The sequence below is a fragment of the Taudactylus pleione genome, unplaced genomic scaffold (assembly GCF_031769625.1).
Source record: "Taudactylus pleione unplaced genomic scaffold, aTauple2 ptg000206l, whole genome shotgun sequence".
Lineage (NCBI taxonomy): Eukaryota > Metazoa > Chordata > Amphibia > Anura > Myobatrachidae > Taudactylus > Taudactylus pleione.
Window position 1 is genome coordinate 8,428,183 of NW_028284608.1, and position 144,179 is coordinate 8,572,361.

General features: G+C 46.8%; 1 protein-coding gene across 1 annotated transcript; it reads right to left on the minus strand.

Annotated features, from left to right (window-relative positions):
- Positions 1-21,465: 21,465 nt before the first annotated feature.
- On the minus strand, positions 21,466-117,937 carry FERMT1 (FERM domain containing kindlin 1). The gene is made up of 15 exons (XM_088478037.1): positions 117,778-117,937; positions 101,433-101,596; positions 82,805-83,038; positions 71,531-71,671; positions 70,565-70,778; positions 67,863-67,965; positions 65,994-66,101; positions 64,203-64,334; positions 57,975-58,024; positions 49,414-49,538; positions 28,051-28,157; positions 25,996-26,217; positions 24,518-24,642; positions 22,924-23,065; positions 21,466-22,048 (listed from the first exon to the last, which is right to left on the minus strand). Exons 2-15 carry the CDS (start codon positions 101,581-101,583, stop codon positions 21,875-21,877), a joined length of 2,028 nt encoding a protein of 675 aa, XP_088334163.1. The 5' UTR covers positions 101,584-101,596; positions 117,778-117,937; the 3' UTR covers positions 21,466-21,874.
- Between the last annotated feature and the right edge of the window lie 26,242 nt (positions 117,938-144,179).

Genomic DNA, 144,179 nt, shown 5'->3' on the forward strand with positions numbered 1-144,179 from the left:
GGTGCATGCGCATTACGACCCATACGCATGCGCAGATGTGCGAACATCGCTCGGAGCGAGTGAGCGGCCGCTTACGAGTGGCTCTGAATCAGGCCCTATATTCCCTATTACATGTACACATACACATACACACATACGCGCTAGGTTTATTTTTATTTTTTTCAGGAATCAGTTAGCCTACCAGTATGAAAGGAAAACAAAATACTTGGAGGAAACCCAAGCATACACGGGGAGAATATACAAACTCCACACAGTTATGGCCTTAGGAGCATAACTTTTCTTTTCGACCTATACCTATTCTTTTCGATCTTTATAATTAAAAATAGATGCTTACATCATGGATTTAATTAAACTTTTAAAAACATTTATGCCCTCTATATTATCCGGTTACCTTAACTAAACTGTCAACGTTATCAGTAAACAAGAAATGTATCAGTCCGTGGGAAACTGATTGTGCAACACAACATAACTCTACCACTGTGTCTCTTGGCTGTCTTCCCTGTAATACTTACAGTACCACTTTGACTAATCACCTGGTGAGCCATGTTATCATATTGGAGTGTTACAAATGAACATGCACTCCAGACAAAATATTGCTATGTAGAGGACTAAGGGCCTGTTTCAGAGCTCTACGCAGTACACACAGTGGCTGTTCTTTGGACGCAGCTAATGTTGCAGGACAGAACCGTAACTAGACTTTTTGGTGACCTGGGCCAGAATGAGCATTGGTGTCCCCCCCCCTCCCCTTCCTATTTTTCATATACAAACATAAGCTGCGTGCCAAAAAAGGGACGTGGCCTCATGATTTCTCCCGTAGAATGATGAAGAGGTACTGATCCCTTTGTACTATTGTTATCCAAATACAGTGTGAATCCAATGGCTGCAGTGATGATCAGTTGTGCACAAGCCTGGAGCCGGCAGTGTACATAACTGACTGAAGGTATAGAAAGAGCGCTGCTTGTAGTGTATATGCAGCAAATATCAGCGGCGGGGAGGTATGTACCCTGCGCCAACAGCTGAACTCACCGCCAAGGGTATTCGAGGTGTGCTGGTAACACCAGGGTCGGGACTCGGGGGCTGTGTTCAGGGCTGCCATCAAAAATTGTGGGGCCCAGTGTACATGTAACAGACAGTGCCCCCCTTATCCTCCCCCACTCCGGCCTGTTGAACGCAAAGTTCCAATGAGCCCTGGCGCTTAGGAAAGCACATGTCTAATACGGAGATACTTGAGAAAGGTCACCCACCATTCTGAGGGTAAATCATATTGTTTATAGCTCATTATGTTGTGCGGGAGTCTTTTTGTACAATACAGTCACTATATGGTTCATGCTATTTTCTATGTATTATCTTAATAAGCTGCTGACTACTAAGTGGACAATCTGGGCCTGATTCAGACCCGGTCGCGAGCGCTGAGCGCTCGCAACCGGGTCGATGGTGGCCCAGAGCGCATGCGCACGATAGAGCCGGCTCCGTCGTGTGCACGCACAAGACCCGGATAGCGACGGGCAATCCGTCGCTCCGGGTCTCGCACCAAAGGGGGCGTGCTGTCGATGTTAAGTGACAGCACGCCCCCTATGGTGGACAGGTCGGGGGGTGGCTGCCCAGATGGAGGCGTTCCTCTGTTTGAGCCGAAAGCTCTCTGGGGCTTGCGGCCACGAGACCCTACCACAAGGGTCTCATCGCAAGCCCGATGGTCGCGATGGTCTTGACCATCGCGACCATCAACCTGGCCCCTTGCTATAGATGTGGGTGGCAACCCACAGCAATGCGAGCGGCCAGGAGGCCGCTCCATGAAAAAAAAAAAGACGCCCTGATTCAGAGCGTCCGGATCTGAATCAGGGCCTCTGTCCTTTATTGTATGACAGACATCTTAGGGCCTGATTCAGACCCACTCGCGAGCGGTTGTCCGCTCGCAAGTGGGTCGATGTTCTGCACTGAGCATGCGCACAACGGAGGGAGCTCCGTCGTGCACATGCGCCAGACGCGACGAGCGAAGGACTTTCCTTCGCTCGTTGTGTCTGAACAAAAGGGGCGTGCTGTCGATGTTGATTGACAGCACACCCCCTTTGGTGGGCGTGCCGGGGGCGTGCCTCCCTGACAGGGGCGTTCCTAAGGGAACGCCTACCGTCAGAAGCCGGCCCACTGACATCACTAGTGATGTCAGTGGGAGTGATTTTGGCTCTGATACAGCCAAAATCACTCCGGGCCTTGCGGTTGAAAACCTCAACCGCAGGCTCCGGCTCGCAGTTTCGATGGTCGTGATGGTCAAGACCATCGCGGCCATCAAACTGCACGCTCGTATAGGCTGTGGGTGGTGACCCACAGCTATACGAGCGTCCAGGAGGACGCTCCATAGTTATGGAGGACGGCCCTCATTCAGAGCGACCCACAGCTATACGAGCGTCCAGGAGGACGCTCCATAGTTATGGAGGACGGCCCTCATTAAATCACACATCTCTTAGCAGTCATATCCAGGACTTGAACCCAGCACCTCACACATTGACAGACAGGAAGATCCCTGTAAGTACAGGAGAATATGTGTACCTTCAGTTGCTGGGGATAAAAGAAGAGGAAGCTACAAGTGAGAATGATTATAAACAGAAAATTTATAGGCACCACCAAACAGTGCCCCCTGCCCTGCGGTGCCCTGTACCATGTCACAAGTCGCATCACCCTACTTACGCTGCAGGAGACGACTTGTGTAAATAGACGCCTTTTGCAACATTCTCAGATCTGCTTATGTGTCCGATGATGCAGCATCGGATAATCTGCGAAAACATCGGCCATCTGAGTAACCCATACACAGGATGGCTGGTGTTTTCACTCTGCCTAGGCCAATGAAATTGGGTCGGAAGACGCAGCTACTGGCTTAGGCATACTTTGAAAATGGGGTCGACGTGCCCCTGTTTTCAAGAATGCTGGTCAGCACTGTCCCTTACCGACCCCCAAATGGGCGCAGCATGATTGCAACCTCCGTAGCAGTCAGTAATCGGCACATGTGTAGTACAGATCCTGCAAATGCCCCCATTGTTAAACATCGGTTACTCGTAAACCATCGGGTTTACGTTCAACTATGAATCAGGCCCTGTGCCTATAGGCCCATCACACAAAATAGGTGTGCCAGATCATATATTTAAATTCTTGGAAAATTAATATAATCAGCTAAACCTTCAAAGCATGTAAAATTAAGTGTGCTGGTTCTATTGTGCAGTAATGAAAATACTGTAGCTATGTTCTAAAGTAATATGTTAAACTTAGGGCCATATTGTACAGAATAATTAGGTAAAAATGTCCAAACATCCTTTTGTGTTAATAATTATTCTATCATGGAACAATTACCCATTAGTGGTATATTCATTTACTAAGGTAAATTTTTGAGTCGATTTTTATGTCCATTTTAATAGACTGAAATTGACTCGAAATTGACCGTATAAATTTCTCATTTACTAACAAATCGATTTCAAAATCAAATGCTATGGTGGACCGATTTTCAAGAGTGTAAAAATGGTCAATTTGGAATGTGCACCTACAAAATTGACAAACACTTCCTTATGTACTCCTATTGGGCAAAACATACCACATTAGGGTGGTCCAAAAAAAATAAAACTTTTCTAGACTTAGATCTGCTTCCTCAGATAGTTGAATATGTCGTGGAAAATCGGGTAGCTGTGGACGTTTCAGATTTTTTACCATTTTTTCTTTGGTTTTCGTAGACACTCAATTGTCAAAAAATGCTAAAGCTACCAAGTATTCAGAAAGAAACCACAGAGGTGTCTGGTAAAAGCAATGTAAGCTTAATTTTGTTACATCAGGGTAGATTTTTAGGAGACTGAGGGGTGTATTTACTAAGCCTTGGAAGGACATATAGTGAACGGAGATAAGGTACCAGCCAACCAGCTCCTAACTGTCATTTTTGAAACACAGCCTGTGACATGGCAAATAGGAGCTGATTGGCTGGTACCTTATCACTGTTCACTTTATCTCCTAACACAGCTTAGTAAGTAGACCCCTTAAGAGCTCGATGTCATTATACTGTATGGTGCTCTAATTCCCAAAGGAGCTTCTTTCCAATACTTTATATAAACCAGACTTAAAAACAAAGCCAAATTCACCATGTTGTTTGCCTCTCTAGGGGGTAAATTTACTAAAGTGAGAGTTTTTAGAAGGGAGTATTAAGTGATGTTGCCCATAGCAACCAATCAGATTCTAGCTATTATCTTCTAGAAGGTGCTAGTTAAATGTTAAGTAGAATCTGATTGGTTGCTATGGGCAACATCACTTCTCAAATTCACTTCTAAAAACTCTCCCTTTAGTAAATTTACCCCTAGGGGTACATTTACTAAGAATCGAGTTTGGGAGAGTTTGCTTTTTTTTTTAACTTGATTAGCTTCACCGAAACTCAGGTGATTTGAGGCTTCTGAAACTCTCAAATATACCAAGAAGTGAGTTTAGCTGAGAGTGAGATGGCCGATGGTGAAGCAGAATGAGATATCTCCCCTGAGTAGCACGTTTTGCAGGAGATTACTCACCCGAGATTGCAGTGTCTTCTCTCTGCAAAACTCTCCCGAGCAAACAGCCTGCACATATCAGTGAGATATGTGAAGGCTGCTTGTGTTCTATGCTGTTAAAAAATGGGTTAAATGTTACAAAAAAAAATGACATAGGGTTCCCCCCCCCCTTAAAGCTTAACCAGCCCTGGACTTGCCAGCCAGTCCTGGTTCCTTAAATTATGGGGAACAAAACGAGTAGCAAGTTAGAAACCAGCACCAGGCTGCAGGGCAAGTCCTGGTTTTAATTATAGGGGGAAAAAAATTGCATAGGGTTCTCCCTATAATTAAAACCAGCATGGGACCCAAAACAGCCAGGCTGTAATGCCACAGCCCGAACATCATATTACCGGGACTCCGTGGTCAAAGCATTATCAGCCCAAGCTGCTCAGGCCAAGCCGGGGATCTCAGGGGAAGTGGGGACCCCCAAGAAGGGCCCCCCCCCGAAACTCCAGGCTTGGTCTGAAGCCCGGGGCTCTTCCCCGCACCCCTGGACTGTGGGTATGGAGGTAATTAAGTGATAAATATAAGTAAACTATTGTATTATACAGTGAGACTACAGGTGCCAGCATGCCTGCCCTTTGGCACTTGTGGAACTACAAGTGCCAGCAGGCGGCCGGCACCCAGTCCCCCACTGTAAAATAAATAGCTAAAGATAAGACACACACACCTAGCCTAGGAAAACTTTATGCCATACACCTACACACTCACACATACTTACCTGCTTCCAGATGTTTCTGTCCCTTCTCCAAGTAGAATCCACGGCAGGAGCTGAAAAAAAGAGTCTATACTCACCAAGAGCCTGGTGCTGCTCTCCGTAGCATCCAGGGTCTTGTTAAAACAATAAAATGACTTACCCGAACCAGGGTGGACATGTGCAAGTATATGCTGTTACATATACTTACACGTCGCAAAATGACAAATGGTTCCACGTGGGAAGCAGCTGACTTCAGTCATCTGTCATTTTGTCTAACTTTGAGGAGTTGTTTGGTAGCCGGGCCAAACGTACATCTCAAGAAGAAAGGCTGCAGTTAACGCAGTAAATTCTATTAGACATTTAAAACTCGACAAGCACCAGTGTACAAAGCATTTGTCAGACATCCGACGTAATGTCAAATCCAAGATTGCCCTGGAAAGGAGCACTGCACACAGCACTGGAGGAGGGTCACCTGTGGAGGTGGATTATAATGAGTATGAGGAACGGGTAAAGGGAATTATGCCACAGGAAATGGTGTCAGGAGTTAGCGTGCATGCCACAGCGCACCACATGCTTGTGTCTCCTTTTCTAGGCATCATAATTAAGTTCCTACCAATAGAATGGTTTTGAAGCTAAAATCATCTGTTTTTTATAGTCTATTTATTTGGAGAGTTTTGTATTGATTTTGTAATCAATTTTATAGTTAATTTTGCTTATAGTAAATCCCCGATTTGCAAATCACACAAAAAAATCACCTATAAATACACCAAAAAGCCAAAATCGACTTTTAGTAAATATACCCCTAGATCTCTGAACAGATATGACAGAATAATACATAGGGTAATACATAGGATAATATACTGTATAGGGCTTGGAAGTAACGAAGCATCATTTTCCATGCAGATCTGGTAGTCAGCTGGAAGTGTGTTGGTATCTAAAACACCCAAAATGGACATTATGTTTTTTAGTTTTATATGTTCCAAAGCCATTGGTGTGTATTGTTCAAACGCTGCCACATGTTCTTTTTGCTAACGAAAGTTCCTTCATATCTAATGATTAAACACTGACACCAACTGTTGCAAACAGCAAAAGACATCCTACTTTGTATTACCAGAAGCACGCTAGCATATGAAAAAACCTTCAAAGGTAAAGCACAAGCATTTCAGTTACTCTCCCTTCAAATACGCAGTGACATCACTAGCTATGACATCACTAACCAATCTCTATAGAACATTGTTGTTAACTTTGTAGGGTACATGCACTAAGACTTGGGTGTCTATGTACTAAGCCTTGGAGAGAGATAAAGTGGACGGAGATAAAGTACCGACCAATCAGCTCCTAGCTGCCAGTTTTTCGGGAAATTGATACTTTTCCCTGCCTACACTACCTTATCGCATCTGGAAACAGTGCTGCGCATGCCCTGTTACATCTGTAAAACAAGCGCATGCGCAGCATTGCCTACAGATGCGTTAAGTTTCGTACCCCGCCCGACCCCCCCCCCCACCCCCCTCCGCTCACCTTCCCCCCCCCCGACTTACCTGTCCGCGCAGCAGCCTCCGGCTCCGTCCTGCTGGTCTGTCATGTGGTTTCCCAGCAGACCACATGACAGATTAGAAAAAAAAAATATTTTTTTTTTCTTTTTCTAAACTTTCTTCTGCTGGGGAGCACACATGACAGACCAGCCTCCGGAGCCTGAGGACGGAGCAGAGCGCCGGAGGGACTCGTCGGGGGACCTGCACACGCTGATACAGGTAAGTGGATTCTGCTATTCGCCACCTCACAGTGGCAAATAATAACTGCATCAAATTCCGAAAATTTATAATTTTCGGAATTTGATGAATACCACAATTTCCACATCCCCATACTAATGTATGGGGAGTGTGGAAATTAACGCAGGGGAACTTAGCAAGGAGATATCTGTGATATCTCCTGTGTTAAGTCTGTTCATAAATACCAAAATAACGTTATTTAAGGAAAATGTCCTTAAAAACGTTATTTTAGTGTTGATGAATAGGCCCCACAGCCTGTAAACTGAGAGTTAGGTGCTGATTGGTTGATGCTTTATCTCTGTCCACTTTATCTCTCTCAAGGCTTTGTACATAGACCCCTGTGACTGTTACTTAGACTCCAGTTTTCTTACTGCCCTTAATACCTCACTGTCTGTTTCTTTTATATATATATATGTATTTCACTTTTTATTGTTATTCTTTATATGCGGCCAACGGCTGCTCTTAACACTTCACTTTTCTTATTAGAGCGGTGCCTTGGGGTGGTTTAGCTGGGCTAGTTTGGGGGTGTCCTGCACTCTGGATTTGAGCCCTAGTATATTAGGGACCTGCCCGACAAGAGGTTACATGGTGGGCAGGCCCATAACCTTGGCCAAGATTATGCCGAAAACCTCTATTGTATTTACTGCAAAATGTATTTATTTATAAATAATCTGTTAATTTGGAGTTGTGCACCTGTATTTCTTTTTTGTGTATATGCCCCAGATTGTTGCAAGATGCAGAAGATATGTTTCCTTTATTTTACAGATAGCAAGAGAAATAACGTTGCTAGAGATTACACAAGTAGCTTGAGAGCAGGGGAATTGTTTTTGATATTTGACCAGTGATTGGCCGCTTGGCTCTAGTAAAAGCCATCACAAGTGTGCCTCTTGCCTCTAATATAGGGTAATCGTAAAAGAGGGATACATACATTTTGTCGACATTCGTGCTGTTGACAGTCAATATATCAACAGCATTTATGTCGACAGGACAATGCCAACACTGCTGTAATGTTATTTAAAAAGAAATATATATCAAGGGGACTGCGCTAATAAAAAATATGACAATTGTGAGATGACAGAAAAATAAAATTTAGCAATCACAGCTCCCTTATTCACAGGTAAATTATTTTATTTGCTCGCAATTATTAGATATAACATAGACATCTCTAATGCTATATACACATAAATAATAAATACACAATAAGTGCCAGAATTAATATTGAATAAAAAATAATGACATAAAAAATAGATAATAAAAATGTATATATATATGGTATGTCTATAAGTCCATACAAGAACACGTATATTGCAATGATGGTAATTATAGAAGAATGCCTTTTGTGTGTGCACACATCATTTGTGTTGCAATATTACGTGAATATTGCTATAGTGGTGATACTTAATCCAGTTAAAAGTTCCACATTTGATATCCAATTAGGCTGGTTAATGAGTGAACAAGCTGAGATGTGGCTAAGGAAATTTCTAAAGTACCTGCGGTGTTGTAGTGTAGCGAGTGTCTCGGGACACTAATAAGAGTGGAGGGTGGATCTAGCTCTCATATCTCCAGAGGCAGCCAATGGAGCCGGGTTAACCCTGCTTCAGCAAGTCCTCCGTCTCCCGTGCTTACCAGCTGGGCATGCCGTGCTGTTCGGAACAGAGGGTCTCATTCAGACCCGCTCGCAAGCGCTGTATGCTCGCAAGCAGGTCGATGGTGCCCAAGTGCGCATGCGCGAGACCCGGCGAGCGACGGGGAAGCCGTCGCTCGGGGTCTCGCACCAAAGGGGGCGTGCTGTCGATGGTGAGTGACAGCACGCCCCCTTTGGTGGGCGTACCGGGGGCGTGGCTGCCAGACGGAGGCGTTCCCATGGGAACGCCTACCGTCTGGGTCCGGCCCCACTGACATCACTAGTGATGTCAGTGGGAGTGATTTTGGCTCTGATAGAGCCAAAATCACTCCAGGGCTTGCGGCAATGAGACCCTACCGCAGGGTCTCGTCACAAGCCCGATGGTCGCGATGGTCTTGACCATCGCGACCATTATCATGGACGCTCGCATAAGCTGTGGGTGGTAACCCACAGCTATGCGAGCGTCCAAGAGGCCGCTCCAATTTTAGGTAGCCCGGCCCTGATTCAGAGCGAGCGCTCTAGTCAGAGCGTCCGGCTCTGAATCAGGCCCAGAGCCTATTTGGAGATCCAGTAGGCTGATACAGGTTCTCGCTTCTGATTGCACCGCTTGGTATAAGGTAGTCCGGTATCAAAGCTTGTCACATCCAAAAGTACTGACAACCAGGGGGTCCTCTATTATGTTATTTAAAGCATTGCAATGGTGTCTGAATTATAACTTTAGAAATAATGCTTTACAATCATGTTATAAAGCTGACACCATTGCAATGCTTTAAATAACATTACAACAGTGTTGGCATTGTCCTGTCGACATAAATGCTGTTGAAATATTGACTGTCGACAACAATAAGGTCAACAAACTAACTACTTCCATAAAAGCATCATCTATTGTATGTAGTGTCCTCTTATAACACTACACAGAAACTGGTGCTATAGCCAGGGTGGTGTTATAAAAATATAGATATATAGTATATATCGATTTCATGCTTTTAAATGTCCTTTTTTTATGGGGAATATAATTGGTGGTAAGTAAATGAGGTAAAGCAGTAGGAGCCTCAGGGTTGTCTTAACAGCATAGTGGGCCCTGGGCAAAGCAATGCACTGGGGCCCCTACCCACCCATATATGGAAAAAAAAAAAAAAGGTCAATAAAATGAAACCCTCCTGCATGCCCATCAGACCTCCCACACATGTAGAGAGACTCTGGGGTCGATTCAGACCCGGACGCTAAGCTGCGCTCTCACGCTGTCAAAAGGGGCCGGGTATGCAAATTCTGTGATCGTACTGTCTGGTGTAAGGAAGCCCTCTATGTCTTAGACAGCGACGGCAGAGTGAGCGCACGCCGGTGTAAAGACGCCTACTTTTCTTTCTTAGCACAAGTCATCTCCAGGAAGTGTACGATTAATCAGTACCATCGTGAGCCATCGGAGCTGCACGCAGCGCTTGAGGTACCTACCCCACCGCAAGCACTGCGATCACTGCAGGCTGAAATACAACCGTGACGTGTACAATGATGCATCCATGCTAATTATACACACCCATAAAACTCAGTATTGACGGCCAGATACGCCTGCGTTCGCAGCACCACTCCCTCGTTCACAAGCACCTTCCCCTGTTACCACCCACAAACGGCGCTGTCACTCAAATTAGTGCTGCCTTTGTGCAACGAGCGCACGATTCCCGATCGCAGTGACTGGTGCGCGCATGCGCACTGCGACGTATGCGCAGACGGGCGACAATTGCTCATAATGTGCGTCTGCGGCTTAGTGTCCGGGTCTGAATCGGGCCCTCTGTCTGACTGGTCTCAAGCTGACGGATGAAGAGAAACTGGAACTGAGGTGCGTACTCATCAGTGGAGTGGGGGAGGTTAGATCAGAATACAGTGCACCGGCGGCCAGCTTGTATAAATATCACAAATTTACCAACTGGCCGCAGTTGCAGGGGGGCGGGTTGGTGGGCCCCTACAAACTTCGGGCCCTTGGACAAATGCCCAACAAGCCCAATGGAAGAGATGGCCCTGAGGAGCCTCACCCTTCCCCATTTGCAAAATTATCATTTAGCCCATACTTGCCAACTTTTTAAAACTCATCTCCAGGAGAAGCCCGGAGAGGAGACGCAGCTGGCCACTTTGGGGGGCGCAGCCAGGCTTCTATGTCAATAGGCCTCGCCCCAGTCATGGCAAACTGGTGCGAATCACAAGACCACGAGGAGGGGGCAGGGTGAAGTGATTCGATTTTGTGTCATTTAACCCCGCCCCCTTCATATGAAGCTGCGATTCCCGACAACTATTTCCTCATTCTGCCCACTTCACTAGGAAATCTTCCAGGGTTGCGGGGTGGCTATCTGAAAATTCGGGAGCCTCTGCAACTTCCGGGAGAGACGGTGAGTAGGATTTAGCCATGACTAGCTTAGCTGTACATAGCATTCAGGGGCTGATTCTGACTAGGGAGCAAAGCAGGTGGGGCAGATGTAAATGTGCAGAGAGAGATAGATATGAAAGTGACGTGTCCACACTGAAATCTAAATAAAGCTGTCCGACACTTGTGGGCTACATGCAAATTTGCCAGTACTTACCCTGCATACACCCCTTTGCATTTCAACATGGTTTGTCTTGATTCTTATAGCAATGTGTTATATTGACCCCACCCCCTCTCCATAGACCCGTGAAGAGTGGCATTAAACACCCAATCTAGCCCACTTTACTAGGAAGTGGGAGGAATGTGGGAGGACTTCCCGCTCCTCATCTATCCCACACGCTCTCTTTTTCTCTCTTGAGTTACCTAATAAAAACATTGATTGAAGTCAGGCCTCTCATAGGCGAACGCCTGGGGGGTTTCCATCTGCCTGGAAACCCCCTCCCCAGCCCACACCATGACCACAATAGAAATAGTAATATAATAGATTGTTACTAGTGCTACATGTTCTTCTAACTATCACAAATGAAATAATTAGCACCACCTGTGGATCTTTTAACGTGTATCAGCCAGGAATAAATAACCTGTGCACCAACTAGGAGATCTGTAAAACATGCACTGTTAGAGATGTACTGCTATAGAGCCCAATACAGTATGTACATATACAGTATGTCCAGGGCAGTGCTAGGTTCTTCTGCTGATCCTCCAGGCTCCGGGACTTGCTCCAATGGTCTGGGATGGTGCAAACATCTAAAATAAATATGTTCAGCTCAGACAGGATGGCCCTACTGCCGCATATAATGGCTTACTGTGATCACTGGTCCTGTATATCCTGGAATTAATACACACAATACACTTTGAATGATGCTTATTAAAGCTGGTTAAGTACTAATTCTGCCCTCTTCATTGACAGGCCACACTTGCTCTAAAATTAAGCTTTTGGAAACACCCCTCTGGAAATCCTGCGTTTGCCACTGCCCCTTGTCCCATGTCCTAGATGCCTCCCACCCCCACAGCAGGGGATGCTTTTCCAAACTTATCAGCCAATCATACAACAAGAAAAGGTCATATGTCAGAGAAATATTCTATCTCTGTGTTGACCTCATGTCAGTGTCAATTAACAAAATAGCGAAAATTCAGCAAAGTGTCACCAAAAGACCCTCCCAGGGGAAAAATAAAATCGCTTAACAATCCAAGAAACACTTGTCACTGTATTGTCCTTTGTAATATAAGCAAATAGAGGTTCCTCCAAAATGCACAATTATTCAACAATGCATAAGCCCTAAATTCCCCCCAATGTATGAGTGGAATGTATACACCTGTTGGAGAAATACACGACTGGTTAGGTTGGCCTAGTGGTAGCTCCGACCTCCTAGGGGCAATTCAATGACATGCAAAGCCTGTGATGTGCTGCCAGAGCAGCATGGAAACGTTGGCACATTGCGGGCATAGCATCGCTCATTTTACCACCCCATAGCAGTGCGCCGTAAAAACAGCAATGTTGCAGCACTGCAATTATCCATGAAGAGCGCAGCTGCAGCACATTGTGGATACATTAATCAGCCCCTTATTGTCAGTCTAATTATATCCACCTTGTGTGTTTTGGCAACAAATCCTCTGTGGTGAGGTAGACCACATGCCATTTACAAAAGTCTGACAAACACTTGCTGTGCCAATAAACACAAAGCAAAGGCATCTACACTATAATGAAGAAGGCTCCTTCTTTGACCATTTAGAATGTTGGGTAGTCAGCATTATTTATCTACCCTCTGTTTATTCTTTACTACAGACCTTTCTTAATGTCAGTGACATTATATGCCGAGGACACAGAGGCAGGAGGGTGACACGTGAGAAAACAAAGAACCTATAATGAACAAAATATCTTCTCTGCTTTTATTCACTATCAGCGAGATCCTAGTGCAATGTGCTAAAAACAACAACAAGGTTCACTTGGATTTACTTAATATATGTGAATGGGAAAATGGGTAACTTATCTCTCCAATTAAAAAAAAAAAAAAAAAAAAAAAATATATATATATATATATATATATAATTATATATATATACAGTATGAACACTCATGAATTACTCAGGTTCTGTGGCTGATTAAAAACAGGTGAAGTGCAGGCTTCAAGTCACCCAGCCACAGATCCTGTGTAAAGGCCCCCATACATCAGCAATCTCAACACCACAATTGAACAAATTGAAGATTTTTTGCCCGATTTTAGGATTTCCCAATCTAGCAATCTGCGCCCATACATTACAGATCTTTGTATACAATCATCTGCAATTGCTGCAATCTGCTGATGTATGGAGGCCTTAATTCATGAGTGCATGAGTGTTCTAGTTTAATGGATAGTACAGTAAACGTAAATATACAATATATACAGTATATATATATTATATATATATATATGTATATATTGTGATATGATCAGGGTAGGGGGTCCCTCTCCTAGGGTAGGTGGACACCTCCTTACACACAGCAGCCAGGAAACAGCACTCCAGTCGTGGGTTTTCGTGCAAGCTGGTCGGCACTAGTTTTTATTGTCTAACACCAATAGACAAATAAACCAAACATTAAATACCTCCTAGCCCGGCTGGGCACTGACTAGACAGGTAATTTCCTCTCTACAAGTGGCAAGGCCTACTACCTCACCACAAACACAGCACTTTCAAAAGGTCAGTGTTTCTGAACAAACCTCAGTGTCTGTTCTCCCCAGGGTGTGTGAGACACTGCATCAAAACTCTTACACAGCTATATTGAGCCACTTCCAGGTGTAATCCCTAATTAGCCTGCTCACAGGCTGAAAGGCCTAACACCTGAAACGGCCCTGTGGATGGAGCCCTCCCTTCTCTCTCACATCCACACCCCCAGGACCCATTCTCCGGCTTTTACCAAAAGCCGATACTCAGATCTGTTTGTAAAACAGACTCTTCCTGGGGGTTAAAACACATATTACAGGAATCTGGGACACAAATACACGCCATCCCTAACTTCTCCAGTGCTTCTATCACAATGTATATATATATATATATTATATATATATATATATAAAACGTTGTGTCTGTCTGTTTGTACCAAGTTGGCACAACAAGTACTGAACCAATTGTAATGAAAACTGCATAATTTTGTAGTGGAAACTCCAAGAAATAACCAGCACTTTGTCTCATCTCGATCCGTCAAGACACAGCTGAGCAATAACAAAAATAAAATGTATAGACATCATCAATGCAAGAGATAGGTGTGGTACCATGTGCATGGTGGGTATGGGGTGGGGGAGAGGTGCTTTGGGCCCACGGTCACTTGAATAGGATAGGCTACATATTAGTCTGTGCACAGGGCACACAGTGACATAGGTGTGAGTGGTGAATGAATAGGAGAGGTTACATAGCAATCTGTGCACAGGGCGCACAGTGACATTGGTGTGAGTGGTGGGTGAATAGGATAGGATACATAGCAGTCTGTGCACAGGGCACGCAGTGACATTGGTGTAAGTGGTGGGTGAATAGGATAGGTTACATAGCAGTCTGTGCACAGGGCACACAGTGACATTGGTGTGAGAGGTGGATGAATAGGACAGGCTACATAGCAGTCTGTGCACAGGCCTCACAGTGACATTGGTGTGAGAGGTGGGTGAATAGGATAGGTTACATAGCAGTATGTGCACAGGGCACACAGTGACATTGGTGTGAGTGGTGGGTGAATAGGATAGGCTACATTGCAGTCTGTGCACAGGGCACACAGTGACATTGGTGTGAGTGGTGGGTGAATAGGACTGGCTACATAGCAGTCTGTGCACAGGGCACACAGTGACATTGGTGTGAGTGGTGGGTGAATAGGACTGGCTACATAGCAGTCTGTGCACAGGGCACACAGTGACATTGGTGTGAGTGGTGGGTGAATAGGACTGGCTACATAGCACTCTGTGCACAGGGCACACAGTGACATTGGTGTGAGTGGTGGATGAATAGGATAGGCTACATAGCACTCTGTGCACAGGGCACACAGTGACATTGGTGTGAGTGGTGGGTGAATAGGACTGGCTACATAGCAGTCTGTGCACAGGGCACACAGTGACATTGGTGTGAGTGGTGGGTGAATAGGATAGGCTACATAGCACTCTGTGCACAGGGCACACAGTGACATTGGTGTGAGTGGTAGATGAATAGGATAGGTTACATAGCAGTCTGTGCACAGGGCACACAGTGACATTGGTGTGAGTGGCAGATGAATAGGATAGGTTACATAGCAGTCTGTGCACAGGGCACACAGTGACATTGGTGTGAGTGGTGGGTGATTAGGAGAGGTTACATAGCAGTCTGTGCACAGGGCACACAGTGACATTGGTGTGAGTGGTGGGTGAATAGGAGAGGCTACATAGCAGTCTGTGCACAGGGCACACATGACATTGGTGTGAGTGGTGGGTGAATAGGATAGGTTACATAGCAGTCTGTGCACAGGGCACACAGTGACATTGGTGTGAGTGGTGGGTGAATAGGATAGGCTACATAGCAGTCTGTGCACAGGGCACACAGTGACATTGGTGTGAGTGGTTTATGAATAGGATAGGCTACATAGCAGTCTGTGCACAGGGCACACAGTGACATTGGTGTGAGTGGTTTATGAATAGGATAGGCTACATAGCAGTCTGTGTACAGGGCACATAGTGACATTGGTGTGAGTGGTGGGTGAAGGCGCTGCTGCTACCAGTCTGTATAGCGCTGATGGTTACTTGGGTCACTCCCACGACAGATCCCCTATGCGCAGCAGTACAACTAGAACAGCTCAAATAAAAAAATGCTATATACTAGCAATAGCTTTTATATATATATATATATATATATATATATATATATATATAGCTAATATTGTATGGTTTGCCTGTTCTGCTCTGTAGAATATATAGGTAGTAGATAAATAGATAATAATAATGATGATGATCCATGCAATTATCCATTTGCACACTCATATCCTGGTATGCTCTTTGAAAGCAAAGTCTTGGGGTTTTGTCCTAATTTATCTGGATGCTGTTTGTGAGTTGATACAACTGTGTCTTGTACATGTAAAAGAAGTGGAATGTTAAGGATGGGTGATACATTCTTGGCTGACAGGGGAGATAAGCAGAGTCTGACATGAACCATTTGTGGGAAATGGTACCAGGTTTCTGTGTCTCCAGCCTAAAATTCCTCCTGGAGATGAGGAACCAGGTGCATTTATAGAAAACGAGAACGTGATCTATAGTTATAGACCCAAACTTCGCTGTATTAATCTTTGTATCAGGAGACAGAGGGCTTGATTCTCAGTTCAGTGTAATGCTGGGTACACACTATGCGATATGGGTACCCATCGATGGCACGGAGCATGAAACGATTTATCACGCTGGCCTACATACTGCATGATCTGAGTGTATGACCCAGCGACATATTGCCCTATGATGCAATTAGCAGCATAGCATTGTTCATTGCATCGCACGGCAGATAAGACGATGCGATGAATGACCCACGTGCACACACAATGAGCCGTACACATTATACGATCTGCACGATATATTGTTATGATGCTCGTCCTAACGATATATCATAAGACGGTTCGCATAGTGTGTACCCAGCTTTAAGCAAAAAAGAGCAAATAACTTTGCACCTTGATAAAACCACGCTGCACTAGATGTGGAAGATTTAAAATAACCAGAGAGATTTATATTTGCGAGGAGTGTGTCCAAACTCAAATCTATATTGCAGTGTACAAATAAAGCTGTCCAGCTTTTGTGAGCTACATTCTGTGCAAAAGCAGCCAATATTTACCCTGCATGCAAACAAATAAATGTATATGTACCCCCTTCATTGCAACATGGTTTGTTCCAGGTGCAGTTACTTGCTTTTTTTTAATATTGTTCTGCGTTAAATGTGGGTCAATTTGGTTACTGCAACACACTCTGCATTACATGCCGGCCACTGCTACACTGTCTGCATTAGATGGCGGGCACTCCGGCAATCTGCATTTCTTGGCAGGCACTGTGACACTCTGCATTACATAGTGGGCACTGTGACATTCTCTGCATTACATGGTGGGCACTGCAACACTCTGCATTATATGGAGAGCACTGTGACACTGTCTGCATTACATGGCAGCCACTGCGACACTCTGCATTACATGGAGAGCACTGCGACACTGTCTGCATTACATGGCAGCCACTGCGACACTCTGCATTACTTGGCAGGCACTGTGACTCTCTGCATTACATAGTGGGCACTGTGATACTCTGTCTGCATTATTTGGCGTGCACCGTGATACTGAATTATATGTTGGGCACTGCAACACTCTGAATTATATGGTGGGCACTGCAGCACTCTCTACATTATGTGGTGGGCACTGATAGTCTGTGTATTATATGGCAGACACTGCAATGCTCTCTGCATTATATGCCAGTCACTGCAACATTCTCTGCATTATATTGTGGTCGCTGTGATGTTCTCTGCATTATATGGTGATCACTAAAATGCTCTCCTTATTGTCTGCCGGTCAATAAAAATGCTTTCAGTGGTGTATGGCAGTCACTAAAATGTCATCAGCTTTGTATAGTAGTCATTACAAATGCTATCAGTATTGTATGGCAGTCACTAAAATGCTGTACATATTGTCAGGCACTCACAAAGATCGCAGATGGATGAGCGATTTTTACACTATTGCGCATGCATAATTTTTTGAGATATCACTGCACATGCATCAAATTAGGAGTGCAAAAATTGCATGGATCTGCATCAATTGGTAAACGCAAGCAGTAACAGGTAAGCAGGAAAACGGGCTGTAACTGGATGGGGAGCACTGAGTTGCATGACACAAGTAATTTTCATAGGGATGTTAAGGGCATGTCGTTTATTTTCCAAAGTTGAAGAGACGGCAGGGGAGAGTGGGGGTGCTAACATCTATCTTGCCTCCAGGCGACTGGGATGAAATTACGCCACTGTCTATCTACCGACTGATCAGCCATAACTAAAGCCACCTGCCTGATATTGTGTAGGTCTCCCTCGTGCCACCAAAACAGCTCTGTCCCGTCAAGGCACGGACTTCACAAAACCTCTGAAGGCATCCTGTGGTATCTGGCACCAAGATGTTGGCAGCAGATCCTTTAAGGCCTGTAAGTTGCGAGGTAAGGCCTCCATGGCTCAGACTTGTTTTTCCAGCACATCCCACAGGTGATCGATCGGACTGAGATTTGGGGGATTTGGAGGCCAACTCAACACCTTCAACTCTTTGTCGTGCCATCAAAATTAAGAATGTCTCTTTATTACATACTCTATTTCCTGCTGGCGGCACCTGTGGAGCATTTATCTAACAACCACTGGCCACGGCACATCTCTCACTTTACAGTTAACAATCTCCCTTTCAGACTGTCCAATAATCCTTTCGAGGCTCAGGCAGAAGTGTGGCACCCTTTCCCTCAAAACCACATATACTTCGCCATCCCAGGAGGAAGTGAGGAGGCTGAAGAGGTGTTGCAAATTGGTGCTGCTGCTGGAAGAATGCCTCTGGCGCTGATGTCACCTGACCGAGGATGCAAGGGGAAATCAATGTAATTCATGTCTGTCCACACCAGTAAGCCCTGAATTCTCATTTGTAATGACAAAATAAACTGAAGGAGTAGTGCTGTTTGGAGGTCATTACAAAAGGCACCTGTAAATTGTGCCAAACAATATATAAAAAATGTATATAATAAGCTAATAAAATGAGATATGTGCACAGATCACCATGTTTGGGTTCTAAATCATTGTCGTGTTTTGGATTTCTTTAAACATTTATAAAAACAGCTACAATCATGTAACTTAGATCTGTTTTTGTTCCTATGGTATTATTAGTATTGATAACATTCATTCCCAGTCAATTTTGACAACCTCACAGCATCTAAAATTACAAGGGAGGGAGTCAATCAGCGGGCAGTTTATTTGACAGCCTCCCCACTGTCTGAGGATTGCCAGCCCTGGGCCGACCAGTTTGGGGCTAGTTATTGCTTTGGCAGGGGGACCGCATGCTGCATGTCCCCCTGCTATGGCGTTTCCACCCCGGCTGGTTCATCTTGGAGCTGGTCAATGAAAAATAGGGGAAACCCCATTCCAGTTTTCCCCTCGGTTTTCCATGACCATGACCAAACCAAGCCATTTAAAAAAATAAACTAAAAAAAATAAACCTTAAATACTTTTAACACCAAAGCCTGCAAAGATCATACTAATCTGTGCAGTACTTGGAATCCGCTGACATCTGTCAGTGGATTCATGCTTTGATTTGACAGCAGAGTCTATTGTATATGGGGAAAATCGACTGATCTTGCACATGACATTTTGGCGATGTCCAACGATTACAAATCGACAACAAACACAAATCTTACTAAATTTACCTCTAGGTGTACAAGGACACATCTGTATGAAACTTACTGTATATATATATATATATATATATATTTTATATATATAAACAATGCCTTTATCTTGCGCTACAATAATGCAGCACCTCAAGTAGCTCCCCTATTAGTGGGAGCAATAAATAACAGAAATAACAAAAAACACTTAGAGGGCGCCCTAATCACATAAAAGTTTTTTGCCGAAGACAAGAGCTTAAACACTATATTGTAGCATTGGGAGGAAGATCCAATCAGGAATGTCAAATGCTGGACACTGATGAAAATGTTCCTTTCTGTTATTATTGTTTTTTTCTCAATAATGGTTCTAAATAGACCCTCTCACCAAAGAACACCCAGAAAATTTGGCCAATAAGGCCACACATTAGAATCAATCCAAAAATTATTTATTTTTCAGAAATTTTTAATAAAATTCACTAGTCATATGACATCAATTTTAAAAATATTACTTCATTACTAAAAAATTGCTTACATCAGTAATGATCCAATGCCACAGTTTGGGAGAAATAAGTATCCTGCTTCTACCCACACAGGGGTTAGATTTTTTATAGCAGGTTCCTGGAGTGAATTTAGATCACCTTATAAATCTTAATTGAAACAAGGATCTCATCCTATCCAATTTAATATCAGGATTGGTTACATCATTTGTTCTGGTCCCAATTGATATAAGGATATTCTTTTAACCAACCTATAATCAGGATTGGTTACAGTGTTTATTTTGAATTGTTTACCCCTGATGAAATCCTCTCGGACGAAACGCGTAGGATATTAATCTGTGGAATCCGATTGCCCTAAGGGAGGAACCAGCTATAAAAGATCTAACCCCTGTGTGGAGTCTCCTGACAAAATCCAAGGATGAAACATGTTGGGGCGTGGCCTGGCGTGACCCTCTGTTACTGCTTGACTGGCTGCATTAGATCCTGTAGACGTTCGGGTGAAACACCAGCCTTATTGTTATTTACATCACTGTTTATGCTTGCGGTGGTTTTAGACCACCTACTTTGGTATGCACACTGACCTGGAGTTTCTGTTTTTTATGCAATAAAACTTTTGTCTATATTTGATGCACAATGTGGCGCCCCCTTTTTGTGCTCTAATATTTCAGATTTCTACCCATTAGGATCTGGGTCTGTGTGAGGGGAAGACGCCGGCTGATTTGCTGTGGCTGCTGGCCTGTGCACTATTAAGATTTAAATTAAGACCAAAAAGACACAGTCTAGTGTGTCTCTGTGAAATCACTTCAGGACTGTGGTATCCTGTCTCTATTTCATTTACTATTTTGTACTAGCGCACTGAGTTTTTGTTGTTGTTTTACATATATACATATATATATATATATATATATATATATAAACCACTAACACTTCCTGAAGCAGCACAGTGCAATAGAACAGCACTCACGTTTAGCAGGTAGAAATGTTCTTTTATTTACATAGAGATAAGCAGCAGCGCTGCAACTGCCCGACGTACGTTTCAACTGTAATGTCAGTTTTCTTCAGTATACATATTTTGGATTAACTTGCATTACACAAATTTGCAAAATAGTGTAATGTAAGTACAGACATCTTGAATAATAATAAACCACAACCCATTCCTGTCTTATACGGATATGTGTATATATACGGTATATTACAATGACATAAGAGAGGTTCCGACTGATCGCCTGTAGGGGGCAATAATTATATTATGCATTTATCCTGCAAAAATAAATCACCTTTTACTCCAAGTCACCCATGTATAATACATTTTATAATTGCAGTTAAATAAGCGTATCTATATTCTATACATACATTTGACTATTTTTCTTATATCAATACCATCACTGGAAATCCTGATATTTAAATTTATGTTCAGCATACTTTAATGTATGCAACATTCTTAACAAATTCAGCCTAATAAAACAAAAACAAAAATAACAGATACCAATTTCTTGAAACTTGTATTTAACACTTATTTTAGTGCATCACTGCTTGAGACAAAATACAAAGAAGAAGAATAGAACAATATGACAAATTCTGAGTTTATTAGATTTCAAAGTCTCAATGAAAGTTATGTCTTTGCAGAATGGTTTAAGAGTCATGGAACGTAAAAGATGAGGTGATAGCAGTCACGCATAGAAGAGTCTCCACACCATTGGAGTTCTATGTAATCCCACAGCTAGCATGCTATAATCCATGGTGTTATGTCATCAGCTGAAGAGGTTATAAATGGGCTCTCTGCAGGTCTCCTCAGATGTCTTACACACAGGAAGTCTGGATAACATGGAACTGGAAGAAGTGCTTCCCTTATGATGAAAGCTGTATATATATATGGCAAGCATATATATATATATATATATATATATATATATATATATATATATATATATATATATATATTCTGTATAAATAAGAGTTGATTCTTCTTCTGGTTCTCATTCCTGGCCTCCAGTTAGTTTATGGAAAAGTTCTTCATCCAAAGTCTCATTCTGGTCTTTTGATCGAGTAGAGAGGAAGATATAACCTCCTATATATTCATGAACCACTTTGCAGCTTGCACTTTGACACATGAAGGCGATGGAAATGTTAGGGTCAAATTCAATGGCGACCTAGAAGACAAACACAATGACAAGTAAAAGAAAGGAGCTGATTTTATGCCTGGTACGGAAGGGGACCGGGCCACTGCGCAAAATAATTACACAAGTTATTCACATATTTAAATGCTCTATTGATCGATTCCATTAGGGGCGTAGGAGAATCAGCAATGTAGGAGGTACCGTGATGGGCAAATAAGCACACCGCCGTACCGTCAAGGCAATGTACTGTGACCCCTATCTCTTGGCTAACTGAACACTTTCAGAGTGACTGATTATAAATAAGCATTTTGCCCTATTTCTTTAGTAAATACAGACGGAGGGATTGCATAAGTGCAATTGTTTTTTTTTATTTTTTTATTTTGAGTGGGGTTACCCTTTAGAACAAAAAATATATTCTAATGATGACCTCAATCCTGCAAATGGTAGCACATTGCACAGCCACATTGTCTACTGTCTATAAATTCTACGAAAATGTTGGATCATTTTAGGTGGATTATCAGATCTTTCATCTAACAACTAGAACTTTATGTAATTCAATATTAATGTTTCTAAGGGTGGGTACACACTAGAACGACAGTCAATCTTGCCAATGGTCTGGGTGATTACTCTTCGTCCCAGACCATGCAAGATTGCCGCTACACACTAGGAAGATTTAATGAACGACGGAGCGATCACTCGTTCCGTCCTTCATTAAACTACACAGCCCCGTATGGTATATCGTGTGATTGGCCATACATGCGACCTGCGGGAGTGCACAATCGGTCATACACACTGCACGATATGCCCGATTTATCTTTCTGATTTGCCTGAATTGGGCAAATCGGGCCAATATTGTGCAAGTGTGTACCTGGCCTAAATGACACTTAGAAGAATAATTTTGAAGATACCTGTTGTATTTCCCAGTTAACATTCCATTGTTTCATGTTGGAGTATCTCCAGGTTGTGACAGGGTCCCCAGTTGCCATATCTATCCTGATAAGTCTGTTGTAGGATACACCAAGTAGTTCATCTTTCTTGATATCCTTAAATCTGTTGAAATAGTGAAGACGTTTCTATTACCATCAATGTTACTATCCATAATGGGGAAAACGAGGGCAGATGTTTTATGAATTGATAGATCCAAAATAATCTTCCCTTTAGCTGGCAAAAACCACCCTCTAGTGTTCTGGTTCAGATTCGATTTTGGATTTCTTAAAAAATTGAATAAAACAGCTGACAATCATGTCTTTTGGACCTTGAAATAGGACAGTGGCCTTGGGACTCTTACAGATCACCGTCTAAGCCCTTTCACCTTCTCCTCTTCCTTCCCACTTCTCCGTATCATACTTTTACTTCTGTCTCTGGAACTCTCTCCCTTTTTTCTATTGTTGAGAACATTTGCAAGCCTGAGCTGTTTTGCTATAGCTTGCTGCTGTGAGGGGGGATGGGGCAGTGCTGGTACTACCAGGGTCTGGTAGCGTGTATAGGGGCCCTGGACCAACCATCGAGGAGGATAAATGTGACCACACCCATAATTATGGTAAGTTTCAATGAGCGGTCCTGTGTTTGTTCATGTCCACCTTTAGCACCTGGGCCTGCCATAGGTCTCAGCAACTCTGGTTATATTGTACAGTACCCAGAGCCGTAACTAGACTTTTTGGTGCCCTGTGCCAGAAAGAGCATTGGCGCCCTACTCATTTTTCAAAGGGACATAATGCACCCGAAAAAGGGCCATGGCTTCATGGGGAAGGGCCAGGGAATAGATAGGAGAGGCCAGGAGATGTTGGGGATGAAATAAGAGGGAGCTACAAGCAAGAATGATAATAAACAGAAATTTGACAGGCCCAAACAGCGCCCCCTGACCTATGGTGCCCTGTGCGATGGCACAGGCCGCACTACCCTAGCTACGGCCCTGACAGTATGCTTGGGATGCAGTGACATTACTGGCGTCCGGAATGCCGGACGTCAGAATCCCGACACCCTGTACTAAAAATAGGCATCGAAATCCTGACGCCCACCTTCAGCCGTCGGTATTTCATTCCGATTCCGTAAGTTTTATCCTTAGTTTTCTTTTGTACATTTCTTTGCTGAAGGCCATAAACCACGTGCTTTAATGATGGTAACTTTGCTATGCACACACTGCATGTAAATGGGAGGTCCGCAGTGACAAGGCATTGACAATGTGTTTAAGACAAACCAACATAGGAAGCATGCAGGAGCCCAATGCTAAACCTCTAGAGGCTTTGGGAATCCTGACGGTTCCTGACAACAGAACTCTCCAGGTAAGAATCTTCATGTTGTCAACTACAACCTGAACCAATACTAATTTCAAGTTGAAATAAAGTTTTCACGTAATGTTTGAATTTATTACATATTTAACAAGACCTAAAAGGTGGAATTCTCCCCGTTCAACTAACCTCCATTTGTCTCTTGAAAGGAAGAAATCAACAGCAAAAGAATAACAAATTTGCTGATAAAACCTATGAAAAATATGAACTTTACCTTACAATATAGTAGGCCAAGCCAAACTCTGGGAGCGATTGCCATGCCTGGATAAACCTCATTTTGGCTTCAACGAGAGGCATCTGAGAAATGTTCTGCTGTGCCTCCAGAATGCGGGAAGCCAACTGTGAAAACAAAAATATTTTAAGTACAAAAGTGACGCTAACAAGTGTGTAAGCTCCTGTGAATAATAGCTGTATAAATGGTGAGTTCTGTTGCCGTAGCTTATTATAAGTAATTTCTGAGGTCTTCAGTGTTCATTAGCTACAAGAAATAACACATTCCCTAATGCAACTTACCGTATTACAGATATTACGAGTCTGACATTCCTATTGTTCATAAAACAACATGGCCTGTGGTCTCATGCCTCAATACTGTCATGGAAATGAGCGTAATAGGCGTAATGGCCACTGTACTGTAACACATAAGGACACTAGGGCCCTTATTTAAAGGTGCACGCTAACTACACGCAACGCTAATATTTATGCAGTTGGGCGTTGTTGGTAATATTGCGCATATGTCCGAATCGCACTGCAGAAGCGTCCCGATGGTTATCGCCAGGAGACACAGAGCAAATTTGGATGTAAGTGCCCTGGATTTTAGTGGGTGTTACTGGGAAGTAACAGGCGGGGGTGGTTAGGCAGACACGGGTGTATCGCAGTGTTCAGACGGAGCAATTGTACCTGCCATAGAGCCGATGTAAGCTTCGATGGTGCGACCGATGTGCAGATTAGCACCGCAGCCAGTGGCTGTCTCAGTAGGAAGCTCACCGGTCGCTGCATTATCAAATACACAGGTGTAGATTTACTCAGCTTCTAAGACAGAAAAGTGGTGATGTTGCCCCTAGCAACCAATCAGAGTCTAGCTATCATTTCTCCATTGCATTCTAGAAAATGATACACAGAATCTGATTGGTTGCTAGGGGCGGGATGCAGCAGAAGTAGAAATGCGGTCAAACCCCCAAAATGCGGGTTTGACCGCATTTCTCATATGCACCAGGCCCCAGAATGCGATGCACTCTGGGGCTTGGATGTGATGGGTAACGCCATGGGCTTCTATCGGGAGAGTGCTGTGAGAGGGATCCAATGGGACCCCTCCCAGCACCCCCGCGGCGAATGCGTCCTTCTGCATGCCAGAGATGCGTCTGGGTAATAGACCCGGAAGTCCCTCCATCGTAAAGGAGGTCCGAGAGAGAGGTCCTTTGCGGTGTTCGTCATGCATACCGGTGTTGCTAACGCCGGCATGCATGTGAAGGTTGGTGGGGTGCATTGCATCCTGAATGTGATGCGTCATGCATCCTGCCCCAAGTGTTCTGTGACCATATAGAAAAAAGGTCATATTCTGAGTTTTACTTGTGGTAGCACCACAAAAAGGGGTAATGTGCCACGGAAACAATTATTCTACATGTATGTGTGTATTATGTAGGTATGTATGTATGTATGTATGTATGTATGTATGTAGGATTGTTCATGAAATACCTGTTTTGTTTTGTACTTCTTGGCATACTTTGGGGACACTAAACACTCTGGCTTGATGTCCACGTTCTCAATGTCAGAAGGCATTTGTGCTGTAGTATTTCTGTTCTTCATCCGGAGGAACGAGAGAATGTTTTGGACTTCTGATCGATACGAGCTATCCGCCATTGTCTTTCCTTTTGATGCCAGTATGCAAGCGGCCATCCATTTGGCATACTGGGCTTCCTGGTTTTGGAAGGTAACAGGAATTTAATACAACCGAATTATGTGAACAGCACTAAGCAGGTACAAGATAGTAAAGAAAGGCAGAATATAAATCCATTTATTTAAGTATTTGACCAGATTCCAATTCCTGTTACAAAATATTCTGCAGACTCTCAAACTGACTCCAAACTCTTATTTACTGTACATATTCAGGATAGGCAGGAGCAGCTTATGACCTGTAGTCCAGATGAGTTCAGCACATTTTTATCTGTTTGTGGTTTATGTGCTAAAGTTGATTTCTTAGATACTTTTTATTTAGTTTTTTTTTTACATAGTTTATACACAAGAAACTTCATTAAAAACTAAATTATCAGCAGTGTTTAGCAGAATACTTACATTTTTCATGTTAACATGAGTACAAGGTAAAATTTCTCAGGGACTACAGAGGGGATTATTTGTAATCATACCCTCAGACAGCAATTCAAATTTACAGATAAAGTACCAACCAATAAGCTTCTATCTGTCATTTTTTCTAGCACAGACTGTAAAATGACAGAAGCTGACCGGTGGGTACTTTATCTCTCTCCAAGATTTGGTAAATCTCCCCCTGTGTTTTTTTTGGAAGTGCTTACCTGGTTATTGTATGTATATGGTGTATTATGTAATGTCAGTAATTATTATATGTTGGACCCATATCCTGTGTCAGTGATTAGTAACCAGCGTATCGGGAATCAGGACACATTTGTGAGTCACAAAATCCAGCTGGATGTCTCACAAAAATATCTAATAAGGATTATATTATAATTATCTGTTTATATAGCTCAAACACATTACGCTGTGCTTTTCAATCAGAGAATGCAGAGATTGCGGTCTACCACAGACACACTAACCAATACACACACAATTTTGTCAACAGTATATTGACCGACCTTTGTGATTTTTAAAAAGTCTAAGGGAACTTGGGCAAAGCCCACCCACACATTGAGGCCTGATGTAGTGCTTGATGGAAATGGTGCATACAGTATGTTCCTCCTGATCTGCATACACAGATAAATGCATATATTTACTCATATGCAGAATTGTACACTTCTTGTGGTGCTCCCTCCCCCTATGTGTACTCTTAGTTATTATTTATATACTATTAGTTTGCTACTTATCATCGTCACCAGTGCACACTTGCACCTATCCTATACTAGGTGCAAATGATATGCCCACAAACAGGTGTACTTATGTGTATGTCCAACACTGCATAGCCCGCAGTTGCATAGACATGCCCTCACTGACCATTGCCCACGTTAAGATGCTCGGCTACACCTCAGTTACACTTCTTCAGTCTTAAGTGTAGATGAGAGTGAAATGCTTCCCCCCAACCTCGCTACTTACCTTCAGTATCCCAGCGGTCGGGATGTCGGTGCCGGGCTTGTGATAGATGGCAGGATTTGGGCGCCACTAATATCAGTGCCGGCATTGCAGCAATCGGGATATTGACTGTAGGAATCGGTATGGGATGCCGGCAGTCGGGATCCCAGCTGTCAGAATCTCGACACCGGTATCCCAACAGGGCTATCATTACGACACTTGTTGTTCAGTATGCTAACCCTTACCCTCTACCTACCCTAACCCTCCCGGGATTCCAACGCCGGTAATATCAGTGTCGGCATCACGGCCTCGGGGAATACTGACTGTATCCCACGCCGACACCAAAAAAAAAATCTAATTTATTAAACTGTACAGTTGCCCTAAAACATTTTTTTAGAGAACTGATTGTCTGACCTAGTAACCATTAACAATGAAAGAATAGCATAATTATAGTACTAATATACTACTGCATATAAAATATACTTTCATACTTACATTATCACATCTTAAGTAAATTTCATTCATTCCTTCTGCAAATGGTATTAATAGTTTAATCCCAAATCGTTTCTGTGATACATTTACATCTGGTACAACTTCAGAACCTGAACAGAGACAGACATAGCAAATTCAATACTTCCACCCATGTGAATATGGAAACGCTTTATTTATTTATTTAAGTTATGCTTAAATATGCTCGAGAAACAGTTTGTGCTTTTCTAATATACATATGTAATCCATACACATAGATTCATATAGATCACATAATAAATCAATAATTTATTTACTGTATGTCACAAGGACAAGTTGACTATTTTTAATGCCCTTGGATACCGCACAGCTCCGCTGTGCTCTCTACATTGTATTAAACAGCAGTAGTCAGATAGCAGGTTTGTACTTTTTTTCAAGGGTAATGAAAACAGTGCTGCGTGTTGACATAAAGACATGCCTACAAAACACAGCAAGAAGATTTAGTAAAAATAAAGCAATGTATTTTGCAGAACTTGTATGAAGGAACGTATAAGACAGTACATTATAGTCATGTGAATGTGGAGAGTCACTCCTATGTTACAGTCATGCTGCAGCGTTGACCAGCTGCCTGTGTAATGTTTTCACCACTCATTAGATGGCGATTGCCCTTTTCCCTGATTTGTATAAACATGTCATGGTCAGTTGGATACATTGCTACACTCACTACTAGCCGGATTACTGAAGGAATGTTGTGCCCCTGTGGGAGGTGTATGGAAGCTAGGAAACATTGTTTATATTAGTGACTCCTGTTTTATATCATTGTATATATAGCAGACATGCTTTGCATTTTCAATTTGAAAATAGATTAAATAAAACTTAGCAATGTACACACTAGAGATGTGCGGTTCGGTTCTCCAGAGATCCGAATCCACACAAATTTCATGGATCTGGACAGACCCGAGTCGCATTTCGGAAATTGTTAAAAGAAAAAAAAAAAGTTTTATAAACTTTTGTTAAAAATAAAATCCAGATCCAAAACCAATGCTAAAGCTAATTCAATCGCAACAGCGATCTCTCACGGATCGCAATTGCGAAAATATGCTAATGTCTTCCAAAGGTTACTAGTCATTATCATCAGCCTGCACTTGGAGCAGCCTATACTCTATGCAAAGGATACATATGAAATTAGGCGCATTTATGCTTACGCCCAACTCTGCAAAGTCCGCAATTGCATCAACTGGTCCTCACTGAATCTTGCCTAGGTGAGATTGACCCATTACAGCCTTGTTCCACCTCTGCAGATAGAATTGTAGACCTGCGTACAAGAGCATGTGCTGTGCAAAATCATGGAGGGTCCGCTCCACCAACAGCAGCGCGTCCATCTCTCACTGGGAATTTTGCAGTTGGGATCTCTTTATTTTCGGGAACGTGGAGAGGGTCCAGGTTTTATCTCTATGACACACGGAGCTTTGACTGCACAAGGTGTGGGAAGCGAGTTACTGTAGGCACTAGAGGAACTTGCTTTGTTTAGCGGCAGGGCCGGTGGTAGGTTTCCAGGCGCCCTAGGCAAAGCTGCACTCTAGTGCCCCTGTTTGCCCCCGTTGCATGCGCTGTAGTCATGCGTCACTTATTCCCCCGCCCCACCCCCCCGGCCACCATAAAACAGTATTTCCTATATACTTCAGCACGTCTATAGATGCCAACACACTTGGCACAAAGAGACTGACTTCCAGCAGAATTACAAACAATAGTGCCACCATACAATCAATAATAATCACAAAAGCATAGCAGAGGGCGCCAGATGCCCTATAGTAACTGCCTGACACCAGCGCTGCTGTACCCGGTAACTGGGGGCTGAATCCGGGGCGCTGTTACATTCATCCCTTTAATTCGGGACACCCACGAATTACACAGGTTCTGTGTCTGGCTGACTTCAAGTCTACATTTCACCACAGAACCTGTGTAATTCATGAGTATCCCAAATTAAAGAGATGATATGCCTAGCCTACATATACTCATGTAGATAAACATACAGACATACTGTACATAGATATAGATAGACATACATAATCCCTTTTATAGTGTAAAACATACCAACTCTTCTTTATTTATACTGTACATAGGTACACATAGAAAAACATCCGCATACAGACCCCATATACATATGTGCACATATATTTATAGGTACAGATACACACAGATCTATATATATAATTATATATATATATATATATATATATATACACATACATACATATATATATATATATACACGCACATACATATATATTTATTTACACACACACACACACACACACACACACACACACACACACACACACACACACACACACACACACACACACACACACACACACACACACACATATATCATTAAAGGACCTTTTTATTTATTGCTCATTAAAGGACCTATTTATTAATTTACATCAGTCTATGGAGTGCCGTCCGTCTGTCTTATTTTTTATATATATATATATGTATATAGCAATGTGTGTATGGACAGCACTCCTGGACAAAGTATAAATAGAAGCCACGCTGACAGGAAACAATAAAACAAATTGGCCACTATAAAAAAAAACACACACATTGGCCCCTGAAGTAAACAATAAAACACATTTGCCCCCACAGGAGAAAAATAAATACAAACACATTGCACATTGGCCCCCGCAAAAAAACAAAAAACACATTGGTCAGCACAGAAAAAAAACACACATTGACCCTCGGTAGGATAATAAAAACTCATTAGCCCCCACAGAAAAATAAAAAAACATCGGCCTCCACAATAAAAAAATATGGCGAGCAGTGTATGTCCCTGGGGCCGGGCGGGAATGGTGGGTAGTGTATGTCCCTGGGCTGGAGGGTACTGTATGTCTAGGGGGCCAAGGGGTAGGGTATGATCCGGAGGCCGGAGGCAGTGTAGGTTACGGGTATGTTCCAGAGGCGGGGATGGTAGTTTGGGTGGGTACTGTATTGTGATGTTAGGGGGGTAGGGCTGGTAGTCAATTGCCTCTACCGGAACCAGCACCTGAAGCATGATCTCCATACACTCCGCTGCTGCTGGGGTCAGGATGGGAGTAGTGACTGTAGTGGGATGCAGGGGGGCAGGACAGGGGCATTTCTAGAGAGGAGGGTGCCCGCGTGCAGCCTCCGACACGGACCCCGTCCTCTCCACCCGGCGGCCGGCAGCACACTGAACTGTGCACGGTCAGCGCCGGAGTTATAGACTCTGGGCACTAGAGTGTGCCCAGAGTCTATAGTATATACACAGGTCACTGGGAAAATTTCCAGTCGTTTTACAGCGCCGGATGCCCGCACCGATATGGAACTCCGGAGAGGTAAGTATTATTATGGGTGCAGGGTGTACAGTGCGGGGCCACCCTGGACCCAGGGGCCTGTGTTCTCCGCACACCCTGCACCCATCATAGATACGCCCCTGGGGCAGGATGGAAGTAGTGATAATAGTGGGATGCAGGGGGGCAGGAAAGGAGTAGTGATAGTATTGGGATGCAGGGGGGCAGGATGGGAGTAGTGATAGTATTGGGATGCAGGGGGGCAGGATGGGAGTAGTGATAGTATTGGGATGCAGGGGGGCAGGATGGGAGTAGTGATAGTAGTGGGATGCAGGGGGGCAGGATGGGAGTAGTGACTGTAGTGGGATGCAGGGGGGAAGGATGGGAGTAGTGATAATAGTTGGATGCAGGGGGGCAGGATGGGAGTAGTGACTGTAGTGGGATGCAGGGGGGCAGGATGGGAGTAGTGACTGTAGTGGGATGCAGGGGGGCAGGATGGGAGTAGTGACAGTAGTGGGATGCAGGGGGGCAGGATGGGAGTAGTGATAGTAGTGGGATGCAGGGGGGCAGGATGGGAGTAGTGACTGTACTGGGATGCAGGGGGGCAGGATGGGAGTAGTGACTGTAGTGGGATGCAGGGGGGCAGGATGGGAGTAGTGACTGTAGTGGGATGCAGGGGGGCAGGATGGGGGTAGTGATAGTAGTGGGATGCAGGGGGGCAGGATGGGAGTAGTGATAGTAGTGGGATGCAGGGGGGCAGGATGGGAGTAGTGACTGTAGTGGAATGCAGGGGGGCAGGATGGGAGTAGTGACTGTAGTGGGATGCAGGGGGGCAGGATGGGAGTAGTGACTGTAGTGGGATGCAGGGGGGCAGGATGGGAGTAATGACTGTAGTGGGATGCAGGGAGGCAGGATGGAAGTAGTGACAGTAGTGGAATGCAGGGGGGCAGGATAGGAGTAGTGACAGTATTGGGATGCAGGGGGGCAGGATGGGAGTAGCAACAGTAGTGGGATGCAGGGGGGCAGGATGGGAGTAGTGACAGTATTGGGATGCAGGGGGGCAGGATGGGAGTAGTGACTGTAGTGGGATGCAGGGGGGCAGGATGGGAGTAGTGACTGTAGAGGGATGCAGGGGGGCAGGATGGGAGTAGTGATTGTAGTGGGATGCAGGGGGGCAGGATGGGAGTAGTGCTAGTAGTGGGATGCAGGGGGGCAGGATGGGAGTAGTGATAGAAGTGGAATGCAGGGGGGCAGGATGGGAGTAGTGATAGTATTGGGATGCAGGGGGGCAGGATGGGAGTAGTGACTGTAGTGGGATGCAGGGGGGCAGGATGGGAGTAGTGATAGTAGTGGGATGCAGGGGGGGCAGGATGGGAGTAGTGATAGTAGTGGGATGCAGGGGGGGCAGGATGGGAGTAGTGACTGTAGTGGGATGCAGGGGGGCAGGATGGGAGTAGTGACTGTAGTCGGATGCAGGGGGGCAGGATGGGAGAAGTGATAGTAGTGGGATGCAGGGGGGCAGGATGGGAGTAGTGATAGTAGTGGGATGCAGGGGGGCAGGATGGGAGTAGTGACTGTAGTGGAATGCAGGGGGGCAGGATGGGAGTAGTGACTGTAGTGGGATGCAGGGGGGCAGGATGGGAGTAGTGATAATAGTGGGATGAAGGGGGGCAGGATGGGAGTAGTGACTGTAGTGGGATGCAGGGGGGCAGGATAGGAGTAGTGACTGTAGTGGGATGCAGGGGGGCAGGATGTGAGTAGTGACTGTAGTGGGATGCAGGGGGGCAGGATAGGAGTAGTGATAGTATTGGGATGCAGGGGGGCAGGATAGGAGTAGTGACTGTAGTGGGATGCAGGGGGGCAGGATGGGAGTAGTGACAGTAGTGGGATGCAGGGGGGCAGGATAGGAGTAGTGATAGTAGTGGGATGCAGGGGGGCAGGATAGGAGTAGTGACAGTAGTGGGATGCAGGGGGGCAGGATGGGAGTAGTGACTGTAGTGGGATGCAGGGGGGCAGGATGGGAGTAGTGATAGTAGTGGGATGCAGGGGGGCAGGATGGGAGTAGTGATAGTAGTGGAATGCAGGGGGGCAGGATGGGAGTAGTGACAGTATTGGGATGCAGGGGGGCCGGATGGGAGTAGTGACTGTAGTGGGATGCAGGGGGGCAGGATAGAAGTAGTGATAGTAGTGGGATGCAGGGGGCAGGATGGGAGTAGTGACTGTAGTGGGATGCAGGGGGGCAGGATGGGAGTAGTGATAGTAGTGGGATGCAGGGGGGCAGGATAGGAGTAGTGATAGTAGTGGGATGCAGGGGGCAGGATGGGAGTAGTGATAGTAGTGGGATGCAGGGGGGCAGGATAGGAGTAGTGATAGTAGTGGGATGCAGGGGGCAGGATGGGAGTAGTGATAGTAGTGGGATGCAGGGGGGCAGGATGGGAGTAGTGACAGTAGTGGGATGCAGGGAGGAAGGATAGGAGTAGTGACTGTAGTGGGATGCAGGGGGGCAGGATGGGAGTAGTGATAGTAGTGGGATGCAGGGGGGCAGGATGGGAATAGTGACTGTAGTGTGATGCAGGTGGGCAGGATGGGAGTAGTGACAGTAGTGGGATGAAGGGGGGCAGGATGGGAGTAGTGACTGTAGTGGGATGCAGGGGGGCAGGATGGGAGTAGTGATAGTAGTGGGATGCGGGGGGGCAGGATGGGAGTAGTGATAGTAGTGGGATGCAGGGGGGCAGGATGGGAGTAGTGACTGTAGTGGAATGCAGGGGGGCAGGATGGGAGTAGTGACTGTAGTGGGATGCAGGGGGGCAGGATGGGAGTAGTGATAGTAGTGGGATGCAGGGGGGCAGGATGGGAGTAGTGACTGTAGTGGGATGCAGGGGGGCAGGATGGGAGTAGTGATAGTAGCGGGATGCAGGGGGGCAGGATGGGAGTAGTGATATTAGTGGGATGCAGGGGGGCAGGATAGGAGTAGTGACAGTAGTGGGATGCAGGGGGGCAGGATGGGAGTAGTGACTGTAGTGGGATGCAATGGGGCAGGATAGGAGTAGTGACGGTAGTGGGATGCAGGGGGGCAGGATAGGAGTAGTGACAGTAGTGGGATGCAGGGGGGCAGGATGGGAGTAGTGACTGTAGTGGGATGCAGGGGGGCAGGATAGGAGTAGTGATAGTAGTGGGATGCAAGGGGGCAGGATAGGAGTAGTTATAGTAGTGGGATGCAGGGGGGCAGGATGGGAGTAGTGACTGTAGTGGGATGCAGGGGGGCAGGATGGGAGTTGTGACTGTAGTGTGATGCAGGTGGGCAGGATGGGAGTAGTGACAGTAGTGGGATGCAAGGGGGTAGGATGGGAGTAGTGATAATAGTGGGATGCAGAGGGCAGGATGGGAGTAGTGACAGTAGTGGGATGCAGGGGGGCAGGATAGGAGTAGTGACAGTAGTGGGATGCAGGGGGGCAGGATGGGAGTAGTGATAGTAGTGAGATGCAGGGGGGCAGGATGGGAGTAGTGATAGTAGTGGGATGCAGGGGGGCAGGATGGGAGTAGTGACTGTAGTGGGATGCAGGGGGGCAGGATAGGAGTAGTGACTGTAGTGTGATGCAGGGGGGCAGGATGGGAGTAGTGACAGTAGTGGGATGCAGGGGGGCAGGATGGGAGTAGTGACTGTAGTGGGATGCAGGGGGGAAGGATGGGAGTAGTGACTGTAGTGGGATGCAGGGGGGCAGGATGGGAGTAGTGATAGTAGTGGGATGCAGGGGGGCAGGATGGGAGTAGTGATAGTAGTGGGATGCAGGGGGGCAGGATGGGAGTAGTGATAGTAGTGGGATGCAGGGGGGCAGGATGGGAGTAGTGACTGTAGAGGAATGCAGGGGGGCAGGATGGGAGTAGTGACTGTAGTGGGATGCAGGGGGGCAGGATGGGAGTAGTGATAGTAGTGGGATGCAGGGGGGCAGGATGGGAGTAGTGATAGTAGTGGGATGCAGGGGGGCAGGATAGGAGTAGTGACAGTAGTGGGATGCACGGGGCAGGATGGGAGTAGTGACTGTAGTGGGATGCAGGGGGGCAGGATGGGAGTAGTGATAGTAGTGGGATGCAGGGGGGCAGGATGGGAGTAGTGACTGTAGTGGAATGCAGGGGGGCAGGATGGCAGTAGTGATAGTAGTGGGATGCAAGGGGGCAGGATGGGAGTTGTGACAGTAGTGGGATGCAGGGGGGCAGGATAGGAGTAGTGACTGTAGTGGGATGCAGGGGGGCAGGATGGGGGTAGTGATAGTAGTGGGATGCAGGGGGGCAGGATGGGAGTAGTGATAGTAGTGGGATGCAGGGGGGCAGGATGGGAGTAGTGACTGTAGTGGAATGCAGGGGGGCAGGATGGGAGTAGTGACTGTAGTGGGATGCAGGGGGGCAGGATGGGAGTAGTGACTGTAGTGGGATGCAGGGGGGCAGGATGGGAGTAATGACTGTAGTGGGATGCAGGGAGGCAGGATGGAAGTAGTGACAGTAGTGGAATGCAGGGGGGCAGGATAGGAGTAGTGACAGTATTGGGATGCAGGGGGGCAGGATGGGAGTAGCAACAGTAGTGGGATGCAGGGGGGCAGGATGGGAGTAGTGACAGTATTGGGATGCAGGGGGGCAGGATGGGAGTAGTGACTGTAGTGGGATGCAGGGGGGCAGGATGGGAGTAGTGACTGTAGAGGGATGCAGGGGGGCAGGATGGGAGTAGTGATTGTAGTGGGATGCAGGGGGGCAGGATGGGAGTAGTGCTAGTAGTGGGATGCAGGGGGGCAGGATGGGAGTAGTGATAGAAGTGGAATGCAGGGGGGCAGGATGGGAGTAGTGATAGTATTGGGATGCAGGGGGGCAGGATGGGAGTAGTGACTGTAGTGGGATGCAGGGGGGCAGGATGGGAGTAGTGATTGTAGTGGGATGCAGGGGGGGCAGGATGGGAGTAGTGATAGTAGTGGGATGCAGGGGGGGCAGGATGGGAGTAGTGACTGTAGTGGGATGCAGGGGGGCAGGATGGGAGTAGTGACTGTAGTCGGATGCAGGGGGGCAGGATGGGAGAAGTGATAGTAGTGGGATGCAGGGGGGCAGGATGGGAGTAGTGATAGTAGTGGGATGCAGGGGGGCAGGATGGGAGTAGTGACTGTAGTGGAATGCAGGGGGGCAGGATGGGAGTAGTGACTGTAGTGGGATGCAGGGGGGCAGGATGGGAGTAGTGATAATAGTGGGATGAAGGGGGGCAGGATGGGAGTAGTGACTGTAGTGGGATGCAGGGGGGCAGGATAGGAGTAGTGACTGTAGTGGGATGCAGGGGGGCAGGATGTGAGTAGTGACTGTAGTGGGATGCAGGGGGGCAGGATAGGAGTAGTGATAGTATTGGGATGCAGGGGGGCAGGATAGGAGTAGTGACTGTAGTGGGATGCAGGGGGGCAGGATGGGAGTAGTGACAGTAGTGGGATGCAGGGGGGCAGGATAGGAGTAGTGATAGTAGTGGGATGCAGGGGGGCAGGATAGGAGTAGTGACAGTAGTGGGATGCAGGGGGGCAGGATGGGAGTAGTGACTGTAGTGGGATGCAGGGGGGCAGGATGGGAGTAGTGATAGTAGTGGGATGCAGGGGGGCAGGATGGGAGTAGTGATAGTAGTGGAATGCAGGGGGGCAGGATGGGAGTAGTGACAGTATTGGGATGCAGGGGGGCCGGATGGGAGTAGTGACTGTAGTGGGATGCAGGGGGGCAGGATAGAAGTAGTGATAGTAGTGGGATGCAGGGGGCAGGATGGGAGTAGTGACTGTAGTGGGATGCAGGGGGGCAGGATGGGAGTAGTGATAGTAGTGGGATGCAGGGGGGCAGGATAGGAGTAGTGATAGTAGTGGGATGCAGGGGGCAGGATGGGAGTAGTGATAGTAGTGGGATGCAGGGGGGCAGGATAGGAGTAGTGATAGTAGTGGGATGCAGGGGGCAGGATGGGAGTAGTGATAGTAGTGGGATGCAGGGGGGCAGGATGGGAGTAGTGACAGTAGTGGGATGCAGGGAGGAAGGATGGGAGTAGTGACTGTAGTGGGATGCAGGGGGGCAGGATGGGAGTAGTGATAGTAGTGGGATGCAGGGGGGCAGGATGGGAATAGTGACTGTAGTGTGATGCAGGTGGGCAGGATGGGAGTAGTGACAGTAGTGGGATGAAGGGGGGCAGGATGGGAGTAGTGACTGTAGTGGGATGCAGGGGGGCAGGATGGGAGTAGTGATAGTAGTGGGATGCGGGGGGGCAGGATGGGAGTAGTGATAGTAGTGGGATGCAGGGGGGCAGGATGGGAGTAGTGACTGTAGTGGAATGCAGGGGGGCAGGATGGGAGTAGTGACTGTAGTGGGATGCAGGGGGGCAGGATGGGAGTAGTGATAGTAGTGGGATGCAGGGGGGCAGGATGGGAGTAGTGACTGTAGTGGGATGCAGGGGGGCAGGATGGGAGTAGTGATAGTAGCGGGATGCAGGGGGGCAGGATGGGAGTAGTGATATTAGTGGGATGCAGGGGGGCAGGATAGGAGTAGTGACAGTAGTGGGATGCAGGGGGGCAGGATGGGAGTAGTGACTGTAGTGGGATGCAATGGGGCAGGATAGGAGTAGTGACGGTAGTGGGATGCAGGGGGGCAGGATAGGAGTAGTGACAGTAGTGGGATGCAGGGGGGCAGGATGGGAGTAGTGACTGTAGTGGGATGCAGGGGGGCAGGATAGGAGTAGTGATAGTAGTGGGATGCAAGGGGGCAGGATAGGAGTAGTTATAGTAGTGGGATGCAGGGGGGCAGGATGGGAGTAGTGACTGTAGTGGGATGCAGGGGGGCAGGATGGGAGTTGTGACTGTAGTGTGATGCAGGTGGGCAGGATGGGAGTAGTGACAGTAGTGGGATGCAAGGGGGTAGGATGGGAGTAGTGATAATAGTGGGATGCAGAGGGCAGGATGGGAGTAGTGACAGTAGTGGGATGCAGGGGGGCAGGATAGGAGTAGTGACAGTAGTGGGATGCAGGGGGGCAGGATGGGAGTAGTGATAGTAGTGGGATGCAGGGGGGCAGGATGGGAGTAGTGATAGTAGTGGGATGCAGGGGGGCAGGATGGGAGTAGTGACTGTAGTGGGATGCAGGGGGGCAGGATAGGAGTAGTGACTGTAGTGTGATGCAGGGGGGCAGGATGGGAGTAGTGACAGTAGTGGGATGCAGGGGGGCAGGATGGGAGTAGTGACTGTAGTGGGATGCAGGGGGGAAGGATGGGAGTAGTGACTGTAGTGGGATGCAGGGGGGCAGGATGGGAGTAGTGATAGTAGTGGGATGCAGGGGGGCAGGATGGGAGTAGTGATAGTAGTGGGATGCAGGGGGGCAGGATGGGAGTAGTGATAGTAGTGGGATGCAGGGGGGCAGGATGGGAGTAGTGACTGTAGAGGAATGCAGGGGGGCAGGATGGGAGTAGTGACTGTAGTGGGATGCAGGGGGGCAGGATGGGAGTAGTGATAGTAGTGGGATGCAGGGGGGCAGGATGGGAGTAGTGATAGTAGTGGGATGCAGGGGGGCAGGATAGGAGTAGTGACAGTAGTGGGATGCACGGGGCAGGATGGGAGTAGTGACTGTAGTGGGATGCAGGGGGGCAGGATGGGAGTAGTGATAGTAGTGGGATGCAGGGGGGCAGGATGGGAGTAGTGACTGTAGTGGAATGCAGGGGGGCAGGATGGCAGTAGTGATAGTAGTGGGATGCAAGGGGGCAGGATGGGAGTTGTGACAGTAGTGGGATGCAGGGGGGCAGGATAGGAGTAGTGACTGTAGTGGGATGCAGGGGGGCAGGATGGGAGTAGTGATAGTAGTGGGATGCAGGGTGCAGGATAGGAGTAGTGACAGTAGTGGGATGCAGGGGGGCAGGATGGGAGTAGTGACTGTAGTGGGATGCAGGGGGGCAGGATAGGAGTAGTGATAGTAGTGGGATGCAGGGGGGCAGGATAGGAGTAGTTATAGTAGTGGGATGCAGGGGGGCAGGATGGGAGTAGTGACTGTAGTGGGATGCAGGGGGGCAGGATGGGAGTAGTGATAGTAGTGGGATGCAGGGGGGCAGGATGGGAGTAGTGATAGTAGTGGGATGCAGGGGGGCAGGATGGGAGTAGTGATAGTAGTGGGATGCAGGGGGGCAGGATGGGAGTAGTGATAGTAGTGGGATGCAGGGGGGCAGGATGGGAGTAGTGATAGTAGTGGGATGCAGGGGGGCAGGATGGGAGTAGTGATAGTAGTGGGATGCAGGGGGGCAGGATGGGAGTAGTGACTGTAGTGGAATGCAGGGGGGCAGGATGGGAGTAGTGACTGTAGTGGGATGCAGGGGGGCAGGATGGGAGTAGTGATAGTAGTGGGATGCAGGGGGGCAGGATGGGAGTAGTGATAGTAGTGGGATGCAGGGGGGCAGGATAGGAGTAGTGACAGTAGTGGGATGCAGGGGGGCAGGATGGGAGTAGTGACTGTAGTGGGATGCAGGGGGGCAGGATAGGAGTAGTGACAGTAGTGGGATGCAGGGGGGCAGGATGGGAGTAGTGACTGTAGTGGGATGCAGGGGGGCAGGATGGGAGTAGTGATAGTAGTGGGATGCAGGGGGGCAGGATGGGAGTAGTGATATTAGTGGGATGCAGGGGGGCAGGATAGGAGTAGTGACAGTAGTGGGATGCAGGGGGGCAGGATGGGAGTAGTGACTGTAGTGGGATGCAATGGGGCAGGATAGGAGTAGTGATAGTAGTGGGATGCAGGGGGGCAGGATAGGAGTAGTGACAGTAGTGGGATGCAGGGGGGCAGGATGGGAGTAGTGACTGTAGTGGGATGCAGGGGGGCAGGATAGGAGTAGTGATAGTAGTGGGATGCAAGGGGGCAGGATAGGAGTAGTTATAGTAGTGGGATGCAGGGGGGCAGGATGGGAGTAGTTACTGTAGTGGGATGCAGGGGGGCAGGATGGGAGTTGTGACTGTAGTGTGATGCAGGTGGGCAGGATGGGAGTAGTGACAGTAGTGGGATGCAAGGGGGTAGGATGGGAGTAGTGATAATAGTGGGATGCAGGGGGCAGGATGGGAGTAGTGATAATAGTGGGATGCAGGGGGCAGGATGGGAGTAGTGACAGTAGTGGGATGCAGGGGGGCAGGATAGGAGTAGTGACAGTAGTGGGATGCAGGGGGGCAGGATGGGAGTAGTGATAGTAGTGGGATGCAGGGGGGCAGGATGGGAGTAGTGATAGTAGTGGGATGCAGGGGGGCAGGATGGGAGTAGTGACTGTAGTGGGATGCAGGGGGGCAGGATAGGAGTAGTGACTGTAGTGTGATGCAGGTGGGCAGGATGGGAGTAGTGACAGTAGTGGGATGCAGGGGGGCAGGATGGGAGTAGTGACTGTAGTGGGATGCAGGGGGGCAGGATGGGAGTAGTGGGATGCAGGGGGGCAGGATGGGAGTAGTGATAGTAGTGGGATGCAGAGGGGCAGGATAGGAGTAGTGACAGTAGTGGGATGCAGGGGGCAGGATGGGAGTAGTGACTGTAGTGGGATGCAGGGGGGCAGGATAGGAGTAGTGATAGTAGTGGGATGCAGGGGGGCAGGATGGGAGTAGTGACTGTAGTGGAATGCAGGGGGGCAGGATGGGAGTAGTGATAGTAGTGGGATGCAAGGGGGCAGGATGGGAGTAGTGACAGTAGTGGGATGCAGGGGGGCAGGATAGGAGTAGTGACTGTAGTGGGATGCAGGGGGGCAGGATGGGAGTAGTGATAGTAGTGGGATGCAGGGGGCAGGATAGGAGTAGTGACAGTAGTGGGATGCAGGGGGGCAGGATAGGAGTAGTGACTGTAGTGGGATGCAGGGGGGCAGGATAGGAGTAGTGATAGTAGTGGGATGCAGGGGGGCAGGATAGGAGTAGTTATAGTAGTGGGATGCAGGGGGGCAGGATGGGAGTAGTGACTGTAGTGGGATGCAGGGGGGCAGGATGGGAGTAGTGATAGTAGTGGGATGCAGGGGGGCAGGATGGGAGTAGTGATAGTAGTGGGATGCAGGGGGGCAGGATGGGAGTAGTGATAGTAGTGGGATGCAGGGGGGCAGGATGGGAGTATTGATAGTAGTGGGATGCAGGGGGGCAGGATGGGAGTAGTGACTGTAGTGGAATGCAGGGGGGCAGGATGGGAGTAGTGACTGTAGTGGGATGCAGGGGGGCAGGATGGGAGTAGTGATAGTAGTGGGATGCAGGGGGTCAGGATGGGAGTAGTGATAGTAGTGGGATGCAGGGGGGCAGGATAGGAGTAGTGACAGTAGTGGGATGCAGGGGGGCAGGATGGGAGTAGTGACTGTCGTGGGATGTAGGGGGGCAGGATAGGAGTAGTGATAGTAGTGGGATGCAGGGGGGCAGGATGGGAGTAGTGATAATAGCGGGATGCAGGGGGGGCAGGATGGGAGTAGTGACAGTAGTGGGATGCAGGGGGGTAGGATAGGAGTAGTGACTGTAGTGGGATGCAGGGGGCAGGATGGAAGTAGTGATAGTAGTGGGATGCAGGGGGGCAGGATGGGAGTAGTGATACTAGTGGGATGCAGGGGGGCAGGATGGGAGTAGTGATAGTAGTGGGATGCAGGGGGGCAGGATGGGAGTAGTGATAGTAGAGGGATGCAGGGGGGCAGGATGGGAGTAGTGATAGTAGTGGGATGCAGGGGGGCAGGATAGGAGTAGTGATAGTAGTGGGATGCAGGGGGCAGGATGGGAGTAGTGATAGTAGTGGGATGCAGGGGGGCAGGATAGGAGTAGTGATAGTAGTGGGATGCAGGGGGCAGGATGGGAGTAGTGATAGTAGTGGGATGCAGGGGGGCAGGATGGGAGTAGTGACAGTAGTGGGATGCAGGGAGGAAGGATGGGAGTAGTGACTGTAGTGGGATGCAGGGGGGCAGGATGGGAGTAGTGATAGTAGTGGGATGCAGGGGGGCAGGATGGGAATAGTGACTGTAGTGTGATGCAGGTGGGCAGGATGGGAGTAGTGACAGTAGTGGGATGAAGGGGGGCAGGATGGGAGTAGTGACTGTAGTGGGATGCAGGGGGGCAGGATGGGAGTAGTGATAGTAGTGGGATGCGGGGGGGCAGGATGGGAGTAGTGATAGTAGTGGGATGCAGGGGGGCAGGATGGGAGTAGTGACTGTAGTGGAATGCAGGGGGGCAGGATGGGAGTAGTGACTGTAGTGGGATGCAGGGGGGCAGGATGGGAGTAGTGATAGTAGTGGGATGCAGGGGGGCAGGATGGGAGTAGTGACTGTAGTGGGATGCAGGGGGGCAGGATGGGAGTAGTGATAGTAGCGGGATGCAGGGGGGCAGGATGGGAGTAGTGATATTAGTGGGATGCAGGGGGGCAGGATAGGAGTAGTGACAGTAGTGGGATGCAGGGGGGCAGGATGGGAGTAGTGACTGTAGTGGGATGCAATGGGGCAGGATAGGAGTAGTGACGGTAGTGGGATGCAGGGGGGCAGGATAGGAGTAGTGACAGTAGTGGGATGCAGGGGGGCAGGATGGGAGTAGTGACTGTAGTGGGATGCAGGGGGGCAGGATAGGAGTAGTGATAGTAGTGGGATGCAAGGGGGCAGGATAGGAGTAGTTATAGTAGTGGGATGCAGGGGGGCAGGATGGGAGTAGTGACTGTAGTGGGATGCAGGGGGGCAGGATGGGAGTTGTGACTGTAGTGTGATGCAGGTGGGCAGGATGGGAGTAGTGACAGTAGTGGGATGCAAGGGGGTAGGATGGGAGTAGTGATAATAGTGGGATGCAGAGGGCAGGATGGGAGTAGTGACAGTAGTGGGATGCAGGGGGGCAGGATAGGAGTAGTGACAGTAGTGGGATGCAGGGGGGCAGGATGGGAGTAGTGATAGTAGTGGGATGCAGGGGGGCAGGATGGGAGTAGTGATAGTAGTGGGATGCAGGGGGGCAGGATGGGAGTACTGTAGTGGGATGCAGGGGGGCAGGATAGGAGTAGTGACTGTAGTGTGATGCAGGGGGGCAGGATGGGAGTAGTGACAGTAGTGGGATGCAGGGGGGCAGGATGGGAGTAGTGACTGTAGTGGGATGCAGGGGGGAAGGATGGGAGTAGTGACTGTAGTGGGATGCAGGGGGGCAGGATGGGAGTAGTGATAGTAGTGGGATGCAGGGGGGCAGGATGGGAGTAGTGATAGTAGTGGGATGCAGGGGGGCAGGATGGGAGTAGTGATAGTAGTGGGATGCAGGGGGGCAGGATGGGAGTAGTGACTGTAGAGGAATGCAGGGGGGCAGGATGGGAGTAGTGACTGTAGTGGGATGCAGGGGGGCAGGATGGGAGTAGTGATAGTAGTGGGATGCAGGGGGGCAGGATGGGAGTAGTGATAGTAGTGGGATGCAGGGGGGCAGGATAGGAGTAGTGACAGTAGTGGGATGCACGGGGCAGGATGGGAGTAGTGACTGTAGTGGGATGCAGGGGGGCAGGATGGGAGTAGTGATAGTAGTGGGATGCAGGGGGGCAGGATGGGAGTAGTGACTGTAGTGGAATGCAGGGGGGCAGGATGGCAGTAGTGATAGTAGTGGGATGCAAGGGGGCAGGATGGGAGTTGTGACAGTAGTGGGATGCAGGGGGGCAGGATAGGAGTAGTGACTGTAGTGGGATGCAGGGGGGCAGGATGGGAGTAGTGATAGTAGTGGGATGCAGGGGGCAGGATAGGAGTAGTGACAGTAGTGGGATGCAGGGGGGCAGGATGGGAGTAGTGACTGTAGTGGGATGCAGGGGGGCAGGATAGGAGTAGTGATAGTAGTGGGATGCAGGGGGGCAGGATAGGAGTAGTTATAGTAGTGGGATGCAGGGGGGCAGGATGGGAGTAGTGACTGTAGTGGGATGCAGGGGGGCAGGATGGGAGTAGTGATAGTAGTGGGATGCAGGGGGGCAGGATGGGAGTAGTGATAGTAGTGGGATGCAGGGGGGCAGGATGGGAGTAGTGATAGTAGTGGGATGCAGGGGGGCAGGATGGGAGTAGTGATAGTAGTGGGATGCAGGGGGGCAGGATGGGAGTAGTGATAGTAGTGGGATGCAGGGGGGCAGGATGGGAGTAGTGATAGTAGTGGGATGCAGGGGGGCAGGATGGGAGTAGTGACTGTAGTGGAATGCAGGGGGGCAGGATGGGAGTAGTGACTGTAGTGGGATGCAGGGGGGCAGGATGGGAGTAGTGATAGTAGTGGGATGCAGGGGGGCAGGATGGGAGTAGTGATAGTAGTGGGATGCAGGGGGGCAGGATAGGAGTAGTGACAGTAGTGGGATGCAGGGGGGCAGGATGGGAGTAGTGACTGTAGTGGGATGCAGGGGGGCAGGATAGGAGTAGTGACAGTAGTGGGATGCAGGGGGGCAGGATGGGAGTAGTGACTGTAGTGGGATGCAGGGGGGCAGGATGGGAGTAGTGATAGTAGTGGGATGCAGGGGGGCAGGATGGGAGTAGTGATATTAGTGGGATGCAGGGGGGCAGGATAGGAGTAGTGACAGTAGTGGGATGCAGGGGGGCAGGATGGGAGTAGTGACTGTAGTGGGATGCAATGGGGCAGGATAGGAGTAGTGATAGTAGTGGGATGCAGGGGGGCAGGATAGGAGTAGTGACAGTAGTGGGATGCAGGGGGGCAGGATGGGAGTAGTGACTGTAGTGGGATGCAGGGGGGCAGGATAGGAGTAGTGATAGTAGTGGGATGCAAGGGGGCAGGATAGGAGTAGTTATAGTAGTGGGATGCAGGGGGGCAGGATGGGAGTAGTTACTGTAGTGGGATGCAGGGGGGCAGGATGGGAGTTGTGACTGTAGTGTGATGCAGGTGGGCAGGATGGGAGTAGTGACAGTAGTGGGATGCAAGGGGGTAGGATGGGAGTAGTGATAATAGTGGGATGCAGGGGGCAGGATGGGAGTAGTGATAATAGTGGGATGCAGGGGGCAGGATGGGAGTAGTGACAGTAGTGGGATGCAGGGGGGCAGGATAGGAGTAGTGACAGTAGTGGGATGCAGGGGGGCAGGATGGGAGTAGTGATAGTAGTGGGATGCAGGGGGGCAGGATGGGAGTAGTGATAGTAGTGGGATGCAGGGGAGCAGGATGGGAGTAGTGACTGTAGTGGGATGCAGGGGGGCAGGATAGGAGTAGTGACTGTAGTGTGATGCAGGTGGGCAGGATGGGAGTAGTGACAGTAGTGGGATGCAGGGGGGCAGGATGGGAGTAGTGACTGTAGTGGGATGCAGGGGGGCAGGATGGGAGTAGTGGGATGCAGGGGGGCAGGATGGGAGTAGTGATAGTAGTGGGATGCAGAGGGGCAGGATAGGAGTAGTGACAGTAGTGGGATGCAGGGGGCAGGATGGGAGTAGTGACTGTAGTGGGATGCAGGGGGGCAGGATAGGAGTAGTGATAGTAGTGGGATGCAGGGGGGCAGGATGGGAGTAGTGACTGTAGTGGAATGCAGGGGGGCAGGATGGGAGTAGTGATAGTAGTGGGATGCAAGGGGGCAGGATGGGAGTAGTGACAGTAGTGGGATGCAGGGGGGCAGGATAGGAGTAGTGACTGTAGTGGGATGCAGGGGGGCAGGATGGGAGTAGTGATAGTAGTGGGATGCAGGGGGCAGGATAGGAGTAGTGACAGTAGTGGGATGCAGGGGGGCAGGATAGGAGTAGTGACTGTAGTGGGATGCAGGGGGGCAGGATAGGAGTAGTGATAGTAGTGGGATGCAGGGGGGCAGGATAGGAGTAGTTATAGTAGTGGGATGCAGGGGGGCAGGATGGGAGTAGTGACTGTAGTGGGATGCAGGGGGGCAGGATGGGAGTAGTGATAGTAGTGGGATGCAGGGGGGCAGGATGGGAGTAGTGATAGTAGTGGGATGCAGGGGGGCAGGATGGGAGTAGTGATAGTAGTGGGATGCAGGGGGGCAGGATGGGAGTATTGATAGTAGTGGGATGCAGGGGGGCAGGATGGGAGTAGTGACTGTAGTGGAATGCAGGGGGGCAGGATGGGAGTAGTGACTGTAGTGGGATGCAGGGGGGCAGGATGGGAGTAGTGATAGTAGTGGGATGCAGGGGGTCAGGATGGGAGTAGTGATAGTAGTGGGATGCAGGGGGGCAGGATAGGAGTAGTGACAGTAGTGGGATGCAGGGGGGCAGGATGGGAGTAGTGACTGTCGTGGGATGTAGGGGGGCAGGATAGGAGTAGTGATAGTAGTGGGATGCAGGGGGGCAGGATGGGAGTAGTGATAATAGCGGGATGCAGGGGGGGCAGGATGGGAGTAGTGACAGTAGTGGGATGCAGGGGGGTAGGATAGGAGTAGTGACTGTAGTGGGATGCAGGGGGCAGGATGGAAGTAGTGATAGTAGTGGGATGCAGGGGGGCAGGATGGGAGTAGTGATACTAGTGGGATGCAGGGGGGCAGGATGGGAGTAGTGATAGTAGTGGGATGCAGGGGGGCAGGATGGGAGTAGTGATAGTAGAGGGATGCAGGGGGGCAGGATGGGAGTAGTGATAGTTTTGGAATGCTGGGGGGGCAGGATGGGAGTAGTGTTAATAGTGGGATGCAGGCAGAGCAGGCCCTAGCCAAATTAGTGCCCTAGGCAAGATTTTGGGTGGTGCCCCCACCCAAAAGCCAGAGTGGGAGCTTCTGGTTTGTGTTCCAGAGTGGAAAGCAAATCCTGAATTGCTGCAGGCGGTATTGGCCATCCCAGCAGAGGGGTTAATTGGATCAGCCCAGCGGGAAGTTGCCCGCTTTCCCGGCGATCAATGCGCTCCTGGAGGCGGCTGTGGCTGATTAACAGCCTCATTTATCAACGAGTTTATAACTCAAAACTAGCGATAAATATCACTTTTTATGATAAATGGTGCTACAGCCAATCAGCTCCCAACTGTCATTTTTGTAACAGTTGACAGTTGGGAGCTGATTGGCTGGAGCACCATTTATCATAAAAAGTGATATTTATCACTAGTTTTGAGTTATAAACTCGTTGATAAATGAGGCAGTAAGACCCTTATAAAAGAAGGATGAAAGAGACTTTTATTTCTGTGGGGACTATGCAGCGCCCTCTGGTGGCCGGCGCTCTAGGCAGCTGCCTAATGGTAGCACTGGCCCCGTATAGCAGACACATTTATGTGTCGTGCTGTGAAGTAACAAATAAGGGGACTGTGGACCTCATTCAGAGTCGGTCGTTGCGGCCGCACGGTCGTAAGGGAAAAGGGTCCGGATATGCAAATGATGCACTTGCAAGTTGCGTCCTTAAGATCGGATCGTTAGCTGGCCGACCAAGGGGAGGATGTGGTCGTAAGACAAAAAATACGCCCCCTTCTCGTACGCATTACACGTCATCTCCGGGCATATAAGGATTAATCGAGACCATCGGGAACCATCGGAACTGGTCGTAGAGCTTAAGGTTGACCATACCCTCTCTTAAGCTCTACGATCAAGTCAGTGTAAAAACCTCCCATGTCACATGTGCTATGACACTACTTTGTTAATTATGCACTCCCATAAAACGCCGTTTGCATAGTCAGGCACGCCTGCGTTCGGATCTCCACTCCCCCGTTCACAAGCACCTTCCCCTGTTACCACCCACAAACGCCTCATCCTGTCACTCAAACTAACGACCTGGCCAAGTTCAAGGAGAGAGATATTTCCGATCATAACAGCTAGTTTGTGCACGCGCATTGCGAATTTTACGCATGCTCAGTTTAGCAAATATCGGTGGCGTACGACCGTGCGGCCGCAATGACCGACTCTGAATGAGGTCCTGTGTGTTTTTTATGTGAAATATATACTTATCAGGCCCAGTGGCGTCACTGGGGTCAGTGACACCCAGTGCGTCCAATAGACCACCAATGCTTCCAATAGCCCCCCTGCGTGGCCTTGCGGGTAAAGGGGTGTGACCTCGTGGCACACTCCCGTGTTTCATCACTCTGGAGGCGTGCCTGGCACTTCTGAAGATGCCGGGCTGCTCTCAGAGACTTTCCCTTCCAGCTCCTCCTCAGTGATTGGGAGCTGGTGCGGTGCAATACTCACTAAAGAGGAGCCAGAATTTTGATGTCACCCCCTCGGAGGGTGACACAGAGGGTCTCAATCAGACCCGCTCGCGAGCGCAGGACGCTCGCAAGCGGGTCGTTGGTACCCAAATGCGCATGCGCACGACGGAGGGAGCTCCGTCGTGCGCATGCGCGAGACCCGGATAGCGACAGCCAAGCTGTCGCTCCGGGTCTCGCACCAAAGGGGGCGTGCTGTCGATGGTGAGTGACAGCACGCCCCCTTTGGTGGGCGTGCCAGGGGCGTGGCTGCCAGATGGAGGCGTTTCCATGGGAACGCCTACCGTCTGGGTCCGGCCCCACTGACATCACTAGTGATGTCAGTGGGAGTGATTTTGGCTCTGATAGAGCCAAAATCACTCCAGGGCTTGCGGTCACCGAGACCCTACCGCAGGGTCTCATCTCAAGCCCGATGGTCGTGATGGTCTTGACCATCGCGACCATCATCATGGACGCTCGCATAAGCTGTGGGTGGTAACACACAGCTATGCGAGCGTCCAAGAGGCCTCTCCAAATTTAGGTAGGAGGGCCCTGATTCAGAGCGAGTGCTTTGAATCAGGCCCAGAGTGTGATCCGCACCCCTTAGTGATACCACTGATCGGACCTGATTCTAAGTCGCACGCAGCTCTATATGTGCGAACGTACGCATCTTTGCATATATTCGAGCGATTCGGACGGGTGTTAGATGTTTCTCTCCACGCGTCATTGGGTGTTTCTAAGTGTCAACGCCATCAGCCCCGGAATGTGATTATACCCTGGGCATCAGCCCCAGAATGTGATTATACCCTGGGCATCATCCCCAGAATGTGATTATACCCTGGGCATCAGCCCCAGAATATGATTATACCCTGGGCATCAGCCCCAGAATGTGATTATACCCTGGGCATCAGTGATGGGCACAATTTGGGATCTTTGCCTCAGTGCCAAACCACCCTATACTCTCTCCTGCTACCAGTTGTACAGTATATATATATATATATATATATATATATATATGTTTATATATATTTGTGCATTTTCTCACCTTTGAGATTTAACTTTTCAATCGGTTCCCCGTGACCCGCATCTTTGTTTTTAAAATAGGATATCGATGTATCTTTAAAAATAATCCAGTATTGCTTGTAAGCTTTTAGCGTCAGCTTCTTAGGCCTGAAAATCAAACAGAAATACGTTATCAGATGAACAATTTCAACAGTAAGGAGAACACAAAGAGCTGTAGTAGAGCTTTTATCTCATTGCTGTGCTTTCACACCTCACCCTATAAGATAAGTAACATATTGCCATTAACCCTTAATCACTGGGTGTTTGCTACAACTCAACGACAGGTCTAGTTTTACCATATCCAATGTGCCGTTTAAACGGTGAACAGTTTCTCTACACACCAGGGTGTAATATTGTTGTCACAACAGACGTTTGTTGGGAAAATGTTTGACTTCTGTATTGTTGTTTGTTGGATAGCAGAGATAAAATAAGTGAAACAAGAAAAAAAATATATATATTCCATGATCAATTAATCTTACTTATGACCATTTTCAATATATATGGGTAACTCCACCAATAATTTCTAATTCTTCAGCGAGACTTCCACTTAATCACATTTAAGCAAATGAATTTGTGATGTAATGTTTTATTTTATTTTTATTCAGAGTGTCTGTATATGTGTTTGAGACGCAGAGGTTGGGGAATCCCAGTGATGTCATAAAAGGGATTACCCCTGAAGACAGAAGTAAGTATGTGCCCACACTCTGGGGGAGATGTATCAATCCTTCTAAAGAGGGCAAGTAGAGATGTTACGCAGTGGCAAATGCAGGATTTTGAAAGGGGGGTTTTCAAATAAATGTTTACCGATCCAGTGACAAAAACGTCTAACCAGAATAAGCCTGCAACATATGGGGGGGGGGGAGATAATATTTATTAATTGATGACAGATGACTGCAGCATGGTGTATGTATTTGCAGGGGGGGATAATATTTATTAAGTGATACCAGATGACTGCTGCATGGTGTATGTATTTGCAGGGGGGGGGGGGGGGGGTAGTATTTATGGAACAGAGAGAAGGAAAACTGGAACACACAAGAAACCATACTCACAGCAATGGGAGACGGAAAACCGGTGACTGCTGCATGGTGCATGTATTTGCAGGGGGCTGGAATGCACCCCCCCCCACCGCAAATACATACACCATGCAGCAGTCATCTGGTATCACTTAACAAATATTCCCGTCCCCCTCCCCCGCCGCAAATACATGCAGCAGTTATCTGGAATCATTCTAATAAGCATTATTCTCCTCCAAAGCCACCGCCCGGTCCCCCTGATATGAATGAAACACTGTATGTTGCATGCACAGAAGATAGCAGTCTCTGGCACTGTACTAGAGCCTTTTCTGTCTTGTGCACATTATCAGATGGGGAGGGGAGAATGGAAATTGGCACACAGAACCCTCCTGTCTTAAAATGCCTTTTGCAAGTACAGTCATAATGTAATAAAGCTGGTATAGAGAAAGGTGGGTCCTTCAGCGGCAAACAGGCTGGGGCCAGCTTCATTCACATAATAGCTAAAAAATAGCAATCTATTTGAGAATCACAACTTATTAAATATAATTATGAATTACTACTATTAGTTATAATCATTATAATTATTATTATTATTATAAAACATGCTGGAAACAGTCTTACTCCAGGCTGTATAAAAACAGGGTAACCAGGTTGGCAAATATGTAATTAAGTCAAGTGTTCAAAGCAGACGGATTAATCATTACACTGTTGGCACAAGCTATAGCTTTTAAGTTCCCAAAGACTATATTACTTCCTATCTGTGTTATAGATTTGCACAGTCAGAGAACTGTGGTAACTAAACGTAAGCAGCAATTAATAACAAGAGATATGGTAAGAACTTACCTTTGTTATCTCTGTTTCTACGAAGTCCATAGGGTCCACAGGGTTGACCTTGGGGGTTATAGCTGGAACAGGATCCATGGGCACCACACAGTTAAGCTTTTAGCTCCCAGGATGCACTTGGGTCCTCCTCTATACCCCGCCCCCGAGCCACAGGCACCTCAGTTGGTAAGCAGCCTAGGCCGGAGGAGAATATGGAACAGAGAGAAGGAAGACTGGAACACACAAGAAACCATACTCACAGCAATGGGAGACGGAAAACCGGTGACCAGCCACACAGCCCATTTGAAGCCAGGTGCGTCAGGGCGGGCGCCCTGTGGACCCTATGGACTTCGTAGAAACAGAGATAACAAAGGTAAGTTCTTACCATATCTCTTGTTTTCTACTTCAGGGTCCATAGGGGGTCCACAGGGTTGACCTTGGGGATGTCCCAAAGCAGTTCAACTAAGGGCGGGGACGCTCCTGTGCTGAAAGGAGCACCCGGCGCCCAAAGGATGCATCCTGAGAGGCGAAGGTGTCAAACGCATAGAACCTCAAAAACGTTTGAATAGAAGACCAAGTGGCCGCCTTACACAGCTGAACAGCAGAAGCGCCACGTCTAGCAGCCCAAGAGGGACCCACAGAACGAGTGGAATGAGCCTTAACAGAGGCTGGCACAGGTAAACCCTCCTGTGCATAAGCCTCACAAATAACGGAATGAAGCCAACGGGCTAACGTTTGTTTGTTGGCAGGCCAACCCCTCTTGTGAAAACCAAAGAGGATAAACAAGGAATCAGACTTCCTAACCGAAGCCGGCCGGTCCACATAGATTCTAAGCGCCCGGACCACATCTAAGGAAGTCTCACCAGCTGAAATATCAGGGGACTGAAAAGCTGGCACAACAAGTTCCTGATTAATGTGGAACTTCGAGACCACTTTGGGCAAAAACTCAGGACGAGTGCGTAGCACCGCTCTATCCTGGTGAAAAATCAGGAAAGGAGGGCGACAGGAAAGCGCCCCCAATTCAGACACCCTCCTGGCCGAAGCAATTGCCAGGAGAAAAACGGTCTTAAATGTCAGCCACTTGAGCTCCACCGACTCAAGAGGCTCAAACGGAGGACCCTGCTGGACCCGTAGAACCACCGCCAAGTCCCAAGGAGCCACAGGAGGCACAAAGGGAGGCTGGATCCTGAGAACACCTTGGAAAAAGGTGTGAACGTCCGGCAGCATTGCAATCCGCCGTTGAAACCACACAGACAAGGCGGAAACCTGAACCTTCAGAGATGCAAGGCGTAAGCCGAGGTCCAATCCTGATTGAAGAAATTCCAAGACCCTAGAAACTCGGAACACCTGAGGATCATAATTTCTGGACTCACACCACTTAAAGTAAGTGTGCCACACCCTGTGATAAATCCGTGCTGAAGCAGGCTTGCGTGCCCTGAGCATGGTACCAATAACCGAACTGGAGAAGCCCCGAGACCTCAAGACGGCTGTCTCAAGAGCCACGCCGTCAAAGACAGCCGACCCAGATCCGGGTAAAGACAGGGCCCTTGAGACAACAGGTCCCGACGCTGAGGAAGAAGGTACAGAGCGTCGATGGAGAGGCTCCTGAGATCGGAGTACCAAGGACGTCTGGGCCACGCCGGAGCTACCAGCACTAGCGTGCCGCCGTCCTGCTTGAATTTCCGCAGAACCCGAGGAAGTAGGGATATCGGAGGAAACAGATACGCCAGGTGAAACGTCCATTGCACCGACAGCGCGTCCACCAGACTTGCGCCTGCGTCTCTTGTCCTTGACCCGTAAACGGGCAACTTGTGATTGTGACGGGAGGCCATCAAGTCCAGCTCCGGCAGTCCCCACCTGTCCACGAGTAGCTGAAACACCTCTGGGTGAAGTGACCATTCCCCGGGATGCACGTCGTGACGGCTGAGGAAGTCCGCTTCCCAATTGAGGACTCCGGGGATGAAGACCGCCGAGATCGCTGGAATGTGACCCTCCGCCCAAGTCAGGATGCGAGACACCTCCGACATCGCTGCCCGACTGCGAGTTCCTCCTTGGTGGTTGATATACGCCACCGTGGTGGCGTTGTCGGACTGCACCTGTACCGCCCTTCCGTGAAGAGCGGGGCCGGATGACTGCAGGGCCCTGTATACAGCCCTCAGTTCCAGGATGTTGATGGGAAGAAGAGTTTCTTCCGCAGACCAATGAGACAATGAGCCGGTCACTGCCCCCCAACCCCGGAGACTGGCATCCGTCGTGAGCAGGACCCAGTCCGGGATCCAAAAGGGGCGCCCCTCGACCAGATGAGCTGTCTGAAGCCACCAAGCCAAAGATTGCCGAACGTCCGGAGACAACACCAGCACCTGAGAGCGGATCCGGTGAGGTAACCCATTCCATTCCGATAGAATCAGCCCCTGCAGGGGCCGGGAATGGAACTGGGCAAATTCCACCATGTCGAATGTCGACACCATGGACCCCAGAACTCTCATAGCCGAATGGACTGACAGGCGGCAACTGCTCAGGCAACTGTGTATCCGCAGCTGTAGGGAGGCGACCTTCTCCGGAGTCAGGAAGATCCTTTGCTGACGCGAACCCAGCAGGGCTCCCAAATGAACCATCCGCTGTGATGGAATCAGGGAGGACTTTTTCCAATTTATCAACCACCTGTGTGCTTGCAGGCAAGCGATCGTCAGGTGGAGATGTTGAAGCAGTACCTCTGGGGAGCTCGCCAGCAACAGGAGGTCGTCCAGATACGGCAGCAGCCGTACATTCTGGTTCCGAAGATGTGCGGCCATGACCGCCATAATCTTCGTGAACACCCTCGGCGCCATGGAGAGACCAAAGGGTAGCGCCCGGAACTGATAGTGGTGTTGAAGGATAGCGAACCTCAGATACCGCTGGTGCGAAGGTGCTATCGGAACATGGAGGTAGGCGTCCTGGATATCCAGGGACACCATGTAATCCCCCGGTTCCATCGCCAGAATGATGGAACGTAACGTCTCCATCCTGAACTTGGGAACCCTGAGGAATTTGTTCAGAGACTTCAAGTTGAGGATAGGGCGATGAGAACCATTGGGTTTCTGCACCAGAAACAGAGACGAATAATACCCCGTCCCTCGTTGTGATTGAGGAACGGGAACAATGACCCCTGCTTTCAGCAAGGACTCTATAGCCTCCTGAATCCGTAACGCCTTGGTCTTGTCCTGAGAAGGACTCGTGCAGAAAAACTGGTGGGGTGGTCTGTACCGAAAAGACAGGGCGTACCCCTGGGAGACCACTTCTCGAACCCAGGCATCCGTGGTGGTATTGTGCCAGCACTGGGCAAATAGAAGAAGTCGGCCTCCCACTCTGAGGTCCCCCAGAGGGAGGCCCGTCCCATCAGGCCGCAGGTTTATCTTCCTGCTTGGAAGAAGGGCGCCGTGCACTCCAGGCTTGCTTCTTGGGCTTAGAGGCAGTCTTACTCGCAGATTGTCTCGGGAAGGACTGACCTTTCGCCTTCCCCTGAACCCGAAAGGAACGAAAAGCCGAACTCCGAACCTTAGCAGGCAGTGCCGCCGAAGGGAGGAAGGCTGACTTGGATTTAGCCAGGGTATCCACAATTTTGTCCAAGTCCGGACCAAATAGTAATTCCCCATTGAAAGGTAAGGCCTCCAGGCCCTTCTTTGAATCAGAGTCCGCTCTCCAGGACCGCAACCATAAGGATCGGCGGGCAGACACCGCTGCAGCCGATACCCGCGAAGTCAGCAGACTAGCATCTAAAGAAGCTTCTCCAATGTAAGAAGCAGCGTCCCTCATCTGTCCCAACAACGCCCGCTGGACATCCGGAGCGTCATCCGAGAAGGTATCTTCCAATGCATTGGCCCACCCCTCAATGGCCTTGGCCACCCAGGAGATGGCCATGGACGGTCGGGCCACCGCCCCGGAGAGGGAGTAAATAGACTTTAAACAAGTCTCAACTTTCCTGTCCGTGGGATCCTTCAGCGAGGATATCGACGGTAATGGTAAAGTAGCGCCCCGAGTTAAACGGGTGACATGGGAATCCACCGCCGGTGGAGTTTCCCATTTTTTACAATGTGCCTCAGGGAAGGGGTAATTAGAAGCCAACCGCTTCTGAGGAAGGAATCTCTTACTGGGCGCCTGCCAAGCTACCGCCATATGATCCGTCAACTGATCCGACAGGGGAAACACCGCAGAAGCCACCCTAGTTTTTTTGAAACTAGGAAACTTCGACTTAGGAACCGGTGCCTCATCTTCTATAAGAAGAATAGCTCGCACCGCCCTAACCAGTGCTCGCACATTAATGGACGACTTGGTATCCATTTCCTGGTCCGAGGCGTCCGAGTCAGTGTCATCAGGGAACCCTCTGAGGAACCCTCTGAGTCCGATACCTGAGCAGCCCGTGCCATGAGTGAGCGTTTTGAAACCCTAGAAGGCATGTCAGTCTGCAACATTGACTGAAAAACCGAGGAAGCGGCCGCCAAATTTTGTACTGAGTTGGAGAGCACATCGACCCAGGGTGGAGGAGTCACCATAGGGGCCTGAAAAGGTACCACAGGCTGCTGCGGCACAGGGGAAGCCTGTATATACATATGCAACCCCGCATAGGGACCCACCGACTGAGACCCAGGAGGACTCCGCAATAACTGCGGGACACCCGGGGAATGGGGGATGGTCGGCTGGGGTAACGCCCTAGTAGGGAGAGCAGTCGGGACCGATAGACGGTCCGCAATAGACACCAGCACTTGAGAAAACATCGCCCACGGTGGTTCCTGCGTCAGAGAAGGTCTGGATGGGCCAGGAGCCACCTGGCACCGACTACACAGACCCTCCTGTGACAAATCCTCCCTATCCACTCCTGCAGAACAGCGTCCACAGGAGGCCAACATCGGAGCCACTGAGCGCTCAACCTCCTCGTCTGACATGACAGAATATATTATATATCTGGCACCAGGGTAGAAGTAAAACGCACTCACCGGTGTGCTGAACAACAGCCCACAATATGACACTGAGTAGCACACAACTGTATGTGACGGACCTCACAAATACGTGATCTATATAAGTGAGGTCAGTAGAAACGCCCCTCCCCCACACACCTGTAGGGCTTGTAGGAGAAGTAAAGGGATAGGTATAAGCTGACAGTAAGCGGAAAATAAGCACAGACAGGCAGCACTAGCAAAAGTCACATACCATGCAGAAGTAATACTCACTGCACCTTTACACTACAATCAACCTGCCCAGATTCAGTGTCTGGGAGGGCTATAGTGCTGTGTACGCTGTCCTTAATCAGGGGAGAGGTACACAGGGGGACCGGTCCGCATGCTCCCTGAGAGATCTGCGCTGCCACTGTGAGAAAATGGCCGCTGGAGACCTCAGAGGAGGAGTGGCCGAAGAGTCTGCAGCTCAGCGACGCCAGACTGCGTGCTGAAAGGCGCGCTGAGCTGAGGGGAGGAGCCGCTGACAGGGAAGGCTTCCTCCCCTGGCTGGCCATAACCCCAGGGATGCTGGCTTCCCGCTTGCCCCTTTATCCCTGGTGGTCTAGTGGTCCCACGGGTTATGGGGGGGGCCCGCCGCCACTGCCAGCAGCCTCCGGTCTGTCCCCAGGACCGGAGGCTAAAGGACTGCATTTAAGGCATTCCGCGCGCCGCCGCTAGCCAGCGACGCGCGGCTCACCTGCATCCCCGGCGACTCCGGCAGCAGTCCTGGGAGGTAGACAGAGTCCGGCTAGTACGGACTCTGCCCTCCCGCCGCGATCCCCAGATCAGTACTGGCGTCGCGGCGCCAGTCGGGGATCAGAGCAGCAGCGTGGGCGTCTGTACAGACAGCCCTTCGCTGCCGTCTGTAGTAAAAGAAACTAAAATAAATAAATAAATAAAAAAGCTTCTGGGGGCTGCTCCTGCAGCCCCCCTGCGCGGTGACCGACTCCGGCCGGGCACCAGCTTACACTGAGGTGCCTGTGGCTCGGGGGCGGGGTATAGAGGAGGACCCAAGTGCATCCTGGGAGCTAAAAGCTTAACTGTGTGGTGCCCATGGATCCTGTTCCAGCTATAACCCCCAAGGTCAACCCTGTGGACCCCCTATGGACCCTGAAGTAGAAAATTATGTTTGTTGTGAAACTATAAACAAATATATATATATATATATATATATATAAAATAAAGATCACCTAATCAAAAAGTAAAATAGGTAAGCTCTTAATAAATGTTTGTTGTGTAAATATATATATATATATTTACACAACATATATATATATATATATATGTATATATATATATATATACATATATATATATATATATATATATAGACGTATAATGAATGAAGGTGGCACTCAGAGACTTCAATATGCGGTGAAACAAGCACCCATAGCGGGGATAGCTTCATATGAAGTCACATTAAAGCTATCCCCGTTGTGGGTGCTTGTTTCACCGCTGTGGGTGCTTGTTTCACCGCATATTGAAGTCTCTGAGTGCCACCTTCATTCATTATACGTCTGCATATGCATTAGGGGAAATTACATCCCTTTGGAAGGCACCTGAGCTATTTCTTGGCTGAGAGGACTGGTGAGTGCCGGGTCAGTTTTGGATATATATATATATATACACATATATACACACACACACATATAAAAATAAAGATCACCTAATAAAAAAGTAAAGTAAGTAAAGCTATTTCTTGCATGTCAGGGAATTTACCTTCGGTGGAAAGTACTTACCTAAAAAGTTTTAAGTTATCTGCAAGTTTTGGTATATCTGTGATATCCTCCTGAGGAAACAAAATACAATATTATAAAAAAGCTAACAACATAGGACCAGAATCAGAGATGTGCGCTAATCCAGCTGCAACTGAGATCCCGCACGCCACTGCTTTGTGCGAAAATATGCTAATGAGTGCGACCGCCTAGAAATGTACTGAGAGACGCCCACTGGCAGCGTCACAGATCCAAGTAAGTGCGCACAAACAGGCAGCGGTGGTCGCAGATCCTTCGGTAATCGACCATCTGAGTAATCGAATGGTCGCGGGGATTTAGATGTTGGCGCCAAGTTTTCTGCATGCAGATTCACTGTAGTATGCTGAGAGATGCCCAAAAAACATTCACCACATGCCCGCATTATTGGCGTTACTCCCTGTAACTGCCCCCAAATGGTCCCTAAATGTCAATCACTTTGCAAAGAACTCCCCACTGCAAGCCGCATTGCTAAGGTACATTGCCGCGTGAGAAGTGCGACCATGATTAGTGCGACCATGATTAGTGCGACCATGATTAACTGCGTAAATAGTGGCATTGGGTACATATCTGAATAATGCCCATGTCATGCTTTATAAAGTACATTATGCGCCTTGCTTAGGTTATTTCGGAGCAACTCCAGCTAAAAGTTGGAAAGACCATGTTGTTTCGCAGTTCTGATATCCGGAGCGGGGGGGAAGTGCCATGCATGTGGTGCTGCCGTGCGCCGCTGAAAAAGCATTGTTGACATACCGAGTGTAGAAATTCACCATGTAAACATTATGGGGTCTATTTACTAAGCCTTGGATGGAGATAAAGTGAACGGAGATAAAGTACCAGCCATTTAGCTCCTAACTGCCATACTACAGGCTGTGTTTGAAAAATGACAATTCGGAGCTGGTTGGCTGGTAATTTATCTCCGTCCACTTTATCATCCAAGGCTTAGTAAATAGACCCCTATATCACCGCCGACATTGCGAATATCAACATTGTGAATTTCGACATTTGACATGTCAACATTCAGACCATGTCGACATTTTGAATGTCAACTTTTTGTACCGTGCCCGTTATGTAATGGGCGCAAATGCGGTTTTGTTTTTGCATACAGGGAAAACATTGACTGCTTGTGTATGCAGCATGGATATACATGGGCAGTTTTATTCTTACACTGCAATTTAGTGCCAAACTTAATAGGGAGCCGGCGAGATAGTCATTAGATCTAACGCAGCAATTTGTTTAAAGGCAACAGCTTGGTTTGCCTTTAAATTAATTGCTGCATTAAATAGAATGACAATGTCATGGGAATCACGCTGGCTCCTGCAAATTGCGGACTATTTACATCTGGCCTTTAGAGTTGATCCAGAACATGCTCAACTTTAAATCTGCACAATTTACATTTCATCCTCCCTCCGTAGCAGGGAGGACCGACAGTATGTGTGTTAATTCGATATCCAAGATTCAAATTTTACATTTACATATAACACTATGGGGTCTATTTACTAAGCAGTGTTAAGAGACAGAGTGAAAAGTGATAAGAAAGTGATAAGGTGCCAGCCAATCAGCTCCCAACTGTCATTCTTTAAACACAGCCTGTGAGATGACAGTTGGGAGCTGATTGGCTGGCACCTTATCACTTTCTTATCACTTTTCACTCTGTCTCCTAACACTGCTTAGTAAATAGACCCCTATATGTGTGTGTGTTATATGTACAGTGTGTGTGTGTTATATGTACAGTGTGTGTGTGTGTTATATCATATGTACAGTGTGTGTGTGTGTTATATGTAGTGTGTGTTATATGTTTATATGTACAGTGTGTGTGTATTATATGTACAGTGTGTGTTATATGTACAGTGTGTGTGTATTATATGTACAGTGTGTGTTATATGTACAGTGTGTGTGTTATATGTACAGTGTGTGTGTATTATATGTACAGTGTGTGTTATATGTACAGTGTGTGTGTATTATATGTAGTGTGTGTTATATGTACAGTGTGTGTGTGTTATATGTACAGTGTGTGTGTGTTATATGTACAGTGTGTGTATTATATGTACAGTGTGTGTGTTATATGTACTGTGTGTGTGTATTATATGTACAGTGTGTGTTATATGTACAGTGTGTGTGTATTATATGTACACAGTGTGTTATATGTACAGTGTGTGTGTTATATGTAGTGTGTGTGTATTATATGTACAGTGTGTGTTATATGTACAGTGTGTGTGTGTTATATGTACAGTGTGTGTTATATGTACAGTGTATGTGTGTGTGTGTTATATGTACAGTGTGTGTGTTATATGTACAGTGTGTGTATTATATGTACAGTGTGTGTGTTATATGTACAGTGTGTGTGTGTTATATGTACACTGTGTGTGTTATATGTACAGTGTGTTATATGTACAGTGTGTGTGTTATATGTACAGTGTGTGTGTGTTATATGTACAGTGTAAAGTTTGAAAGTTTTCCATAGACACATAAAAACTAGAGATTTGCAGTTCGGTTTTCCTGAAAACCGAACACACCCACACTTTGGAGTTCCGCGTCGAATCGAGTCCCAGCTTGGATCACTTTTGGGGATGATTCACTACGGAGGCCTGCTGCGAACATATGCTAATGCATGCAATCGCAAAGCCGTTGCACAGCCAGCATAGAGACGCCCATGACCTCCCACTACCACTATCTCACATCCACAGTACCTTGCAGTCCTGCGTATATATCGGGAACATGGAGTAACATCGGCCCCTCACGCAGAATTACAGCAGCCCCGACCTTACTCAGAAATTGCTAACCTCGTTGTATGCAGGGAGTACTGAAGCTGCGCATGCCGCTGCAGTAGCTAATTTATGCACGCCCATGCAACGGTCTTCAAGTAGACAGGCAGGCATGCGTTTCTCCAACCACTCCCACTTCACCACCACCCAAAACGCTGACCTCCCGTCACTCACATTGTGATGGCTTTCCTCTGCATGAGTGATCGCAGTGCAATCGCAATGCTAACTCACGCACGTACACTGCAGTGCATACGCCATACTTGCCGACATCCAGGGCCAGCATTCAGGCCTGGCTTCTTTGGTGGGGGGCGTGGCGCGGCATAAGGGGGGGCGTGGTGAGGGAGGTGATGTGGCAGTGGAGGCAGAGCAAGGGCATGACCGCACAATATCATTGTAGCCCCGCCCCTCTTTACAATGCCGAGATTAATGGCATTGTGAAGCAGGGGGCTGGGCCACGATGACGTGATTCAGTGTGAATCGCGTCATTGACCCCTCCCGCTGCGGAGGACATGTATGGAGATGCGGGGGATCCGCAGTGATGCGGGGGGACTCAAGGGGGTTTTCTGAAGGCTGCCGGTCAAATCGGGAGAGTAGGTAAGTATGGCATACGCATGAGCAATACACGCCATCGAACGATTTGCATACGCTGTTGTAGTTGCGATCCATAATGAATCAGGCCAAAAAGTCGTAACTTGGATTTAAAAACAGAATCTCGGGTTTCGGATTGCATGTACTGTAAACAGGTCCAAATTACATAATTTTAGCTGTTTATATCAATTTTAAAGAAATCCAAAACTTAATCCAAATTAAACCACTTGAGGGTGGTTTTGTCAAAAAAAGATGTGTCTTTTTCAATACCTATCTGCCATGGAGTCAGTAGTGTGTGGTTTATTATAACGGGCGGTATTCAATTGTTTTCGTGGTCCGGATCTCCCTTCTAAAGTGACATCGTGTGAGCTACTCAATTGATGCCCATTTTCCGGTTGATCGCGCCCATAGTGGTCGGGTTTAGCTGCGTAAAACGGCTACCTCCAACCAAAGTACTGGACGCGATCACAAAAAGTGCTATTTGGGCGCCCAAACAGGTCACTTTTCGACCATTTCAGCTCGCACCCCCCTGGGGCTGCGAGCTGAAATGGTGCGCTGGCAGCTGATCGCGCCCGACAGGAGCAACAATTGAATAGCTCCTGTCAGGCGTGTAAGGGGGCGAAACAATTGAACATCATTGATTTAATAAGCCTCATTTCTCAAGTCACACAATCTACATATACAATCTACAAAACCAGACTACAATGTAGCTAATTATTTAGCTCATTCACTTTTATATCTTCCACTTCAGATTCAGCAAATAATTCGCCCCAATTTAGCCGAAACTATAAATTTAATAACAAAGCAGCCCATTTATCAATGAGTTTTATCATACGCAATGAGTGTTAAAACTCATTCTGTATGATAATCAATCAGCTCCTAACTGTCATCTGTTTGAAAAATGACAGTTGGGAGCTAATTGGCTGGAGCACCATTTATCATACGCAACAAGTTTTCAAACTGGTTGCGTATGATAATACTCATTGATAAATGGGCTCCAAAGTGATGTAAATCTATTAATTAGTAGTATTTGTAGGGTATATTGTAATACATTGTCCTGTGAAAACTAACTCATGTTAGGAACAGCCTTAGGGGTCTATTTACTAAGCCTTGGATGGAGATAAAGTCCCAGCCAATTAGCTCCTAACTGTAATTTTTCAAACGCAGGGCCATATTGAATTAGACGCGAAAAGCTGTTTTCCGCGAAGAAGTATCACGGATGACGTCATTTCGTCAGGCGGAAACTTATCGCCGTATTCAATTCCAAATAGTTTTCGCGTACGCAAAAAAATAATGCAATGTAATAGGCGAAAAAAAATTCACCTATGAATAGGTGGTGAAAAAAGTGCAGAATTGCGGTTTTGGGGTGCAAACGTCGGGAAACCCCTCAGCACCCTTGGGACAGCCCCCCAAAGCATAACTGCGTAAAAAAAATCCTAAAAAAAACACCCCAAAAAATCACTTTGAAATAGGGTGTGAAAAAGTCCAAAGTTCGGGTACAAACTTAAAAACTAGCGAAGTAATCTTTTGGGGGGGGGGGTGTGCAAGTATGGGGGAGGCGTTTTTTTGATTGCAGGTGCTTGCTGAAGGTGCGTTTTTTAAAACTTCACTTTTGCGAATTTTAAATATGCTTGCCCCCATATTGCTGGGACTAGTTATTTTCTAAAAAAAAACCCTGCTAAATGCTATTCTTCACCACTTGTGCAAAGACGCAATAATCGGGGGCATCTACATTGATCCCCAATGTTAGTGCATCTTTTGGGGGGTATCCGGCTGATTTCCCCATTTTTTACAGCACTTTTCGCCTGTTTGCGTTTCTGGGTCCCGGTTTCGCGTCCTTTTTGAATTGAATAGGGGCAAATAGCGGGGCGGCGCCCGATAAGTTTCCGGGTCCAAAACATACGATGTAGGCGGAAACTAGATTCCACCGTTGGCGGCGAAATTATCACGGCTGATTGAATACGGCCCACAGCCTGTAACATGACAGTTAGGAGTTGATTGGCTGGGACTTTACCTCCATTCACTTTATCTCCATCCAAAGCTTAGTAAATAGACCCCTGTGTCAGCTGTTTGCCCCTATTATAAAAAGAAAGGTCCAGTGCATTTTTATTTATTTTTGCTGTATCAACATCTTTCATATTGTACTGAGATCTGGACCCACAACCTACTCTACATCAACTACGGAGAGACGAGGGAATATTGTAAACTATCATTTTCCTGGAACTGAAGGGCAGATGTATCAATGTATCAGGCTTTTGAGAGAGATGAAGTGGAGAAGCCAATCAGCATTTGTCATATTTAGCACAGTATTTGAAATTATAGGTAGAAGCTGATTGGTGGCTTTGGGTAACTGCTCCACCTTATCTCTCTCCAAGGATTGATACATCTCCCCTAGAAGCACAAATAAAAGGAAAGACATATGAAGGCTTAAGACCAGTTATAATATAATACAGTAGCACCATATCAGATAAGTGTTTGACATCATTCTACAGTGCGTTGTGAGGTCATCTTGGCATAATTACTAAACTTCTTAAATAGCAATTAATTGCTACCAACAACAGAGTTCTCAGTCGCTGCGAAACGTCTGCTGTGGTGTTTTGTTTACTTATGTCTCATCAGAAAGTCTATCACACAGTGTAATTACCAGTGTCATTAGTTCTGTTTAAGCCTAAGGATTTGCCTATAATCCCGTTAACGGTAATCAGTATCTACAGCCTTCGTTGTGCTGTTACTACATGCAAGTAACTAGGCAACACTTATGTTTTTTAAGAATGACAACACAAACAAGTGAAACATAGTAAAATACAATAAGGGGCCTATCACTTTGTAGTAAGTACAGTCTGTTTTGGTTAAAGTCACCTACCAATATTTTGTTGGATTTTCCCCCTTCGAGGGCAACCTCTAGGTTAGAAAGAGCAGCTTCTATTTCATCTGTGTCCTCATCTGCTGCCAATTCAGCCGTTTCCGATGATCTAGATAACTTGCTTATGTGATACTGTAATGGATACAGAAGACAGTTATAGGTTATGCTCTGTGTGTGTGTACAGTGTATGGGTGACACTATGGCAGCGATTTATCAGCTGGAGCAAATCTATAACATTACATTACCAAGGGGTCTATTTACTAAGCAGTGTTAGGAGACAGAGTGAAAAGTGATAAGAAAGTGATAAGGTGCCAGCCAATCCGCTCCCAACTGTCATTTTTCAAACACAGCCTGTGAGATGACAGTTGGGAGCTGATTGGCTGGCACCTTATCACTTTCTTATCACTTTTCACTCTGTCTCCTAACACTGCTTAGTAAATAGACCCCCAATTCTGTAAAAGCATGGAGGGCATTGAGCAAAAACTGCCCCCCCCCAGGTTACTGTGTGAAAAAGGTCATGTTACCATAGCAACATACACAATTTTCTCCGGAAGCACATCAAGATGGCGGAGGTGGACAGATTGGGTTTTTCTACCTAAATACAGACTAGTTGCACTTATTACCCTTGTATTGCATTCATAAGCACAAACTGAATTTGTGTTCTGGAGTCAGATATGTAAATTAGAAAGGGTGGAGACTGAGGACACTCAGGGGAAATGTATCAAGACTTTGATAGAGATAAAGTGGAGAAGTTGCCCAGAGCAACCAATCAGCTTCTAACTGTCATTTCTCTAGCACAGTCTATGAAATGACAGAAGCTGATTGGGCAATGACTCCACTTTATCTCTCTCCAAGGCCGGGATGTACTAAGGTTATGGTGACCATTCCGCCAGTCACCGCAACCTTACTGATCGCATATGTACTAACATATACGATCAGTATAGCAAAGGACAGATCTTGCGACAAGAGCTGCCCTTTGCAAAGCAGCCAACGCCAGATGACGGGGTCTCCGTGGGACCCCGCCCCCTCCGAGCCCTGGGAGTTTCCTGCTGGTCACCTGTGCAGGAAGCCCCGGGCTCCTCCTCCTCCTCCCTGCACCCAGAAGAAGATTAGGAGGAGGCGGAGGACCCAGGAGGAGCACGGGCCGGCAACCATGGAGAGCAGGTGAGTAGGGGCCATCGCTGGGCGACGGCGGTGAACCGTTGGGAGGCGGGGTGCAGTAAGAAGCCCATAGGCTTCTATATGGTAATGCCAGGTTTTTCTGGCATTACCCTCTGCACCGAAAAAAGTGCGCCCGGTTCTTAGTACATATGAAAATGCGGTAAAAACACAGAAAACAGGGTTTTTACCGCATGTTTCCTTTAGTACATCCCGGCCCAAGGCTTGATACATCTCTCCCCCTCAGCCTCTATTTCTGGACTGTTTCTATGGGTGAGCAAGAAGGGCTGATCATTTATACGGGCAACAATCCCATTTATTAAAAATAGTTAGCCATAAAGGTGACACGTGTAATAAAGGCAATCCCACCATTGCTATAGTCATAAAATTAGACTTTAAAGAGTAAATGAATGATAGGAGAGGCAGTAGTGCTAAGCAGGACTTTGTAGTGATGCTGCCTTTAACGCCCCTGTCATGCACATTTCCATTTGGACCCCAGTTCTGCTAAAAAAAAGATAACAAAAAAAAATGCATTGCGCATTTCCATTTTCAGCGCTCTGGCCATTGGGGTGTCATGCTATGATCTGTCCTTTAAGAATTATAGAATGTATAGAATGCATATTGCAAACTTGCCTGCAGTGCTGCAAACATTAACATCTCCTCCTCAGTACAGTCAATTTCTCCTAAAAGGATAGCCCACCGTGCTTGTTCAAATAGCTGGTTAATACGGACGGCGTCATACTAGAGGGTGGAAACGGACATGTTACATCATACAAGACATTGACAACACTCAATTTGTTTTCAAATGAAACAGAACTCAGCAACATTCACAAATACATTTAAAACTTTCAATACAGACTATTGTAAATGATTTCCCATATTGTATCAGAAGTTTACAATAGTCTGAATTTTATGTACTTCTATGGTGCCGTTTAATATGTCGACATTGTTAAAATGTCAATATCATTAATGTTGACAATGTCATAATGTTGACATTTACATAAGCATTACGGTTAGGGTTAGATTTACCGATAGGATTGAGGTTAGATTAGGGTTACAGATAGAGTTGCCGTTAGGGTTAAGGCTGCGGTTAGGGTTGCTGTCATGTTTTGCTTTAGCTCAGGGACGTGCAGTCAGCCTCCCCTGTCATACTCCTGAGATTTGATATAAAAATGAATAGGATAATACAAAGAAGATATTTATAACTTATAAACATCTTCTTTGTTTATTGTGATCATTTTTATAGTTAACACTCACCAGCTTTGTGGAGCTACCTGGAACTGCAGGGGGACAAGAGATGAGGCAGCAACAGCTCAGCCTCGCTTCTGTATAGTCAGACACTACTTGCAGAGCTGGGGGCGGAGCCAAACCACGGGCAGTAAGCGGCACAGAAAGAGAGCTAATAGAGGCATGCCTCTGAGTATGGATGGTGTGCCTGGAGCACTGATCGACACCTTGGATGTGTCTTGTGACCAGGATGTGCCCGGCAGTGTTTAGAAATCGGAGCTGAGTTAGCAGCAGCAAGAGAAGACACAGTGATGCAGGTAGGAGAATCAAGGACACTGAAGCTTAAGTGTAGTGCGGGGAGAGTTATATAGAGTAGGGGGTGAGACAGGCTCCCAGCACTCAGACCCTTCTCCATGTGTGACTCCCCAGCCATTGACCTCACTGCACGTCACTGGTTTAGCTTTAGGGTTACCGTTAGGGTTGCAGTTAGACTTAGCATTAGGTAGAGCACGACAAGAGAAGCAGTATGCCGACATCAGTGTCAACATGCTGAATGCTGACATGGTCAATGTCGACATGTTGACATTCTTAAGTTGACATAATGAATGTCTGGCAAACATACCAAACCCATTCTGCCCGTTGCACAGGGCCTGTCTGCGACATTTGTGAGCCCATGAGCTCACATACCACTTTATAAGATAATCAGGGTCATGCTACTGTCTAAAAAAATAGTTCTTAAGAGAGCAAAACATTGATTGTACAGCTGGTCTATGGGCACAGGGCTAGGACTGTAGCTTCAAAAAAGGCTTTGGCTAAAGATAAGTCTAGGGATAAAGGTTTGGGCTGATGATGTTAGGTCTATGCAGGTTTTAGAATTACGACTATTCAGTAAAGGTTGATGTTCTTGTTTTTTAGTTTGCAAATTTGTTTCTAATTTAGCATAGGAGATTATGTTACTCATGCAACTTGCTCAAGGGAGTAGTAGCTGTTCTTTAAAACAATGGATCAACTGTCTTTCTATGACACTTTAGGAGATTAAATATAAGGCGGCATATGACTGTTACTATCCAAGCTTCATTACTAGGACGTATAATGGAACGACAGGTCCACTGTCTTAACAGTCCCCAAAATAAAGCCTAATTTGCCTCTCTTATTTTTTTAGATATAGTGTTGGATCTAAAGGATTCTGCTTTAATGTCCTTTAAATGTCTGAAATGACAGAAGTAGGTTTGCACAAGCAAAGGGAAAATTTGCAGATACAACATCATTTCCTACCTTTGGATTCAGATCGAAAAAGCAGTAATATTTGAACCTCAACAAAAGTAGATCATCCTCTTGGATGCCTTGTTCCATGAGAGATCTAGAGGAGTCCAACCATCTATAAAAGACATAATATATAAGACTAGCTTTTAGGTTTAATATAATAAGGCAACACTAATCCACACTATCCACTAATTCAGACCTATACAGTAAGATAAAATCAACTGTTTTAGCTGCTCATCCAGCTGCTCCATAATTTTATAACAAAGCTGAGACAACGTTTCACACCGCACACATCTAGGGCTCTATTTATTAACATTATTTTTACTAAAATAAAGTGAAAAGGGGTGTTTTCACACCCTTTTCACATTATTTTAGTATCACCTAAAGTTACTACAGGGCAATTGGAGTAGAATTCGTAAAATTCTACTCCAAAAGCAGATCGCATTTCCCATAACTGTAATGGGAAATGTGATCCGACCAGAGTTACTAAAAATAAATGTGAAAAAAATACCGGGGAAAGCCCTGTGATAATAACGCCACCTGGAGTTGGCGTTATCCAGGGTCTCCCCCGGTTACCGGACTCCTGGTCTGCTCTAACGGGGAGAGCAGAGCCGGGAGTTGGTCCCTGTAATCAGCTGTGTGGTCTAAACAGACCGCAAGCTGATTACTGTAAAAAAAAGAAAAAAAAAATAGTAAAAAAAAAATTACTTACCTGACTCCAGGGACCGGTCATCAGGCCTCCGGAGATGTCTCCCCTCCGGTCAGCTGGTCTCCCACAGAGCACTGCTGCCCGGTCATCAGGTCATCGGGCCCCAGTGCAGTATGGGAGATCACCTGACCAGAGGAATGGAGAACATCACCGGAGGCCTGGAGCATGCAGGTAAGTGTAAGTAAGGGAGAGGGGGGTCGCGGGGTGGGAGAGGGGGGTCGCGGGGTGGGAGGGGGGGTCGTGTTCCGCAATCACGGGGGGTGGGGCTTAGCGCCGGGGGGCAGGGCTTCGCGCCGGAGGGGGGGTAGCAGCGGCGACCGGTCGGCGCATGCGCGGGCACTTAATCACGGTATTTTTTGCGAAAATACCGTGATAAGGCTCCAAAGGGGATTCGCAGGGACAGAGCTTTCTCGCCAGCTCTGTCCCTGCAAGGAATTTGTAGTAAATCCCTGTGATATTGCCTGAATTCACAATGCGAATTCAGTCGGTAATATCACACTACAATCTGCATTACAAATGCGGATTGTAGTAAATAGAGCCCTTAGTGCTCTATTTACTACTATTTACTGTCAATATTCATTATGCCGATATAAGAAAGTTGACACTGACCCTGTTGACATCCATCGTATAGACACTAATAAAACGTTGTCAATTTAGAATGTCGGAATATCGTCCCTGGTGATCTAATGGTGACTTACCTGATCCTGACAGCTGTAGCGGCTCCAGTAGTGTCTTCCGAGTGCCGGACAGTGACGTGCAGTGAGGTAAATGGCTGGGGAGGCACTGACTAGTATCACAGCCAGATTTACAGATACATATATAAACCCAAGGGTTCATGTGGGCATTACACAAGGGAGGAGCAGAATATAGTGCTGGAAATTTGGTGTGTTTTGATCAGGGATGTGCGGAATAGGTAGACAGGGGAGGCAGTGCCTCACCTGCCATACACTTTTTACTCCAGAGTTTTGACTATAAAAATGATTAGAATAATACAAAGAAGATATTTATAATATTTTCTTTAAATGTTTCTTATAAATTTTATAGTCAAAACTTTGGAGTATGCCTAAGTATGACAGGAAAGGCTCTGCCTCACCTGACCACACATCACTGGTGCTGGCAGTCAGGTGAGTGCCATTTTCAGCAGAGTCAGCTGGCTGCATTCTGGTAAGTACAGTCCTGCTATTCCTAATCCTTTTCTCTACCCCTCTCTCTAGTGCCTAACCCTAACAACCCCCTTTCCCTGTAGCCTAACCATAAACCTCCCCCTAGTGCCTAACCTTCCCGTCCCACAGACTAACCCTAATGTTGACATTCTGAAAAAAGGCGGCATCTCACATATCAACATTCAGAGACTGTCGACATTGTGGTGTTGACATTCTGAATGTCTACTTTTTTATGTCAACCAAATGACTACATCCCCTGCTCCTACTGCGTTAACTCAAACTTTATTTTAGGTACATACAGTATAACTCATTTACATATTTCTTTGTCAAATGCAGTGAAACAGTAATAGGTATCTGTTCTCAGCAGAACTGTTATGTTTATCAAATAGACATTGTTACCTATAGATTTTTCAGGATATACAAATTTTTCTTGGAAAAACATGACCGGCTAAGGGTATATTTACGAAGCGACGGCTTGCTATTCAGCGTGTATGGCCTCAAATTTTAAAGCGCCACTAATATTAAGTGCAAAATACACTGGCCTTTGCACTTAATATTAGTGCCGCTTTAAATTTCGAGATCATACCTGCCGAGAAGCGCCATCTTGCAAGTGCCGCTGCTTCGTAAGGGTACTGGTGGTTCCTGAAGCTGAAGCTTCCCGCAGCCTGGCCGGTGCCTGGTCATGCAAGAGGCCAGAAATCTTTGTCTGCCGATGCAGACCCTGGCCTTGTCCCTCCCAGGAAAACTGATGCGAAACGCCTGTTTCCGGGAACGACGACCAGGCACGACCATACTTCTCTGAGTCATTCCCTGGGTATTTAGCCAAAGTGTACTGTACTTACCCAGAATTAAGCTTTGCCTTTTCAATCAATGTCCGGGGCTGATACATCTTATTAAGTATTTCAGGAGACGAGATTGGTTGGGTGAGAGCTAAGATATTGCAGTTTTGGTCTGCTAGCGGACTGTCAGTAAACCACGTAATTGTTGAAGAGGCCGGCGTGCCATTGACAGGGTCATACATGGGCGTCATGGTCTTGCTATATAAACCAGGGCTAGCTGCAAAATTAAAGTGTAGATAATTAACATTTGTTCTGCATCCTACTGAAAAACAAAAGAGTTAACAGTTGTGACAGCAGCAATATTTAGAATTGTGCCAATAGAACCGTGGTTTGCACATTGATACTATCAGAGCTGTAACAGGGCACACTGGCGCACTGGGCTGGCCCCTGAGCATGCATGACGTCATTACATCATGCAGAGGGGCATAACCAGCAGCTCTGGTAGCTGCAGCACTGATGCCCGATCGGCTGCATATACTATGCAGGGTGCCCGTCTGGAGCATCCACAGAACGATCCATGGTTGCTGCAGCAGCAATCCTGGCTACAGGGTGCCGTTCCAGGGCAAGGTCCGTGGGGTGGTGACGGTGCCGCCCACAGACCCTCTGCGCTCTGTGCGGTGGCACTGGTCACCCATAGCTAGTTAGGGCCCTGCATACTATTATACTATAAGTTAGTATAACAGTTGGAAAGTACCTCTCATATGAGTCTCGTCTTTGCACACAGACCCACAGATGGTACAAAATAAAGAACGTTTTGAAATGATAAAATTGGGGTTCAAATGTCTGCAAATAAGAGATCCATGGTATTGCACTAAATAACAACGTCCATCCCAGATAAAGAAATGAGTGTCATTATACAATGCGCTGGATTAATACATTAGATCTGGACAAATAGGACATATTCTATTACAGAACAAATTGATTTCAAACATTACTTTAATATGATCATGAAAAGTTCACTGTACTTACCTAATGATCCGGAATTACCATGTGGGGTTTCCAAGTTTATAATTTCTTCCAAAATAGTTTCCTTTACTTCTTTTTTCTTTTTCTTCTTCGCAGAATCTTCCAGGGGTTTCAACAATGAAATCTCTTCCGGTCTTCTGATATCTAGACGTAGAAAATCAGTTTAATAAGCCCGCTGTCACTCAAAAGTCATATGTAACAGGCAGCAAATCTTCTAATTATTAGATTTATATTTGGGGGGAAATAACTTATTGCATATGAGGAGGAGATTTATCAAACCTTACAGGGAGGCCAAGTGGAGGTGTTGGCGTTAGCATCCAATCAGATTGTAGCTATCATTTATCTAGTACAGTCATCAAAATGATAGCTAGAATTGTATTGTTTGCTATGGGAAATACCAACGTTTATCCTCTTTAGAATGTTAAATCTCCCCCTCAGTGCGACTATGAATTTCCGCGCTTTAGCCATTTTGTTGACACCTAATATGTCCTAGGCACCACAGACAGAGAATAAAGAGGCGGAGTGTGATCTGTAGATGGGTTCACTTCCAATGCACATGTGTATTGGGACGGTATACGGTCCCTGTCAGAACCGAATCCCGGTGCCAGCATCCTGTAGGTAAGTAGCAGGTCTAAGGAGATGGTAAGGGGTTAGGTACTAGGGGGAGGGTTAGGGTTAAGCACTAAGAGGGGAGTGTTAAATTTAGGGTGCGGGAAGGAGGAGGTTAGGTTTAGGCACTAGGGGGCGGTTAGATTCAGGCACCGGGGAGGGAGGGTTAGGGTAGGGAGAGGGGGAGGGTTTGGATACCTACAGACAAGTGGTATCCTAACCCCCTCGTGATGCCGGTGTTGGGATTTTGACCACTGGGATTCCAACCGCCCGCATCCCGTACCAAACTCCATTGGGACAGTGAGTGAGTGTCGGTCACTTTGCTTTGCTACCATATACTAAGCAATATATATAGCTAGGGCCGTAGCTAGGGTAGTGCGGCCGGTGCCATCGCACAGGGCACCACAGGTCAGGGGGCGCTGTTTGGGCCTGTCAAATATCTGTTTATTATCATTCTTGCTTGTAACTTCCTCTTAGTTCATCCCCAGCATCTCCTGGCCTCTCCTATCTCTTCCCTGGCCCTTCCCCATGAAGCCATGGCCCTTTTTTGGGTGCATTATGTCCCTTTGAAAAATGAGGGGGGCGCCAATGCTCTTTCTGGCACAGGGCACCAAAAAGTCTAGTTATGGCTCTGTATATAGCACTGTACTTCATGCCCCTTGCAATTATTTATTTTGTATAATAATGCACAATAACACCATTTGTGCTGGAAGCAGTATGAAAGTTATTTCTCAAGAACCTTTTGTTTTCCCAGCATGAATGTTGGTATTGTGCATTGTGTTATACAAAATAAATAATTGCAATAGACTTGTAAACGGCCCTATAGAGAGAGGCCACTAAATATACATGAAGAGCACAAAAGCAGCTATTAGGCATAAATAATGTTACTACAGAGGAGAAGATTCTACTGTTACTATAACATTATGTGGGAAATGTATTAAACCTACTAAAAGTGGAGAAGTTGTTCATAGCAACCAATCAGCTTTTGCCTATCATTTTATAGAATGTACTGGATAAATGCTACTTCACAGCTGATTGGTTGCTATGGGCAACTTCTCCAATTGCCCACTTCTCCACTCTTTAGAAGTGTGAAGGAACAGGGTGCGGATATACTAAGCCTTTAAGAGAGATAAAGCGGAGAGAGATAAAGTACCAGCCAATCAGCTCCTAACTGTCATTTTACAGACTGTGGTCCTGATTCAGTGGTGAACTCAGTGGCGATTACGTATGCAGATTGAGCGTTTGTCTGTTTTTGCGCATGCTTACAAGCTACAATGCACGTGCGCAGCAATCGTGCTGCGATTATGTCTGCACAGAGAAATCCATCGCGAAGTCAGTGACAGCAGGCTGTCAGTGTTCGGGGGTGGCAATGGGGAGTGGTCATAATACGCAGATGTGTCTGACTGTCTGAACATGGGTGTGCATAAATTAGTCCTTGCAATCAACTACACAGCTCTGCTTGTCATGAGAGCAAATCTGCGGCAGGTCAGACCTGCCGCAAGGGCAAGATGGCTGCTCGATGTGCGTCAATGTTACAGATATTTATGCAGGTAAGCGACGTCGTAAGCATGCGAGAATGCAGAAGTGGGCGTCCTTATGCTAGGGTGCTCTTTGGGGGTGGGATGTACTAAAGGGGAAAAGTCGGTAAAACCCCCGAAAATTGCTGTTTTTGTTCCTATGGGTAATGCCATCTTCTGGTGGCGTTACCCAGTAGAAGCCTATGGGCTTCTTTTTGTAACGCCTCTCCTGGCGGAGCCCTCTCATCACCCCCCGCGGCCTTCTCTCCAGAGCCAAGCCATCGCAATGGACAGCTGTTATGGGGATATCGGGAGAGCTGTCCTTTGCGATATTCTAGGTACATACTGCGGTAATCAACTGCGGTATGTACACGAAGACAGGCGGGATGTACAGCATTGCGGATGCAATGCTTAGTACATCCCGTCCTGGAATTAGCATATTTTCACAGCTGTGTTCTGTGCGGAATCGCAGCTGCGAATGCATTAGCATATATCTCTGATTCAGGCCCTGTGTTTGAAAAATGACAGCTAGGAGCTGATTGGTTGGTACTTTATCTCTCTACACATTCTTTCTCTCCAAGGCTTAGTACATCTCCCCCAGAGTTCTTTTAATCACTCAGCTCGGCACCAGGTATAAGATGAATGCACAGGCATCAGATATCATAAAAGTACAATCCGACGATACCGGGTGGGGAATCAGACCAGAAGCTGGCAGGGTAATGTTCCACATCTCAAGCAGCTGGCTTAGTTCTGATCCCTGGATGCACAATCCTACAGATATCCCAATCAGACCTTAACCCCTCAAGCTGGGTACACACTACACAATGTAACAAATGATGCAACGGTTGTCCTAATTTCACTGAATCCCAGAACACTCGATATACAGTGTACAAACTATGCAACTTTCCGAACGACGGCACAATATATAATGTCATAGGATTGTATCCAATTAAAGGTTTCTCCTGTACATCCTATGCAATTAACGTGCAGATCACTGGCAGTTCAGCTGATGTCTTCAGAGGAAAGATTGGACCAATATATTGCCTGGTCGTGCAGTTGTGCATACCCACTACATGATGTGCACCACACCGTTCATTGCATCGTGCCATCTGACGTGCAGCACAGCAGATGGGACGATGTGATGAATGACGGCAGTGACTGACAGATTTGACATACACACTATACCATGTGTACTCTCATATATTGGAGATTTCTGCTGCAGTGAGCAATTCTCATGCACGGTAGAGTAGACCAGCCTCCTGCATCCTGCCCAAATGGCGAAACGTGTCATCATGGCCCTGCACCTTACTGACTGATACCACACACTGCGGAAGAATACATAACTAGGCAAGTATGATTTATGTGCATTACCGTTGATAATGGATTGGTTTCACTGTAGAAAACATCAAGTACCAGATAACACATGCCTTAAATTGGATTAATAACGTAACACCTTGTGTTCTCCCAAATGTGGGAACACTCGACAAAGTAAAAGAAGAAAAAAAATATGTACCCTTTATCAATTTAATAGTTGTACACAAAATAATGATGATTCATAAAAAAATATGTAGAACAGTCTGTACAAGTTTGTATAAACAGTGAGTTCTGATGTCATTCCTTATCATCTATGAGTTCTGATGTCACCACTTCAGTGTTCATTAGGCAAACTTGTATATTGTAAGGAATAATGCAGTGACGTGCGGTGAGTCACACATGGAGATGGGTCTGAGTGCTGGGAGCCTGTCTCACCCACTACTCACTGTAACTCTACCCTCACTGCACTAAGCTTCTGTATCCATTGATTCTCCTACCTGCATCACTGTCTTCTCTTGCTGCATAGCTCCAATCTCTAAACACTGCAGTGCACTTCCTGGTCACATGACACATCCAAGGTGTCTATCAGTGCTCAAGGCACGCCCCCATACTCAGAGGCATGCCTCTATTAGCTCTGTTTCTGTGTAGCTTACTGCCTGTGGTGTGGCCCTGCCTCCAGCTCTGCAAGCAGTGTCTGACTATACAGAAGCGAGGCAGAGCTGTTGCTGCCTCATCTCTAGTCTCCCTGCAGTCCCAGGGAGCTCCACAAAGCTGGTGAGTGTTAACTATAAAAATGATTGCAATAAACAAAGAAGATGTTTGAGTTATAATTATCTTCTTTGTATTATTCTAATCATTTTTATATCAAATCTCAGGAGTATGACAGGGAAGGCTCTGCCACCCCTGCCTACCCTGACTGCACGTCCCTAGAATAATGCAACCCCCACTATAAATTATTATAGATATTAGACATAACCTTGGATTTGATTTTTGAAACCATATAAAAGCATTTGGACTATACACTGTAACTACAGCAATTAACAAAATATTCACATGCGCAAATAATCAGTATATAAATGTAATTCCTTCAGTGTCCGTTATACCTACAGCTTTGTGCTTTTATATGGTCACAGAATATTTCAGTGATGTCTAATATTCACTTGAATGCACATATATCTATACTTGCCTACTTATGAAAAAGCATTTCAGGAAGATTGTGAAAGCAGCACCTATGAGCGCGGCGGTAAAGTGAACGTGTACTACTACATCTGAGGGGCGTGTCATAATCCTGACTTACATCCAATGTAAACAAGCCCCAAAGTAGTTAGTAAGATCCACTTGTTTATGAAAACACACTGATACTTTTTAGAGTTTGCTCACCTGTTTCACAAGTGGTTCCATATAAATGGCCACAAGAAACCTTATTTCAAAATGCATGTAGCCATAGGGATATTTTACCTTTAACCAATGCAGGGAAATTATACAATTTGAATGTATATATCTCTGATTTTATATATATATATATATATATATATATATATATATATCAGCTACATAATGGGGTAAGGTGCAATCAGGGAGATTGCTACTCTCTTCAGGGAGAAAGGGAGATTGCTACTATTTCAGGGATTGTCCCTGACAATCAGGGAGAGTTAGTAAGTATACTTATATCATATGGTAGTCGTAAAAGATACAACATTTCCAAAGTTGGTCTCAGTTGTTTTGATAACAAATCTTTACTCATGCTGGGCATACACAGACAGATAAAATGTCTGTCAGACCGACAGACATTTTATCTGGCCGGCTGCCAGCCGCAGATGTCGCCGGCATACACTGTGAGAGAAATCTCACAGTGTATCAGCCCGACATCCGCGCTCCGCCCCCGGGGGAGGAGACATTTCCCTGTTCCTTCCGTAGGAAGGAACACAGGAATTGTCTGTCTGTCGGCCGCGCTGGGCATATACTGCCCGATGCGGCCGACAGTTGCAGGGTAAATATCGCATTGGACGGGCATGCTGGACAATCCAGCCTGCCCGACCGAGCAATATTTAACCCTCGGTCACCCGCACACACGCTACAATTATCGTGGCGATCCGCCGATATCAGGCGGATCGCCCCGATAATTGTAACGTGTATGGCCAGCATAAGTAATAAAAAGAGTGCAGTCTCCATGCATAGTAAGAAATGCAAAATCTATGTTATATTCATATAATAATAATAATAACAATAATAATAATAATAATAATAATAATATACATACATACATGCTGAAATGTTTTACTTAAGCTCCAGGGGGTTCTGGAAGGGAGGTTCAGAGGGCCCTGTTCCCTCTTGTGCTTTCCTTTCCTTACCTACGGCATAAGTTCCTGCTCCTTGGTAATATTTTTGCAATCGGTGGCTCTGAACCTGTCTGCTGCACCCACCAACTTAGATACAAGTACAGACAGTGCTGATTTTTCTAGTTATGGATATGGTAACTTTCATAAAGGAGAAGCTATTGACTGCCATATCTATATGGCTTTTCTCCTTTTGCATGCAGTTATTGTCCTGTTATTTTTGTACTGTACTTTTTATGGCACTGCAGATGCCTTGCTGTGCCCTGTAAATAAGGAATAATAAATAATAATAATATTAATAATATAGCACCATGTTACCTAATAATTTCTTCGTTTGGGGTATTGTTCTGTTGCAATTTAGACAATATTTAATTTACTGTTGCCTTCTCCTAACTTCATCCATTCATACTGATACATGCCAATAGGCAGAGAACAAAGATTCTATGGGAAGGATCCAATCACTGTAGCTGTGAGCTACCATCGGCAATTTGCGTTGCGTGTTTTACAGTCTATTACGGTAGGCCGATTCTGCTAACACCTCCATAGGCTGGGAGTAAAATCAGCCTCTGTGACTCATACCTCCCAACTTTCCGGAGTTGGGAAGAGGGACATAAAAGGGGGGATGGCTGCCAAGTGCGGAGTGATGGTTTGTGCGGATAAAAAGTGGGACTGTCTCACCAAAATCAGGACATTTGGGAGGTCTGGTTAACTGCGCTTAATTGAATCTGCCCGCACATGTTTCACTGAACACCTCTGGAAAATACACAAATTACAAGTCTTGTTGTTTGTAAACAGTGCAATTTAGTCTTCCAAGAAGACCAAATCTAATATACAGCACTATGTACATGAGCAAGCACAGTCATGTTCTATAGGACTGGAGGCATGTCTGCATTACTCAATGAAATTCCACAGCCCCAAGCAGCATCTGTGATATCTGCCAGACAGTTGTAATGGTTAGATTCCTTTTTCATTTGACTAAGTTTGCAGATCATGGAAAACAATAGCTATTGTATTTCTTTGTTAAACAATACGCTCATTTATTATACTGTCTACATGCCATAGCACATAAACACGCCACCTCTGTTGGAAATGGCATCTGTATGGAAGAGGCACTGTGGCATTCCAGCAGTGGCGGAACTCCCGGAGACAATGGAGTCATTTGCCGCCGGGCTCCAGCCCTTAAGGGGTCACTTGGCTCCATTGTCCCCTGGGCCGTTCCGGTCACTGCCATGGAGATGGAGCGCCACTGATCGGCGCTCCACCTCCGCGGCGTCAATACGGGAGGTGCAGTCGCACCCCCTATCTGCGGTAGCCGGAGGAACGGAGCTCAGTGTGAGCTCCGCTTCCGGGTCCCGCAATGCACTATGGGAGTGACGTCAGAACGTCACTCCCATAGTTCCGAGGAGCGGGCGCCGGGGACGGAAGGCAGCAGGACTGGAGCGAGGTTTCAGGTAAGTATTGTTTTTTATTTTTTATTTTTTGTATGTGTGTGTGTGTGCTCGCGGGGGGTGTGGGGGCTCACTACAGGCGGCATTACTGGGGGCTCACTACAGGGGCCATTGTTGGGGGCTCACTACAGGGGGCATTACTGGGGGCTCACTACAGGGGGCATTGTTGGGGGCTCACTACAGGGGGCATTACTGGGGGCTCACTACAGGGGTTATTGTTGGGGGCTCACTGCAGGGGGCATTACAGGGGGCTCACTACAGGGGGCATTACTTGGGGCTCACTACAGGGGGCATTACTGGTGGCTCACTACAGGGGGCATTATGGGGGCGTACTACACGGGGGATTACAGGGGGCTTACTACACGGGGGATTACAGGGGGCTTACTACAGGGGGCATTACTGGGGGCTTTCTACAGGGGGCATTACTGGGGGCTTTCTACAGGGGGCATTACAGGGGGCATTACTGGGGGCTTACTGCAGGGGGCATTACTGGGGGCTTTCTACAGGGGGCATTACTGGGGGCTTTCTACAGGGGGCATTACTGGGGGCTTACCACTGGGGGCACTACAGGGAGTTTACTACTGGGGGTTTACTACAGGGGGCTTACTACTGGGAGCACTACAGGGACCCTTAGTACTGGAGGTACTGCATAGGGGGACCATTACTGGGGGGCACTACATAGGCGGCACTGCATAGGGGGACCTCTACAGAGGGCACTGCACAGGGGGACCACTACTGGACAATTCCTGGCAGTGTGTGCATTTGTGCTGACTTTTAGCTGAATACTTCATTAAGTTTGAGGGTATATAAGCACCCAGGTTTTTTATGCAATATTGGGATAGAGTATAGGGTTGAAAATGAAGGGGATTGGTTATTTAGGGGTCTATTTACTAAGCAGTGTTAGGGGACAGGTGAAAAGTGATAAGGTGCCAGCCAATCAGCTCCTAACTGCCATCTCACAGGCTGTGTTTGAAAAATGACAGTTGGGAGCTGATTGGCTGGCACCTTATCACTTTTCACTGTCTCCTTACACTGCTTAGTAAATAGACCCCTTATTGTGAGGGGCATTATAGACAGGTTAGTCAGCCTATTGAGTCAGGGGTTGGGTTTACCAAGCAGGCTAAAGATGTGCAGGAAAAACAGCCATCTTCTTATTTTCCATTAGTGATCCCCACCTGCCCCCCCGGACACTGAGTAGATTGGTTTATATACATTTTTTATTGTCGTTGGACTGCCATTTTCCTGTGTTTCTTTCATCCAGCAGGTAGGATGCAGCCCGTTGGAAAGCATTGCTCCTCTAGTAGTGCAAGAGTGGTTGGGTACACTCCCTCTTTGAGAACGTCAAGAATGTCTATACCTCAGGGGAGGACCTGGTCTCATGGAGGGGCCAGTGCTATGACAATTAAGAGGGAGTGTTTCTGCTCAATCCTGTTTGCGCTGGGTTTTTGCCACACAATTCATTTCAATTTCAGTAATAGGCTGTTGCCGAGGTTAGCACTGTTTTCTCACCACCCCTCATATTTAACACATTCTAATTAAACATTTTTTTGTCTGTTGCATTACAGTTGTGTGTTTATTTATAGTTAAGGTGCTTATCCATTAGGCAACCTGAAAGTCTGAACATCTAGGGTTTCAGGTCGCCATGGTGCGTTGCCCGCACTGTACGGCGTTTACTGAACGTCATTCAGTGAAGGAGCCCGACCTCCTATACCTGAACATGCCAAACCTCCTGGTTTTGGTTGGATTGTTCACAAAGTCGGGTAATGGCTAGGCCCCTTAAGTTGTTAAGTTAGTTTTTATAGAATAACAAAATGGTGACTTATGCCGCACATCCACTAGGCAACTAGGGAAAGACAGTACGATTACAACATCGTAATCGTACCGTCATTCCCCATCCTCTGCAGTGCCTACACTGAACGGTTAGTCGTTCATTGTAGGCACCCTCCTTCATCCCCAAACATGGCCAATCTGTCGTTATTGGCAGATTGACCGGCATGTTCAGGTGATGATTGAAATCGGAAACGACCAGCGGCATCGCTGGTCGTTTCCGACATTATAGTGCACGACTTATGCACAATTAATGAGCGATTGCACGATTATGCTATCGCACATTAATATCGCCTAGCAGATGTGCGGCTTTAAAAGAGCATCAGAATCTAATGTACAACTGGATCTTATCTTAAAATGCATCTAGGAATGTTTCAAAATAAACATGTAAAATAATTTATGACATGATCTGTCCTTTTGGTAGGGGCCGTAGCCATGCATGAGTGGTGTCCTTCCGCCTGCATAGAAATGAGTGTTTCTCCAATTGGGGAGATTTACTAACCTGTGGTACAAACTGCACATCAAAGCACGTTACTAAACTGCAAGACTTAAGGCCACCATCATGATTCTTATACATGGGAGGTATACAAACCATTCCACGTATTATATGGGTGAATTGCCAAACGAAGTGCCAAACCGCTATATTTCAATAAAAATACATGGTAAGATAGCTCACACATATGCTGCTCGGGCTAAATTTCCTGGCAGTACAGGAAGAAATAAAAGAAAACAGGACTAGTGCTACTCAGAATTAGAGATGAGCAGTTTGGTTTTGCTAAAGACCATACACACTCGGACTTTGGGGTTCTGAGTCGAACAAAGGGCCTGATTCAGACCCGCTCGCGAGTGCACAGCGCCCGCAAGCGGGTCGATGGTCCCCCACTGCGCATGCGCGAGACCCGGCCAGCGACGGGCGCTCCGTTGCTACGGATCTCGCACCAAAGCGGGGCAGTTGTCGATGGTGATTGACAGCTTGCCCCGTTTTGGAGGTGGGCAGAGGGGGTGGCTGGGCAAACGGAGGCGTTCCTGCAGGAACGCCTGCGGTTTGTGGGTGGCCCTACTGACATCACTCGTGATGTCAGTAGGTGGACTTCCTGCTCTATTGCCCTATTGCCACGAGACCCTACCACAAGGGTCTCGTCGCAAGCCCGATGGTCACGATGGTCTTGACCATCGCGACCATCACCTGGCCGCTCGTATAAGCTGTGGGTGGTCACCCACAGCTAGGCAAGCGGCCCGGAGGCCGTCTTTAAACAAAAAAAAAGGTACGCCCTGATTCAGAGCGTCTGGCTCTGATACAGGTCCAGAGTCCCAGCTCGAATCACTTTTGGGGTTCTGAGTAGAACCAAGTCCAGGCTCGGGTCTTCCCGCAAGTAGCATCTCGTAGCACTTCCCGCAAGTAGCAAACCTGAATCTTGCATTATTTGATTGCATGTAAATCCCTCCCTCGTGATTTCAGGTGCCCAAATTGGTCAAAATTTACTTGAAATTAAGATTATTGATGTTAATAATACTATAGATACCAAAAGCAGCTCCAAGTTACATGAGTTTAGCTGTTTTTATCAATTTTTTAAAGAAATCCAAAACTGAAACAAAGCCAAAACAATTGAGGGTGGTTTTGCCAAAACCAAAACAATGGGATCCGCACAAATATCTGCTGCCCGCCGCAACCATAATCGCTAGGGTCGGCACATGCACCAGCCCCAAAGCTAGGTGCAAGAGTCGCATGAGAAACAAGCTTCACTAGCCTGTACGCACAACTCAAAATGGCGCAGAGCTTTATAACCGTGCCCACGACAATGACACTCCTACAAGTCAGGGTGGTTACGTGCGATCGCATTGTCACCGAACAGTATCCCAAAGTTGCAACTGTCTTACCATAGGACAGATCTTTGCAAAAATGCATACATTTGTGTATGCGCTGCGTGCAAATACTCGTCATTTACATCCGCCAATAGAGTTTCGTGCCACTCAGAATCAGTAAGTAATGGCACTTGGCGTTACCATGCAATACATTGGAATAAATGGAGTGTTTTCTAAGTAATATGTTCACACACTGCTGTTTTTTTATGACAATACTGGTCGTCAAACAATCATCGCCCTCTGCAGACAGAAAGTTGTGCTATGTCTCTGCGGAGCTGTCTAGTGTATGATGACGTGTAAATATAATCAGATGTTCTATGTTGCAGTTATTGTACCTGTGCAGTTGGATTTTGTTTTACTTACTGAGTGTTCTGCAGACTTCTAAAACCGCTTTGAAGACCAGCGCTGAAAAATTGACTTTTAGTCTGACAGTTTTCATATTTGGTAACCGGAGGCGCAGAAGCTTGTTCTGAGGGGTAAAGAACAGCTTGGCATTGGCCTGTATTCCGTATTTGTCTAGTGTCCAGTGAGTCTTTAGCAACCAGAAGTTCTTCTGTCCCCACCAGAGAGCATAGTCTGACCAGTCCCTGGAAACACCTAGAGAAAAAGACACCAAAATAAACATAAAAAAATCTGTAGGTTATGTGAAGTTAAACTTTTATGCCCATTATTTGTCTTATACCCATGTGTGCAGGTTACTACTAACCAATCAAAATGGCTATTCTTACGTTCTGACCAATCAGAGCGCAGTATTTTAATAGGAATGAAAGCCACTATGTGTGTCATTTATGGCGATGGTCCCTCGTGGGACAGGTCCTTCGGTATTATATGTATGTTTTTAAACATCTTGTTGCCAAGTATGTGGATGTATGAGGGTTGCGTGGGTGAGTGTTTTTTCAATAAATTACTTTATCACAATGTATGTATTTCTTTTTCTTACCCCCCACACACAGTTGCACTTCAGGTGCCAGTGGGCCATGGATGCAAGGGCATGCTGTCACCTGTGGTTCACAAACTAGTAGCATGCTCTAGCAACCATTACAATTGGGCATGACAGGGCTTGCTGGGGCCTGTAGTACACCAGTAAATGTATTTTATAAATTTTTCACATTACTATTATTAACCCATTAGCACATGGCTGTTAGGAATAGCCCTTGTGCTATCAGCACTAGGATGTTTTCTCCTGTGGGTGCACATCTGAGTTGCGGACTCCATTCGCCTAGGGAACACAGCCCCATGATGACAGGCCTAGGGCTGGTTGGCACTGTGGCAGGGGGACCCCACGCTGTGCATCTTACTGCTATAGTGCCATCAGTCCTGGCTTATAAATTGTAGTGCTGGGTGTGGAAAATTCAGGGGGACCCCACTAGGACACACAGCAAGACAGTGGCAGCTTCCAAGCAAATAATGTAGAAGAACCACATAAATGGTCACTGTTCATCCATATGTGTAGACTGTAGACACAGTATTGAGACTGCTCTTTGACTTGTGTGTTTAATATTACAAAGGTAACAATGAAAGAAAGGAGCTTAAGCTCAGCACAAGACAGTGCAGCAGTAGGTGTGCTCAGTATGTAGGTGTGACTTGGTAATAACTTAGTTTACAAACATTAAGCCATTTGTAAGACATGATTCCACTGCCAGGGAAGAGGGGAAAATAGCTTATTCTAATTAAATGTCATGACAACAGACTGTCCAAGTGGTTGGTATCCAGAAGCAACAAAGACCCTGATTCAGAGCCGGACGCTCTGACCAGAGCGTTCGCTCTGAATCAGGGCCCACCTCCATTAATATGGAGCGTCCTCCTGGACGCTCGTATAGCTGTGGGTCACCACCCACAGCATATACGAGCGTGCAGGATGATGGTCGCGATGGTCTTGACCATCGCGACCATCGCCACTGCGAGCAACAGCCTGCCCATCGCGACCATCGAAACTGCGAGCAAAAGCCTGCGGTTGAGGTTTTCAACCGCAAGGCCAGGAGTGATTTTGGCTCTATCAGAGCCAAAATCACTCCCACTGACATCACTAGTGATGTCAGTGGGGCCGGCTTCAGACGGTAGGCGTTCCCTTGGGAACGCCTCCATCTGGCAGGCACGCCCCCGGCACGCCCACCAAGGGGGGCATGCTGTCAGTCAACATCGACAGCACGCCCCCTTTGATGAGACACTCCGAGCGAAGGAAAGTCCTTCGCTCGGCGCGTCTCGCGCATGCGCACGACGGAGCTCCCTCCATTGTGCGCATGCGCAGTGCAGACCATCGACCCACTTGCGAGCGGACAGCCACTCGCGAGTGGGTCTGAATGAGGGCCAAAGCTCCTATATTTGTAACTTGTGTTGACCAAAATGACAAGAGCTATTTACATTTACTCTGTAAAGAAGTACAGAACATTTATATTGCATATTGAGGCGTAAATTTCATGCCAAGAATGTAACCATTTCTTAGTACACTATTTATGAAAGGGAGAAAAGCTTTGCCTACACACTTGGCGATATTTTACCCAATCTGGCCTATTCCGACGCATCAGATCAGAACAACAGATCGTGTAAAATATGCCCAAATTGTAAGTCCCCACTCACGATTACGATGTGACGCTCTCCCCGCTGGTCGTACATCGCATCGTCAGATCTGCCAATCTTGGACACAGTGCACTGGAAAAAGTCTGGACGCACGATAGATCATTTGTAAATTGGACACTTTAAACACCAAATCGTGTACAGAGCTGCCGGGTAGGAGTTTCAAGGGAACTCGTACACATCGTGGGATCGTGAGCACATCGCCAAGTGTGTAGGCACCTTTACCCCATTCAACAATACCCACTGCGGGTGAGAGCTTTCGCCAGGGCTCTCAAACAAAGCCTATGTTAAAAATACAGTTGCAGACTTCCTATAACTTTCACCAGTACAATAAATAGTGATAGCAGGGGATCCTTACTGGGGGAAACATTTTTCATACTGAAATAAAACATTTTTCCACATTAGCAAATATTAAGATTATTTTCTATTTATTTATTTTTTGTTGAAATTCCAAGTCTGAGCCTCCAGTGCTCTGGGCATGTGTGAGCTGGCTCTGCCAAAACTAGCGACACCAGGCTTATGTAATAGGGTGCTAGCTTGTGCCGCTGCGGGAATACATGCAATTGTTCCTGTATTTTTAAAGTGGCAATCATCTTAAAGGCGAAACCAAGGTGTTTTTGCCTTTAAAATGATTGCTGCTTTAAACATACAGGAACACTTGCATGTATTCCCGCAGCAACCAAAGCTTGCACCCTATTACATAAGCCCAGTGCAGACCTTTACCTGACCAGCCACTGTAAATAACAAACATCACACCTGAGGAAATCCCAGACCATGAGACACCAGACATTAACTCAGCCGGGCAACAGAAATCAAAGAACATTTTTTTTACTAGTCTTACTACGTGGAGGATCACCGACTTTATACAGCACCCAACCTTTCCATACTGTAACTAGATAAATGTACAGATTAAAAAATAAATAAATAAAATGGGTCTTTGACAGCATGTGACTGTGCGTGTGGGTACAACTAGCAAAAAAAACCAAACAGACAGCACCAATTGCATGACCAAAGCTGGGTACACACCTTTACGATTGCAGGCTGATCGGGTAAAACTGTCCCTATCAGCCGTGCAGTCTATCCCCAGTGTGACCCCCTGTCAGTCGCGTGCACACTCTGCAGACATAGCACGCTGTGTATGGGCTTCTATGAAATCGGGAGGTCGAACCGACGAATATTAAACTGTACATAAGATGCGACCTCCTGATCCCGACCATTGCAAGGGCGTTAAAAGCCGTTTATCGACTAACGCTCCTGCATCGGGACAGAGTACACACCTATACAATCCAACGGCCACTCTCTAGATATTGGATGAACGGCCCAATGATTGCATACCCAGCTTTAGTGGAAGGAATTCAATTATATGTGATGTACGGTGCCAAAATGGTACTTTGTGTCCTGCAGCAAGTTTTTCCTCTCACTCCTTTTGAGGTCCAGGAATCGTGACTGTATAGCCAAGATCGGTACATGTGGGAGGTATGCCTTACCGGCAACATGATAGTATTCTTGCAGAAAAATGTTTTTTTGTTTTTTTTTTAAATTAATTAAAAGTAGACAATAGTTACTTTGAACAGTGACATATTTATCTTTATCCTGGCCACATTGTCTTTTGCAAGGAGAGGAGTAACCTCAAAGTGTACCTGCATCTCGTAATGAAGCAAGGTCCTTCGTACACACCTAAATCATACTTGGAAACTCTCCTGGAATACCTAGTAGTCTCAAAATATAATGGGTGACTTCCCAGACACCCAAGAGTCTGGAAATCTCCCTGAAGCCAGCCCGGAGAAGTCACCATTAAGGAAACCCTATTACAGTAAAGCTGCCAGTTCAGATATGTTGGTACTTTGGATCCGATTTTTTCTAAAGACTATTAAACAAATCAGACATAAATATTTATATATATATATATATATATATATATATATATATCTATATAATTTCCTGTTAAACTTGTTCTACGTGTGCAGAGCTGTAACTAGGGCTGTGCGATAGGTGCTCCTGCACAGGGCGCCAAGATAAGGGGGCACTGGCCAGTGGTGGATTTTGGAGGAAAGAGCTTTATGTTCCTGACAAGTAAAGGAATTATAGGTGACCGTTGAGCCAGTCAGAGTTAGAGGAGATTGGATTCCCTGCCCTGCAGCGGTAACGGCAAACGGAAACAGATCCGTCTTGAAGCAAAAAATGAGACAAGTAGGGGAAAGGGTGGAAGAAAGACTGAGGATGAAATACAGTAGGATATAGCACATAAGGTCAAATTGCAATGGTAGGTAGATATTAATTTCCTCTCCATCCACCTTCAAATATTTTCTAAATGTGATATGAAGTGAATATGACAATACAAACATAAGGCTAGACCCACTCCTGGCGCCTGTGTGGGATTAATTGCTTCTTTTATTTTTTTATCATCAGAACTATGATTTCTATTGTGTTTAACCTACTGTGGCTGCCCGGTGCAGCCTGACTTGGCTTCAGTTCAGAGTGACTCAGAATTCACACATAATGAAAACCACAACACAGAGAATAGTCAGAGTCTGGGGAGAGGGCGAGAGGCTGGGCCTGCTGCTTGTAAAGGGCTACCCGCACACTCCATGGATTAGGCATGCCCACTTAGTGAGATAGTCAGTCTGACTCCTACGGTCGCAAACACAAAGCAATTCCGTGTTCACTCTCACCTAGGACATTAAAATGTCTGGTTATGGATCCTACCCAAAAGAAAGTAGTTTGGCAAATACAAACTTTTTATTTATGACAGTACTTTGTGTTCTCTATTGTGTCTGAAATGGCAGCACTCTATATGTAGGACACCGGGGTGACGTGTAACTATAACCTGACCTCCAATCCCCTCTGCTTTACCCAGTCACATACAGGATGATCTGACGAGGAGCGCGGGTGGGTTACTGCAGCAGCATTACTATAGTATAGACCAGGGTGGGTATGACCCTGTGGAAGCAGAACAGCCAAAGTCTATTGTGCTAATAGGACTAGGTGATGTAGATTACAGACTAAAAAAAAAATCACTGCTAGTGCTATTGGCCTGATTCAGAGCCGGACGCAATTAGCGCTCGCTCGTTCTGAAAATAGGGGTGGCTATTCAAATGAACCGTTCGCTGTTTGCGGTCTGTTCACGCCTCTAGGTCTGAACGAGCGAACAAAACTTGCGGTCGTTTTTTGGGAAACTACGCCCCCTGGCCTCTCGCATCCTACATCATGTTCGCTATTTATTAGATTAATCGAGTACATCGAACAGGGTATGAACTGCTCGCTATTCTTGTGGTTGGTTTTTCCTACCACAATTTTGCGAGCAGTTCTGGCTAAAAAAAAACCCAGTGACGTGGTCAATGATGCTGCTGTTTTAAATATGCACACCCATAAAACGCCCGTTTTGACCTTTAAGCACGCCTGCGATCGGATCTCCACACCCCGTTTTCAAGCACCTTCCCCTGTTACCACCCACATACGCCTCATCCTGTCACTCAAATTATCAGGCATTTGCTATTTTGCGAGCACATGAATTTCGGCCGCACTGACTGGTTCGCGCATGCGTATAACTATCCGTACGCATGCGCAGTTGGGCAAACATCGCTCGGAGCGAACGAGCTGCCGCTTACGAGTGGCTCTGAATCAGGCCCTATGTGTGCTTGGAGTGAGATTCCAGCTCATTCACCTGGCTCACAGATCAATTAATGAGGCCTGGAACCGCCCACCATCGCAACCATCGACAACCGATGGTCGCAATGGTGATGCCAGTGCTGGGATGGCAAATGCAGCAGGGGGTGTCATAAACCTCCTGCTGCATATGCATAAAAGCAAGGATTGCAATTGCAAAGCTGCCTGCATGCATACATCATATATCTATAGTCTGCATGCATACATCATATATCTATAACCTGCGTGCATACATCATATATCTATAGCCTGCGAGCATACATCATATATCTATAGCCTGCATGGATACATCATATATCTATAGCCTGCATGCATACATCATATATCTATAGCCTGCATGGATACATCATATATCTATAGCCTGTGTGCATATATCATATATCTATAGCCTGCGTGCATATATCATATATCTATAGCCTGCGTGCATCTTTGCAATTACGATCCTTGCTGAATCAGGCCCAATGACCACAAAAGAACATACAGATTACAGCACAGTGCCCGAGACATAGAAAACATATATTCATTGCATCCATATATATACTGCAACATTTACTGATAATCTAACGGAGACCAATTATGTAGTATCAAAGATAAAATAAACTTCATCTTTATAGCAAAAGACATAATAACTAATTATGTTAATGCCAGGTATGAATTAGTCATAAAAACTTTGTCTCATTAAGCTTCGGTGAGGAAACAGTGGGTCTGATTCAGGAAGGATCGCAACTGCCATTACGCACGCAATTGACCGATTGTTGCATTCTGCATACGCATCGCAGTTCACGTGCAGGAATCGGCCACTGCAATTTTGGACTGCGATTGCAGTGACTACGCAGACCCATCGCAGAGTGATTGACAGGTAGTCCCATTTGTGGGTGGTGACTTTCGTTGTCGAAACGCAGGCGTGGCAGTGTGTTTGAACGCCGTTGCAGGGGAGTGCATAAATTAGCCACTACAATGCCATACGCAGCCTTAGAACTCATAGCGTGCGATGAGGTTACCAATATCTGAGTAAGGTCAGACCTTGTGCAAGTGTGCGTGAGGCTGCGATGGTACTGGATGTTACTGATGGTTTTGCAGTCTTGCTAAGTATTACAGATGTGTGTAAGGTAAAGTGGACATCCTTATGTAGTGCTGCTACGACATAGCGATCGCAATGGATTAGCATACTATCGCAGTGAGACTGTGTGTGCAATCGCTATTGCAATCGCAGCTGCGATCCGTAATGAATCAGGCTGTGTATCCAATATAAATATCCATTGTGCCCCTCTCTGTAATAATAATCTATCTCTAACCCCACCCCTAGGTAAAGGGGGGATATGATCTACCATTTTGTGTCTCAGAGAAGAGACACAAAATATCGCAGAGGTTTTTTTCTTTCCATGTTTATTATCTTAGGGCCTGCAGCAGGGGACACAAATGCATCCGCAACTGCAATCGCCTACGGATCGCAGTTGCTAAATAATGCTTCTGCTTGCCAAAGCTCGGCTGTCATAAAGGCGCCCACTGCTGCCTTCTCATATCTGTCCAATCTCGCTCTTCTGCGTAAACATCGGTATCATCGGTGCACATCGGGCAGTCACGCAGCATTTACAACAAGTCTGAACAGTTGCAAACACGGCCAGTCTCCTCTCACGCAGAGAGCTCTCATGCTGCGTATGCCATCACAGTGGCTAATTTACGCCAAGTCGAATCGAGTCTCGGCTCTAATCACTTTTGAGGTTCTGAGTAGGACCAAGTGCCGGCTCGGTTCTTCCTGCAAGTTGGATTTTGGATCTAAAAAATGTATCTTACGTGTTTGTGATTACATGTAAATCCCTCCTTCATAATTTCAGGTGCCAAAAGTAACTGGAAAATATTTGTTATTTATGTTAATAATACTATACAGGTCCACGTTACATGATTTTAGCTGTTTTTATCAACTCTTTAAAGGCATCCAAAACCAAAACTACACCGAACCAAAACACTTGAGGGTGGTTTTGCCTAAACAAAAATAATAACATTTTATTGTGGCTTTGCCAAAGCCAAAACCAAAACACGGGCGTCCGCGCATATCTCTAATCAGAACACAAGAGTGTAATTAGGTGAATAGAAATCCCCTCTGCGGGAGGGATCGCTGAATTTGCATGTAGGTCCGGGATGATATGGGGAGCATACCTATTCCCTGTCATACCCTGTGCCTTCTGCAGTTTATATTCACAAGTCCAGAACTTTGCCTCAAGTGACCGCACCTTTGTCTTTTAGTTTTAACCAACTTCCCCTTAGGACAAACATAGGGGGAAGATCACCAGATATACATACCTGGGTGTACTACATGGAAAGGGAATTTAAGGTAAGATTATGTTGTTTGATGAGTCCCCGACGAAAGTTGAATAAACTGAAATTTTGGATCATACAGTACAGTAATATACGTGTATATATATATATATATATATATATATATATACATACATTGAAATAAAGAACACTTCGTAATTAACCCTTCATCGCACCTGTATAAAGTATATATACACATAACTTACAGGAGATGATATTTAAAAGGGTTTAGATTCTCTTTCCTCTGATGCCTAGGGCACAGGGAGATAAAGTAACTTCTACATCACAGATAAAGACCATTACACAGGTTTTTCCTTTGTGCCACAGAAGTTACCTTGAGGCCACCATTTCCTTTCTGTAAAATAATATCTAACAAACATAAACTTAGATAGACTGAGCCTGCATCACATTACTGAGCACACAAAGACCTGTATAGTGTGAAGATATGGACGGAAGTGAAAATATTATATACATGAGCAATGTGTACAGTTTAGGGTGCTCAAAAAACTGTGAATTGTTATTGCGGTGTAGACTGTTTCTATTCCTGCAAGTGGTTTGGAAAGCCATGTACTAAATGCTAACAAGCAAGCCACATATACAGTGGTGTAAGTTCATCCCAGACGCCCGGAGGCAAGTTATAATTTGGTGCCCCCTCCCCTCCTAAAAAAAAAGGGAAAATAAATATGGTGCATATCTATCTATCTATCTATCTATCTATCTATCTATCTATCTATCTATCTATCTATCTATCTATCTATCTATCTACACAAAAACAGTAATATAGTATATGTGAATTTTTTTCTATTTTTCTATTAGGCCTATTTACTAAAGTAAATTTGCAGGATATCCCCCCAAACACCCTTTTTGTGGTATATACAGCTATGCTTTAGTCACAGATAAAATAGTGACCTGTATAGTGCAATTAGTATGAGGCTCAGAGTCCTCCATATGGCAATGAAAGCCACATGATGTGGGGTGGGGAGCCCTCCTGATACCCCTGATGGAGGGGAAAACCAACTGATGTCGGTGGGGAGCCCTTCTGATACCCTAGATGGGAAAACCACCTGATGTGGGGGCTTTGAGGACTCAGGGCCTGATTCAGACTCGCTCGTGAGCAATGAGCGCTCGCAAGCGGATCGATGTTGGCCCAGTGCACATGCGCACGACGGACCCAGCTCCGTCGTGCGCATGTGCGAGACACGGATAGCATCAGCCAAGCCGTCGCTATGGGTCTCGTACCAAAGGGGGCGTGCTTTCGATGGTGAGTGACAGCACGCCCCCTTTGGTGGGCGTGCCGGGGGCATGGCTGCCCAGACGGAGGCGTTCCTATGGGAACGCCTACCGTCTGGGTCCGGCCCCACTGACATCACAAGGGATGTCAGTGGGAGTGCCTTCGGCTCTGATAGAGCCAAAAGCACTCCAGGGCTTGCGGCAACGAGACCCTACCACAAGGGTCTCGTCGCAAGCCCGATGGTCGCGATGGTCTTGACCATCGCGACCATCTTTTTGGCCGCTCGCTATAGCTGTGGGTGGTCACCCACAGCTATGCGAGCGGCCAGGAGGCCGCTCTAAAAAAAGAGAAGGACGACCCTGATTCAGAGCGAGTGCTCTGTCAGAGCGTCCGGCTCTGAATCAGGGCCTGAGTTTGAGTCAAGATACTGTAAGACTGCTACTGTGGTGGAACTAAATCACAAAATGCCCAGGCTACTGCCGACTGCTTCACATGCCCCCTTACCCGCAGCTCTGTCTGGTGCATCTTTGTTGATATCCAGCTCCTGGAAGATTATTTAAAAGTTATTACCAGTTATTTATATAGCACACACATATTCTGCAGCGCTGTACAGAGAATATTTGCCCATTCACATCAGTCCCTGCCCCAGTGGAGCTTACAATCTATATTCCCTATCACATGCTCACACACTAGGGTTAATTTTTGTTGGGTGCCAATTAACCTACCAGTATATTTTTGGAGTGTGGGAGGAAACTAGAGTACCCGGAGGAAACCCACGCAAGCACAGGGAGAATATACCAACTCCACACAGTTAAGCTGCATACACACGTAAAGATTTTGTGTCCAACCATCCAACTAGTTGATTGGTTAGAATGAAAATCTGGTAAGGTATGAAAAGCAAATGACAATCAGCAATTTGCTCCCAAACGCCGGAAAATGGACAAAAACTGTTGTTTGAACAAATTGTTTAGATCAAACATTTAACAAATTGCTGATCATCATTTACTCCCATACGTTGCCAGATTTCCATTCCAACCAATCAACTAGTTGGCTGGTTGGACAGATAATCTTTACGTGTGTACCCAGCTAAAGAGCCGTCGTGGGAATCGAATCCACAACCTCAGTGCTGTGAGGCAGTAATGCTAACCATTACACCATCAGGGCTGCAGCACAGGTCCGTGGCTAGGGGAGGCAATCGGGAAGCCGACTGCCTAAATACCGGCAGCCGGCTTCCCGACTGTCTTATCCCGGCAATGGTGAAATGCCGGGCGTCTAGATGTAGACGCCCGCATTTCCCCGACGCCGGGAGACCGGCGCCCGGCATCACGATCGTAGTGATGCCGGGTGCCGCGAGCGGACAGCCGCGGGGGGGGGAGGGTTAGGTTTAGGGCTCCTGGGGGGGACTTAGGGTTAGGCTAGGGGAAGGGAGGGTTAGGGTTAGGCTAGGGGAAGGGAGGGTTAGGGTTAGACACCCCCGGGGGGGAACTTAGGGTTAGGCACCCCCCCGGGGGACTTAGATTTAGGCAGCGGGGAAGGGGGTGGTTAGGGTTAGGCACTTAAAGGGGGGATTAGGGTTAGGCACTTGGGGGGGAAGTTAGGGTTAGGCACCCCTAAGGAGGGTTAGGGGGGTTAGGTTAGTGGATACTTACCTATCCACGATCGGGATTTCCAGCGCTGTCGGGCTTCCGCTGCGTCGCACTCTGCTCCTGTCGGGCTGCCGGTGACGGGAATCGACCCGCCGGCCATGCGGCTGGCGGTATTTCATACCAATTCCGTGGCTAGAGCTGCCACCAGGGGGGAGTGGGACGGGGAGTTGTGGGTGAAGGTGGGCGCCAGACATGTCACACACTGGCATGAGAAGCTGTTGAGGAGCAGCAACATCAAAGATCGGGGACATGCTATAGATAGATGGAAGCGGCATCTGATGGTCTGACACGGAACCCTTCCACTAGTATATGGTTATGGTGGCATCTCAGGTGCCGGGAAGAGGTGCCATGTATTGGGCGGCTGTGACGGTACACTCCAGGTACATATTTACAACCCTAAGTGGGGTGAATATATAGTGGGCAATGGAGGAAGTGCCCCTTCAGTGCTGGCACCCGGCAGCAGGTGCTTCCATTGTCTCCCATAGTTCTGCACTTGCACATACATAAATGACTCGGAGCTTCATCATCCCACTACGGAGCGTATTCATCATCAGGGGGTCATCCATAAATATCCCCCTCGCCGAGGAGGATGCTTTTCACTGGAGCAATTCAGCATTGCTCCGGTGTGAGGATAGCTGCTCTGAAAAGCAGCTGTCCCCGTGATTAGTAGCACTGCTACTTCTGTAGCAGCATTACTTACCTTCCCCGTTGTCGGCTTCAGCACACGTGTGACCAGAGGTCAAGCATGTGCAAACCTGCAAGGAAGGCAGTGAGGAGACAGCTTGGATCCCTCTTTGCAACCCCGGACCTGCTTCTCATAGGAAGGAGTAGGGCTCCGAGAACCAGCGCCATCTGAAGCTGGTGTTCTTTTTTGCAAGCAAACTCCGATAACTCAAGTTTTCGTTGTTTGCTGGTCCTATCAGACACACGATAATGAATGGCCTATTACATAAAATATGCTGAAAAACTAGTGTTTCCAGATGTGTAATGGGCCATTTAAGTGAGCGGTGGCTATAATCTGCAAATGCTAGTTTCAGCCCTACCTTTGTGTGCTAGCGAGACCCAGTATGTGCAACCCCTGAGATACCGACAGTGGCATAACTATGAATTTTGCTCCCCACTGCCCAGAAAATCCAAAGAAGACATTTTTCTGCGTGCACCTCCGGCACACGCACTCCCGAAAAAGGTGTGTGGTTTCGTGTTACAGTAATTCCCCTTAAACATTATGCCACACATAGTAATGCCCCTTATAACACATTGTGCCACACCATAATGCCCTTATAATACATTATGGCACACCGTAATGCCCATTATAACACATTATTCCACACAATAATACCATTTACAACACATTATGCCACACTAATACCCCTTGTAATGCATTGTGCCACAGTAATGCCCCTTACACTTTATGCCACACAGTAATGCCCATTATAACACATTATGCCACACAGTAATGTGGCGTTGCACTGGCAACAACCCTAGAGACTAGAGACACAGAGCTGCCGTTATTTAGGCGCTGGTTGCGAGCCAATTGGAGCTCGCAGACCAGCAGCCGCTGTTGATTGGCTACTGGTCCGTGAGCTCCAAGCAACAGGTGCTACATCTACCTGCTTCTGCCTTTGCCTTGCACATATTGGATATCTTGTTGTCAGACCTTGGACTGGACCTGGCCTGTTTCTGCCTTGACCAATTATATTGTCATCAGGATTAAGCATGTCTTAAAGGGGTGTATTAAAAGAGGAGGGGGTCCTATGTTCACTCACCGTCTGGGGCCCCCTCCTCTCTCCCTGGCTGCTGTCAGCGAACTGAGTGTGCCCAGGGTCTGCTGTGCATGCGCAGATCACCGGGAAAATGCTGCGGCAGCCATTTTTCCCTGTGATTTTCTACTGCGCATGCGCAAAATGCTGGGAAACTGTCCGCAGCGCACATTTTACAGGAGTTTTCTGTAGCACAACTCCGTGGGACATCGGAGAGGTAACTATAAAAAAAAATTATGGGTGGAGGGTGTGCGATACGGGCCCCCCCTGGACCCAGGGGCTTGTGTGCAGCGCATACCCTGCACCCATTATAAACACGAACCCTGATGGCTTATCATCTAGCACACAATGCTGTGTAAACCTGCTGTTCAGGACTACCCTGCCATTATTCAGCTCTGGACTGTGTGTTTCCACCCACTTTCCCCTCCCCGCACCCTAAACCTAACCCTCCCCCCTTAGTGCCTAACCCTCCCCCCTTAGTGCCTAACCCTCCCCCTAGTGCCTAACCCTAAACCTCCCCCTAGCAACGCTACTTACATTTGGGATTCTGGCGGTCGGGATGCTGGTGCCGGTATTCTAATAAGTGTTGGGATTCTGGCGTCGGCATTCTGAATCCCCCACGTATCCCAACCACCTATACAATCTTTGTCCCGATCACCCGATATCGGTTGATTGGCCCGACGATAGTATAGGTGTGTATGCAGGACTATTGCAGGAACATTAGCTGATAAACGGCTTATAACGCTCCTGCAATGGTCAGGATCAGGATATCGCACCTCATGTGCTGTTTAATATTTATTGGCTTGACCTCCTGCTCCCATAGAAGCCTATACACGCTGAACTATGTCTGCACAGTGTGTACGGGCTTCGCAGGGAGCTGACGGGGGATTACGCTGCAGACACAGTACTGGGTTCATCGGAAATGATCTCAAAGATGTGCACCCAGCATTACACTGCACATAGAAACTCAGTGTTTGCATTTACATATAGGCATATGCAGAAGCCGGAACAGGGGCTCTCGCTTCAGCACTCCCCATCGCCAGATCTACCCCGTACCCCCTGCCACTGGGACATAGGGCCTGATTCAGAGCCGGACGCTATTTGCGGACGGTCATTCAGGAAAAGGGGGTGGCTATTCAAATGAACCGTTCGCTCTTTGCAGTCTGTACACGCCATGTCTGAACGAGCTAACAAATCTTGCGGTCGTTTTTTGGATAACTACGCCCCCTGGCCGTTCGCATCCTACGTCATGTCCGCTATTTATTAGATTAATCGAGTACAGTGACCAGGGTATGAGCTGCTCGCTATTCTTGTGGTTGGTTTTTCCTACCACAATCTTGCGAGCAGTTCTGACTATAAAATAACCCAGTGACGTGGTCAATGACGCTGCTGTATTAATTATGCACACCCATAAAACGCCCGTTTTGACCTTTAAGCACGCCTGCTTTCTGATCTCCACTCCCCATTTTCAAGCACCTTCCCCTGTTACCACCCACATACGCCTCCTCCTGTCACTCAAAATAGCAGGCATTCGCTATTTAGCGAACAAACGATTTTCGGCCGCACTGACTGGTTCGCGCATGCGTATTACGATCCGTACGCATGCGCAGTTGGGCAAACATCGCTCGGAACGAACGAGCGGCTGCTTACGAGCGGCTCTGAATCAGGCCCATAGAGTATTCACCTGGGTGGTCAGGTGAGTAGTGTATGTCCCAGAGGAAGGGGAGATGGGTTAGAATGGGGTAGGAGGGGGGGCTGGGAGGTGTAGCCCATGACCCAGCGTAGGAGGAAGTGTCGAAGCGGCACCCCTTGTGCCGGTTTCTGCATACGCCTATGAGTATCTATGTTACAATGGTAGTTAACCCAGCGGCTAATTGTCAAAGCTGAGCAACTCAATTTGTGTCCGATACCCCGTGCGTTAATTACCGGAGGGTGCAAAAATTTGAGCATAAAAATGCACGTCTGTTAATTAACTGTTTGGGTTCTGCATATTACATGGAATCAGTGGGATACCACGCCTTACCAGAGGTTTTACATTGCAGGGAAAAGGCTTAATAATTAAATATCCGAGCCTACTGGCACTTGTGTTTAGACGGCTTTGCCGTCATGTCATTACTGGTATAGGCCGTTGGTTCTGAACTGAAAGATCAAAACTGATGGCATTTAGAGCTGCAAAAAAATGACAGACGTCGCCGTTGGGTTTTAATTGAAGCTGAAACCTGATGGATGATAAATCTATAATTTTTAAGCAGCAACACACCATCGTTAGCAGTCGGTTTCCGTCAGTTTTGAAACTGATGGAAAACCGACCTTTAGTTAATGTATCCCCTAGCATCCTGCATGAGCATCCTGATAGATTTATTACTATACGGGCTGCTTGGATTTCCTACAGTGAGGTCCACCCCCTCCTGTCTCGGCTGATTTCTTGGCACATTGTCGCTCCACCCCCCCACAGGACGACAATGCCACCTGTCCAGGGTCGTGCAGTCAGGGTAGGCAGGGAGGGTGAGGGGGGGGTGAGGGGGGGCAAAGGGGGGAGCAACCTCTCCTGTAATACTCCTGATATTTGATATAAAAGTGATTAGAATACTACAAAGAAGATATTTATAACATTCTTCTTTCTTTATTGTAATCATTTTCATAGTTAACGCTCACCAGCTTTGTGAAGCTCCCTGGGACTGTAGGGTGACGAGAGATGAGGAGGAGACCCCGGACAGGGGGCCTGATTCAGCAAGGATCGGGCGATTGCATGAACCTGCCACTGCGATCGGGACTGCGATCGGAGAGACCACGCAGACCCATCACAGAGTGATTGTCAGGAAGTGCCTTTGTGGGTGGTAATGGGGGTGGGGGGTGGTTGGGCGAATGCGTTTCAACGGCGTTGCATGGGCATGCATAAATTATCCGCTGTGATAGCATACGCAGCCTGAGGCCTCATAGCGTGCGCTGAAGTTAGCAATTCCTGAGTGAGGTCTGACCTGCCATAACTGTGCGTATGGGTCCGATGTTACTCGATGTTACTGATTATTTCACTATGTTGCCAAAGTATACAGATGTTAGTATGGGGAAGTGGGCGTACTTATGTTATCAAATAAAAAATGTGTCTGCGCCTGAAATTACTGAAACATGTAGACAAACCAAGGATAATAAATAAAATGAATTTATTGACACAATAGCAACAATTTATCTTGCTAATAGAACTGCAGTTCCTAAGACCAACAAAGTAAAATCACCTAGCAGAGACAATGTATCACTCTGCATATAAACACCAATAATAAAAATTGTGCTGTTACCCAGAGGGCAAAAGGTAAAAGAATGTCAATGATAATATAAGGATTGATATTCCAACGTGTACAAAGTTCCATAAACTAATGTATTAAAGGAATATTTAGTTGCTCGGATTGAAAAAGCAAAAGTCTCTCTCACTCTGGAGAAATGACCGTAACCCCGCAATAAATGTGCGGTCACTCACCACTCGAATGAAGCCAGACCTGGACGTGAGCCAGAGTCACGGATGGTGAGTGCAGCTCAGTCGTTGTAGTCCTGAGCAGAGTGGGCAGACAGCCCGGGAGGACAGACGTCATGACGTCTCTCCCATAATGCAGAGCGGGCCGGCCCGGGAGGACAGACGGAGGAGTGGATGGCACTGGCTGGAGCAGGATCGGGGATTCAGGTAAGTGTTTTTTTTTTTTTTTATTACGTGTGTGACTACTGGGGGTAGGCCACTACTGGGGGCACTACAGGGGGGGGGGCACTACTACTAGGGGCACTGCATCGGGAGACCACTACTGGGGGCACTGCATAAGGGGGGGTGACCTCCACTGGGGCCACTACAAGGGGGGAACTACTACTAGGGGCACTACAAGGGGGGACTACTACTAGGGGCACTACAAGGTGAGGGGACTACTACTAGGGGCACTACAAGAGGAGGGGATTACTACTAGGGGCACTGCATATGGGGGGACTACCACTGGGGGCACTGCATCAGGGGACCACTACTGGGTGCTCTATATAAAGGGCAATACTGGGGGTACTGCATAGGGGGGGGACTACCACTAGGGGCACTGCATTGGGGGACCACTACTCGGGGCTCTATATAAAGGGCAATACTGGGGGTACTGCATAGGGGGGGACTACCACTAGGCACTGCATCGGGAGACCACTACTGGGAGCTCTATATAAAGGGCAATACTAGAGTACTGCAACTAGGGCCACTATTTAAAGGGCACAGCATAAGGGGTACCACTATTGGGGGAACTGCATAAGGGGTACCACTATTGGGCGCACCCCCGTGATGAGCGACCCCCACTTCCCCAGTTACGCATGGTATGCAGCCGAGGAGGACGCCTCAGCTGCGACCATGCGGGCCGCGGGCAGACTGTCTCTGTGACAAGGCTGCACCGCACGTTTAGTGCTGATCAGACAGAGTTCAGTCAGCACTACACAGTGACAAACACACAGCCGCCAGCGCCGGCAGCTGTGTGTTTGTTTTAATTAGCAGCCACTGAGAGTCTATCAGACTCTCATTGGCTGCTGCGCCCACTGCCGGGGCCGGGCTGGAGCTCACTCATGAGCTCCATCTTCCGGCTCCCGCAGTGGGTAATGGGAGATATGTCATAACTTCTCTCCCATAATGCAGAGCGGATAGTGGTGGCTGGAGCAGGAGCGGGGATTCAGGTAAGTGTTTTTTTTATTTTTTTTTTATTACGTGTGTGACTACTAGGGGTGGGCCACTACTGGGGGCACTACAAGGGTGGGGACTAATACTAGGGGCACTGCATCTGGGGACCACTACTGGGGGTACTGCATAGGCGGGGAACTCCACTGGGGCCACTGCAAGGGGGGAACTACTACCAGGGGCGCTACAAGGGGGGACTACTACTAGGGGACTACTACTAGGGGCACTACAAGGGGGGACTACTACTAGGGGCACTACAAGGGGAGGGGACTACTACTAGGGGCACTACATGGGGAGGGGATTACTACTAGGGGCACTGCATAGGGGGGACTACCACTAGGGGCACTGCATCGGGGGACCACTACTGGGGGCTCTATATAAAGGGCAATACTGGGGGTACTGCATAGGGGGGGACTACCACTAGGGGCACTGCATCGGGGGACCACTACTCGGAGCTCTGTATAAAGGGCAATACTGGGGGTACTGCATAGGGGGGGGGGACTACCACTAGGGGCACTGCATCGGAAGACCACTACTGGGGGCTCTATATAAAGGGCAATACTGGGGGTACTGCAACTGGGGCCACTATTAAAGGGCACAGCATAAAGGGTACCACTATTGGGGGCACTGCATAAGGGGTACCACAATTGGGGGCACTGCATGGGGGGGACTACTACTGGGGGCACTATATAAGGGGCACTGCATAGGGGGTACCACTACTGGGGACACTGCATAGGGGGTATTACTACTGGGGGCACTATATAAGGGGCTTACTACGGGGGGCACAATGGGTGGATAGGGGCCCCAGAGCATTGCTTTGCCCAGGGCCCAAATTGCTGTTAAGACAGCCCTGCACTTGCGGGACCTACAAAGTACTGACGTCAATAAAATCTCGTTGATGTATTTGCTGTCAGTGTCCAATAAAATTTGTCTACATAGTGTATATGCAACCAGCCTCTTTGTACCCTTTTGTACTGTGAAAGAACAGATGTTGCAAAACAAAAAAACAATGAAAAAAATAATGTTATCCTGGCTAGGTCATAAATAGGCCCCTGCGCTTGAGGGAGAGCTAGCAGCTATGATACAAGCCCATACTGAATAAGGTAAAATCCTGACTTACCAATTTGTTCTACAAGCCTGAATATTACGCCACCAATATGCAGGTCTCCAGACACTCTAATTTTGATGTCTTGGTTCTCGGCCTCGTTCTGTTGATCCACAGTAACACACAGCTCCCAGGAAGCTGGGCCGACTGCAGCGGTGTGAGTCATTCTGGTCACAGAACTACAAGGAAAAAAAGAAATGTGATTAAATAAAGTAATGGTTTGTTATCTTGTTGCTAACATTTAAAAACAGACACAGCTGTCCCATACAGTATAGCACTCTCCAGCATCTCTTCTAGACAGGGGTAGTCACCGAAAGCATCATGTGGAAGAGCCAACAAAATGGCGTTTTGTCTTTGTGTCCACTCTGACAAGCACAATGTAAAATTTTAAATTGTATGATATGCCGGCGGCTGAAAACCCGCCGGTTCAAATCCAGATACCGGAAGCCGGATATAGTGAAATCCCGACAGGGGTGGTAGGTACTCTAACCCTCCCCCTCTAACCCTAACCCTCCTTTGGTGGTGCCTACCCCTAACCTCCCCCCGAAGGTGCCTAACTCCCCCCCCCTTCCCACACCCTAAACCTCCCTGTGGTGGGTCTAAACCTTACCTCCCCATCCCTGGGCTAAATATAATACTTACCTGTTTTCTTACCTTCGGGATAGTGGGGGTTACAGCTAGCAGCATAGGGCACAGTATTATCTCATGGAGGTTACAGCTAGCAGCAAAAGGCACAGTATTATCTCAATAAGGTAACAGAAAGCAGCATTGGGCACAGTATTAAATATTTCATGGAGATTACAGACAGCAGCAAAGGGCACAGTATTATCTCATGGAGGTTACAGCTAGCAGCATAGGGCACTGTATTATCTCATGGAGGTTAGAGCTAGCAGCATAGGGCACAGTATTATCTCATGGAGGTTACAGCTAGCAGCATAGGGCACAGTATTATCTCATGGAGGTTACAGACAACAGCATAGGTCACAGTATTAGCTCAATAAGGTAACAGAAAGCAGCATTGGGCACAGTATTAAATATCTCATGGAGGTTACAGACAGCAGCAAAGGGCACAGACAGTATTATCTCATGGAGGTTACAGACAGCAGCAAAGGGCACAGTATTATATCATGGAGGTTACAGACAGCAGCAAAGGGCACAGTATTATATCATGGAGGTTACAGACAGCAGCATAGGGCACAGTATTATCTCATGGAGGCAGTGGTCGAAGTGGGGCGGTATACGGCGGTATGACATACCGCCACTTCCCGGCCCCACTTCATTTTAGATGCAGAAGTGAGTGCACCAGCGCTGGGATCCAGTATGGGATCCCAGCGCTGGAACAGCAGCGGCAATGTATAGAGATGTGTCCCGCAGGGGACACATCTCTATCGGGGCAGCGGAGGCGCTGACATGTAGCCGGGACAAAGTACCTGGTCCCGGCTGCACTGTCAGCACCACTCACCGGGCGGCTGCCAGCCAATCACGAGGCTCGCAGCCGCCAGCCAATCACGGGACTTGCGGCCGCCAGCCAATCGCAGGGCTCGCAGCCGCCAGCCAATGAGAAGCTGCAAATGGCAGCTTCTCATTGGCTCACAGCGGCGCCAGATAAACTGCAGTGAAGACCCGAGGATCCCGGTGGCTCCACTCCAGCAGCGCAGGTAAGAGAGAAATAGGGGAGGGTGTGAGAGAGGGAATAGAGAGAGGGGCAGACAGAGGGAGGCAGGCTAACCATTGTAGGGGGTGAAAGAGAGAGGGAATCAGTAAGGGCAGGGTGTGAGAGAGGGGAGCAGGCAGGGAGAAGTGTGAGGGGGGGGGCTTGGGGGGGTTAGAAGTACAATGGGATGATATGGAAGCAGGGGCCCATAGGGGGGGGAAGATTCAATCTCCATACCCCCACCTCTAAATTACCACTTCGAGCACTGCATGGAGGTTAGAGCTAGCAGCATAGTTCACTGTATTATGTGATGGAGGTTACAACTAGTAGCGTTGGGAAAAATATTATCTCATGGAGGTTACAGATAACAGCATAGGGAACAGTATTATCTCATGGAGGCAGAGGCGGGCTGGGCCGGGGGGCAGGGTGACAGATGCCCCCCGGGCCAGTCCCATTTTCAGCACTTTGGGCCGGCCGCGCCAGCGACATGCGCAGTAAAGTTGGGAAGACTGTGTCAGTCAGTATGACACAGCTGCCCGTGCAGCACCGCGGCATCCAGCCCCGCCCCTTACAAGTCAATGGAACGGCCTACTGTCAGCCCAGACCCTGCTGCCTGAGTCCCGCATGCCGATTCAATCAGCAGAGGGAAAGGTAGCAGCAGGGTCTGGGCTGACAGAAGGCCGTTCCCTTGACTTGTAAGGGGCGGGGCTACGGCTCTACCCTCAGTCTCTCGTTTCCCCTTCCAGAGGACAGCACGGCCATAGCCTAAGTGTTACGAAATACAGGTGCCTGCTGCGAATGCGGGTGAGAGTACCGCAGCGCACCTGGCCTCCAGTAGTCCCCGGCTTTCTGCCTGTAATGCCCGCCTCCCCTCCATTCCTAATACCCAGTCACCCAGCTCCTTCTGCTTCCCCTGTCTACTCCTCTTGTCCCCAGCTCCCCACCACCTCCTCCTGTATGTGGCTCCCCACCCCCTCTAATACCTGGTGGCACCCAGCCCCTTCTTCTGTCCCTGCATACTCTTCCTGTTCCTAGCTCCCCCTCCACCTCCTCATGTACAGTATGTGGCTTCCCTTAACATTTAATACCCGGAACCCAGCTCTTTCTAATGTCCCTGCCTACTCTTGTCCCCAGGTCCTCTCCACCTCCTCTGTTTGTCGCTCTTCACCCACTCTAATGCGCAGTATCACCCAACCCCTTTTCCTGTCCGTACCTACTTCTTTTATCCCCAGTTCACCTCTACCATGTCCTGTATGGGGTTCCCCTTCCCCTCTAATACCGAGTGGCACCCAGCCCCTTCTCCTGTCCCTGCCTACCCCTCCTGCTCCCAGCTCCCCTCCCCGATTCCTCCTATAACTGGCTCCTCACCTCCTATTCCCTGCTCTCCACCTCCTACTCCGGTCCCTGACTTCCCACACCTACTCCGGTCCCTGACTTCCCACACCTACTCCAGTCCCTGACTTCCCACCTCCTACTCTGGTCCCTGACTTCCCACCTCCTACTCCAGTCTCCAGTCCCTGACTTCCCACCTCCTATTCCTTTCCCCTACTTCCACCTACTACTCCTGTCCCCGACTCCCCATCTCCTACTCCTGTGCCCGGCTTCCTACCTCCTACACCTGTCCCCAGCTCCGCCTCCCACACATCAAGAAGACGAGGAGCCATAAGGACCTGTAGCATGAGTGCAGCCACCCTCATCCAGCTCCCACAGAATAAAAGGACAGAAGAATGCACATGCAGAGAATTCCTTGAGCATTTTTGCTCAAAGGTAAGAGAACAAAATCTTTTTGGTATATTTTTATAATGTATTTATTGGTTTGTCGTTTTTCTTAAAATTATGCTACAGTTTCTGCATAATTTTATGCATCACTGCTATGTAAGAACAGTCTAATGCAGAAGATTTCACAGAAATCTACTGCAGAAGGCTAACTACCGTAGCAGGCTGCAGTCCCCATTATTGTCAATGGGGACTGCAGTCTGACCTCTAGGTATAAAACTGATGCTATTGGGTAGAGCTTATTTCCCCTTCGTGCTAGGAACCTGGAAGTGACGTGAGTGAGGGTGGAAGTGCAGTTCCATGCCCATAAAGGCCACCTAAAGAAGAAACTTGTTCCCTCGCTATGCTCGCCACGCTTCGGGCTCGGTGGCTCGCTACAAGATTGCATTTCCCCTCTATGCTCACTTGGATGGTAGGGAATAACGTTGGACAGTAGCTGATAATGTCAGGGCCCTCTCCTTGAAGTTAATCTGGATAATACCATGCTATTGGGGATATCAGCTTGGCATTCTAGGGTTATGTGGGGATGTTTGGTGGTATGTGGGGAATGCTAAAACATAAATTGTGATGGGACCCAGAAATGGTCAGGTAGGACCCTATTTTTTTAAGTGGAGGTCCCTGGGACCCACATATTTTGTCGTCAGCGCAATCACTGGGCCAGTGATTTTTATTTTTGTGTGAAACAAAGTGTCAATAACAGAAAAAGCTCATATATAAACTAGGGGAACGGAACCGAGTAGAACCGAATCCGCTCACCCCTAATATAAACCCTGTCATCACCCATAATGAGCATTCCCCCTTGTCACGTTACCCAATAGCGTGTGAGCAAAAGCAGGGCATATCAGTGATTTCACTATTACACGTAAAGCAGAAAACCTCTCTGACCTGTAATAGGTTCAAAAAGAAACATATGGCTGGAGGGGCCCCACATAACTGCTTACAGAGGGTCGGATGGCAGGGTGCCATCCATACTTGCCAGGGCCGCTTGCATGCATTTGCCCCCCAGGCTAAAATTTGCCAGCCAGCCCCTGCATGGAGGTTACAGCTAGCAGCATAGGACCTCATTCAGAGCCGCTCGTAAGCGGCCGCTCGTTCATTCCGAGCGATGTTCGCACATCTGCGCATGCGTATGGGTTGTAATACGCATGCGCGAACCAGTCAGTGCGGTCAGAAATCGTGTGCTCGCAAAATAGCGAATGCCTGCTAATTTGAGTGACAGGATGAAGCGTTTATGGGTGGTAACAGGGGAAGGTGCTTGAAAACGGGGAGTGGAGATCAGAACGCAGGCGTGCCAAAAGGTCAAAACGGGCGTTTTAAGGGTGTGCATAATTAACAAAGCAGCGTCATTGACCACGTCACTTGGTTGTCTTTTAGTCTGAACTGCTCGCATGATTGCGGTGGGAAAATCCAACCACAAGAATAGCAAGCAGTTCATACGCCGTTCGATGTACTAGATTAATCTAATAAATAGCGGAGATGACGTATGATGCGAGCGGCCAGGGGGCGTTTTTTTAAAAATAACGACCGCATGTTTTGTTCGCTCGTTCAGACATAGAGGCGTCAACAGACCGCAAAGACCGAACGGTCAATTTAAATAGCCAGCCCCTTTTTCTGAATGAGCGAGCGCAAATAGCTTCCGGCTCTGAATCAGGCCCATAGTTCACTGTATTATGTGATGGAGGTTACAACTAGCAGCATTGGGAACAGTATTATCTCATGGAGGTTACAGACAACAGCATAGGGCACAGCATTAGCTCATGGAAGTTACAACTAGCAGCATAGGTCACAGTATTATCTCATGGAGGTTACAGACAGCAGCATAGGGCACAGTATTATCTCATGGAGGTTACAGACAGCAGCATAGGGCACAGTATTATCTCATGGAGGTTACAGATAGCAGCATAGTTCACTGTATTATGTGATGGAGGTTACAACTAGCAGCATTGGGATAAATATTATCTCATGGAGGTTACAGACAACAGCATAGGGCACAGTATTATCTCATGGAGGTTACAGATAGCAGCATAGTTCACTGTATTATGTGATGGAGGTTACAACTAGCAGCACTGGGAACAGTATTATCTCATGGAGGTTACAGACAAGAGCATAGAGCACAGCATTACCTCATGGAGGTTACAACTAGCAGCATAGGTCACAGTATTATGTCATGGAGGTTACAGCCAGCAGCATAGGGCACTGTATTATCTGATGGAGGTTACAGCTAGCAGCATAGGGCACAGTATTATCTCATGGAGGTTACAGCTAGCAGCATAGGGTACATTATTATCTGATAGAGGTTACAGCTAGCAGCATAGGGCACATTATTATCTGATAGAGGTTACAGACAGTAGCATAGGGCACAGCAGGCTTCCCTGGACTCATTATAAATACGCCTATGGTCATGTCACACACCCTGTCCCCTCCTCTTGTTGTCTGTAGGCTTTAACATAATGAACACAGGGCCTGATTCAGAGCCGGACGCTCTGAAAGAGCGCTCGTTCTGAATCAGGGCTTTTTTTTTTTGGTGCGGCCTCCGAGCCACTTGCATAGCTGTGGGTGACCACCCACAGCTATTGCGAGCGGCCAGGTGATGGTCGTGATGGTCTCGGCCATCGGGGCTTTCGACGAGACCCTTGCGGTAGGTCTCGTTCCCGCAAGCCCCAGAGAGCTTCTGGCTCGTGATGTCAGTGGGGCCGCCCCCAAAAGGCAGGCGTTCCGTCGGGAACGCCTCCTTTTGGCCAGCCACCCCCCCTGCCCGCCTCCAAAATGGTGCGAGCTGTCGATCAAAGTCTACAGCCGCCCCCTTTTTGTGCGAGACCCGGAGCGATGGAGCACCCGTCGCTAGCCGGGTCTTGCGCATGCGCACGTCGGAGCTGGCTCCGGCGTGCGCATGTGCAGTGGACAAACATCGACCCACTTGCGAGCGGGTCTGAATCAGGCCCACAGTTCCTGCCAGTATTTGGAATGGCCTTGTAGCTCTGCACTCATTCACTAACCTACGATTAATCTCAGTGGTAAGAGCTTAGATAGTTGATTTTTTTTATTTTTTTTACAATGGCACATATTTCTGTTTTGCTAGACCTAATGCATTTCTCATTGAAGGGCCCAATCATCATCGAAGGCGCATGGCCTCCGATGATGAAGTATCCAACTCGCAGCGGAGGAAACGTGACACCGGAGCAGTTGTCCCCGTGGTTAGTTTTGCAGGTACTTCTGTTACTTACCTGCTCCCCCTCATCCTGGATACGCATGCGCAAAGCAGCCGGGGAGGTAGTGAGGAGGCGGCGGAGAGATCCGCCTGGATCTCTGCATCTCCGGAACTCCTTTCCCTAGGAAGGAGCGGGGCTACAAGAACAAGCGCCGTTTGGAGATGGCTCTTGTTCTCGGCAGCAAACTCCAAAACCTTTCAATTTTTCGGAGTTTGCTGAATACCTATCGGACCCCCTGATGATGAATGTCCCAGTTACTGGGCCATTTATTGTGGGATGAATAGGCGGGCCCCTGTGTATTAGACACTGGTCAGGCAGTACAAGGGCCACCTATCACATGTACAATGCATCAATGTGGTATATATAGACAGGATCACCATCATAATATTTATTTATTACCAGTTATTTATATAGCGCACAAATATGCTGCAGCGCTTTACAAAGAATATTTGGCCAATCACATCAGTCCCTGCCCCAGCGGAGCTTACAATCTATATTCCCTACCACATGTACACACACATGCACATTAATGTTCTTTTTTTTTTTCTTTTGTTGGAGAGCCAATTAACCTACCAGTATATTTTTGGAGTGTGGAAGGAAACCGGAGCACCCGGAGGAAACCCAGGGAGAATATACAAACTCCACACAGGGCCATAGTAGGGAATTGAACCCACGACCTCACTGCTGTGAGGCAGTAATGGTAACCATTACACCATCTGTGCTGCTCATATGCTTAGTTCATACATGCCTACCCTCCCGAAAGTCGCTAGAGGGCCTGATTTTTTCTCCCGCATTCTCCCCAGTTTCTAGTGTAGTGGGCAGAATAAGGAGAATTTTCTTGTGGACCTGCGGGTCCGTGAATAGGGGGCATGACCTAATGACACGATTCTATGAGGGCTTAATGAGGCGACCCATCCGGCCCCGCCACCAACACCTCCCACCTGGTTCTCCTCCCTGGGCTTCTCCCGGGGAGGAAAAACTCAAATGTCGGCAAGTATGGCTTAGTTATTATACATACTGTATGTTACATTATACTGCATTCCCAGGAATATGGTGTCGACCATCGATGGCAAAGCCATTGACCATCACTGGAAAGCCATCGATGGCCATCCCTAGTGCACAAGGGCCGATGAGGATTAGTCTTGCACACAGTCCCAATGCATGCACACGTTGCACCTGATTTCAGTGTAATATACAGTAGATGTGATTCTATCAACATGGTCTGAGTCAGACTCTCCTGTAAGCAACAAGCCGGGGCATACGTAAGGCGCTTGAATAATATTCAACTTGTCTGGGCTGCAGTTACACATAAATAAACAACATCTCAGTGTTTAATTTACATTATTACTTAACTCAGTTTTTCTACAACACACTTGTTGGATATAGCGCAGAGCTACATTGTTTGGTGCTACAGTTACATCAGGAGGCCAGCAGACTTCTGTATAGCAGAGGGGAAATTTGTATTGTGCACACTATGGAAACAAGCCCTTATGACATGTGCCCTGTACTTTCATACATACTTGGCGACTTGCTGGCTAGCCTCCGCGAGGGGGCATACCGGTCGACTCTGCGGGTGGCGTGACACTGTAAAGTGTGCGGCACATGTGTGTGTGTGGGGGAGGACTTGGTGGTGTTATGGCACAATTGCTGCGATACTGGCATTGTAAAGCAGGTGGGCCACAGTGACTCGATTCCACACGAATAGCGTCATCAATCACCCGTACCACTCACTGCACTCGGGGGCTACAGTAGACTTGACCACTCTACCGGGTGCAAGGGAGCACCTTTCGAGATTCGGGAGCCTCCCGGAAGCTGGTTGCTATGGGTTACTGCATATTTGCCTTTAGTCAGTAAACAATCCCATTGTCTGCCTGATGTTTATTTTTTCTTCCAACCAATGAACATAGGACCTCATTCAGAGTCTCTCGCAAGCGGCCGCACGCTCGTACACGGCCGATGTTAACAGACCACGCATGCGCGCTTCGTTGTGCGAATGTGCATATGAGTCCTTGCGATCTCAAAATCCGTCGCTTGTACGGCTTGCGAGCTGGAAGTGACTCCCGATAGTTGATTGACAAGAAAGGCCGTTTGTGGGTGGTAACAGGGGAAGGTGCTTGTGAACGGGGGAGTGGTTGTGCGAACGCAGGCGTGTCAGGCCACCAAAACGTCGTTTAAAGGGAGTGCATAATTTACAAAGTAGCGTCATGGTACATGTCACCTGACTGTATTTCAGCCAGCACTGATCACAATGTTTCCGGCAGGCTAAGGCAACCCCAAGGGCTGCGAGCAGCTCCGATGGTGCTGATTAATCCTTCATTTCCTGGAGATGACGTCTGTTGCGAGTGGCAAGGGGGCATCTTTAGACACTTGCGAGCGCACTTTGCCGTAGCTCGCTAAAACATAGTGGGCATCCTTACGAGACGCAGTGCGAGCACTTCATTACAATATCCGGCCCCTGTTTGCCAGCGAGCGATCGCATCTTGCGAGAGACTCTGAATGAGGTCCATATTCCATTGTAATATCCGTTACAGTATTCTGCCTGCATGCTTTTTATGTTATTTTTTAAATTCTTAATGATACATAAAACATGATTGTTATTGCGGTATGGAAATTCACATCTAAACTAAACACAAAAATATACAGGTTTATCCGCATTCCTATATCTAACCCCTAATATCTCTCTCCTGAGGGGGAACAGTGTACATACAGCCTTGCAGAGCAGCAAGTCAGGGCTTGTGATAGTGAGAAGAGTAACATGGGGTCCCAGAGCTACGGTATAACTTGTTCTGGGAAAAGAAGCAATGAAAAATTCCCAGGAACTGTCTGCAGGAACTATAAGGAGAACTGTATGTTCAAATTTGTTGCAGAAACAAAGAAATGAAGGCTCATTTAATAAAATAGGGTGCATGCTTTCAGGGTTGTAGCAAGGATGTATGGCACAGGGCATAGATCAAAACCTGGCACTCACCATCATCTCTATGCTATGGTGCTAATAATAAATACTAGAGATGTGCGCCGACCCTCGTGTTTTGGTTTTGGATCTGGATCTCCCCTGGTGTTTTGTTTTTAGGTTTTGGATTTGGTTTTGGATCTGTATTTTTTCCAAAAAATTATATAAACAGCTAAAACCACATCATTTGGGCCTGTTTTTGTTCCTACAGTATTATTAACCTTAATAACAATGATTTTCAGGCATTTCCAGGCATTTTTAATCACCTCACAGCTCACAATATTGATTTCACTATTTTTCACCAATATAGGCCAAAGGCTGCAGCGAGCTGGCTGGCTAAAGTAAGCAACAGAGCTGCAGCACAAACGCACGGCAGTTTAACAAAATATAGGACATCTATGAAACATTGCCACACAGCAGTGGCAGACAGGATGGCAGTTTAATAAACTATAATAATGTCAGTCGGCAATGCCCCAAATTGTGCCAAATGTAAAGGAAAGAGGAGCAAGATGGAATTGTCCCTCCCACCCACTCTTATGTGGGATATTAAAAAGGACATGCACAGTTTAACAAACCAAGCACTTTAGCCACTAGGACTGACACTTTCGTGGCTGAACTCCTTCGTTTGTTTGGGCCCCCACAAAACATTTTTTGGAATGACTACCTTCAATTATTAAGGAGGAGCTTGACGATGAGGGTGTTGGTGGTGGAGATTGCATGTTATGGTCCAAACTGCTGGTAGCTGATACTGGACTGCTTGTTATTAATTTACACATTATAATTTTGTTAAACAAATTGCATGAACTCGCTGCAAATGACGTAACGGAGGAGGTGCCTAGATGGTTAACGTCCCTTCCTCTGCTAACTTTGGCTTTACAAATGGAACAGATGCCTTCACAACTGTTGTCAGAATTTAGATTTAAATAATTCCACACCCAATACATTGCTTTTCTGGCTTTCTTTTTATCATTAGCAAGAACTGCTGCCACTGGTGGCTGATTTACACAAACCACATCCTTATAATCAACATCCACATTAGCGTCAGATAGGACACAGATTTCCCCCTCATCCTCCTTTTGCACATCCTCCACACTATCATCCTCATTTTTTATTATTTCGCCATCTAATACTAGCACAGCCATCATGGCGTCAGCGATCCACTGTGAAACTGGGTGACAGCTGTTATACTTACTTCCTCTATCAAAGGACTGTTTAATAGTCAATTGTTTTTTAAAATTACTTCCGATCACGAATGAGGATGTTGATGATGATGCAGGTGTTGGTGTTGGAGATCGAAGGCGCTTGGATCCCACAGAGAGGGAGCAGGTAGGTGACACTGGACTTGTTACGTTTTGAGTTTTGGAACTTGGCGACATACACTTTGATATTTGATGAATGCGCTCCAAGTGACGTAACAAGGAGGAGGTTCCTAGGTGGTTTAGGTCCCTCCCTCTACACACTCTTGCTTTACAATGGTTACATATGGCTTGACAGCTGTTGTCTGGATTGGGGTGGAAATAATTTCACACGTGAGAAGTGGATTTTTTTTGTCTTTTGCCCCAGCATGACAACAATGGGCTTTGGCTTTTTCAATCCATGGTCAACAGCTGTTGCCTTACTTACACAAAGGATATCCTCGGCATCAACATCCTCATCACCAACATCTTCATCATCAACATCCTCATCATCCTTAGCACCTTCAACTACCAAAATATCCTCCTGCTCCATGTGCAATTCCACAGAAGCATCCTCACTGACTACGTCTGCAAGATGTTGACTTCCCACATTTACAGAGGGTACACAAATGTTGGAACTTAGTATTTAGTATTTAGGTCTGGCTCACACATGGCAACCGCGGACACACTTGCACTCTCCTCGGGGATTTGTGATTTCGATTTCTCAGGGCACACAGTTGTTTTTTCCAAAGGGGTATCAGAATCAGAACCAGCAGTCTTCATAAAGAAAGGCCAAGGCCTTATCCTTTCCTTGCCACTTCGTGTAGTGAAGGGCATATTGCCAATTTTTTGTGTATCTAAAGGCAAATTTCCTTTCAATTTTGTTTTCTTAACTTCAGTACAAGTAGCTTTACCATATTGATGGCATGACTTAAGTCCCTTCATAGAGGACGAGGAAGTTGACGGCCTTGCACTGCTGGCGGCAGCAGCTACAATATGTGGTTCTTCGCCTTGCTCTCCTGTCATGTGACAGCCCTCCATATTTTCTGCGGTCTTGAAGCAGTGTCACAAGCACCAATAGTGTAGCCAAGGTGCGTTTACAAAATTCACACATGTGCAGTCGTGCACACACACAAAAATATTACACAAAAAAAGACAATTGATTGTTATTTTTTTTCAGCTCCAGAACTTGAGCCCAGAGCACCGATTGATCACGACTGGAGTCGGGCAGCACTAGGTTGCAACTTGTGTTGCTGGCTGGATCTTGTCGGTTAAGCCTAACACACATGCACACACAGAAAAATATTACACAAAAAGACACTTTTATTGTTTGTTTTTTTTCACTATTTTTTTTTTTTTTCCAGAACTTGGGCCCAGATGGACGCAGCAGAGCCCAGATGTATTCTGCACCAGCCCAGATGGACACAGCAGACAGCACAGCACAGAATGGATCAGCAGCACCAGCCCAGGACACAGCAGACAGCACAGCACCACCAGCCCAGGACACAGCAGACAGCACAGCACCACCAGCCCAGGACACAGCAGACAGCACAGCCCAGAATGGATCAGCACCACCAGCCCAGGACACAGCAGACAGCACAACACCAAACAACACCAGCAACTCTCCCAGCCCTACACTACCCACCCTCCCTGTTCAGTCTCCACAGCCGGAGTGAAATGGCGTCCGCCGCGTGGTCCCTATATACTACATTGATCATAGAGACGTAAGCTCGCGAACCGCAAGATTTCCGACTCTCTGGTTTTGCCTCGGTTTGAGATCAGGGTCAGGCGGGAAACCCCGAGCCTGCTTGGATCCGACCCGGATCTACTAAATTCGGCTGGGTTCCGATCTCTGAAACCTGAACCCGCTCATCTCTAATAAATACAGGTATATAAATTTTCATACTGATTTTTATTTTCAATGTTATGCTTAATAGAGATTGTGCCACGAGGAAAACAATAGGAAGAAAGATAACGGAGTACAGACACAATAGTGGCAATATGTGAACAATTTGAAAATACATAGCTAGGGTATTTCAAAACACAGGACTTGTAGCACATAAAGGTATATACAAAAGCATACACAGTGCAGTGCTAGATTTTTATTTACGTATCTATAGATACTAGAAATGCAGACAGTATTATTTGTATAAGATTTCTGTACTATTTGTCCTCATTACAGTTTCCACCTGTGTTCTGTGTATCATCACCTCCTACCACCAGCAGTTTTATAGTAATATTCTCTTAACTGACATTCATGACGATAGTACCGGTATATTATCTATGTTTATTCACAGAGGCCCAACACAGCACCCAGGGTAATGTCTCTGCTCGCCCTTCTCTTCCAACACTCCAGCATACTACAAGGTTTAATGCAGTGGTTCTCAACTCCAGTCCTCAAGTAACCCGCAACAGGTCATGTTTTCTGTATGTCTTAAATCCAGCGCAGGTGAGTTCATTTATTTGCTGGTAAATAATTATCCCAGAATTAAATCCAGAGAATATGACCTGTTGGGGATACTGGAGGATATATATTATATATCACACTAGCAGGTTATGGGGTCTATTTATGAAGCAATGATAATCCCGTTATCCAGCTCTTTCGACAGAGAATGCTGTTATCACCGCTTCCTTCTAGTATTTGGCAACAGGGATACCACAGAGCAGTGATTCCCAACCTCGGTCCTCAAGGCACACTAACAGTCCTGGTTTTAGTGATATCCATCATTGTGCTCAGAAGATTAAATCAAAATAACTGAGGTACTAATTAAGTCACTTGTGCTCAAGTATGGCTATCCCTAAAACCTGGACTGTCAATGTACCATGAGGACCGTGGTTGGGAACCCCTGACACAGAGGAATCACTAATTTATCTTGCAGTCCCTGTATTTTCACATGTTACTGCATCCCCAAGCCTGCTATGTGTGTGTAGTCTCTGCGCAATTTATCAAGATGTGGGAATTGGTGCAAAATTAAATAGGGGGTGGGGCTAAATGGCGTGATTCATGAAGAATTGCATCATTAAGCCCCGCCCATTACATGGGGAACCCGCGATCTCCGTGGAAATTCTCCCCATTCTGCCCACTTCACTAGGAAGTGGGCAGAATGCGGGAGAAGTGCCTACCCTTCCGGGGGTGCGGGGGGTTACCCAAAGAATCGATAGCCTCCCGCGAATTCCCGGGAGGGTAGGCATGAATGGGTTATGACATTTTTTCCGTAATTAGAAAACAATAGTAAAGCTTAGCTTACCGCCGTCTGTTACCGTACCGCTTACGCCATCTATAGATAGCGTTACCGGTACAGTCTCCATTGGCTGCAACTCAGCAGAGGACAGCAAAGAGGAGGGGACCTCGCTAGAGAGGAAAGTCATGTTAAATACCGACAGCATATTCATTACTATCACTGTGATACTAAACTAAATATGCCGCCTGCATTTAGTATTAGTGTTAAATGGATCCCTAAGACAATTATGAGTAGTCATCAGGACAGGCTGAGCTGTTCCTAACCACAAGCTATGGGGCATATTTATCACAATCCGCATTTTCACTGCAACATGAAAATGAATATTTAAAAGTGAATTTCTCTTGCCAGGAGATGGGCTCTGATTAGAGTCTGTCCTGTCAAAGAGCTGGTGGTAGTGTGATAGCGTAAATGTATCACACCGCTTCCTGATTCCGGTCTTCAGAGCGCACTGCGCATGTGCAGCCAACAACATTCTTTCAACGGGGGCTAGCAGTGACGCTCCCTCTCCAGAAAAATATGTAAAAAAGTAGCCCGTAGTAGGCTACTATAGGATAACGCCTTCTGGAAATGGCGTCATGTTATCAGGACCAAGCTTGGTAAATCCGGCGGCACTGTAGACATTTGTGAACAAAAATGGAGGGACTGCGGCAGATATCGGAGATCCTAAATATTTTCGGGTACCCCTTGAAAACGTCGGGTTTAGGGGAATATCCTGCAACTATACAATGATCAATAGGCCCTTATGTACGAAACAGGTGCACTTGCCCAGTAAAAAAGTGACATGTACATATTTACAAGTTCAACCCATAGACCTTTTATTTTACTGCATTGTTTTTTTTAGCACGTATAAGCCCTACAATATCCAATGTGTCTTTGAATTGATTGGTTGCTAAAATGTTTTTGCTAGAATTATTGGGGAGCCCAAAATAAAATACTGGTTACAAAGACCTTCACAACTGCAGCGATATGATGTAACATAACCACACTATACTAAAACCCATGGGACCTTACTGCAAATGGATGCTTGAGGTTCTCCACACAGCGGACTCTCAGACCTAACCCACTTACCAGCTGCAGTTAAAAAACAAAGACTGGCAGTGGCAAATGCAGGATTTCTAGAGGGGGGTTCCAAATGCTTGATTTTAGAGCGAATGTGGCCAGCCCATGAAGAGGGCAGAATTAGTACTCAACCAGTTTTATTATGTGTCATACAAAGTGTATTGTATATCATAATTCCAGCATATAGAGGACCAGCAATCACAGTAAACCATTAAATGCGGCAGTAAGGCCATCCTGCCTGAGCTGAATGTTTTTATTTTAGATGTAGGCACCATTCCAGAGCATTGGAGCAAATCCGGGAGTCTGGAGGAGCGGCAGAAGAACCTAGCACTGCCCTGGACATATATGTACAAATTGGGCTCTATAGCAGTACATCCCTAACAGTGCATGTTTTCCAGATCTCCTAGTTGGTGCACAGGTTATTTATTACTGTCTGATACATGTTAAAAGATCCATAGGTGGTGCTAATTATTTCATTTGTGATACTGAGAAGAAAATGCAGCACTAGAAAAATTCTATTATATTACTATGTCTACTGTGGTCATGTGTGTACTGGGAAGGGGGGCAGACGGAAACCTCCCCTGAGTTTGCCTATGACTGGTCACACTCCAGTAATACAAGTATATAAAAAATGCCCAGAGTACAGCATATGTATCTGTTGAATGCTGTACATACTTGCAAAAGCTGGAGGAATGTGCCAATAAAATGGAATTTCCCAGAATAACCCTTTTGGTGTAACAAGGTACCATACAAAAGATTCGCAATGGTCACAATTCTGCGCTGCCTTTATAATAAGCATATATAGTGCATTACACAAAAGTGATAACATTACAAAGTGATTACCAGAACTCTCTACATATAGATGATACTCATGTCATTTGTATTTATGCAAATATGTTGGTAATTGTTCTATAATTTTCAATAATTAGATAGGAGTATTGAATGGTTTTCTAAAGCAGTAACACATTCTAAAACATTGTATAAAATCTACAGTATATAACCCTCTGAAATACTCTGTGCTGTGAATACAGGATAAGTGATATTGTAAAGACCTCATGGGTGATTTCCAGGCAGTGCTGACAGACCAGATATAACTAAAGGTAATATAGGTAATTATGTATTATTATTAATTATTGTTTTCTATGTTTACCCTGTACAACTAGGCATACGCTTGTGGCACCTTATAAATAAAAGTTAATAATTATAGTAAATATTGCTATAAGTGCTGCCGCTACTCTTGGTTACATAAGTACAGTATACAGTAAAGCAGAGGTTTCCCAGTTAAGTTGTCTCACCTTTGTTTCCTGTGTCCACACAGCAGTAATGTGCCCACCTGGATTCTACACAGAGACAGGAACACTGGTGGTGGTGCCTGCAACAACTGCTTATCTCCTCCCAGCTATGACGGGGAGAGGAGTAGAGGGGGCAGGTGATTATGAAGTGGGAAAGGAGAATACTGCACTTGCTGTGTGGATGGATCCCGCCCAGGGTTCCATCCTGGCTCTGGCCTAGCTGCTGTGACTGCAGGTAACAGCATGTTCAGCTTTTCCTTGCACAGAGCAACGTGAATTCTCCAACTAGGTTTTAGGGCTGGTGTCTGTGGACTGAGCACTTGCAACAGGGAAGAGATGAGTTGTCAACATTTCCCAGATTCCTGACATCACACCAAGTTGCCAGGTTTACAGGAGGCAGAGTACTGTAACAAGGCGGAGTGTGACCGCACAGCACAAAGCTTCATTCTCCAGGCTGAGGAATTATGTGTGGACTTTAGTACCTTAGGGCTGCGTTGTTTTGTGTCTATTGTGCTTTAACTCTTACTTCTGTTACACTGGTAGCAAAAAACAAAGCTGCACCCTGCATACTTTCATTCTTTTAATTTTACTATGTGTACCAAAGATCAAGCACTGTTACAAGGGCCCGATAGATGGACGCAATGCCAATGATTACGCAGTTGGGCGATTATCGGTGATCTGCGAATGCACCAAGTTTCATTTTCATTGTCGCTCGCAGTGATGATTTTTTCGCAAAGTGATTGACAGGCAGAGAGACCGTATGTGGGCACGAAAGGGGAGGTGGCGATTGAAATGCTGGCGTGTCACGAGCGTTTCTGGGGCGTTGCCCAGGCGTCTCACTTCCATTCTGCACCACCATAAGGTCACTCAGAAGGACGATAATCGACCGATCTACAGTAGGTCTGATGCTGGGTCTTTGTATACAGATGGTTGAGTGCCTCAATATAAATACTGGCGGAAGCGCCATTTGCATACTGTCGCACAGCTACTGAGTAGAGATTCGCAGCTGTAGCGGCTGCATTAGCGTCCATCTCTGAATCAGGCCCATGGTCATCGGAGATTTTTTATATAAATTTTATGTAAATTTATTTATTAACAGTTATTTATATAGCGCACACATATTCCGCAGCGCTTTACAGCACAGGAGATTGCAGTGGCTAATTTATGCACGCCCACGAAACAGCGTTTAAAACACAGACACTCCTACATTTTTCTAACCACCACCCCGTTAGGCCGCTGCTACCCCCAAACGATGGCTACATGTCATTTGCTTTGCGAGTGGGTCCTCTGTGTGTGTGATTGCAATGCAAATGCTGCACGTGCGCAGTACGGCGTTCGTGCATGTGCATTGACAAACCATGGTTCGATCTGAAGAAAAATCGCCATGGCGTCCGTCTCCGAATCAGACTGTATATTCCCTTACACACAGACACTCTCACACACTAGGGTTCATTTTTTTGTCAGGAGCCAATTAACCTACCAGTATGTTTTTGTGGGAGGAAACCGAAGCACCTGGAGGAAAGCCACACAAACAGAAAGAGAACATACAAATTCCACACAGAGCACCTGGGCCGGGAATTGTACTCATGAATCTCAGGCTTGTGAGGCAGTAATGCTAACCACTACACCAACCATAAGCAACATCCAAACGATGTTGCTTATAGTTTTATACTAGCAGGGTCACTCTAGATCCTACGTGCCTACTCTACCGGCATGGCCAGTGTGATGCTTCCGGCTGCCCGGAAAAGTGAGCAAGTCTCTCGGCCAGCCAAATACCCCCAGAGCCCTCCCTGCACCACAGCACACACACCCCAACAGCGGGAGGGGGCGATGACACAATTTGCCCTAAATTACATAATCGTAGCCTTGTTTCCTGCTTCACAATGCCGGTAATCACAATGTCGGAAAAATGATCCAGATGTTAAAATTGAATTGCACAAATCGTGGTCTGCAGCAAAAGTAAAGTTTTGCTCCTGTTTGTACACTATTGTGCCTGTTCATGAGTTAATTCATGGTTTAGCTCATCTGTAAAAATGCAAAGGGGCCTATTCATCATACCTAAACTTTCTCTGGAGGTAATTAGGTTTAGAACTTGCATGGAGTTCTACCTAATTACCAGAGGAATTCATCATTCCTCCTCTGCATAACTATCTATTTTGAAAAGCTGTCATTTTTGCGATGACAGCTTTTCGGGAAATAGATAGTTATCCCTCTCTACATTAACTTACCGCAGCTGGAATCATTGCTGCGCATGTGCTGTTACATCTGCAAAACCAGCGCATGTGAAGCATTGCCTAAAGCTGCAGTAAGTTTGTGTCACCCCCCCAACGTATAATGTATATACAGATTCATCCTCATCCACCTAGCGTTCGTGCTCCACATGGCATGATATGAGTGGCGTGACTCTTTTTTGAATAGCATTGCATCTCTTTGACACTCAAAACGCATACCAACTGACCTGTAGTATACTGGGGACTTAGTATTAGCACTTTTATCGGAATCATGGCAGTATGAATTCGCACAATGCTGTGAGGCATGATGCATGGCGTGGTGTCAGTCCCCTGCATGTTGCTTTTTTGCGTCGATTGGCACCTTTTACGCACAGTTATCATTCACAAATCCATGGGTAGTGTATAGGGTATACGTACCTTGTGCTTTTGTCGCATTAGCAGTATGAAAAAGATTCAAATTGAGCAAAACAGACGTATAGCATGGCATTTACGTACGTATTGTCTACGGCGTGCCAAATGTGGCTATTTTGCTGCGATTTCAGGTTAGGTGGATGTGAACACATCTGTAGGTGAAAAGATGATATTCAATGATAGAGGAGATACTTCAACCAGTAGAGAGGTTGCACACTTTGGGGCAATTTAGAAGCATACTTACCTACTGTCCCGGAACGTCCGGGAGGCTTCCAAACTTTAGGTGCTGCTCTCGGCGGCCTGGAAGAGCATTCAAGTTTTCCAGTTCTGCACCGCATCTCTCCAGCGCTGCCCACTTCCTGAGTAAAGTTGGCGTACTCGGCGTAATATGACGCATTTCGCATTGAATCGCATCATAGTAGCCACGGCCCCGCTTTACAGTGCTCATAATCTCGGCATTGCAGGGCCATGATGACAGGATTACGCCTTCACACCACCAGCACTGCCCACCTACGCTGAGCCACGCCCCCCACTGTGCTGACCTAGTTGCCCCCTCCTGTATAGGGCAGCCAGAAAAGCAGCAAGCATATCTGGAAGGTGGCAAAGCAGCACTTTCTCCTTAAAAAAACAAATTGATTGTCTTTGAAGGAAGCAGAAATCTGACATCAGCCTAAGTACAGTATAAATTTGCCTCCATTAAGTGATGCTTAACATATATTTTTCCTTTCCTATTCTAGCCAATCAAAGGTGTTTCAGAAATTATTTGATTTAATTCTTATTCACACAGATGTATTTGTAGTTTTCTGTTTGGTTAGTGGGTGATATTAATAAAACAGCTTCAATAAATATGTCTCAGTGCATATGTTCACCAAAAATAAATCTAACTCAGCACAAACAAGTTATCCTTTGGGGACAATTCAATTAACTGTGATATGCCGAACATCGCATTGCTGAATGACAGATGGCGAGACCCCCTACATCTCTGTTTCTTCCTTGCAGCCTTGGAGGAAAATCAGCCATGTAATGGCATTGTAAAAGTACAACGACACATCAGTGATGGGCAACAAGCATCCCTGGGGCCACATGTGCCCTTCAAGCTTTCACTTGCAACCCCCAGCTCCTTCCTGCTTTATTGTCAGTAAACTTAGTAATGGCTGAGGTGTGTTCTGGGTGTGTGGTCATCATACATAACCAAACTTATCTAAGTAAATAACACATAGAGAAAGTAAATGTAATTAAAACAAGTCAGCTATTTATTTAAAGAATTGTATTTTTAAATATTGTTTGGTGGCAAGAAAGGACAGCCCCTAAACAGTGCAGCCCAACAATGACAACTAAACTCTACATTGCGGGCAGTATCCACCCAGTGGATGCAAAAACCAAATACCAGGGGTACTAAATAGAAACTTTGACTCTCCCAATCTCATCCGCAGATGGCCATACCGCCCCCCGTAAAGGTGGTACAGTACTTCTGCTCAATCACTAGAAGGTGAGTGCACCCAATGCACCAACAGCACCCGGGCTGATGATAAGCCGTACTCTCACGCCAAAAGCAGTAGCTAATAACAAACAAGGCACTATGGGGCCTATTCGTCATAACTAAAAAAAAATAGATGGAGGTAATTAGGTTTAGAACTAACATGGAGTTCTACCTAATTACTGGAGGAATTAATTATTTCTCCACTCCATAAGTATCTATTCCGGAAAGCCGTCATTTTTGTGATGGCAGCTTCTCAGAAAATAGATACTTGTCCTTCTGTGCTCTAACTTACCGCAGCTGTAATGAGTGCTGCACCTGCGCTGTTACATTCACAAAAGCGGCGCATGCACAGCACTGATTACAGCTGCGGTAATTCTGTGTCCTCCCCGACCTCCCCCGTCTCCCCTCCCCCACCTACCTGGCCTCCTGTCACAGGCTGCAGCCGCATACCCCGACCTCCCGCTGAAGATATTTTTTTTCAAGCTTTACTGTTTTTTAAGAAAAACTTTACTGTGTTCTGCCGGGAGAACACACAGAGCAGCAGCCGGAGCCGGAGGAGGGACGAGGGAGTGACGGAAGGAGCCGAAGAGGACCTGCTCATGCTGCAAGCAGGTAAGTATATCACGCTGTATGCCATCTGAGAGTGGCATATAGTAACACCATCAAATTCCGAAAATACATAATTTTTGGAATTTGATGAATAGCCTAATTAACTCATGATGAATAGTGGAAATTAACCAGGAAATATCAGTGATATCTCCTGTGAAAGTGTGTTGCTGAATAGGCCCCTATAGTTTAGAATTATTTTGCCTTTTTTCACATATTTAATATCTTATTTGATCAGTTATACACACAAATCCACTTGTAGAGTCATAAGTGTATTTCATTGTTTAAATGTAGTAAATTAATTTACTACTGAGATTAAGAGTAATATGAGGTCTCTTTGAAGGATAGTGGGCCGCCCGGTGTGACCCCTGAAGTGTATTAAGTTGCCTATCAATGGCCTACTCTGTATTCACCAAGAATTATCTTAGCCATACAGTACTTGCCTTCTCTCCCAGAATGGGTAGGAGGCTCCCAAAAATCGTGTGGTGCTCCCGGCCGCCTGGAAAAGTAGGCAAATCTCTCTCACCACCCTCTAGCCGCCTGCACCCCTGCCAGCCGCTAACACCCCCCATGCGGCGCCCACTTACAGAGCACAAGTGGGCGTCCAAGGGGGGTGATGACTCTATAATATACCTGTTTTCTCGGCATTGTAGAGTGACGGGCGGGGCCACGATGATGCGATCATGCCACCACGCCACCCTCCTTTGCAGCCGCCAACTCTGTGCCGACCTGTCTGCCCCCTCCCAGCAAAGCAGGCAAGTATGACCCTAGCTCCACCCCAACTCCTCCCATTGGCTAAAACAGACTTGAGCAAATCAAAGCGCACAACCACCACTGAAAGAGGATTTTGCCTTCATAATTGACCTCCACTCTGCAAATTTCTTTATGTAAATGAATGGTGGATACTAGGACTTGCAAAGATTAGCATTACAGGCAATGGTAGAAGTGTCCGGTATACAATAGTATGTCATACTGTCACTTCTCTACACTGCTTATCTAGCTCTACACCCTGACCACTTGTCTCAAAATATTTATCTCTAAAGCAAATGCTATAATGTTTGAGCTGTTTACATTGGCCTCAGTGCATTGTGATGTTCAGAAAAATAGATGCCGCTTCTATACCTCAGTCAGCCATAGAATCACACTGTTAGATGGAAGTTTATATGCCGGGATGATGTTAAGGAAAAACTCTACTTAGGATTGTCCACTCATGAATGTAAGCTCTTACGAGCAGGGCCCTCTACCCTCTTGTGCTTCTCCCTACTTTAGTTTCATCTACTTCTTACTCACCACTAGGGCACCAAACACTTGGTTGCTTATACTCTGTTGCTTATCTGGGTGCTATGGTCGCTAATGTAGCCATATATATTATCCATGTCCTGGTCCTGTATTGTATTGTTCTGTAAGTCGCTTGTCTACAACTTGTTTATGTACTTTGTAAGGTGCTGCGGAACATTTGTGGCATCATATAAATAAATGATAATAATAATAATAATAATAATATTGAGCACTCCAGGAGTTCTACTAGAATGCCACATGCAGGTACTCGTACTTTAGTGATAGAGCCAGACTTTTGCAAACTCCCATATGGATTATCCGGGATGTGGTCTTGCCAACAGTCAGAATGTGAACAAGCTTGATGTAGACCCTGGAACGCAGACACCAGGATGTGATATAAAGTGAAGATGGATAATCAGGATACATGCGTTTTGTGGACAGAACAGAATATCAACAAGCCGTATATGGACCCCGGAACGCAGGAATGGTGTAATGGTTAGCATTACTGCCTCACAGCATTGATGTCTTGGATTCGATTACCACCAAGGCCCTAAGTGAAGTTTGTATGTTCTCCCTGTGTCTGCATGGGTCTCCTCAAACAAACCAAAAACATGCTGGTAAATTAATTGGATTCTGACCAAAAATTAACCCTGGTGTGTGTGTCCATGTAATAGGGAATTTAAATAGATTGTAAGCTCCACTGGGGCAGGGACTAATTATTTGCTGCAAAATAGTTATCCGCTATATAAATTACTGTTAATAAATAAAATATTTAGTAGGGAGGCAAGATTTACTTTGAAATTAGTGGGGCCATAATTATTATTATTATTATTATTATGCTTTATTTATATGGCCCACCAAGTGTCCGTGGCTTCACACATGGAAAATTACAATATTATAAATAAATTGTATAATTTAAGATGGATCAGACAGGGAAGTAAAGGGCAAAAAGCAAACAGTGAGATAATGACACAACAAAATGAGACACAGTTATTAACAGTAACAGTCAATGACCCAATGCCTGGAAAGGATCAGAGTCATTGAGCGTTAGTGGGGAAGCGTTGGAGACATGGATAGTGCAGGGTGAGAGTCAAGATGGTGGATGGCCCTGCTTGTGAGAGCTTACAGTTAGTGTGGGAGATGTACTAAGCTCTGGAAAGTGATACATTGGAGAGTGGTACCAGCCACGCAGCTCCTACCTGTTGTCTTACAGGCTGTGAAGGAAAAATAACTATAAAGAATATATAGTAAAGACCGCTGTCATATGTTGCTGCTCCAGACGGCTGCTAAAAGGAGGTAGTCAGCCTCCTAGGTAATAATAAATACAGGCAATAAGCAGCGCTAAAGATAAATAGTATAATTGCAATTTAATAATAAAGAAGCATAAAAAGCATAAAACACAGTATGGGCACATAAAGAAAGAACTCCAAATTAATATCTATAATCATACGTAGATGTATATACTAAATAAGTAATCTAAAAAGGCATATGTTATGTAAACCCTGTAGGCACTAAAATAGTAGACATGAAGCAATGAAAGTCTTTAGATGGCAAAAAGTCCAGTTACAATGTTAGTTGACAGAAAAACAAACCCTGAGCAAAATCTTAATTGGGGATCACAGTCTTATATTAATATAATGCAAATGTCCGCTGACACATGGACTAAAAATGTTCTGAAATGTACTTAATAGCCCAATAAAATTTGTCACTTTATCCTCTTCTCACACCAGCGTGCACATCCCTTGTTCCTCAAATGATAAGAAGGGGAACAAAGACGGGTTGCAAATAGTGTGATACAATTTTATTATGAGGCAAATTTCTTTAAAACAATTGTGAATCAGCGTACCTCAAGACCAGGTGTATACAAACACCATCAAGCGTTTAGTATAACTTATACACAGGATACCTCCTGGGACCAAGAATCTACCTGCTGTAGCCCAGTCTGGATGGTCACCTCCTCACAGTTCCACCACCTGGTGTGAGAAGAGGATAAAGTGACAAATTTTATTGGGCTGACTGTCTGGATTCTAAGAAGCTATCTTTACCTTATTACATACCGGTATCTTGAAAACGGGGGAGTTCTCTCCCTATTAAGTACATTTCAGAACATTTTTAGTCCATGTGTCAGTGGACATTTGCATTATATTAATATAAGACTGTGATCCCCAATTAAGATTTTGCTCAGGGTTTGTTTTTCTGTCATTTATTGTCATTACTTGGTGTGTCTAACAGGGTGTGCACCACAACCCTTTGTAGTATTTCATAATTATAGAAGTGCACCTATTGTTACCCATTTTTTGTCTACAATGTTAGTTGATTTACTGTCCTGTAATAAAAACTTGGAGGGATCCTTAATTAGCGATTGTCTCACAGTCAATGGTATTTCAACGCAAGCAGATGGAGCCTCGTAATAGCCAGTTGCTGGAGATATTGCACATAGGACCTGATTCAGAGGCGCTCGCTGTTTGCGAGCGCTCGCTCTGAATCAGGGCTTTTTTTTTTTGTTTGTTTCGGCCTCCAGGCTGCTCGCAAAGCTGTGGGTGACCATCCACAGCTAGTGCGAGCAGCCTGGCGATGGTCGCGATTATCGCGGCCATCGGGCTTGCGTCGAGACCCTGCGGGAGGGTCTCGGCTCCCGCAAGCCCGAGTGGACTTCCTGCTCTAATTGAGCAGGAAGTCCACTACTGACATCACGAGTGATGTCAGTAGGGCCGCCCACAAACGGCAGGCATTCCTAAGGGAACGCCTGCGTTTGTGCCCCCCCCTCCCTGCCTACAAAATGGGGCGAGCGGTCAATCAACATCAACAGCCGCCCCGTCTTGTAGTGAGCCCCGGAGTGACGGAGCTGCCGTCGCTCACTGGGGCTCGTGCATGTGCACAGTGGAGGTGGCGCATATGCAGTGGGGGAACATCGACCCGCTTGCGAGCACTGTGTGCTCGCGAGCGGGTCTGAATCAGGCCCATAGTCCCAGATCCAGACAGCGTCCCAATGAATAGTAAGGTGCTTGCTTCCAAAGTGTTAATAGCTAGAGTAAAACCATCAACGCGTTTCACGGCATATGAGCAGCTTTTTCAAACCTTGAAGACTTTTGTCCAGTGAGACTATCGCTAATTAAGGATCCCTCCAAGGTTTTATTACAGACCAGTAAATCAACTCACATTGGAACTGGACTTTTTGCCATCTAAAGACTTTCATTCATTGCTTCATGTCTACTATAATAGTGCCTACAGGGTTTACATAACATATGCATTTTAGATTGATTCTTTAGTATATACATCCTTGTATGATTATATATATTAATTTGGATCTATTTCTTCATGTGCCCATACTCAGTACTGGGTTTTATGTGCTTTATGCTTTTTATGTTTTTCATTATTAAATTGCAATTGTACTGTTTATCTTTAGCGCTGCTTATTGCCTGTATTTAGTCTTACAGGCTGTGTTTGAAAAGTGTCAGTTAGGAGCTGATTGGTTGGTAGTTGGTAGGCGTCCCTTTTTGTTTCTTGTACATTCAGCTTTTAAAAGTTCAGTAGAACTCGGAGAAAACTAAATGAATAACTCCTTACATGCGCATGATCATAGCTTGTCAGTATTCTGGTGCGGTGACACTCGAAATGGGGATTACAAATAGTATTTGAGATACATTTTTATTTTAAAAGGAGTACTAATATCCTTAAACTTATTTCTTACCTTATACTTTGTTTCTCTTTATAATAATACAAGCATTCCCGCTAGGCTGTTTCAGCGGGGAGCCGCACCCTGCCCTATTTCTGACAGGCAGAAAGCACCCTGCCCTCCAGCGCGTCGCCCCGCTGAAACAGCCTGCGGGTTCTGTCCTCCACCCGCGGGCCGCAGTGGAGGCGGTTAACGCCGGTGAATGGATGCCGGGCACATGCGTCCGCCATCCATTCACAGTGACTGCGGCGCTTGGGGGCTACACAGGTGTGTCTTACCGTTTCAATGCTGGAACATGGGCGTGCACAAATTAGCCACTGCTATCTCATATGCAGCATGAGAGCTCTCAGTGTGTGTCAGGAGAGCCGCAGTATTTGAGACAGGTCAGACTTGGTGCAAGAACTGCATGGCTGGTGGATGTGCACCGATGTTACCGATATTTACGTTGGTATGCGACGTCGGAAGCAGATGAGAAGGTATCGGTGGGCGTCCCTATACTCGGGTAAGCTTTGGAATTATTAGCATATTTTTGCAGCTGCGCTCCGTGCAATATCGTAGCTGCGATCGCATTAGCGTCCATCTCTGAATAAGGCCCACAGTACGAAACCCCACTAGATGTTTTTGTTTTGTGTTGTATTACAATTTCCTTTATAATACTGTTTCATATGTTTATCTTTCCATGAGGCACAGTGAAGACGGGAGATATGTTTTGTAGGCAGGTTTACTGAGTGAGATGTCAGATGTTTTCCAGATAAAATTACCATACTGAACGACAACATTGGTGCGGCAAATCCTTATCCACATGATGACTCCACACGAGGTGTAATGTTGTCGTTACTCACTACACTTTTACATTGTCTCACCCCTAACTGCTATGTCTGGCTATGAATAACAGCAAGGGAAATGAAAGTGTTGTAACTATAAAGGATGTGTGAGTAATCGGTTCATCACAGTTGCTCATCCAATTATATGAATAATAATATTCTAGAATTGCGGCTTGACTGGTGACTGATTAACTAACCATACAAATAGGAATACAAAGGATTGTGACATGTACAGTACATTTATTTACAGTCTGCTGGAATGTAAAATCCACACCTTAAGGCACATCCTCTCCAATACAGTATATACTGCTCAGAGATGGAATGTGCAGATCTTATAGTACTGTATGTATCGGTCCCATAACTGCTAGTGCAGATAATACCGCTGTCTCTAGATAAGATGAACATACAAGAATGTAAGGAATCTGCCCTGACTTACCGTACTTACAAATCAGAGAGACAATCTGGAATACTGTACAAGTAGGGGCATTTAACAAGTTAAGTACATTTAATTTCTGCTGTGATTTAGGAGGAATTACAGACTGTATTCATGCGTATCTTACACATTTTGCATGTGTCGTAAATTTCATTTAATGAAATGGAATAATTTGAATCAATGTACAGCATTACTGTTACTATGGGGTCTATTTACTAAGCAGTGTTAGGAGACAGAGTGAAAAGTGATGAGGTGCCAGCCAATCAGCTCCCAACTGTCATCTCACAGGCTGTGTTTGAAAAATGGCAGTTGGGAGCTGATTGGCTGGCGAAATTCACTCGCTCCAGGGCTCGCTATAAACGGGACAGCTGGTGATGTTGATCGACAGCTCGCCCCATTTTGTAGGCGTGGTGGGGGGTGGCGTGGTGGGGCGGCCCTAATGACATCACCAGTGATGTCAGTAGTGAGCTTCCGGCTCTCACTGGGGCTTGCGGCAGACGAGACCCTACCACAAGGGTCTCGTAGCAAGCCCAATGGTCGCCCTCATTCAGAGCGAGCGCTGAATGAGGGCCTCTGTCTCCTAACTCTGCTTAGTAAATAGACCCCTAAATGTCAATATACAGGGCTACAGCCTACTCTCCCGGAAGCTCACAATTTTTGGGGGGGCAGACCCCCCCAGCATACACGGAAGAGTAGACACTTCTCCCGCATCCCGCCCACTTCCCAGTGAAGTGGGCAGAATGCATAAAAACTTACCGGGAATTCAAGGTCTGGGAGGGGGTGGAGCCTAATGACGCACATAGTCCGGCTCTGCTACCATCACTGCGCACCTGTATCTCATCTCCGGGCATCTCCCGGAGAGGACATTTCAAAAGCAGGTAGGTATGATACAGGTATGCAGTCAGATTGCCAACAGTGTCAGTGTCAACACCAGAATGTCAGCATTTATGATGTAAAAATAAAAATGGATGTTGACACCTGGAAAATATTGACATACGGACAGAATATCGACATTGTCAAAATGTTGACATTAGCATTAGGTTCAGGGATTAGGTTTATGGGTTAGGGTTAGATGTATTTAAAACTACATTGTCGACATTCTGACTAAGTTGACAGTGCTGATATACTGAATGTCAAATTAATATACAGAATCCAATTTATAGGATGTGGACAAAAAAGGAACCGGGGGAGGTAGCAGCAGACAGAGGCTCGGATATGAAAGCTTTGTGATACCTGCATCTGTGTATAAATAAACACAGAAGCAGGGACGGGATCAGTGAGACCCATCTGTGCTTCTGTGTTTAAAAAAAAAAAGAAAATTTGTAAAAAAAAAAAAAGACGGCGTTACCCCCCCCCAACCAAAAAACAACAACCAGCATCGGGCTCTGGAAAGCCAGTACTGGTTGTGCTAAATACAGGGGACAAACAACATAGGGGTCCCCCATATGAAGCACAACCAGCACCAGGCTTTTCAGAACCAGGCCTGGTTTCCAAAACACGGGGGACAAATGACGTAGGGGTCCCGCGTATTCAGCGCACCAGCACTGTGCTCTGATCCGGTCCTGGTTCCTGGTACCTGTAGTTCCACAGCAAAAGCAATATTAAAAAAACACAGAGCACACACATCGTAGAAAGTAAAATTTAATTCAAACATACATGCACACACACATGTACACATATTCACCTATGTATTCCTGTAGCCCATCGGTCCTCAAAATAAAAAACTAAATACGCGGACCAGCAAACTTTAGTACTGTTCTCTAAGAACAGTACTACCTGAATGGCAACTCCACTAGGGGATTTCAGTACACAAATTCCGTTGCGAAGCACTCATTGGCCTCCTCTCAGCCAATGAGTGATTCTCACCATTGACTTTAATAGTGAGAACCATGCATGCCCATTAAAAAAAATGGCGCCTCAGCGCCACTTTTGAAATTAAAGACTGCATGTGTGTATTCCAATGAGCACACAATTCTGTGAATTAGCAGCTCCACCATTTTGTGAGACAGCAATCTCACTATGTGAGAGTGCTGAAGTTGCAGTTAACCACAGGGTGTGATGGCATACCATATCTGTATCGCGCAAGGAACACGTCCATTAAGGCATAAGCATTACCACCAAATTTGGGGTCTCAGAGAGAGGCAATATGTCCTCTTTCATGGGCAAACATCGTCTTTCATGGACAAAAGTCCATGAAAGATGACATTTTGCCTCTTTCTGAGACTCAAAATTTGATGGGAAAAATCAGAGTTTGGTGGGAAAGTCCGAACGGAGCCAAGCCTGCACATCTCTATTATGGTTACATATGTGGTGTTTGGTGTTTTGACAAGTCACCAGATGGGCGCTGTCTGATGACGCTACTCGTGAGACGCTGCTGGTTTTTCCCGCAGACGTGGGAGGATGAGCGGCATAGCGGCGTCCCACAGGTGTGTATAACTAGTTTAAAGAAGAGGGAAATGTACACTGGTATATATTTGCTGTTTGTGACATTATTATGTTGTCCCTGATGATGAGCTGAGGCACGAAATGTTGGAAACAAAGTTTGATTCACGTTTTTTAACAAGTCTCCTGAGTGGCGCCTTGGTTTGCCTTATGTGTAGAGTTTGGAACAAGAACCTAAGAAGGGCACCAGAGCAAGTATTGTTTTACAACTATTTGAAGTGTATGGTCATGGTCTGTATATACAGTATATAGAATATAGAATGGGTGCCCAAAGGTCCGTTTCATGACCCCTGAGGAAGACTGGCAACAGTTGAAATGAACCGTTGGGCATCTGTTGTTTACCCTCCTGGTATGTGTTTAGACCAGGTGAAATAAACAAAGTAAATAGACAACAATTGTACTTATTCACAGGGTTGGACACAGTTTTGTGATATGGGACTCATCGTCCGGATTAAAGATGTTAATTATGATTCTGTTTTTTACAGCATTTGTTATGATTTTGATGTTTTAAATATTTTTTTATTATGGGCTCTATTTATTAACATTATTTTTACTAAAATAAAGTGAAAAAGGGTGTTTTCACACCCTTTTCACATTATTTTAGTATCACCTACAGTTACTAAAGGGCAATTGGAGTAGAATTTGTAAAATTCTACTCCAACCCCTAAGTATCACTAATTTTTAGTAATGGAATAATAATAATGGAAAATGTAATGTAATGGAAAATGTGATCTGACCAAAGTTACTAAAAATAAATTGTGGAGGTGCCGTTATCTGCAGAGCCCGGAGCCGGCCCCAGTGATCAGCTGTGTGGTCTAAACAGACCACATGCTGATTCACTGTAAAAAAAGTAAAAAAAAAATTAACTTACCTGACTCCAGGGACCAGAGTTTGGGGCTCCGGTGATGTCCTCTCTCCGGTCAGTTGGTCTCCCATGCTGCACTGCAGCCCAGTCGTCCCAGTGCAGTATGGGATGTCAGCTGACCGGAGGATATGGAGGACATCACAGAATCATGCAGGTAAGTGTAATTAATGGAGATGGGGTTTCGAGGGGGGTCGCGGCGGCTGGTCGGCGCATGTGCGGGGCACTTGTCACAGTATTTTTTGGTGAAAATACCGTGACTAGTGTGTGAAGGGGATTCACAGGGACAGAGCTTTCTCGCAAGCTCTGTCCCTGCAAGGAATTTGTAGTAAATCCCTGTGATATTGCCTGAATTCGCAATGCAAATTCAGTCGGTAATATCACACTACAATCTGCATTACAAATGCGGATTGTAGTAAATAGAGCCCTATATGTGCTATTAATTGTAGAGGGCTAGCATTCTTGGTGCTCAAAACATGATTATCCTAAATTGGTATAGATTATATTAGTTTTTAGCTCCATCTAGTGGCTAGATGGAGAACTACAGATAATTGTAGGGACTCTAAAAGATTACATTTTGTTCTATACACATAGGACCTCATTCAGACCTGGTCGCAATCGCTGAGCGCTCGCAAGCGGGTCGATGTTTTGGTCCTGTGCACGCGCAGTGGCCGCATTGCGCGTGCGCAAGCCCCGGAGCGAGAGAGAAACTCTCTCGCTCCGGAGCTCACTACAAAAGGGCCGGCTGTCGATGTTGATCGACAGCTCGGCCCGTTTTGTAGGCGGGGCGGTGGCTACACAAACGGAGGCATTCCTGAGGGAACGCTTGCCGTTTTGTGGGCGGCCACACTGACATCTGCAGTGATGTCAGTGGGGAGTTTCCTGCTCGATCACAGCAGGAAGCTCCCTGGGGCTTGCGGCTGCCGAGACCCAACCTTAGGGTCTCGTCGCAAGCCCCGATGGTCAAGACCATCGCGACTATCAAACTGGTCGGTCGCTAAGCTGTGGGTGGTAATCCACAGCTTAGCTAGCGACAAGGAGGCTGCACTAAAAAATAGAAGCGGCAGCCCTTATTCAGAACGAGCGCTCGCTTCTTGTGAGCACCCCTGAATGAGGGCCATATTCTTACAAATGTGAGGTTCCCCAAGATAGAAGCAGTGCTGATCTCAGATCCTACCCTGCTAGGGGTTTATTTGAACTACTTTTAAATGTTCTGTTTTCCACTTAGGTTTTGCCTCATTCCAATGATAAATGTAAATTAGTAGCTCACTAATGACCCTGCATTCTTCTGGGAGACTACCAAGTCAAAATTAAGAGGTAACATGTCATATAGGGGTCAGCAAAATAAAGAGTTTTAACAAATGTATCTTAAGGCACAAAAGGATCTGTGCTGATTATGATGTTTTCCTGGACGGACTTGGATGTACGTTTCTTCCAGGGGCGGATTGTCCGTTTACTTCAGCGGGAACTTTCCCGGTCAGTCAACGGCTCATGGGCCCGAGTTGCACTTCCGGATAGAGATGCGACCGCAGGTCATAACAGAGCAGGGGGAGGCAGTCCAGCCAGAGTAGGGGAGGGTCCTTCCCTCCCATTTCCTCCCCTCCTCTTACCTCCTCCTATCTGACACTGCTTGATGATGGGGCTCTGATGTCACGATCCAGTGACCTGCCTCAGCGCGAAAACCAGAGGAGACTGCCAGCCCCAGACGTGCTGGTCCGGACCTCCTCCATCACTTGTTGGGATTGTTGCTTTGCCCCTGCTGTGCTGTCTGTGCTATGTATCACAGGATCGGTAACCGGGTAAGCCAGTCCTTCACTCACAATAACATTCTCTCTCTTTTCTCCATGTCTCTCTCACTGCTACATTTCTCTCTCTCTCTCTCTCTCTCTCTCTCTCTCAGTGCTCTCTGTCTCTCTCCTCCCTGTCTCTGTCTCTCTCTCTCACTACTCTCTGTCTCTCTCTACTCTCTGTCTCTCACACTGCTCCCTGTCTCTCACACTGCTCCCTGTCTCTCTAACACTGCTCCCTGTCTCTCTAACACTGCTCCGTCTCTCTAACACTGCTCCCTGTCTCTCCTGCACTGCTCCCTGTCTCTCCTGCACTGCTCCCTGTCTCTCTAACACTGCTCCCTCTCTCTCTCACACTGCTCCCTGTCTCTCTAACACTGCTCCCTGTCTTTGTATCACACTGCTCCCTGTCTTTCTCTCACACTGCTCCCTGTCTTTCTCTCACACTGCTCCCTGTCTTTGTATCACACTGCTCCCTGCCTCTCTCACACTGCTCCCTGTCTTTGTGTCACACTGCTCCCTGTCTCTCTCACACTGCTCCCTGTCTTTGTATCACACTGCTCCCTGTCTCTCTCACACTGCTCCCTGTCTCTCTAACACTGCTCCCTCTCTTTCTGTCACACTGCTCCCTGTCTCTCTAACACTGCTCCCTGTCTTTCTCTCACACTTCTCCCTGTCTTTCTCTCACACTGCTCCCTGTATTTGTATCACACTGCTCCCTGTCTTTTTCTCTCACTCTTCCCTGTCTATCTCCATACTCACCTTCCAGTCCTCCAGCATCTCATGGTATCCCTCTCTTCCTTTATTGAATATTGACTTTATAGCCACTACATGATGTTGACATGATGGCTTTATTCCTACACAAAAAGGCGGATACCAGACCATGTGATATCCTGCATGAGTAGTGACCCCCGCTGCCTGTCCAGAAAATATCAATTTCTTTAGAGGCTCCCATTGCAGAGCAATCATATAGGTAAGAAAATACTCATTCACAATGCATGCTTGCTCTGTTTTCTCACTGGAGAGAGGGACTGGGGGCATGACAAATCGGCAAATTGGGGGGGGGGTGGCTTGCAAGCACAAAGCCACGCCCCTTGCCACAAAATCACGCCCCCTTTTCAGTCACGCGCCTTCGGCGCGCATATAGGGCCGCTTTTGGGGAATTTTCCAGGGCCACCTTAAGTTCCCAATCCACCCCTGGTTTCTTCCAACCAAAAAAGTAAACTGTATATATAACAAGGCAATGAAAATGAAACTATTAAAGGGAATAGTCAAAAGCAGGACTACAACTAAAAGGCTTGCAAACTCCCCTTAAAAACACCATAAAAGAAAACACTTAACACAACTGATGGTGCTAAAGATCGATATTGTAAAACTAAATTATACAGTATATAAAGCATCGACAGGGAGTAAGAGTGTAATAAGAGACATACTGTACAATACTGATATAACATCAGATAACAATAGACACAGAATAAAATAACTATATCAGCAGCCAGTTCAACATCGATAAAGTGTAATTTGGATGTTGGTAAATTTGGCAGCATCGCATCCCTGGCTGCCAGTGGTAATGGAGGGATTCAGCAGGTATTGGAGATACCTGCTGCAGTCTTTCCTTAATACATACGGGGGATACTTAATATTTGAGGTAGAGATGAGCAGGTTCGGATTTCAGAGATCCAAACCCACCCGAACATAGGTGATTGGAGTCAGATCCGAGTCGGCTCGGGTTTTCCCGCCTGACTCTGATCTCAAAACGTCATTATCCCGCTGTCGGATTCTCATGGGTTTTGGAATGTATAAAAGGTCTCGCGATCGCCGCCATTTTCATTCCCACTGTGGAGAGTGAAGAGGAAGGAGGGAGGGGCTGTGCTCTACTGTTGCTGACTGTGTTTAAGGTGCTGGTTACTGTTGTCACTTGTCAGGGGCTGGCTGCTGCATAGGGACTGGCTGGCTGTTGTCCTCTCCAGTCCATACTAGAGCTGGCTGCTGTGCTGTGCCTGTGTTACTCTATCTCTATACTGCGGCAGACAGAAGAGGGGGGCTTCAGTGGCTCCTGTGTCGCTGCAGTCCATAAGGGGTACTATTGTGTTCTCCAGGGGGGTGCTCTGTTCATCAGGGGAGCTCTTCTCCCCCAGTATAAAAAAAATACTTTTTTGTGTGAGCTGCGCAGGGGTGCTACCTCTGTTCATCAGGGGGTTTCTGCCTCGTTCAGGGGTGTTCTCCCCCCAAGTGCCCCCCCAAAATTAATTAATCAATCAATGTGGTTTTTTTTTTTGTACGTGTGTGTGCACGTTAGCCACACTTATCACCAGCAACGTAGCTGCGCAGGGGTGCTGCCTGTGTCATTTATCAAGAGGCTGATGCCTTGTTCGGGTGCTCTCCCTCCCAAGTGCCCCCCCAAAAATAATCAAATCAATCAATCAATGTGTTTTTTTTGTGTGTGTGTCAGGGGTGCTGCCTGTGTCATTTATCAAGAGGCTGGTTCCTCGTTCGGGTGCTCTCCCTCCCAAGTGCCCCCAAAAAATTATTAATAAATCATCAATCAATGTGTTTTTTTACTGTGTGTGTGTGCGCGTTAGCCATTGCATCACAAACGCCTCTACTGAGATTTGCATAAACATTTTCAAAGGTGAAAATAGAGGATATGGTTTAAAAATGGAATAAAGCAGCTAAAACTGTGTTCTCTGATTATAGTGTCCCTGCTCCCTACCCATGGGCCCTCTACCTGAATTTCAGTGTGTCAGAGGGGCAACTCCATGCAACCATATTCCAGAGTACAGCTGCTACTCCTGTACCCCAGGTCAGAAGATGTGTAGGGGATGTGGTAATGATATGGACAAAAATGGAGCTCACATCCACTAAAATGGACAATGAATCCCCAATCTAACAGGGAGCACAGCTGTAATTTATACACAACACAGGATGGAATGACAATATAGGTTTGGGTGATGGTATAATCTGGGGTGATGTATACATCATCTTCTTCACACAATATTAAATTGTCCCCACTGGAATCCACCATTACAGGTGCCTCTGTAATTTTTGCATGTAATTGACGGTAAAGGTCTTTCTCGTAGAATTTGTAGTTCATTTTTATGGACATCACCTTGTCCAAATTTTGGGGAAGTAGTGTCAGGCCGATCACTGACAAGGTTCTCGGCTGTGCTGAAAACTCTTTCTGAGTACACACTGGAAGGTGGGCAGCTCAAGTAAAGCAAAGGCAGTTTTGTGTAAGGGCCTCCAAATTGCCTCTTTTTCCTGTCAGTAGTTATTTACATCTCTTCAGATCTGTGTCCGTTGGGAAGAAAAAGCAATATCTTCATCCCTTCTGGGATGAAAATCCACTCCTAGCAGCAGACATGGTGCTCAAGAATTCTCAAGAAAGACACAACGTAAGACTTAAACCTTACATCTTAAATGTTGCATTTGCTACTCTGTTCCGTTTGTCCACAATATCTGCTCTGGTTAAGTGGACAGTGGGTACAGCGGCAGTTTGAACTAGGGATGTGCAGGCTCGGTTCTACTCGGTTCCGTTCGGTTTTTTTTACCGAATCTTATTGGCTATCCAAAACTCGTGACAGCTGAAACCCAATAAGATTCGGGAAAAAAACCCGAACGGAACCGAGTAGAACCGAGCCTGCACATCCCTAGTTTGAACTGAAGGCCACTAACTATGTTATTTTTTATGTCCCTGTACAGGTAGGGAAATGCTTTTTCGGAAGGTCTGCAAAGGATTATTAAACAGTCAATTGTTTTTGGAAAGCACTCTTCCTGGTCCCCTTCTGGGATGAAAATCCACTCCTAGCAGCAGAAGTTGGCGCAGGATTATCTAGAAAGACACAACGTACAGTAAGACCTTAAGGGGTAAATTGAATTTACCAAAGTGAGAGTTTTTAGAAGTGAGTTTTAGAAGTGATGTTGCTTGCCCATAGAAATTAATCAGATTCTAGCTATTATCTTCTAGTAAGTGCTAGGTAAATGATGTTAAGTAGAATCTGATTGGTTGCTATGAGCAACATCACTTCTAAAACGCACTTGTAAAAACTCTCACTTTAGTAAATAAAATTTATCCCTTAATATCTTTGTGCTGGTTAAGTGGCAGTTTGTAGGCCACTAACTATGTTTTTTTAATGTCCCTGTACATGTTGGGAAATGCTTTTTCATGTTGAATGCACTACTAGAAGTCTTCCTGGTCCCCTTCTGGGATGAGAAAATCCACTCCCAGCAGCAGGCATGGCGCTCAAGGATTCTTCTGGGGGCAAGGACTGATGTGAATGAGTAAAATATTTTTTTGTAAATGCCTCCTCCATCATAAATACAAAAATTAAATTAAATTTACTATTAAAAGTCCATGAAAGATGATGTTTGTCCATGAAAGATGACATTTTGCCTCTTTCTGAGGCGATTTTCGGCGGGAAAATCCAAACTAATCCGAACCTGCACATCCTATAGCGTTAAGTGCCGCTATATCACTCCCTGCTTTGCCTCTTTACCACATCTCATGTATGAACATCTCATCGGCCGGAGCAGGGGAGTGATAACTCCCCCCTCCAGCGATCCCCGCTAGCGACCACAGCGCATCAGCCCAGCGCTGTCCCTGCTGTGGAGATAGGGCATCGCCAGGCTGTAGCATGGGCGTAACGGTCAGGCGAGCTGACCGTTCATACATGCCCTGCCATTCGGCGCTGCTATCTTGTAAATAGCGCCGATAATGAGAGGGGCGCATAGTGCCCATGTCATTTACCGGCAAACTCCCCGATCATACATCAGGGTGAAGCGGTATTATAGCACATAACGTGTGCTGATACAGCTTCAGAGCTTCATACTTCTCCCCCAATGATCCCTATGTCTACATGCGTTTTCTGAAAAGTATCAATAAGTAGATCTTACTAACTGCTTTTGGGCTCATTTACATTTGGATGTAAGTCAGTTTATGACACGCCTCTCAGATGTAGCAGTACACGCCCACTTTACCGCCGCGCTCATAGGTGTTGCTTTCACAATCTCCCTGAAATGCTTTTTCAAAAGTAGGCAAGTGTGCTTCATGTTTATTAAAGCAACACTTTTGTGGTCACTATTGATGAGCTAAATTTCATAATATTATCCAAACAACATGATACACTGAATGATGATTTTAAGATTGTGACCTTTAAATTGTAAGATCTTATAAACAGGGCTTCTGATTCATGTATTTACATTCTGCATCAATTTTTTATATGGGCCTGATTCACTACAGATTGCTATTGCAATCGCAGCAACAGTTACGCAACACAGACCTGCGAATATATGCTAATGTTTGCAATCACAAAATCTAGAATAGAGACGCCCACAACCGCTTTTGCACATGCGTAATAACTTTCAGTCTAAGCATATACATTATATATAATCTTGGCCAAGGTTATGGGCCTACCCACCACATCCGGGTAACCTCTGTAGGGTAGGTCCCCAACATACTAGGGATCAAATCCAGAGCGCAGGACACCCCCAAACTAGCCCAGCTAAGCCACCCCAAAGCATAGTTCTAATAAGAAAAGTGAAGTGTAAAGGAAATAGTTAAGAGCAGCTTCGGGAATGCCTACTTCGGACCGAAGAGGACAGAACCTCGCATAGGAGACGGTGAGTATGTTTTTTTTTTACAGGCCCCCTATGGATACTTTACCGGACAAGTGGGCCGCTGCTACAGGGATATGTTTTTCCCCTGTATTAAGCACACCCAGCACTGGGCCACTAAAAGCCTGGGGCTAGTTGCTCTTTTGTGTGTGTGTGGGGGGGGGCACGCCATTTTTTTTCTTTTTTTTACACGGGTGTTTTTTTTCTTTTTACCGTGGCAGCACAGATGGGTCTCACAGACAATGACACAGCTACAAGTAGCACTGATCTTCTTGTCCATGCGTGCACTTGTGTCATTGAAATACACAGCAGCACAGACGGGTCTCACTAACCCGTCCGTCCTCTGTGTCAATCACACAGTTGTATGTAGAATGGATCTCCCGGGTCCATGCTACATGCAAATGGGCACCATAACACTGAGTGGCGGCTTCCTGTCTGCCACTGCAGTGCCACTCCTAGACGGGCCACGTGTTTGTGCCGCCCACTTGTGTCGCTTAGCATAGTCAACCAGCTACCTCGGTGCAACCTTTTGGCCTAAAAACAATATTGTGAGGGGTGAGGTGTTCAGAATAGACTGGAAATGAATGTTACTGAGGTTAATAATAGCGTAGGAACGAACAAAAAACAAATTTTGTGATGTTAGCTGTTTTTATGCTAATTTCCAAAAAAATACAGATCCAAAACCAAAACACAAAAAACAAAACTAGAGATGAGCTGGTTCGGATTCCAGAGTTCCGAACCCACCCGAATTTAGCATAACCGAGTCGGATCCAAGCAGACTTGGATGTTCCCGCCTTAATCGGATCTCTCAAATCGAGGAACAACAATAGAGATGATATCTCGCGGTTCGCGAGCTTTCGTCTCTATGATCAATGTAGTATATAAGGGACCACGCGACGGACGCCATTTCACTCTGGCTGTGAAGACTGAACAGGTAGGGTGGGTAGTGTAGGGCTGGGAGAGGTGCTGGTGCTATCTGATGTGTCCTGGGCTGGTGACTGCTGATCCATTCTGGTCTCTGGTCACGGTGCTGTCACTGTCACTGTGCTGTCTGCTGATCCATCTGGGCTGTCTGCTGTGTCCGGGGCTGGTGCTGCTGATCCATTCTGGGCTGGTGTTTTTCATGTCTGCTGTGTCCATCTGGGCTGGTGCAGAACTGCAGATACATCTGGACTTGTGCTGTGTCCATCTGGGCCCAAGTTCTGGACTCCAAAAAAACCAATATATAGTCAAAAAAAAAAAAATCTAAGCGTCTGTTATATTTTTCTGTGTGTGTGCGCGTGCGTGTTAGGCTTATCCGCAGTACCGCACAAGATCCAGCCAGCAACGCAAGTTGCAACCTAGTGCTGCCCGACTCCAGTCGTCATCAATCTGTGCTCTGGGCCCAAGTTCTGAACCCGAACTCCCCCCCCCCCCAAAAAAAATAGTGTCTTTTGTCTATTTATTTTCTGTGTGTGTGCGTGTTAGGCTTAGCCACACAAGATAAAGCAACGCAACCTAGTGCTGCCCGACTCCAGTCATCACCAATCTGTGCTCTTAGACCCGAAAAAAAAAAAATAGTGTCTTTTGTATTTTTTTTTTCTGTGTGAGCACGACTGCACGTGTGTGAATTTTGTAACCGCACCTTGGCTACACTATTGGTGCTTGTGACACTGCTTCAAGACCGCAGAAAATATGGAGGGCTGTCACATGACAGGAGAGCAAGGCCAAGGAGCACATGTTGTAGCTGCCGCCAGCAGTCATCATGACAATGCAAGGCCGTCAACTTCCTTGTCCTCTATGAAGGCCCATGCCTTCAATCCTCAAAGGTATCCCAACCATCATCTTTGTACAGTCCTCAACTCTATTAATAATTATATCAATCAGTTTTGAGCCAGCAAGCTGGATGCAACCTTTTGGCCCTTTAACTAGATGATAAAAAATCAATATTGTGAGCTGTGAGGTAACCAAAATTGACTAGAAATGAGTGGAAATAAATGTTATTGAGGTTATTAATACTGTAGGAATAAAAAAGGCACATTTTATGTGATTTTAGCTGTTTTTTTTTATTTTTTAAGAAAAAAATCCAGATCCAAAACAAAAACACGAAAACAAGACACCAAGGAAAAAAATCCAAAACCAGATTCAGATCCAAAGCCAGGGGAGATCCAGATCCAGAACCAAAACACGAGGGTCGGCGCACATCTCTACCCAAAACCCGGAGAGGTGGTTTTGGCAAAACCAATCCAGATCCAAAACACGAAGAAAGATCCAGATCCAAAACCAAAACACAAAAAGTGGCCGAAGCACACCCCTACATTAAGGGCACCGCACTTCTGCCCTCACTCCACGTCACATCCAGGTACATTAACTGAAGGCGATCTATACACAACCAGTGGCGAACGCAGGATTTCTTGAGGGGGATTTCCAAATGCTTGATTTTAGAATGAGGGTGGCCAGTCCATGAAGAGGGCATAATTAGGACTTATCCATCTTTGCGTCATACAAAGTGTATTGTGTGTTATAATTCCAGCATATACAGGACCAGCTATCACAGCAAGCCATTAAATGCGGCAGTAGGGCCATCCTGCTTGAGCTGAATGTTTTTATTTCAGATGTGGGGAGTCTGGGGGAGCAGCAGAAGAACCTAGCACTGCCCTGGACATATATGTAAATATTGGTCTCTTTATGCACTGGAGAGTGTATTATTATCCGGTATTAATAATTAAGCTTATAGATGGTCAATAGCAGTGCACCCCTAACAGTGCATGTTTTCCAGATCTCCTAGTTAGTGCAAAGGTGTATTTATTACTGGCTGACATATGTTAAAAGATCCATAGGTGGTACTGATTATTTAATTTATGATATTGAGAAGAACATGCAGCGCTAGTAAAATTCTATTACAGTACATTACTATTGTGGTCATGGTGAGGGCTGGGGAGGGGGCTTTCCAGGCAACTGGAACCTCCCCTGCGTTTGCCTATGACAACCCTGGTGTGACGGGGCTGAAGAGAAAGGGGGCTAGCATGACAGGGGGCTGTTGTATGATGATGACATTGGTTACATTCCTACACAAACAGGCATCTTCCGGACCATGTGATTTCCTACATGAAGAGCGAGTACCGACTGGAGACACTGTCTGCCCAGGGATGATCAATTTCTTTAGAGCAGTGATTCCCAACCTCGGTCCTCAAGGCACACTAACAGTCCTGCTTTTAGTGATATCCATGATTGTGCAGAGATGGTTAAAGCAAAGCAACTGAGGTACTAATTAAGTCACTTGTGCTCAAGTATGGCTATCCCTAAAACCCGAACTGTTAGCGTTCCGTGAGGACTGTGGTTGGGAACCCCTGCTTTAGAGCACAGGTTCTCAGACTTGGTCCTCAGGACCCCAAACAGTGCATGTTTTCCAGGTCTCCTCATAGAATGGCAAGTGAAATAATTATCTCCACCTGTGGATCTTTTAAAATGTGTCAGTGAGTAGTGACTACACCTGTGCACCTGCTGGGTGACCTGTAAAATCTGACCTGTGTGGGGTCCTGAGAATCGAGTTTGAGAACAACTGATTTAGAGGTTCCCTATTGCAGAGAAACCACCATATAGGTAAGGTGTATCTTTATTGAGTGCACACAAAACTGGATTTTATTAGTGGAATTACTCAGTGGGTTGGAATATATAAATAGTCCTCTATGCCCCAGTTTGATGCTGCCCCTAATGTTTATTTATATTTCTCTTTAACCCAACACGCTGGACACGTCTCCTCGCTGGCATGCTTGAGGGGGGGGGGCATAGCACACACGTGCTCCGAGCTCCCTGGCGACAAGCTACACCTCTGTGTACAGTAGGTGCTGTGCTGTATGGAGAAGCACAAACCTCAGAGCCGTAACTAGACTTTTTGGTGCCCTGTGCCAGAAAGAGCATTGGCACCCCCTTCATTTTTCAAAGGGACATAATGCACCCAAAAAAGGGCCATGGCTCCATAAGGAAGGGCCAGGGAAGAGCTAGGAGAGGCCAGGAGATGCTGGGGATGAAATAAGAGGAAACTACAAGCAAGAATGATAATAAACAGAAATTTGACAGGCCCAAACAGCGCGCCTTGACCTGTGGTGCCCTGTGCGATGGCACCGGCCGCACTACCCTAGCTATGGCCCTGACAAACCTGCACACATGTATACATGCATTGGTGGCTGTGGAGTGCACAGTGTCACTAGCAGTGGTGACACAGTGGTAATTAGCAATCTCCATTCTGAGACTTTCAGGGACTCCTCCTTGCACTATGAAGAACGGAGCTGGAAGACGCCCTGGCACGCCATGCATGTGTAGTAGTGGATCTCGCTGATCTGTGAAGGCTTCTGTCTAAGGGCCTGATTCATTACCGATCGCAACTGCGATTACTCATGCAGTCGGCCAATTGTTGCATTCTGCACATGAGTATGCATCGCAATGTGCATGCGCGAACCAGCCACTGCGATCGAGACTACGTTTGCAGAGACTACGCAGACCCATCGCAGAGTGATTGACAGGAAGTGCTGTTTGTAGGAGGTGAGGGGGGGTGGTCAGCGAAACGCAGGTTTGTCAGTTTGTTTGAACTCCGTTGCATGGGCGTGCATACATTATATTTTTCTGTAATTGTATTACATGTTATTTACAGTATCATTCCTAGCCTAGCGCCAATGCAGAAACAAATCCACATTCCAGGTCTTGATGCCATTGGCTGGGATGTCTGCTGTGAATGGGATGGGATATGTAGAAGTTCACGTTGTGGCAATTCTGTCCTGGCACT

Coding starts and splice junctions, on each gene's coding strand:
- FERMT1 (XM_088478037.1), bottom strand. CDS start 101,583: ATGACTCACACCGCTGCAGTCGGCCCAGCTTCCTGGGAGCTGTGTGTT. Junction 70,779..71,530: donor TGGTAATTCCGGATCATTAG/GTAAGTACAGTG, acceptor TTAATTTTGCAG/CTAGCCCTGGTTTATATAGC. Junction 24,643..25,995: donor AGAAGTACAAAACAAAACAG/GTATTTCATGAA, acceptor TTGTTTTCACAG/TTGGCTTCCCGCATTCTGGA.